This window comes from Gastrolobium bilobum, unplaced genomic scaffold (genome assembly GCF_033153095.1).
Source record: "Gastrolobium bilobum isolate Gb01-03AN ecotype WA unplaced genomic scaffold, APGP_CSIRO_Gbil_v1 utg909, whole genome shotgun sequence".
Classification (NCBI taxonomy): domain Eukaryota; kingdom Viridiplantae; phylum Streptophyta; class Magnoliopsida; order Fabales; family Fabaceae; genus Gastrolobium; species Gastrolobium bilobum.
Genome location: NW_026895707.1, coordinates 1,378,973 through 1,514,274, shown reverse-complemented (window position 1 = coordinate 1,514,274; position 135,302 = coordinate 1,378,973). Strand labels below are relative to the sequence as shown.

The 135,302-nt window shown below is 34.9% G+C and overlaps 4 protein-coding genes across 10 annotated transcripts; all 4 read left to right on the top strand.

Moving 5' to 3' along the window:
- The first annotated feature begins 15,136 nt into the window (after positions 1-15,136).
- On the top strand, positions 15,137-33,119 carry LOC133292568 (lysophospholipid acyltransferase LPEAT2). 2 transcript variants are annotated; one of them, XM_061490994.1, is made up of 14 exons: positions 15,148-15,706; positions 16,708-16,888; positions 17,002-17,061; positions 17,709-17,872; positions 17,967-18,030; positions 18,140-18,205; positions 19,282-19,377; positions 25,290-25,334; positions 26,131-26,201; positions 31,520-31,586; positions 31,957-32,007; positions 32,181-32,291; positions 32,382-32,429; positions 32,535-33,119. In XM_061490994.1, the coding sequence occupies exons 1-14, from the start codon at positions 15,306-15,308 to the stop codon at positions 32,700-32,702; spliced, it is 1,593 nt and encodes a 530-aa protein (XP_061346978.1). In that variant the 5' UTR covers positions 15,148-15,305; the 3' UTR covers positions 32,703-33,119. The 2 variants fall into 2 exon arrangements, 1 of the variants encoding a protein (XP_061346978.1); XR_009748940.1 differs by lacking the exons at positions 19,282-19,377; positions 25,290-25,334; positions 26,131-26,201; ... (3 more) ...; positions 32,382-32,429; positions 32,535-33,119 and having other exon boundaries at positions 15,137-15,706; positions 17,695-17,872.
- Positions 33,120-44,263: 11,144 nt separating this feature from the next.
- Positions 44,264-64,501, top strand: LOC133292418 (MADS-box protein SOC1-like). Of its 5 annotated transcripts, none has more exons than XM_061490836.1 (9): positions 44,264-44,491; positions 44,635-44,695; positions 44,803-44,994; positions 56,311-56,392; positions 63,241-63,302; positions 63,419-63,518; positions 63,606-63,647; positions 63,845-63,886; positions 64,092-64,501. In XM_061490836.1, the coding sequence occupies exons 3-9, from the start codon at positions 44,813-44,815 to the stop codon at positions 64,248-64,250; spliced, it is 669 nt and encodes a 222-aa protein (XP_061346820.1). In that variant the 5' UTR covers positions 44,264-44,491; positions 44,635-44,695; positions 44,803-44,812; the 3' UTR covers positions 64,251-64,501. The 5 variants fall into 5 exon arrangements, with proteins under 5 accessions (XP_061346820.1, XP_061346809.1, XP_061346815.1 ...); XM_061490825.1 differs by having other exon boundaries at positions 44,264-44,495; positions 44,669-44,695; XM_061490831.1 differs by having other exon boundaries at positions 44,264-44,495.
- A 6,527-nt stretch (positions 64,502-71,028) lies between these two features.
- On the top strand, positions 71,029-71,718 carry LOC133292861 (lysophospholipid acyltransferase LPEAT2-like). The gene is made up of 3 exons (XM_061491345.1): positions 71,029-71,163; positions 71,257-71,304; positions 71,370-71,718. The coding sequence occupies exons 1-3, from the start codon at positions 71,029-71,031 to the stop codon at positions 71,535-71,537; spliced, it is 351 nt and encodes a 116-aa protein (XP_061347329.1). The 3' UTR covers positions 71,538-71,718.
- A 13,913-nt stretch (positions 71,719-85,631) lies between these two features.
- LOC133292339 (MADS-box protein SOC1-like) lies at positions 85,632-115,870 on the top strand. Of its 2 annotated transcripts, XM_061490755.1 has the most exons (9): positions 85,632-85,885; positions 86,028-86,088; positions 86,196-86,387; positions 105,879-105,963; positions 114,613-114,674; positions 114,788-114,887; positions 114,974-115,015; positions 115,214-115,255; positions 115,461-115,870. In XM_061490755.1, exons 3-9 carry the CDS (start codon positions 86,206-86,208, stop codon positions 115,617-115,619), a joined length of 672 nt encoding a protein of 223 aa, XP_061346739.1. In that variant the 5' UTR covers positions 85,632-85,885; positions 86,028-86,088; positions 86,196-86,205; the 3' UTR covers positions 115,620-115,870. The 2 variants fall into 2 exon arrangements, with proteins under 2 accessions (XP_061346739.1, XP_061346733.1); XM_061490749.1 differs by lacking the exon at positions 86,028-86,088.
- Positions 115,871-135,302: the final 19,432 nt, after the last annotated feature.

Below are 135,302 nucleotides of genomic sequence, written 5' to 3'. Positions count from 1 at the left end.
ATCCACAATAATAAGAATTCAATATTTGAAATTATTGGGAGAGGCATTACTGCTATCGGCATCCGGAAAAGACATCCCAATTGTAATTTTCCACAATTCTGTAAGGATAGGGATCGAGAATTTAAAGCAACACAAGTTTCTTTTTAACATATTTATAAAGGCAGGAGAAAATAACATCTGCTAGCTAGAATGAACTAACAGAAAAAGAAAGAGAACATTGAAATTGGAATTGGAATTTTTCATTCATTATATACTTCTTGTTACAATCACTATTGCTATCTGTACAGGAAAAAGTAAATTCAATCTGGTTCTACTTCCTTGCATAATACCCTCGCATCATCTGGACATTTGGTGTAAAAAAGAGACCAGTTGATGGGGGGAAATGGACATTTCTCATGGCACCTTGGGCTCTTCCAACCATTTCCACACAGTTAGCAAACCAGTCTCATCTCCAGTGAAGAAAAGCCCAACCCCATCAGGACCTATCTGTAATGACCGAACATCTTTTTGCAAAAATAGCCTACCCCTTTCTGAAAATCTGAAAATGTAGACATGGTCAGGGGCTGCAACATTTGCCCAAAGCAGAAATATATAGAGTTTTACAGAAGAAAAAAGGATGCAAGTTCACTTACGATGGCAAATCATACATGCGAACTGAATTGTCTCTGCACGAGCAATACAGTATAGGCTTGGCTTCTGCATCAATCATCCAACAAAGTGCAAGAACACCCTATAACAAAAAAAAAAAAAAAAGATTGTGTGAGTCAACTAACTCGATAACCATTATAGAAAATATCAACTTGATTTCTCCAAATGAAATCACAACTAAAATATGCTTGATACAAAATAAAAAATTTACTTATGCAAACATCTGGTCACACAACTTACATTTTCTTCTCTGTGCACATATGTTACTTCCAAAGTTCCCTCCTTCGTGAAACCCCAGACCTTAATAGTGGTAACTTGACCTTAAGTAGTAAAAACTTTAGGTTTATGTAGTTTCTATTATTTATTTTTCTACCACCCCTTTCCGTTTCTACATAAAAACTCGATTTTGACAACATTGATTTAAGGGTGTGCATGACAACCTTCTCGGAATCAATTCTATTTTAATTTCTGCTCCCGGAAGCAGAAATGGATAGAAAACTCGTTTGATAAAATCGGTTTATTTTTTTTTGTTCCCGGGATGAACCGATTAATTTTTGTGCTAGGGAACAGAAAAACGAATCAAAAATCTCTGCATTTTTGTTCCCGGCACAAAATGAGAAATACTTATCTCTCTCAATTACCTCTCTATCGCTACAATCATCACCACCGCTGCCACCATCCCAACATGACCACCGCCACCATCGTCGTACCACCACCACTACTACCACCGTCATCACCACCACCACCACGCCACCACCATTACGGCCATCGTCGTCGCCGTTGCCGCCACCACCACTACACTTTCGCCGCCGCCGCCGCCGCCACCATGTCATCACCATCACCATTGTTGCAGCCACTACTGTCACCACAGCCGCCGCCACACCGCCGCCACCATCATGTCATTATCATCATCATCGTCGCATCCACTGTCGTCACCACCACCGCCACTATCGCTGCCGCCGCCGCAACTATGCCACCATTACCACAACTGTCGCTGTCACCACTACTATTATCATGCCATTGTCACCGCCACCGCCACCACCATGTCACCACCATCATCGCCACAATTATCACCACAATTGATGTGGCCACTGCGGTCACCACCACCACCTCTATGTCACCGCCACCATCACCATCATCACCACCACGACCACCATTATCATCACTGTCACCACCATTATCACTACCATTATCACTACCATCATCACCATCACCATCGCCGAAGCCACTATCGTCACCACCGCTGCGGCCATCACCACCACCACCACTATTGCCGCCATCGCCGCCACCACCATTACCACCATCATCGATGCAGCACCACCACCATCGCTGCACCACCACCACCATCATGCCATCACCATCACCACCGCCACCATGACGCCACTGCCACCACTATTAGACCACCATCATCGCCACCATTACCGTCGCTGCTGCCGCCACCACCACCATACCATATGAAATGGAAAGTGATGATCCAAAAAATTTTATGCTTAAGAGGAATATTTTTTTATTCTATTAGTTATTGTGTTATCAAACGCAATTCTCATTCTCAAAATAAAAATTAAACGTGTTATCAAACGCAATTCTCATTCTCAGAATAAAAATTAAACATGTTATCAAACACATTTTTTTTCTCAAAATTTATTCCGAGGCACAGAAATAGAAAAGAATTGTTTCTTTTCAGAAATAGTGACAGAGAACATAATGGTTGTCATACACACCCTAAGGGGATGAGCTTTGTGAGGAAGAAAATGAAAAGGGTCATGGAATAAGGGTGTGCATGACAACCTTTCTATTCCCTAGCACTATTTCTGAAAAAAAACAATTCTTTTCTATTTCTGGAACAGTTTCTGAGAAAGAAATATGTTTGATAACATGTTCTATTTTTATTCCGAGAATGAGAATTGTGTTTGATAACACAACAAATAATATAATAAAAAATAATTCCTATTAAATATAAAAAAAAATTGAATCATCATTTTTCTTTCCATATGGTGTGGTTGTGGTGGCGGCGGCAACAATACGGTAGTGGTGGTGGCAGTGACGTGGTGATGATAGTGGTGGTGGCTGTGACGGCAGTGACTGCGACGATGACGATGGTAATGGTGGCAGCGACGTAGTGGTGGGGATTGTGGTGTTGGAGGTGACGGCAGTGGCTGCGATAATGGTGGTGGGGATGGTGGTTGGTGGCGGCAACAATGATAGCAGTGGCATGGTGGTGGTGGTTGTGATGGCATCATGGTGGTGGTGGTGGCAGTGGCTACGACGGTGGTGGTAGGTGACAGTGGTGGTAGTGATGGCGTAGTGATGATAGTGGCGGGGGTGGTGTAATGGTGGCGATGGTGGTGGTGACGGAGTGGCTGTGACGATGGTTGTGGCGCCGGCGGTGACGGTGGTGGTTGCGATAATGGTAGTGGTGGTTGGTGACAGTGGTGGTGATGGTAGCGGTGGCCTTCAATGCACCAACACACTCATTTTTTCAAAAAATACGTGTCGGGCACCGACACGCTCCTACACGTTTCGACACGCGGTCAACATTTTAAGACACTCGGTCAACGCTTCGACACGTTCTGACACGTTTTTCCACACGCAGTCAACGTTTCGACACGCTCCGACACATTTTTTTTACAAATAAATTTTATTTTATTAACTAAACATTAAAAAATAATTTATAAATCAATTTTTCTCTGTTATGAAATTTGACATGAAAAATTAACAAGGTACGAAAAATTATTTTTGTTTATATTTATGTTATAAAACTTGAATATTTGATTGGTTATATGACTTATTATGAGTTGTTATATGTATTAAATATAAATTATATTATATATATTAAAAATATTATATAATATCAAAATGTGTCCCAAAGTGTCAGAATATGACATTTTTTAGAATTTACGTGTCGGCGTGTCGTGTCGTTTCCCGTGTCAGTGTCGGTGCATCCTAGGCGGTGGCATCGTGGTGGTGGTAGTAGTGAGGGCAGTGGCGTGGTGATGGCGGTGGCGGCGACGACAGTAGTTGCGATGATGGTGGTGGTGGTTGATGGTGATGGTGACGGTGACATGGTGGTGGTGATGGTGCGGGGTAGTGACGACGACACTAGTGATATGGCGGCAGCACCGACAATGGTGGCAGTGGTAGTGTCAGTTTGATTATCACCATTGTTGGAGAGGTTGAGTTAACCCCCACATTGGTGTATTCTGATTATTTTGTAACCATTATTTTCATAGTGGATTTTTGATCTGGACTAGGTCCCGTGGGTTTTTACTTCTTCATTGAAGAAGGTTTTCCCACGTTAAATCTGGTTATGTTCTTCTCTCTCTCTCTCTCTCTCTCTCTCCTGTTTTGTAATTTTTCGTTTTGATATTTCCGTTGCGCTACCCGACCTGGTGAAGTTCAGGCCGAGGTATTGCCGAAATCCGAGATTAGGATCTTGTTGATTGACTTCCGCACAAAGGCTGTTTAGCCGAGCTTGAGGGAACCGATTTTTCCCAACACTGGTATTAGAGCTGGATTGGGCTCGAGCTAGCCTAGTGATTGGCTAGGAGGCGGGTCGAGTACTTTACGCTTCGGGTACTCGGTTGAGGGGGAGCATACCAATGGTGGGTTTCACACTTGAGGGAGAGATTGTTGGAATATTCAAGTGTGATGAGTTCCACATTGGTTGGTAATGAGCTAAGTGAAGAGTATATAAGTGGAAGGGACCCATGAACCCATTGCCTTAAGTTTTTGGGTTGAGACATGGTGTCGAATCCACTTGCTACGGTGGGTGTAGCCTTAGCTCATCGGTGGTGGCCCCCGCCACGGGCTTCCTCTGGACCCGCTTGACATTGGAGTTTGAGGGAACGAATTTCCCAACAGTGGTATCAAAGCCCGAGTTCGACGGGTTCTGAGGGAGACGAGATGGAGACCAGTGGCATAACCAATGATGGAGACATGTTCAAGCTGACCGCAGACAATTTCACATATTGGAGACCAATGATGGAAGATCGTCTCTACTGCAAAGATTTGCATGAGCCCATTATGCTTGATGAGAGACCGGCAGGTAAAACTGATAAGGAGTGGGAGATCCTGAGTCGTAAGGCGGTAGCCACGATCAGGAAATATATTGATAAAAGCCTATTTGAGCACGTGTCCGAGTTCACGAACGCGTATGAGTTGTGGACGAAGCTGGAGTCCATGATTCAGAAGAAAACTCCCAGGAATAAAGTATACCTGGTTCGCCAACTTGTGAAGCTTGAATACAAGGACGACATGAGCATAATTGAACACCTCAACACCTACAAAGGTATTATGAATCAGCTGTCAAAAGCTGAGATGAAAATTGATGACGAGATGCAGGCTTTGCTGCTGTTGAGCTCGCTGCCAGAAAGCTGGGATACTCTGGTGGTGACTTTGAGTAATTCAGCTCCAGAAGGAAAGTTGAAGATGGATGTCGTGACAGACAGTCTCCTGAGCGAAGAAGTCAGGAGAAGAGAACGAGGTGTTTCGAGCACGTCTGAGGCCAACGCTGCTAAGAACAAAGGGAAATCCGACTCCCGGGGTATAAGCAAGAGCCAGAGTAGAGGTCGTGATAGACGAGAAAAGTCCAGAGGTCGGTCAAAGCCGAAATATGAGTTGAAGTGTTTCTACTGTGGAAAGACAGGTCATAAGAAGCCAGACTGCTGGACCCTGCAGAATATGAGAAGAACGACTCTATGAAGCCGGATCAGATTATTCCCAAGAAGAAGGAAGACAAGAGCACCACTGCGGTGGCTGCAAACTCGAATGCCGAGATATTCCTCATTGGTGAGGATAATTATTTGAATGTTGCATATGATGACTGCACCTGGATTTTTGACTCTGGTGCCTCCTTCCACGTTACTCCACACAAAGGTTTTTTCTCCTCTTACCGAGGTGGTGATTTTGGAGTCGTGAATATGGGAAATCAGGTGACCAGCAAGATTGTTGGTGTCGGCGATGTAACTCTGACCACAGATGTCGGATGCCGACTTGTGTTGAAGGATGTGAGGCATGTACCTGACATGCGTTTGAACCTAATCTCGGTAGGAAAACTTGACGATGCCGGGTTAGTGAACTACTTTGGTAGTGTTAGATGGAAGCTGGCCAAGGGAAACTTGGTCGTGGCCCGAGGTAAGAATGAAGGCTCCTTGTAGGTGATGCAAGGAAAGATCAATGGCGGAGAAGCCAATTCTGTCCGAGATGAACCTAGCTTGGAGCTATGGCACAAGCGCCTCGGCCACATGAGCGAGAAAGGGCTCCAAATCCTGCACAAGAAAGAATTACTGACTGGGTTGAAAGGCCAAACGTTGGAGAGTTGCACACATTGCCTAGCTGGAAAGCAGCACTGGGTTTCTTTTGTGAGACCGGATCAACCAAGAAGACGAAGGAATATTCTTGACCTCGTCCATACTGATGTTTGCTCCATGTCAGAGAAATCCCTTGGAGGAGCTCAGTACTTTGTTTCATTTATTGATGACCACTCCCGCAAAGTGTGGGTGTATTTGTTGAAGTCTAAAGACCAGGTACTCCAATCATTTAAAGAATTCCATGCGATGGTTGAAAGGGAGACTGGCAAGAAATTGAAAGTGGTCCGATCTGACAATGATGGTGAGTAAATCGGCCCATTTGATGCATACTGCAGAGCGGCCGGGATCCGACTTGAGAAGACGCCCCCTAAGACTCCACAGTTGAATGGACTTGCTGAGAGGATGAACAGAACTATTGAAGAGAAGATCCGAAGCATGTTATCCAATGTCGGATTGCCGAAATCATTCTGGGGAGAAGCCGTCAAAACTGTTGTTGATTTAATCAACCTCTCACTATCACGGCCACTTGAAGGAGAAATTCCGGAAGAAGTCTAGACAGGTCGAAAAGTGGCATATAATCAACTGAAAGTGTTTGGATGCCGAGCTTTCGTGCATATCCCTAAAGATGAAAGGGCCAAACTTGATGCAAAGACTAAAGAATGCATTTATCTTGGTTCGCCGAGATGTGAGTTCGAGTTTCGACTTTGGGATCCAATCAATAAGAAGATCGTGAGAAGTCGAGATGTGATCTGTAACGCCTGACAACTTGCAAGAATCAATGACTGTCCCCACACACTAACACGAGACTTTTCAGTGTGCTTTGTCCTCACTCGCACACTTCCCGGGAAAACTTCCCAGGAGGTCACCCATCCCAGAATTGCTCCAAGTCAAGCACGCTTAACTGTGGAGTTCTTCCGATCCGGGCTACCGAAAAGTAGATGCATCTTGTTAGTATAGGTAGTACCAATTAATTCTTATAAGTCATTCCCAACTGTACCGTCCCATACCAGCACAGTCTCTGGAATCCCTCTCTTTCGGGTGTTGATTCGATTCATTCATGTACCCCCGTCCCTAGAAGCCTGCCAGGAGCCGCTCCTTGTCCGTGCCCTTGCACACCGGCGATCACTCCCCGCCCTCGTCAGCGCCCGAGATGTTACATGCCCACCAGCTTCCGCCTGGTTCGTCCTCGAACCACACCGTACTGGATGAGAGGCCCTGCTCTGATACCACTTGTAACGCCTGACAACTTGCAAGAATCAATGACTGTCCCCACACACTAACACGAGACTTTTCAGTGTGCTTTGTCCTCACTCGCACACTTCCCGGGAAAACTTCCCAGGAGGTCACCCATCCCAGAATTGCTCCAAGTCAAGCACGCTTAACTGTGGAGTTCTTCCGATCCGGGCTACCGAAAAGTAGATGCATCTTGTTAGTATAGGTAGTACCAATTAATTCTTATAAGTCATTCCCAACTGTACCGTCCCATACCAGCACAGTCTCTGGAATCCCTCTCTTTCGGGTGTTGATTCGATTCATTCATGTACCCCCGTCCCTAGAAGCCTGCCAGGAGCCGCTCCTTGTCCGTGCCCTTGCGCACCGGCGATCACTCCCCGCCCTCGTCAGCGCCCAGGATGTTACATGATCTTTCATGAGCATGAGAACATTCATGACATCTCGAAGCCCAAAGTCCGGGTTACTGTCAGACGTGAAGAACCCGTTCCTCCTGTCCGAGCTGAAGCAGGGGGAGAAAATCAAGAAAATAATGATCAGCAACAAGCTGAAGATGACCAAGACATTAAGGTCCGAGTTGATGATGAGATCCGGGATGAGAATGATGAACCGGGTTCTCAAGCTGAAGAACAGCCGAGATATCCAACTCGAGAAAGAAGACCCTCTAAGAGATACCCATCTGATGAATACACCGTTGTTGCTGAAGACGGTGAGCCTCAGAGTTATGATGAGGCTGTGACGAGCTCAGAGAAAGAAGAATAGGAAAAGGCAATGCAAGACGAGATGAAGTCTCTGCACGAGAATTAGACTTATGAGCTGACTGAGTTGCCAAAAGGAAGACGAGCTTTGAAAAATAAATGGGTCTACAAGATTAAGAATGAAGAGAACGGGCAAAAGCCGGGATACAAAGCCCGGATTGTAGTGAAAGGCTGCAATCAGAAGAAAGGAGTAGATTTTGAGGAGATTTTTTCTCTTGTGGTGAAAATGACCTCGGTCCGAACTGTGTTAGCCATGGCAGCTTCAATGGACCTCGAGGTAGAACAAATGGACGTGAAGACGGAATTCCTTCACGGTGACTTAGAAGAAGAGATATATATGGAGCAACCTGAAGGATTCCAAGCTCCAGACCAAGAAGACTTGGTATGTCGGTTGAAGAATAGCCTCTATGGCTTGAAGCAAGCACCTCGGCAGTGGTACAAGAAATTTGAATCATTCATGACTGTTCACAAGTTTGAAAAGACAGAAGCCGACCACTGCGTATTTGTGAAGAGGTATAAGGCAAGAGATTTCCTGATTTTGTTGTTATATGTTGACGACATGCTTATTGTAGGGAAAGACAAATCGAGGATAGTCGCCCTGAAAAAAGCGTTGAGCTCATCCTTCGCAATGAAGGACCTCGGCCCTGTAAAGCAGATACTCGGAATCAAGATTATCCGAGATAGACAGAAGAAGCTACTGTGGCTAAGTCAAGAGAAATATATTGAGAAGATTCTGAAGAGATTCAGCATGGACAAAGCCAAAACAGTGAGCACCCCCTTAGCCGGACACATAAAGCTGAACCAGAAGCAATGTCCGAGATCTGATGAAGACAAAGATGAGATGATGAAGGTCCCTTACCAATCCACCGTCGAAAGCCTGATGTATGCAATGGTTTGCACTAGACCCGACTTGGCGTATGCTGTTGGAATGGTAAGCCGGTATTTGTCAAACCCCGGCAAAGAGCACTGGGAAGCAGTGACGTGGATCTTCAAGTACCTCCGAGGTACGACCGACTTATGTCTCCGATTTGGAGAAGGCAAAGCCGAGTTGCAAGGCTACTCGGACTCTGATTTAGGGGGAGACGCCGACTCGAGGAAGTCGACTACAGGATATTTGATGAGATTTGTCGGAGGAGCTGTCTCTTGGCAATCAAGACTTCAGAAATGTGTTGCACTATCGACAACTGAGGCTGAGTACATTGCCGCTACTGAGGCAAGGAAAGAGATGCTGTGGATGAAGAAGTTCCTCGTGGAACTCAGCCATGATCAAGACAAGTACGAGCTGGGTTACAATCAAAGCGCAATCCATCTTGCGAAGAATTCGACCTATCACTCCCGCACTAAGCATATTGACGTGAGGTATCATTGGATTCGGGATGTGGTGGAAGGTGGAGAGCTCGAAGTGCACACTGACCAAAATTGGTCCGACATGATGACAAAGCCGGTTCCAGCAAGAAAATTTGAAGACTGCTGTGAAGGAGCCGGGTTGATGCTGAAGCCGACGCATTGAAGTCGGAGGGGGAGATTTGTTGGGCTTCCTCCTTCAATGTTAAGCCCAAGCCCATTGAGGGGTTTCCTAAAAACCCTAACCCTAATTTCCACCTCCTCTATATATACTCATTAGTTGTGGGTGGAGGCTAGATATATGAGAGAATTTTATTTGACAGATATTTGAGAGAAAATTGTTTGAGCAAAGATTTATGCTTTGCATTTGAGAGATCTCTAGAGAGAGTTTGAATGAAACATCTCTAGGGTAGTTTGATTATCACCATTGTTGGAGAGGTTGAGTTAACCACCACATTGGTGTATTCTGATTATTTTGTAACCATTATTTTCATAGTTGATTTTTGATTTGGACTAGGTCCCGTGGGTTTTTACTTCTTCATTGGAGAAGGTTTTCCCACGTTAAATCTGGTTGTGTTCTTTTCTCTCTCTCTCTCTCCTGTTTTGTAATTTTTCGTTTTGATATTTCCGCTGCGCTACCCGACCTGGTGAAGTTCAGGCTGAGGTATTGCCGAGATCCGAGATCAGGATCTTGTTGATTGACTTCCGCACAAAGGGCTGCTTAGCCGAGCTTGAGGGAACCGATTTTTCCCAACACAAGCTTGGTGCATATGACCTATACGCTCCAGCTTGAGGGAGAGTGTTAAAAATATATCGTATAATTAGAATTTCCTTATTTCTTATGTAATTAGGGTTTCCTTATTTCTTTTGTATTAGGTTTGGGCTTAACCCATTAGAGTGTCTATATATTGTAAATGCTTCTTCATATCAATATACACAATATTATTTTCAATGTTTCTCTCTTCTCCGTCGTTATTCAAGAATAGTTATGTGAGCGTCAATAGTAAAGTAATATATCCAAGGCCCTTTAGGTTTGCTTAAGCATTTTAAGTTGGTTTGTAAGATCGGGATGAGCTTGACTAGTATCCTAAGATTTTGTAGTGTGCTATTTATTATTATATTGACTTAAAAGGAATGATGTGTAAAATTCTAAGAAAAAAAAGAGAGCTCTTTTGATTGAGAATTTTCAATAACGTCTATGATAGTGAGTGTCATTCGTTGTATTTAAACTGGATAAAAAAATTTATGATTAAGAATTGAATGAGTGCATGAAAGAAATAAAAGCTATTGTTGTTGATAAGAAGATGAAATTGTGGTGGAGATCGTAAGAATAAATCTTTGGTGCTACTGCTGTATCAAGATTTAGTGTATTTCATCTATGAAAGTATTACATATCAGACGAGAGAAAAAAATTGACAGAAAAAAAGAATTTTAACTGATATGTAATATTTTCATTGGTGGGATGCACTGAATCTTTAATACAACAGTAGTACCAAAGATTTATTCCTTCTGTACATCTGTAGTAGGTACATCTGCCATTCAGCAAGTGACACTTGGATAAAAAAAATATTTTTTTCTTTTTTTCATACAAGATGACAGTCATTCCTTATTTTTTATTGGATAGATGTACTGAGTGAATAGTATAGCAGTAGTACCATAAATATTTTCTAAAATATGGGAGAAAGAATTTTCAGGTAGGAAAATTCTTTTTTCTACTAGTGAAATATCAAGTTGTGTGCTATAATTTTATTTTGTTTTTTAATGGATGATGCAGGTGGAGCCTACCACAACTTGTATATAAAGTAGGAAAAATAATTTTTCTACGACATAAAAAAAAATTACCCTTAAAATATTGCTTGAACTGTGGGTCAAATTTTTTTTTTTGGTAATCACTGTGGGTCATATTTTAAATGTAAGTTTCTTGTCTCCTTTTGCTTTTTTTTAAACAAAAAGAAGATAAAAAAAAGTGAACATGTTGTGGTTTAATAAAATGTGAATTTTGTTCTTTAGTATTTGTTTCTATGGGTTTATTTCTTTTGCATCTTGCATTCTCTCTTTTTTTTAAGAAAAAAAAAGGTATTAAAGTTTTTATTTTTTAAAAAAAGGCATGCGTGCCTTTAGTGTTTAATTTTAATTTTTATTATTATTATTTTTGGTTTGTTTTATGTGTAAATTTAATTTTAATCTTTGGTTGTGGGCGAAAGTCTACTTATGGTTTTTTGAGGTGTACTTATGATTTATTGAGGTCTAAATTATTTGGTTTGAATACAATCATTGGTTGATTTTCTTAAAAAAATAAAAAATACTAAAAAAGTTATGTAATACAGTATTAGGATTAGGTAGAAGAATATAAAGAAATAAAATAAAGAGTTTTTGAATTAATTTTGGTTTGTTACTTGTTGTTTAGGAAACGCCATGTCGCATTTTTTCCCCTCGCCATGTCGCATTAATTTTAAAAGTATTATTCGCGTTTTTATTTTTAGGTGACTTTTTTCAAAAAATATATAGATTAAGAAAGAAGAAAAGCTAACAAGAAAAAGGATATGTTGAAGCGAAAATTTTCCAATCAAGTTAAAATTTAATTTTTGCAATTTATTTTTCTCTATAAATTTCACTTTTTTGTTTTCAGTTTTCTCGGTTTTCACTTTTATTTTATTTTAATAATAAAATAACTAATTTTAAAGTTTTTATTAATAATTCATACAATTTGAGTTGACCATTTTTAAATAGATATATCACAAGTGTTGTGAAATTAAATTCCCATTTTTTTCTTTATATAATATGAATTTTAAACCTTGGCCTCAAATTTTCAATACTAGTTTAACAAAATAGAAGAATTTTTAATTTTTTTTAATTTAAATAAAATTAGTAACAACTCTATTATTTTATTTATTTTTAAATAAATTTCTGGTTGTCGGCTTGTCGTATCCTGGTTGCACCCATCTAAGTCAATGTCGTTAAAGGATGAGATGTCATAGCCACTTTGTGGACGCAACAAATCCAAGTTTTGGACCAGCAATTGGTCATTACATTTCTCCAAAGTGTGATGATGTCTCAATAGGGTTTTTTCTATTGCCACTAGAATTATGACTTCACTCATGTCTTGAGTTTGAAGGGTATCCTGTTTGATCTTGGCAAATATTGATATAGAATCTGTATGCTTGCAAGTATATATGGAAAATATATTGTAAGGGTAATGGATTATTGTGGAAACAATATTGTGAGATCGTGAGATATGCGCACAGTGATCATTAAAGAGTATAATGAACATGAAAAATATGTATTTGATGGCTTTAACTTTTATTTATAATCTCTAGTTATAATGGGTTATTTTTTATTTTATTTTTGTAAATAATGGGTTATTTGGTTGTGACACGATCCTAGTTATTTGATGTTTTTTTAAATAAAAAAAATGCATGATCTGATCAATTTAATCAAATTCAACAAAGATATCAGTTTTTTTAAAAATTTAAATTGAGTGGATTTGAGTCACATCGACTCACGAACACACTCGATCTAAATATTTATTTGAATTAGTTACAGGCTAGAACATCGTTTCAATAACACTAATTGAAAATGTTCAATGTGGTAACGTGAACGGTTCCATACATGTTTTTCTGGGTCTTTTTCTATGGTGGCTGAAGATGGTGTTTCGTTGCATACTCTGTTGACAAAAGGGGAGGTGTGTGTTCGTGGTCTGGATTGGATCAGTTTTGGAAGCAAAAATCATCCGATCCAATTCCTTCGGATTGATCATATAATCATCCATTCGGTTTGGATTTTTTTTCAAATCCGATCCAATCTAATTTTTTTCGGTTTGGATTGGATCGGTTTTTGGTTTTTTGAAAATTCTAAAATTTGTTTCATGATTATGGTGCAAATAACATCTTTTGTGTATATTGACTTTGTAAAAAAAAAAAAATTTGAAATACAAAAGCATTAGTAAATGATAATATAGTTTTTTTTTTGGCAATAAGATATAAAGCTCTCTACAAGGATGAAATTTTGTTGATGAGATGTGACTAGGCTTTTTCTTGGGTTTAGTTGATAAGTTGATGGGTCTTGAGTTTAGAACTTTTTAGGTTATGATTGGGGAAAGATCCAAGTAAATAGAAGAGAATTAATATATTGAATCGGTTTGGATTGGATCGGTTTTCATCAACCAATCCGAAAACCAATCCAATCCAATTAAAATTTGCACTTTTTTTTCGATTTTCGGTTCAGTCACCGCGATTTGAATCGGTTTGTATAGGTTGATGAACACCTCTAGGTGTACTTATAAAGACACACACCTAAGTCAATAATAGATGGAATATCAAATTATGGTTATATGATAATATAATTATTGTTATATCACAAACATAATTTGTTGCTCATAAACGTAAAATCATAAGGATCTTATAAAAGATCCTAATAAACTTTGTCCAGTGAAAATTTTGGTATTGTGAGGTCATGAATATTAAATTAATTAATGGGCCCAATTTTGTTCATAACAGAAAATAGGATGCTATGGTTAATATCAGGAGAGTTAAAAATGCAAAAATGTTTCTTGTATTATAAACGAAGGGAAAAGTATTTATCATTTTAAATGACAGAAAGTTATGTCATTTTAAGAGAGATACAGATACAGAAAATTTGAATTTAAATTAAAAAAAACCATCCACTTTCTCTCTCTCATGACTGTTTTTCTGTGTCTATCTCTCTCCTAAAATGACGAAATAATATGTTGAGTTGGGCACTTCTAATCCTTTTGAAAATCAATTTAGAATCGGAGCCATTGGATTTTCAAGAAAAAATAACAAAGACATGTTTAACTTTAAAATCATAAAATATATTATACCGTTAGCATTTAAAAGTTATTCTACTAACATAATCAAATTAATTTAGAATTTGCACCCAAAAATTGTCCAGAATTTTACAATTAATCCTTTCAAGACAATTTTTATTAGAAAATAAATACATAATAATAAAGATTCCCACAAACCACACATGATAAACTAATGAGTCAGGGTTTGTTTAATTGTGTTATTTTTTTTTGTTCTTAGAACTGTTTTGTAAAATAATTAATGAAATAGATATTTTCTGTATTTTGAAAGTTAAAAGTCAAAACATAAATTAATTCTTTAAATTTGATTCTAAAAATTAAAAAATAATTATAATTTTTAATATTTTCACAAAACAGGTCTTATTAAATATATATTTTTTAAATCAAAAAATTATGTTTGAGAACAATTCAAAAAGGGCCTAATTTTTTGTTTTGTAAAAATCATTATCTAATTAATTTAATCCAAACACTCACTCAATAACATGTTTACCAACAAAAAAAGATGAAGGATGTGTTTACAAATTTTTTTTGATTTTTTTTACAAATTACACTATCTTCACCCGGGAAAACATAGCGTAACCAGTGTTCTCCCGAAGAAAGATAGTGTAGTTTGTAAAAGTTTGTAAATATAACCTATTCCACGACAAAAATATTCTAACATAATTTACTAATCCTAAGTCCTAACTAAATTGTAAACCACAAGCTACCCTTTCATGGGTTGCATCAACAAAATTCATATAAATATAAAACTCTTATTTATTTATTTATTTTGAGTTCAAATTCACAAACTACACTTTTTAACAATCTATAGAAAATGAGGTAAAGCAGTCCACATGCATTGTGCATTGTGCACAGTGCACGTGGCTACATGATGCTCCTCCATAGTCTCCTTAATTACAATAATACCAAATTCAGATACACACATGAAATTTGAAAAGGCACCACCACCCCACATAAACACACACACACTAGTTACACATCTTCTATAAAAACCCAAAAACCAACGACAATGAGTGAAAGATATATAAAAACTCACTCCACACATCACAACACAACACAACAGAATACACAACTCAAACACATATTGCAACTCCATCACTCACTTCTTCTCTTTCTTTTTTCTTCTTTCTTCATTCGTATTTTTATACGGTACTCTTATATACCGTATTCGTATACCTTATTCTTCCATCAATGGCGGACCATGACATAACCTCGCCGCTACTCTCCTCCGATCACTTAATCGTCACCGTCGAGGACTCTGCCTCCTCCGGCGGTGCCGGCGGGGGATGGAACCCTTTCCGACACCTCGGGTGCGATGAGGAGTTGACCGTGCCGGCGGCGATCACGGTGGACCCGTTCCGGAACGGGACGCCGGAGATGGAGGGGGTTTATGAGTGGGTGAAGACGGTGGTGTGTTTGCCGTTGGCGGTGGTGCGGTTGGTGCTGTTTGGGCTGTGTCTGGCGGTAGGTTACGTGGCAACGAAATTGGCGTTGCACGGGTGGAAGGACAAGGAGAACCCTATGCCACGGTGGAGATGCAGAATCATGTGGATCACTCGAATCTGCGCCAGATTCATTCTCTTCTCTTTTGGGTAACTTCTAGATTTCACATATACTTTACTCTTTCAACATGATAATTTCATTTTTATTTTTACTTATTATTTAACATCTTAGTCTTTTTTTTTTTTTTTTAAAAATTTGATTTAAGATCTTAGTTTAGTTTGTATTGTATCTGTGTTTTTTTTTTTTTTTGGGTAGTTGAGTGCATTCTTTGGGGTTTGGTTAGGTTAGACCGTTAGAGTAGTTAGTTTGAGTACTAAGGATCTTTACTAATTCACTTTTTTTTTCTTTTTTTTCTTTTTTTTTATTAATGATGAAGCTTGTTGAAGTGGGATTAGAGTAAATGCAATCATTGGTTTGACTTTAGTACTTTGTTATGTTGTGATGTGAATCGTACAATAAAAACTGGACGTCTTAAAGGTCAAAATTTTGGTGGTTGGGTGAGGAAAAAGACAAAGCATTGAGCTGAGGATTTTGGAAGTGACTTTTTTATTGCTAATGAAAATGAGGCGTGGATAACTACTTTACATACCAAGTTAATGAAGTTCTTGGTTTAGGAGGTGGGAGGTGGAAGGGAGATGAATGGGAAAAACAAAATGAAATGCATGCCATATAAATGCAGGATAGAATTGGCTTTTAATCAAATAATTATAGAATTTGTATATGCATCTCTGCTTGATTTATGATAATTCCTTTGTTTTAGGTGGAAAGAGGGACGGGTGAAATGAAATAAAGTGTTCTTTATATTTTTTATGAATTAAAATCTTTGTTGTGATGTTATGTTGAATGGAAGGGAACATATGGGTACTGACTCAGTACTACTGAGCCTTCCATGTATGATTTTGGGGGGATTTCTCAGCCAGTTTTATTAGAGAGAGAACATTGGAAACTAAAGGTGAAATAGGAAAATATTAAAAGAAACAAAAAAAGTTGTTGGTTAGGTTATTTTTACGTCTTTAATGTTGATTTCAGTTTCGTTTTATACATGAACCATGAATTTCTCTGTATTTTCGTTTCCTTCTTTCCATTGCAGCTATCAGTGGATAAAACGAAAGGGAAGACCTGCACCAAGGGAAATTGCTCCAATAATTGTATCTAATCATGTTTCTTATATTGAGCCTATCTTCTATTTCTATGAACTATTTCCCACCATTGTGGCATCTGAGTCACATGACTCCATACCTTTTGTTGGCACCATTATTAGAGCAATGCAGGTAATGTCATTTCTTGGTTAAATTTTATGTATGCTCAATTAAAAATATAAGACATGTCATTCATCCTTTTTCCATTCCCCCCCCCCCCCCCCCACCACTTTTTATGCTTTCAGGTCGTATATGTTAATAGGTTCGAACCATCATCAAGGAAGCAAGCTGTCAGGGAAATAAAGGTAAAACATTTCTATTAGTTTGCTTATTGTTATTTGCATCTTAAAATTATCTTTGTTCTTTGATTGTTGATATGGCTGTAATTGATGGTCAGTTACCTTTCTACTTTTAGCTATGTCACCACTGTCTCTGTTCAAGAGTTTCACAACATCATTTGTCCCCTCCGATGCCCCTATTTTTGAACCAAACCTCTGCAAAATTTCTTAAAATATATTTGGTTAAAATTTAGGAAGAGTATGAGTAGTGAGAGTAGCTATAAGACATACTAATAGAAGTTTTCTGTTCATGTACAGGAAAGTGATACTGCTTTTTTGTTTTTTTATTGGCCTCAAATAGGAGTTATACGAGCAATATGTTTTATGCTACAGTGTGCAACATAAATGCTTGAGATTGAAAATAAAGTTACGAAAAATCTAGTTGGCCATATAAACTGAAGAGAACCTCAGAGTTGAGTGAGAATTTAATATGTTGTAAAATTACATTAGCTTCAGATTTTGGAACTGAATAGCAAGATGCAAGAATTATTCGAACTAACAAGGCTGAGCAATAGATAATGTTGGGCATGAATTTACTTCATATAGTTTTTGTCATGTTATCAATTTATAAGCTATTTGATATAGAAATCTGCCTTCAAGGATCTCAATAACAGAGAAGGGCTTCTTGCGATAGATTTCCTCGAGTGCTATTATTTCCGGAGGGAACCACGACTAATGGAAGGAGCCTTATCTCCTTCCAACCTGGTGCATTTATCCCTGGGTACCCAATCCAGCCTGTAATTGTACGCTATCCTCATGTGCACTTTGATCAATCTTGGTAGGCTATTTGTTTATGAAGATCCTAGTATTTCATTATTATTGTTTGTAGGCATAATTTATCACTCTCGTTATTTTTCATGCAAATTTGTTAGGGGCAATGTTTCTTTGGGAAAGCTTATGTTCAGGATGTTCACTCAGTTCCACAACTACTTCGAGGTATACTCTCTTATGGATTGGGATTTTCTTTGCAGTGGTTAATCCACCACGTAGTGTGGAAACCTATTATTCTTGAAGTAGTTTAAAACTTTCATCATCAATTCAACAGGTAGAATATCTTCCTGTCATTTCACCCCTGGATGATAAAGAAACTGCTGTACATTTTCGTGAGAGGGTGAGTCTTCTAATTTTGTTCTATAGCTTCATGTATTGTCAGAGAATTTTTATATTTATCCTTCTTGTATATTTGAAGCTTTTAACTTTGGACTGCACAAGTTCATAACTTGCTATTTGCAGAACACAATTGTCAATAGTTTGATCCTTGAAACCTATATATGTATATACATTTTAACTTTGAATTGAGTTGAAGAAGATTCCTTTCTTGGGCATCTGAGGGTCAGTTTGGTAGGGCAAACTTGGTGCACAAAGCTCCCCAACTTGCGAGAGTAGGTGAGAGGGTCGATTGTACGCAGCTTTACCCTTGTATTTTTGCAAATAGATTGTTTCCCAAACTCGAACTCGTGACCTTATGGTTACAAAGAGCAACCTTACCTGCTGTTTCAAGGCTCGCACTCGTGTTCCCTTAAAAACGGGTGAAAAATTCAGGGACTTTATATGAAAAAATTTCCTTATTTTTTTTCACCCCAAATTTCAAGGAGGCACTAATCTGACTATAAACCTAATCTTTTGCATGTATGAAAATGAAATTTCAATAAGATGCTAGTTAGAAACATTTCCACAAGTTGCTCGGTCTAGGTGGATTGATGAGGATGTTACATAGGATTCAGGCTAGGTGGATGGAATGGATAAATGCTTTAGGTGTAACTTGTGATTGCAAGGTGCCTATCAAACTCAAAGGAAAATTCTACCGGACAACTATTACGACGAGCAATGCTCTATGTTAGTGAATGCTGGGTTAATGATATACCAACAAAAGATAAGACTGAGATAATCTGAGATGATAATGCTAAGGTGGATTAGTGGACATACAAGAAAAGAAATGATTAGGAACCAGTTTATTCAAGACAACGTTGGAGCGGCACCTAATGTAGGGAATTTGACCAAAACTTGCCTAAGACTAAACATTGCTTTTTTTTTTAACTTATTTTTTTCTATCTCTTTTATCAATTTGTTTTTTGCTACTAATAAATACACTGGATGCTTTGTTGAATTTTATCCCGCCATAATCCTTCCTTGAGTTGGTAGTTAGTAACTATTCAACAATTAATATGTGAATAACAATAAATGCAGACTTGCCGTGCTATTGCAACTGCAATGAATGTTGTACAGACTGGACATTCTTATGGAGACACAATGCTTCATTCGAAAGCACAAGAAGCAAAACAGGTGTGCAGTTTTTATAATTGGTTTCAATTATATCTTCATCCTAGTTCATTTGTATAAAATGGTCAACTTCAAACTTGCAAATCAAGTATCAGATTTGTATGCATTAATAGATTATCTTCACTCAGAATAACATTGTGATGTTGAATTCAGTACTGTGATGTTGAATCCACGGAGTTCTCATATTTAAACACTTTAATTTTGTATGCCATCTCTACAAAGTGAAAGCATGACACATAAGAAGTAATGCAAAAAACATGTGATAAATCACCGTCTTTGTGGGAATTTCTTGTAACTTAGTGTAATGGGCCTTAGCCCATGTAGCTTTTGTTGTTTCCTTTTTACCTTTTTGCCTTTGTTATATATTGTAAAGTCTCGTTCCATTTGAATATATGAATGAAAAATTCAGTTCTAACATGGTATCAAGAGCCCCCAGGTCCTAAGAAAGCCCAGCCACCATCAAAACAAAAAACCGGCGACACATCGCCGGAAAACTAAAAAACAGCATTGTCAAGGCTGTTTTTTCTTTTGTTCAACGGCAAAGTAAGGCTACCATTCACTATAGATGGCCAAAAAAGGTCAAATCCCAGCCTGTAAACATCATTTGTCGTCTCCGGAAAAATTTTCTTGCTACTTTTCCGGCCAAAACAAGTACCATTGCAATCAGAAAATGCCGATCTACAAGTTCCAAGAAGGCCCACTGGAATTTGGCTAGTCACGTGACCCCACGCGCCGGAGACAGCTCGGAGAGTGAGCCTCGAAGCCCTCTTTCGGTGTGACAGCTACGTGCCACCCTGCAGGGTCCTGTTTTGATCAGACCGGTCTCGTTCGGCTCGACTTCGTCTCTCCTATCTGTTTGAAGACTTGAATTGGTGAATGGAGACATTTTTTTATTTTCAGACTATGGCTACCCAAGTAAAAAAACAACTTAGAGAGGTCTGTTGTTGTTGTTGGGCTCAAATCAGTGCCTTTTTGCTGCTGTTTCTGTAACAGACTCCAAGTTTACTGCTTTGGATGACTCAGAGAGTATCACGTCCCATGCATCAACTTCTTCTGTGTTCGAATTGGATACCTCATCTTCAAATTTGACTCCAAGTTTGCTATGGAAATTCTAGGGTCAAAATAACGGATGGAAGTTTTTCCCAAATTGCAGGAATACAAAAATTTAAACTCTCCAAGAAGATTGTCTTAAATTATGTCCTACATGTCCCTAATTTAGCATGCAATCTCATTTTTGTTCGTAAGCTGACAATAGAGCTTAGTTGTGTTGCAAAATTTTCGGTGCATGGTTGTAAAGAACCAATTCAACCCAAAACCTTAAGGTATTGGGTGAGAGTCTTTTTAATGATTTATATTATATTTTTTAACACCCCCCCTCACGTAAGAGCCCTTTGGGCTTGAAGCGTGGATATGGCACAAGCCCAGTATTGGTCTGCCTTGTGTTGCACAAACCCATTTTTTTGGTCTGCCTTGTGCTTTTCTTAATTCCACCTGAAAGTGAGGGGCGGTGAGGATCGAACTCGTGACCTCATGGTCACTGAAGCTCTGATACTATGTAGAGAACCAATTCAACCTAAAAGCTTAAGCTATTGGGTGAGGCTATATTAATGGTTTTATATATCTCAACAAAAAGTGGGGGGCGGTGAAGATAATTGACAGTGCTAAAGAAGAAGGAAGACTCTACATTTTTTAGGGATCTGATTATATAGAGAATCAAGCTGCTTTTGCTGAAAATGATCCTTTCTTTGTTTCCAATTGTGGTGATGTTGTAATGTTGTGGCACCGTAAGTTTCTTTTCTTGTGTCATCAATCAGTTAGCAAAATACTCTCGCGTATCATATCCCATTAGGAAATATAAAGAATTCCCCCATTTACTCTTGTTCACAGTGATATATGGGGTCCATATTGTGTAAAGAATATTTCTGGCTTACAATGGTTTTTTACATTCATTGATGACCTTTCTCGAGTGTGTTAGGTCTATCTTCTCAAAGAAAAGTCTGATACTGTACAAGTTTTCAAAAAATTTCATGCCATGGTTCAGAACCAATTTGGCATCTCCATAAAAATTCTTCGGACAAACAATTGTAAAGAGTATTTTAATTTTATCCTTGGTGAATACCTGTCTCATCATGGCATCCTTCATCAGAGTTCATGTCCTGATACTCCTCAACAGAGTAGGGTAGCAGAGAGAAAGAATAGGCACCTTCTTGAAGTTGATTGTGCTCTTATGTTCGCGATGAATGTCCCTAAATATTTGTGGGTTGAAGCCGTTCTAAATGCCATCTACCTTAATGTCTGCTCGTGTCCTTCAGTTTCTTTCTCTGCTATCATGTCTTTTAAAGAACTATCCCTCTCTTAGGTCTATGTCTTCTCTTCCTCCAAAATTGTTCAGGTGTGTTGTGTTTGTCCATGGTCCATCACACCAACGATCCAAACTTGATCCTAAATCTCATAAGTGTGTCTTCATTGGATACTCTCCTTCTCAAAAGGGATATAAATGTTATTCCCCATCTCTTCGAAAGGTTTTTGTCTCCATGGATGTCACTTTCTTTGAGAGTCAATCTTTCTTTTCTCAGCCTTCTTTTCAAGGGGAGCTTCTAGATGAAGACTAGTCTTGGGAACCCTCAGTGTTACCTCTTCCCTTATCCATTCCTTCATCATAGAACTCACCACAATTGGAAACGGGGGAGATGAATAGTTGAAAAAAGATGGAGACAATAATCAGTGGAAACAATTGTTGGTTTATAGTCGGAAATAGCCTCGTCAAAATATAAATAATCTAGACTCTTTGCACTGCCAGGATTCCACTTCGGCTACTAGTTCCAACAATTCGGATCTAACCCAACATGCCTATGAGGATTTACATTTAAATTGCTCTCAGGAAAGGAACCAGATCTTGTACTTCACATCCCATCTCTCAATTTGTCTCCTATGACACATTATCTCCGGGTTTTCGTGCCTTCAACAGAGTCTTGGATAGTATGAAGATTTTCAAAAATATCCAAGAAGCCCTTCATGATCCAAATTGGAAGTTGGCTGTCATTGAAGAAATGGATGCTTTGGAAAGAAATAACACATGGGATATTGTGGAATTATCAAGAGGAAAGCAACCAACGAGTGTACACCATCAAATTCAATGCAAATGGCAGCATCAATAGATATAAGGCCAGACTAGTTGCAAAGGGGTACACTCGGACGTATGGGATAGATTATCAAGAAACATTACCAAATTCAACACTGTTAGAGTTCTTCTATCCTTGGCTGCTAATATTGATTGGCCTTTACAACAGTTGGATGTGAAGAATGTTTTTTTGAATGGTGACCTACACGAAGAAGTCTATATGGATCCTCCACCTAGTTTCGGAAAAGGAGCTGGCTTGGTTTGTAAGTTAAAGAAGTCTCTTGACTCAAACAGTCTCCTAGAGAATGATTTGATAAATTCACTCAAGCGGTCAAGAGGAAGGGTTTTTTTATCGGCCCAAACTGATCATACACTCTTCCACAAACACTTGAAGGATATGGTAAAGTTGCCATTCTTTTAGTCTGTGAATGACATAATTATTACTGGTGATGACCATGAGGAGTTAGATTCCTTATTAGCAGGTCATTTTGAACTGAAGGATCTTGGAGTCCTAAGGTATTTCCTTGGCATGGAAGTAGCCTGGAGCAGTACAGGGATCACAATCTCTCAAAAGAAGTACATCTTAAATTTGCTTCATAAGATAGGTATGCTAATATACAAGCCAGTTAAAACACGTATAGAACCCAACATTAAGTTGGGTATTGAAGATGGGAAAGAGGGGGACAAAGAGCAGTATCAAAGATTGGTTGGAAGATTGATCTACTTGTCCAATACTCGACTTGACATTGCTTTTACAGTAAGTATGGTTAGCCAATTTATGCATTCACCCAAAGATAAACATCTTGGTGCAATTTATAGAATCCTAAGGTATCTCAAGAGTACACCAGGAAGGGGATTGTTCTTCAAAAAGGGGTATAATAGGATGATTGAAGTCTACACTGATGCGGATTGGGCAGGTTCATCGGTAGACAGAAAGTCAACCTCAGGCTATTGCACCTATGTGTAGGGAAACTTAGTATCTTGGAGAAGCAATAAGCAAATAGTGGTTTCACGGAGTAGTGCTGAGGCAGAATTCCGAGCACTAGCTCATGGAGTTTGAGAGGGAGTCTGATTAAGAAGACTCCTAGGTGAACTGAAGATCTCTTATTCCTTACCATTAAGGTTGTATTGTGATAACAAGGCAGCAATCAGGATTGCTCAAAAATCTTGTTCATCATGACAGAACAAAGCATGTGGAGCATGTGGAGGTTGATCATCACTTCATCAAGGAGAAATTGGATGGTGGGAGTGTATGTCATATATCCCTACCAAAGAGCAAACTGCAGACATTCTTACTAAGAGTCTACGTAGATCAATTTTTGATAACTTAATAGACAAGTTGGGAATGATTAATATTTATCTCCCAACGTGAGGGGGAGTGTGGGTATTTCTTGTAACTTAGTGTAATGGGCCTTAGCCCATGTAGCTTTTGTTGTTTCCTTTTTTACCTTTTTGCCTTTGTTATATATTGTAAAATCTGATTCCATTTGAATATATGAATGAAACATTCAGTTCTAACAGTCTCGTAGGACACCAGCCATCATAATTCATAACAAAAATAACTTTTTATTCTTAGCTTTTTTTGCTTTTATCAATACAAAGAAGTAAGCTTCTAATCACGTATGTATATGTCTGCCACTCTGCCTATAATAAAAGCCAACAAAAATGGGAAAAAGGTCAAGAACTAAGCCAAAAGAGGTATATTGAACAACATATTAATCACAATATTAAATTGAAAACTTTAATAGAAGATACATGTATCAGAAAGACAGAGACAACCATGTAAACAAATTTACAGTTGAGTTTCTTTTACATACTGCTTTCTTCTACTTGGAGATTGATAATTTTGATCCGCTGTGATGTGTCATGCGTGGGAAGCACACTACTTTCCTGCCGTTGAAATGGCAATCTGGGTTAAGCTGAAGATCTCATATTACAGACCAAAAATATTTTTGTTTGAAAAAACTGAGAAAATCATGCATGACTATGGAGAAAATCACCATGGCTTTTGAATGCATCAATTTGAACTTATGCTACTGATTCCGGAGTCCATTATGATTTAAATTTCATAATTGACCCAGGAAAAAGTAAAAGCTTTTGCTTGGGGTTGGCTGATTATATTATTCGCTTCCAATCAGTTCTTATAGATTGTGATTGATTAAAAAGCTGAAAGAACAAGTATTAGTTTTCATAGCTCATATCCATACCATAGGCAAACACTGTTAAATTATGATCTGCTCCAACAATTCATATTCCTGTCAAATTCGTTGTTGCTACTCTATACTACTAATCAAGATGACACCTATCTTACCCACATTATTCAATCAAAATCCTTCTTTTTTCTCTTTTTTTGTTTTATCTAATTATTAAAGTGAGATATAAATAACATCCAAATTTTCATGGGTCAACTTCTCTTACTTCCAACTGCTCAGTCCCAAAACTACACTTTTACCGTTTCCACTCATCAAACCACTCGACACTCTTGCACTTGTTTAGGTGCTTGCTTTTAGTCTTGTTTGGATTAAATCAGTATATTGGTTGCTGTAGCAACCTTAAGGAATGAAGGTTGGAGTTGCCAACTATTAATGCAAAATATGACCTCATGTATTGCAGTTGTATTAAATATTTCCTCACATGTCATGATACTGAAAATTTCAACTCATCCTCAGGGTATTATAACCTATTTTTTCCAATAGATTTTGTGTTTGTTATGCTTCACCTGTTTCTACTGATTCTGAAAAAATAGCAATCCAGTTTTGTTGTCATTGACATTTCAACTTATTGACTTTTGCAGGAGAACCCCTCAAATTATATGGTTGAAATGGCCAAGGTGGAATCGGTGAGTCCTTAAATGAGCTTGAATTAATGTTGTAATTTTTTAAATGTACAATTAACTTTCTTTTTTTTATATATACTGCCTTTGTCAAGTCCCTGGTAAATAATTTTTTTCTTCAGCTTGTTTAAATAGGATTTTTAGGTTAAAAAATTCATTCTGTTTCTCCTCTAGTATATGCGAATGCCACTGTATCCCTTTGTTTATGCCAATGGATGCTAGAGATAAGTTGCCTCATAATGTCTGAGCCCACAAATTGAAGAGAGAACCTTCACCTTGATTGATTTATCAAACGAAGCCTTTGGGGTTGCTCAATGAATTTGCAAGTAGCATTACTTTACCTGATTTTTTTTATTTTATTTTATGATTTTGTTTCTGGTCTGTCTGATCATGTCTTCTATTGTTGCTTTTTAAAGTCATTTTATTGTAGAAGTAAAGGAAATTTCCAAGTATGCTTTCCTATTGTAACACATAGTCCTGAAATATTGCCAACTGTATTTGTGTTCATCAACTTTTTTGTCCAAGTAATATGTAGTGAAAGGGAGAAAATATTTTGTGCAATGTTATGTTTATGATAAGTTATAGTATGACCCATCCTGTCTATCTGACTGGTCTGCCTTTACGGTATTGCCAATTTAAATTTGAATATCCTTGCATGGGAATTGTTGGCCTTGTATTCATAGATTGCCAAACTGGATATTTTTCTTTTTTCAAGTTTGATCTAGTCTGTTTTCTTTTAATTAAATTATTCTTCTAGCAATGTTGGAAGGGAGGATATAAGAGATTTTGTGTTTCATTTCAGTTGTTTCATATCAGCAGCTTGGAAGCTGTTGACTTTCTGGATAAATTCTTGGCTATGAATCCTGATCCCAGGTACTATTATCACATTCTTGTAACTAATTAGGAAAACCTTAAAGGGGAAACAAAATTATAAGTTAATGAATATTTATTTTTGTTATGAATGATACACACTGTACCTAAATGACAATCAATGTTGACTTTCTGCTTCAGTTGACTGTCTTAGTCATAATGGAATCACCTTATGGGAAATGATTGTTGAAGTACTTCTGGTTGCTAACTTCCCATAATTCCGTGCCTCTTTGTTGAGCCATTTAAACAAGTATATGGAAAAAGAAAGAAGTTTGCAAAGGGGGATGGGCTAGTGAGTGGGCTGCCAAATGAATCAGTCCAGACAAGGGAAGGAGAGCTAGCTGGTAAACAAGACATGTGGCAAAAGATAAGTGGAGGAGAAGAAAAAATAGGACATAGGAGATAAGAGTAAAAGTGGGGAGTGTAGAGAGTAGGCTATTTTTTCTGATTTGGGGGCTACTAGAAGGAGTGAGACTTTGGAAGGCCCGGTCTCAGTGTCTCTGTATTGTGCCTTCCTTTTTTGTTGAGTTCTGCATTTGTGATGTATAGGCTTTCCAAGTCTGAGAGTCAGTGTTTGTTTGTTCATTTAGCTTGAATTTCCTTTCCTGTTGTGGAAGTCATTGTAAGGAGCTCCGTCTCCAAATTCTCTTAGGTTAATATAATGACTTTTGGTTTTGAGTTCCATCATTTTGGTATCAAAGCTTGAAATGTAGGAGGGGCCATTCTTCAACTCAAAGGGCATTACAATAAACTCGTAATGTTCCTCATGGGTACAGAATGCAGTCTTTTCGATGTCAGCTTCACACATCCTAATTTGATTGTATCCCGATTTGAGATCTAATTTAGAAAGATGACTAATCCTCCTATTTTATCTATCAATTCATCTATGACTGGATTAGGAAATTTATCTATGATTGTGACCTAATTTAATACCCTATAATTCACACAAAAAACGCCATCTCCCGTCTTTCTTCTTGATAAGAACGAGTGGATTGGAATAAAGGCTTGTACTTGGCAGAATTTTTCGATCTCTTCTTTTTTGTAGTAAGGGTATCTATACGGTCTAATATTAGGAATCAACGTCCCTTCCTTGAGAACTATCCTATGATCACATGATCTTGCAAGTGGGAGACTGTTGGGTGGTTTGAAAAGACCTTGAAATTGCTGGATGGATAGCCATGGAAATCCCGTGAGAAACTTCTAACTGTCCCTACTTCTTCACCTCAGAGAATCATAACCACTCATTTTTTCGAGGTTTTCCCTAATTTTTTATGGCATTCATTCCCCCTAAAGTAAACAAGAAAAAATCTTGTACGATCTTCAGCTTTGGTGATTCCAATACCATTCCACAACACATTCCCTGATTATTAACTCTATGCCCATCACCTACTTCCACCGAAAATACCTTTGTGTTATCGATGGGAAATCCTATTTTCTGTGCCACATGCTTTGCTAGGAAGTTGTGTAAAACACTCGAGTCAATCAACACCGGAACCTTAGTGCCCTTAATTTCTCCCCATACCTTCAGTGATCTTTTCGAAGTTAATCCAACAACACTGTGAACGCTCATCTGAGGGACTCCCCGTTTGTTTCTTCCCTCTGTAAAGCCTTTTCTCCTTCCTCTTTAATGACTTTTTCCCCTGTGCCCAAAATCATCATTGAGATTTTGGTTTCAGCATATGTGATCTGGGAGAAGGGAGCATCGTACCGACAACCCAAATTTCTCCGCCATTTAGTTAGCTATCAATCGTCGGAATCTGGTTGTCTGTTATTCTCCACCCATGGCGCCATTGCCTGTCGCTTGTGACGTCTCACCTTTCTCTTAGTTTCCATTCAGATTGTGAGTTGTTGACTGGATGGATCCTAGGGTTTGCCCTGGTCTATTTGATGCATTGGGCCCATTTCGTGGGCCACTCGCTCCAGTACTTGATCCTTGTAAACTAAAGGAGGCTCCCAAACCAGTTTGCACTTCTCTAGCGACCAAAGGGTTCTTAACTTTGGGCCCTGCTGGGTGAAGCTACTCTTAATATATTGACCTGATCCATTACCCACTCCCGCACTTGGCCCACAACCCCATCGTCCCATTCCTTTCCCTTCTCGTACCCACACTATCTCATGTTCCTCCATTTTCTATGCCAAAGCCATAATCCGCCCCAAGTCATTAATAGTGTGCAAACACACCTCAACCTTGATATCATCTATGAGCCCATTCAAGAATGTTGTTGTCACCACCTGATCATTGGCATGGCATAACAGTGTGGAAACATCTCAAAATTTTCCATATATTTTGCAATCGTGCCATTTTTTTTAGGCACACAAGTGCTTCACAGGGGTTTCTTGAAGAAGATGAATGAAATCGTTGGAGCAATGTTGCCTTGAACAATTCCCAATCCATAGTGGGATTCTTGGGTTTCCACCATTGGAACCACCTCAGAGCTCTACCTTCCAAACAAATCAAGGAGATCTCCACTTAATCCTCCACTGTAATTTTATAAACATGAAAGTATCGTTCAACCCTTTAAACCCATCCGTAGGGGTCTTCTCCAGTGAAGTAAGGAACTTCCAAACGTCTCAGCCACTCTACTTCTCTTTGGTGTCCACCATGACGTGAAGTCCTATCATCACTCTCTCCATCTCTGTTACCCTCTCATTTTTCCTGGTCCATGCGATTCAGATACTCCAACATAGTCGTTAGTAGTTGCCTCAATGTATGCTCTAACCCACCCATGCTGTATTCCATATTGGTCACACGTTCCTCCATCATCCACAATGTGTTGGTCATAACTCCAAGGGTTCAGAGCTTTGATACCAACAACAAAAACATAGCAGCTTGATTCCAACAAGCTTATTGCAACCCTTGAGCATACTTGAAGAAGTATGGGAGGACATTTCCAAGGATTTATAGGAGGTCTACCCAAATCCCAAGGTAGGGACACCATATTAGTCGTAGTAGATTTGTTAACTAAATATGCACACTTATTTTCTCTATCGTCCCTTGTATAGCTCAAGAAGTTGTTTCTTTCTTTGTGAGAGACATTGTATGGCTTCATGGTTTCCTTAGATCCATAGTGTTTCTTAGCAAATTTTGGGGAGAGTTGTTTAGATTGGCTGGCACCAAATTGAAGTTCAGCTCCACCTATCATCCACAAATGAATGGACAAACAAAGGTCGTCAACAGAACATTAGAGACTTATTTGAGATGTTTTGTGGGGGTCATCCTAAGAGTTGGCTGAAATATATTTTTGGTTTGGTTCCTCCTTCAATCAATCCATACAAATGTTTCCTTTTAAAGGGACCCACCTGCATTAATTCAGATAGAGAAAGGTTGTAGCCCTGTGGTAGCAGTAGAATGTTAGCTCTATCTTAGATGAGTTGAAACAAAAACTTGGGAAGGCACAAGAAAGAATGAAGTTCCAAGCGGACAAGAATAGACGAGAAGTTGATTTTGTGTAGGGGGATATGGTGTATATCAAAATAGAGCCGTATAATATAGGGTCATTAGCTAGACAAATCAATCAGAAGCTCAACCCCAGATTTTATAGTCCCTTTGAAATTATAAAGAAGGTTGGACCCGTAGCATATCAGCTATTGCTCCCTAATTATTCGAAGGTTCATCCCATTTTTCATGTTTCTCAAAAGAGCTGTTAATCCTGTCGTTCCAGTGTTAGAACTTCCAAGGTGTCTATCAGAGGAGTTGGAGCTGCAAGTTAAACTTGTTAAAGTTCTAAAATCCCATAAACTGTTGAATGGGAAGATAAAAGTATATATTATGGGAAGATCTCCCAGACTGTGAATGTTCTTGGGAAGACCTTTAGGAGATGCAGCAGCAGTCTCCGACCTTGCACCTTGAGGACAAGGTGGAACTTGAGGGGAGGAGGTGTTGTCGAGCCATTTAAACAAGTATATTGAAAAAGAAAGAAGAAGTTTGCAAAGGAGGATGGGCTAAGTGTGTGGGTTGCCAAATGAACAAGTCCAGACAAGGGACGGAGACCTAGCTTGCAAACAAGACAAGTGGCAAAAGAAGAGTTGAGGAGAAGAAAAAATAAAAGGACAAAGGGGATAAAAGGAAAAGAGGAGAGTGCTGAGAGTAGGCTGTTTGCTCTGATTTGGGGGCTACTAGAAGGAGTGAGGCTCTGGAGGTCTCAGTGTCACCGTATTGTGTCTTCTTTTTTTGTTGGGTTCTGCATTTGTGATGTACAGGCTTTCTAAGTCTGATAAGTGTTTGTCCTTTCTTTTAGCTTGAATTTCCTTTCCTGTTGTGGAAGTCATTGTAAGGAGCTATGTCTCCAAACTTGGGTTAATGTAACGACTTTTGGTTTTGAGTTCCATCACTCTATTAGAAGTAATAGTTCTTTGCAGGAAGTGAAATGTAGGGGTTAAATGAAAGTTCACCCAAATGGTTACCATTAAATTTTGCAGTTTCCCTAGTTCTTACATTTATTTATTTTCTATAGAAGATATTCTCTTGTCTCTTTGGGGCAAGGATACTCTGGGAAGTCAGCACACCTTATTATTTCATATTCAAGTGATACCATAAATGAGGACATCAGCTTTGAAATTTGAAACTACTGTGTATATGGCATGAAAATATTTCTCTGGTTGGGCATTTGAGAGGTGCTTGGCGCAGAGACATCTTCATTCCAATTGGAGGCCTGAACAAGATGTCCATGCGTGCTAAATGGGTATGAGATTGCCACTTACATCTCAAACTCCTCCTATTTACCTCAGATGCCTAATGTGTATGGGCATGTGATGCTCTTTCAGACATGAGGAAATCTTGGATTTTGTGCATGTAATATCCTGACTGTTAGATGTTTATAAAGTGTTGGTGCCTTTAGCGCGGAGACAAGGGACCATGGCACCTTTAGCGCCATGCTGGTGCTAGTGGTGCGGCTTGCTTTTCATTGCTTCCCATAACTCTTGAGCTCTCCAATCTTGATATTCTTCAATTAGAAAAATTCCTACAAAACACGAGAATTTATTGTGAGAATATTACTTAGGGTAAAATTACACTTTAATTACAATTCTCATATCTTTTAGTTATTTTTAGATAAGTTTCATGCTCATTTTGGCTCTTAATAGATAGCAAGTTGGAACCTCATCAACTAGCAACCATGGCCTCCCTGTATAGTATTTTCTTTTGATGTGTTTATTTATTTATGCTTTCATCAATGACCTATACATATTGATGGCATTTGGTGAACTTTACCACAAATGTTAAAGTTTGCTTGTTCTTACCACTGATGACTGCTACTATTTGTGGCAGTACTTAACTATTATTTATCTTGTGGAAATTGATAAAGTTCATATCCTGCTTGCAGTGGTCGAGTTCAGTATCATGACTTCTTGAGGGTATTAAGACTCAAAGCTTGCCCTTTATCTGAAAAGGTTAGTTACCAAATAGCACAAGATTTCTTTGATATTGTGGGATTTAAGTGCCTTGAGATTTGATGTTCTGACCCTTTTATTTTATGTCAAATTCACTAATGCCATGTGCCTGACACAGTTTACGATAATTTACTATCTGAATGTTGCAATATTATTTATAAGCTTGTAATTTTGAAATAAAGTTGTCTGTACTCAATTTGCTTCCGTTTTTTGCTCCTCCATTATTTTAGCTTGGCAAGATTCATTCCAACTTCTTTTTTCCCACATTTGTCTTCTCACTGTTGCCAAAGCTTTTGAACTCCCACATGACTTGAGTTCTTTTTACTGCCCTTTTTCCTTCGATTGTCACGTTGATTATATTTTATTACAGATATTTGCATTCATTGATGTGGAGAAGAGAGGGACAATTACATTCAGACAGGTGACTATTTTCAATAATCTACCAGTTTCTGTATAGAAGATTAGAAGTATCGTTTCTACATTTGACATCTGCACTTTTTGGGCAAAAAGATACTATCTGCAGCTTTAAGTTCAAAATGTTCTTGTTCTTTACAACACCTAACATCTCACGCACATGCTTGTATGTTGCTCCAGTTCTTGTTCGGGTCTGCACATGTCATGAAGCAGCCAGGGTTCCATCAAGCCTGTGAAGTAGCCTTTGCTGAGTGTGGTGGTGCAGTAAAGGCCTACATTGTTGAACAAGAAGTATTATGATCTTTCATTCCTCTATTGGCCTTAACTATATGTTTGATAAACACTAAATTTTTCTTTTTTTCCAATTCCCTTTAAAATCAGTTACGAGATTTCATCCAACCTGCTATTTCCAGCTGGGAGGAGGATGAGGTAACTCTTATTTAGTAAAATCCTTTCCTTCTCTCCTGTGTTTCTGTCACTAGCATCCTTTTAGCTCTTATTTCATTTTGACTGATGTTAACTTGTTACTTGTAGGTTCATGAGCTTTTTGTGCTATTTGATAACAATAATGATGGAAAAATTGACAAGGGTGACTTTCTTTCTTGCCTTAGAAGAAATCCTCTTCTCATAGCTTTACTTAAACCTCAACCGCAGTACAAGGAGTCTTTTGGTAATGGAGTGCTAGAGAGTGTGATGGGTTGATTTTACGTGGGATTATATACTCTGGCTTTGTAGGATGATGTTCTTTTAGGGAGTACAAAGAAAAGAAAGGGGTAGGAATTACATAAAGTATAGGATGCATAAGCCTCCTCTTCTTCTTAATTTTTTTTTTCCTATTTCTTTTTTACCTTGCCCTGATTAATTACTCATGCAGCGCAATTATTTGGTCAAGATCTGTGTTTTCCTGCCTTATTTTAAAGAGGTCAGTTTAACACAGCCAGATTTCAGTTAATCTGATGCAACACTAGTTTTGGTTCAGAAACCATATTGGCATTTAGGGTCAGTGTGGTTCATCTAAGGTTTGAACCAACTTGTGAATCTTTCGTTTGTAACAAACATAATGAGTGTATTTTCAAAGATGTGAACATGACTATAGTATTAATTGAATTTGGATTTTTGAGATGGAATCTCATGAAGGAATGATTTGCAGTTTTAGAAAGCATAATGATTTCATATATTAATTCTTTTTTTAGGAGTTCTTAGAATTGTCAGATTAAGAATTTATGGTAAAATGAAAAAATAGAAATTATTAATTGATGATAGTTATTTTGTGACAATGATTGACATTTTTCACATGAAAACAAGATATAAAATGATTCATTGCTCTTCCTGCACCCTTCAATTGTTATTTTATACTACTAACTTCATTGCTAAGGCATTTATTTGCTTAGTAAGATGGGTGACTAGGCATTGAGCCAAGTTGTAAAAACAAAACCTTCAGCTCAATAAAAACAAAAAAGTATTTTGTTTTCTCTAAATGCTGTTTTTTTAAAAAGATAAAAATAAAAATAGTAGAAAACAAAATTTGTTACACATTAGTATTTGGATGTCTGCCTTTCAAAACACAAAGTTAAAAATTTATTTTTTGTTTGAAGCTAAAATTTTTGGCTTCTAAAAAGAATTAAAAATAAAAGGCTAAAATATAGGTTAACTTTTGATCATGTTTCAAATTATCTCCTTGTACTTTTAATTATTTCAATTAACCCTCTGTACTTTATGATTGTTTCAAATTAACAATTCAGTTAAAAATTTTACAAACTCGGTTAAATCTCCTCACATGCCCTAAGCCCCAAATCTCAAAAAAAAAAATTATATCTTTTCTTTTACGTTCTCTCATCTCTTATTACAATAGTTTGGGATGATTTTGATTTGGATCGGAGAAGATTAATGTGTCTCTTTTCTTCTATGTTCTTTCAATGTCTCTATTAAAAAATATTAACATCTTCTACAAAGGAGAAACAATCATCGCTGGAAACTTTGTGAATAAATAATCAAGAGCTAAAGAAAAGAGAGAAGAAAAGATCATCCCAAATCGTAAAAGAAAAGATCATTGCTGAAAATTTTGTGAATAAATAATAACAAGATGATCATTTCCAAACTTTGTGAAGATTCTTCTATGTTATTTTTCTATGATCCAAATCGAAATCATCTCAAACTACTGATAAAAGATCCAAAGAAAATTATAATAAGAGATGGGAGAACGTAGAAGAAAAGAGAGAAGAAATTTTTGTGATTTGGGGCTTAGGGCATGTGAGGAGATTTAACAGAGTTTGTAAAATTTTTAACCGAAATTGTTGATTCGAAACAATTATAAAGTACGAGGTTAATTGAAACAATTAAAAGTACAAGGAGGTAATTTAAAACACGGTCAAAGTTCAAGAAAGTAACTTATATTTTAGCCAAAATAAAAATTTAAATATTACTATCACCATCATCATTGGTGCCACCATCACCTTTTCAATGTTATCACAATCATTTCAGCCAAAATAAAAATTTAAATATTACTATCACCATCATCACTGGCGGTGCTACCATCACCACCATCACATTTTCAATGTTATCAGAATCATTTCAATCTCAATCAATCCGTCTTTGTTACTGTCACCACTATTATCGTGAGCATTGCCACTACCACACCTTGCCACCACCTCCATCAGTGTTATTACTACCTTGCCACCATCCATACCACTATTATTATTGCCACCACTATCACAACATCTCCACCGCCCCATTGCCACCACCAATGCCTCCACCACCATCATATTTGCTCACATAATTTGTTTTCACATATCCTTCTTAGAAATTTCATACATAAAAAGTGTTTTTAATTTTAATACGCAAATAATACAAACTATATTTGGATATAGTTGAAGTTTCATCGAATTAATTTGACGGTTTAATCATAATTTAAGCTTATTCTTTGATTGATTCTTAAGTAGTATCTGCATATTTAGCACAAATTTCTGTCTGCCATCCAATAGTACCACCCAACTCTAGACCTTTCCACTGAGTGTGTGGATTTAAAAGAATAAAAAGTAAGTGACAAACATGCAATATGGGGCAACATTTTTTATTTGTGAAGACATGTCCCCGTATCTTTTAGGTATGGAAATGAATACTCACACACTAAGGTTTTGACCCCGAGATATTTTCACAAGTTTAAACTAATACACCATAAATAAAAGAATTTAGTGTGTCATTTTAAATGATATAAAGTTGTATCTTTTTATCAATTATAACTGTGTACTACGGGTTATACATAATTATTAATATTAAAGTTGTATTTTTTTCACTTTTCACGTCAACAGATAGCTTTTGAAGAGAGAGCAAAAATATAATTTTAATATTATAATTATATACTACCCATACATAATTATAATTGCTAAAATAACAAAACTTTTTCCCTAAATAAAGTTGCCCACATAAAACCCAATATAACTAAGCCATATCTCATGATTTTTATCATGAGTGTTCTTTTTTTTTTTAACAAATATAAACAATGATAGTTTATAAGCGGTGGAGGGGTGTAAATGGATCAGCCGGCCTAGCTGGGACCTGCGACTTAGTTTACATCAAGTCAGACTCGGCTTATTACATATAGTCAAATAGAACAGACTCAAACATTCAAAAAGCCTATTTAAAGCATGACATGGACTTTCTTTTATATATCAGGCCTATATCATATTATTTATTTTAAATAAAATAAATAAATTATTATTTTAATGATTGTGAGTAATAAAATAATATATTTTTATTTTTATTTATTGAATGCCTAATAGGCTTAAACAAGCTAATAAGTCTAGGCCAAAACTTTTATTTATTAAATATATATTAGATCAAACTTGTAATTTGAGCCTATACAGGCTAACAAACAAGGTCGGGCTTAAAGTATTTTAATAAGCATGGCTTATTTAAGACAAAATCTAGCCCGACATAGCCTATTTATATCCCTACTTTTGAAGAAAAGTATGTACTCTCCTGATTTAAATAAATAAATACGCAAGTGTCGTCAAATATGATCATGGGTGCCGGAGAATGGGGAGAGGATTGTGAGTGTAGATCGATCCACAACCTTAAGGTCTAGCCGGAGAGGTCTTGTCCTATCAAGAAGCCTGCCTCGAGCCTAAGCCCAATAACAAAATCTGGATCGGAATATAATCCAACTAAGTAAAGTTGGTTAATTATTACGTTTTATCTTTGTCCCTCGTTATGCATAAAGATATTTAAATTAGTGACAATATGTTAAAAATAATGGGAGTTCCATTTACAAATGAGAGCATTTAATCTCATGTTGTAGGAGATATTCCTCTCATGTTATAGACCTAACACATTGTGGGTCCCACCATATGTTAAAAATTAAATAAATAAAAAATACGTTTGTCGATGTATCTACAACATAAGATAACTCTCTCCTATTACATGAGAGAATAATTTTCCTTTACAAATATAATCTACCAGAATTAGCTTTGTTAATTATTAAGTTTTAGCTTTGGTACATTGGTATGCTACTCTCTGTCGTGCGCGCATAAAAAGAATAGAGAAAAAAAAATAGTATAAATATGATCTACTTTATTTTGTTAAAGATAAAAATATAAAAATAACAGCAAAATAGAAAGAAACAAATCTGAAAATAAAAATTAGCACGGAGATAAGGGACCACAGGTTTTGCGAAACTGAAGTCATCAGAGAAGAAAAAAAATAAAAAATAGTATAAATATGATCCACTTTATTTTGTTAAAGATAAAAATATTAAAAATAGAAAGAAACAAATCTGAAAAAAAAAATTAGCACGTAAACTGAAGTCATCAAAAAACCAAAAACCCATTAGTCAAACCTTTAAACAGAACGATATGTGCAAAACTTTAAAATTGTACATTGAGCACAAGCATCTTTCATATAAACTTAGTGAAATCATTTTTCCAAATTTTATAGTTTGTTACTAAAGTTTTGTACAAATTTTGTATACACCATCTTATTTATGTCTTCTGTAAAAAAAATAGAAAATTTATCTTCAAGAACTAAAATAATGTAAAAGTGACAATAAGAAATGTACTGTATAGACATAAAAATTTGAAAAATCAATATACTTAATATGAATAGTGATTAATTCCCTTAACTAATGAAGTCATTGAAGTATGAATATGTAAGCAACAAAGCCAATGTGAATATTTTTCTGATTTTGGCTTTCAATAATTTGGGTCACCCATCTGTCGAATTCTAAGGATATATCCTTTTGCTTTGTATGCTTATAGGCCAACCATAAGGTATTTGGACTTTTCTCTAATTTATTTATTTGGCCATATATATTTATTCAACGTACGTGTGGATCCATGCAAATGCTTTTACATTGCATTTTGTTGGTTCTGTTTATGGATGTTGGCAACCCTTGTTGGGTTCACCATTGAAAACTGAGAATTATTATTTTCATTTTTTCTTTCTTGTAATGATCCGTATTGTATTTTATTTATTGTCTTTTTTTCCCCCTGATTTCTTTCGATGAGAAAATTTTAACTTCCATATTTCGTAACAATATACGTGTAATCTGAAAAAACAAACTTTGCACTTTATAATAAAAGAAAAAATCATTTTTCATATAACAGGAGATAAAGTTATATTCAACAATCTCAAAAGGATGTTATTTTGGGATTTATGAAAAAATACAAGATATTTTGATAATTTTTTTGTATAATGTATTTTTATTATACCCTGTATTTTTTCCCTAAATTTCAAATAATTTCGATATCTCCTATAGTAAAAGAAACATTAATCCTTATAATTAAAGTTCGGAAAATACATTTATTTCTCTTGCAACATGTGAAGTGTTTTCTTCCCATCACTCCCTTCAATTTTCATGTCTGACCTTTTAGAAAGAAAAAAAGTGAGTGCCACCATTTTTTCTCTCTACAGGAATCTTTATATTTCTCTTATTAAATTAGAAATATAAAGCCTTAAAAGTTATCTATATTATCGATATATATTGGATAAAATTATTTTATAATAATATAAGTTAAACAAATAGATAATGATCAAGAATGAGTGTAATTTTGTAAGACTTTTCATTTTATATCAAAATTGGAACAATTAGTTTTATGTTCAATTTTAACCGTTGTTCCACTTGCATATAATTTTGATACATTAGTCACGTGAACGCTTATATACAAACAAGATCAATAATTAACAATATAACTTACTTATAAAATGATTATGTATTGCATTCTCATTTTTAAGGTTTTTTTTTTTCACTCAACTGTTTGTTAACACTGGGGAATTATTTTTATCAGAGAAATACAATTATTAGGAATATAATGAGAAAGTGAATTTGATAAAAAGTTTAAAAAATTATTTGGTAGGTCGAAATGTTATCGAAAAAATTAGGTTAAGTTTTTTGAGTTTATATTTGATTAAAGGTAAAATATTAATTGAAAAATGGAATGAAATTAACAAACTAACCCTTGACTAAATATTAATAGTTGTGTTCATTATTTTTTTTTTATACTTTTTGTTTGATAGGGTAACGAGAATATCACCCTATAGGTGATATTCCGAAATAACAATATTTTTTAATTTTACATACAAACTGATATTATTATGCAAATAGACAAACTTTTTAATCTCCTACCAAATATGATCAACTAAGAAACTCATCTCGCACCAAAAAAAAAAACTCTCTACCAAATACCTGTAACAATTTGGGCCCAATAAACAAGTGGTAATTGCAAGAGCTTATTTTTCTTTGATTAGACAATTAAATCATGTGAAGAGAGCAAAGTCGTTGTTGGTCCCCAATCTGTTATTAATATATATGGTTGAGAAAAATGTAAAAAAAAAAATTGAGAATATAATAAGGAAATTAAGGGTATATTTGTGTTATGGATTTTTTATTTTTAAAATTAGTTTATAGAATAGTTAGTGAAATATGTATTTTTTATATTTTTTATTTTGAAAATTAAAAATTAAAACACAAAAAAAAAACTCAAATATGTTCTCTAAATTTGATTTTAAAAACAAAAAATAGTTATAACTTTTAAATATTGTTTTATAAAATACACTTTGTCAAATAGTTTTTTTTTTTATAAAACTTAAAAAAATATTTTTCAAAATGGATTTCAAACATCCCCTAAATTAGCATGAAGCTTCTTCTCTGCAAACTGCAATTATTAAATATTATACGTAATAAATTATAATAAAATAAAGAATAAACAATATTCGGAAGCCTATTTATAGAAATGAAATAACAAAAAGTTTGAACGAAATTAAAAGAAAAGAATATAAGAAAAGGTGACGACAGCAAAGTATTGAAGTGAGTGACGTGCACATGGATGGGCGCAACAAATCTGATCTGATCTCACATTTTCAAAACGATGAGCTTTTGAGCGTTGGATATATCGAAGGAGCACAGCACGCTCGGTGGTCCCCCCCGCACCAACATTGCATTTCATTTTTGTTTTTAAAGGTGAGTAACAACTTTGAATAAATTAAAACTAAATTATAATTTAAGCTGTCAGATTTTTTTATTTTGAGTAAATTAAGAGTGTTCTTATTTTGTAGGATGAGACTAATTCTTTCATGACTTAGAGCAAAATGATTTTTATCATTAACTTCGGAGTGTTTTTGATAGAAATCGAACTCATGGCTTCATTAGTCACAAGATTCGATCTTTAAGCTACAATTCACTTACCAACAGAATTATATTTTGGGATTGTGTTGTTAGATTTTTTGGGTATGATATAAAAATAAATATTTATCTTTATTTTAATAGTTAATTTTTTTTAATTTATTGAATTATAATCATCAATTAATAATTAATCCGAAATAACTTATAATCTTAAGATACATGAAGGGTAATATTTTTTATTATTAGTTTTTCTTATTTGTTGTTTATTTTAAAGATAAAGAATAATGTAGCTTGGTTGCAAACTTGCAATGCTACAATGAGAATGGAACAAATTATTATTTTTTAAGCACATAGAACGGAACAATTTTGGTTTGGAAGAAACCTAAGTAGTTTGACGTAAATGGCATATCTGAATTTGGCAGTCTCTTTGATTGACATGTGACAACCACCGCACAAGTTGTTTATTTAAATATTAATCTTATAAACAATTTTCTTGTTAAATAAATATCTTTGACCCTGACCATTATTTTAAAAGTCGTTTGTATTGATTTTTGAATAAAGTCTTTTTTATCACTTCCTTATTTTAAAAGTACTTTATATAAAAGTTACAGCTATTTAGATTTTTAAAAAAAATATTTAACTTCTGACTTCTGCTTTTTGTAAAAGCTAAAAATTTTAACTTTCGAAAAAAGTAAGTTTTTGACTTTTGTTATGACTTATGCTTCTTATAAAAGTAGCCATCCAAACAGACTTTTTCAAAAAATAATTTTTTTTCTTAAAAAAAATAGCTTTTGAAGAAAAAAAATCCATCCAAACGAGCTCTATGTTTCTTCTCAACCAACAAAACGATGTTATATATATCCTGAAATTATTTTACACCCATGTCAATTTAAATTAGAATAATTAGATCAACAATTAAGATTAGGTGTAAAAATTGTTATTTTTATACTAATATAAATTGATTATTTTTCATATATATATATAGAGGTAGGATCCTTTGACACCGGTGTCAAATTTAAAGTTTGACACCTCATCTGAGAGCCGTTAGATCGAAAAAGATCAATGGTATCACATGCTTACAAATCAGAGTCATTGATCTTTTTCGATCTAACGGCTCTCAGATGAGGTGTCAAACTTTAAATTTGACACCGGTGTCAAAAGATCATACCTCATATATATATATATATATATATATATATATATATATATATATATCCTTAAAATATTTAATATAAGATATTAAATGTCTGTCAATTAATAAATTATTAATTTTCATTAACAAAATGTATATTTTATTATAATAAAAAAACTCATAATGTACAGTTGAGTGTTGAATGCGTCAGGTAGGAAAACAAACTTGGCAAGAATGAATCTCATGTACAGTAATAAATATTTGGAGTGTAGCAAAAATGATTTTAAGTTCAAGTGAAATATAAAACCTATTTTAAAATATGTTATCAAAAAAAAAAAAAAACCTATTTTAAAATTATAGAATTTGTGCATAATTAATTTAAATATTAATACTTAAGTCAACTATTAGAATCAACTAACGGTGAATTAGTTCTGAATTATTTAGAGATATTGATTTGAAGGATATTTTCCAACAGTTGATGCAAAACAAAATTCCAAGAACACATAATTGTTATTGGATGAAAATGAGCATTTTCAGATTTTTTATATATCTAATAATAACTTTTTTTTAATTAGACATTGTTTTTTTTGACGTGGAAACTTTATGTTATTTTAGAAGGATGTGAGAATACCAAATGATAGTAACTCAGTTGGTGATAGGGGTGCAAATGGACCCGGCCTACGTTGAGAAGCAGAGTTGGCTTAGGCTTATAAGAAAGTATTTTTAACAAGTAGGCCATACGCCAATTTTGTCAAGCCCGGCCTAAAGCCTTGTAGGCTAGCCTATTTAATTTTTAAAATAAAATATTTATTTTAGGGTATATGATATACATTATAGAGCTGTGATATTATGTTGATTCTTTTTTGTTTGTCATTTTTCATGAATTATGAGAAGTACTAGTGCATGCATGAATGAAACTTTGCTCAGTATATTTTTATAGTTATTTTTGTTGTTATTGTAAAATTTTTAACGCTCACTAGTGAAATTTATATCTTGTGTAAAAAAATGCAGCAATTTATGAACACGTTAATGACTTGTAATGTCAAGCGAATATTTTAAAAATTGTTAAAAATAATTTTAATTTTTTTTAAAATATTTCATTAGGGAGGCCTATAAGGCCTGTAGGTCATAGAAGGCTCTCTAATTTTTTAAAATAGGTTAGGCTTGGCCTATAAATAAAGCCTTTAGTAGATCAATAGGCTAGATAAGTTGAATATTTTTTTACGTAGACTTAGATCTGGAAGGCCAAAGCCTAGCCCAGCCTGACTCATTTACACCCCTAGTTGATGATGAATGCTGAGCAGGCGAGTTCGCGTACTATGAGATTCAACACTCAACTGTACATGTGTCATGTAGGAAAACACGGAACACTGACCAAAATGTCACTCTTTACCAACTTTTTTGCCTAAATGCCACGCGAACAATGTTATTTCTCAATCTGTCACGGGGGCAAGTTCGCTACCGGTGTAGCGAACTCGGTTTGCTGACGTGTCACATTTCTAGTGGATAATAAGTACCAAATTAAAAAAAAAGGTGTGAAGTTCGCTACCCCGTGTAGCGAACTTGGTGTCTACTAGAAATGTGACACGTCCAAACCGAGTTCGCTATATTGGGTAATGAATTTGTCCCCGTGATAGATTGAAAAATAACACTATTCACGTGACATTTAAGTAAAAAAGTTGATGAACAGTGACATTTTTGTTACTGCTCCGGAAAACACTCAACTGTACCTTGACTATAGTGGGCTCAGAGTGAGTTCGCGTACGATGTTGTACGGACGGAGATGACGTGTTTCTAACATTGTACATTTCCTCTTTTTTTAAGTAAGCTTCTGCGGCCCCACTGTTCCTGCACCAGTAACCCCATTATACTGACTACTTATTTTCTATGGTACCAAAACAAGATTAACATAATAATAATAATAATAACAAATACTTGTTTATTAACATTATTAATTGTTTTATAAATGGACAACTCGAAGGCTTATGATATAAAGATTATTTTTAGGATTCCATTTTTGTTATGTCGTAGGAAATAAAATTATTTTTTATATTTATATAAAAGTGTGTGAAATTCATATAAGGTCATGTGAAGAAAAAAAATATAAATTCCATATACTTTTTATGTATGTATAAAAAATAATTTTTTTTCTTATAATATAATAAATGTTAAACCTTCATTTTTATATCATATCTTTAGTAAAATGAAAATGACCAAACTTTTGGACTTGTGAGATGAGTATGTGGGAAATTTCTTTTTTTGGGCCAGTAGACTCTGGTTTTACCAAAACAAGCAAGAGAAGAGGTTATAATTTTTTTTTTTTTTTTTTGTTTCTTGATATGGTGGGGCTTGGGGAACAAGGAGGAATCAGGTGCATGAACAAGGAAAGGTGGGTATATGCTTATCTCTTAGTTAAAGATATATAAAATTCGGGAATTTATTATCTCTTATTTTAAAATTTTCAAGATCAGGGTTCTGCGTAAATTTTGTGCCTCTCACTTCATAAATATTCATAAATGTTGAGCGAACTCTACCTATATAATAGGTATAACAATGGAGAGATTAGATCTTTTAATATTGATGTCAAATTTGAAGTTTGACACCTCATCTTAGAGTCGTTAGATAAAAAAAAATCAATGGTATAACATGCTTACAAATCAGAGTCATTGATCTTTTTTGATCTAACGGCTCTCAGATGAGATGTCAAACTTCAAATTTGACACCGATATTAAAGATCCTACCTCAACAATAGAAATAGATACAAAATTTATTTAGCCTTTTTACAACTCTATCTTAAATTTACTTCGAGAATGATCTTTTTATATTAAAATTTTTCATCATTTGATCAAGTAAAATTTTCATGCCTATCTCTTTTTTTTTTTGGAGTTACCCAACCCTAATTACCTCTTTGAGGCGAGTTGGCTCCCTCCGGTATCCCCACGAGCTTCGACTCTTTGAGCCGACTATGAGACTAATCCGGAGTGCGGGGGAGCAGTGATGGTTAAAGGTTCAGCCCCCTCCCCAAGAATGCATTCAGCAGGAATCGAACACATGTCCAACCCCACTAACTCAGCGCCAAATTACCAACTGAGCTGCACCTATTAAGTCATGTCTATCTCTTTATTCGTTAATAATAATTAAATCTTATATATTTAATAGATGTCAAAAAAAGAAACAGGAGGGATATTCTTATTACCAAAAATTTTTACTACCAACTCACTACTTATCTAATCACCATTAGATCAACATTTTCTCTTTTTTCAAAAACTTTTTAACATTCTCTCTCTTTGATCCAATGGTGATTAAATAGGTAGTAAGTTAGTAATTAAAAATTTTAGTAGTAAAAATATTCCATCTCAAAAAGAAATACATACAAAATTTTCACGCCTATCAAGTCATGTGAAATTTTAAGAAGTATCCACTTTCCATTTCCTTTAGTTATGCACCATTCCATTTTTGTCCAGCGTTCTATTTATTGAGTGCTGACTTTTCTTTTTTCGTCTTTGAACTCTCATTTTCTTCCTTATTTAGTTATTTTCCTTTCCTTTTTTATGCAAAAACTCAGAGATTTTCTTAGATTTTTCCAATTTGGTGCATATCTACTTCCTCTAATGGGATATATCAATCAATTATAACTAAAAAAACCATCTCCGAGATATATCTTTCTGGGTGTTTAGTTCCTTTCTTGTGAAGGACCTTGGATTTACTGATACTTTGACAGCCTCTTTCTTTTCATCGAAATCTGTATGTAAGTGCTCTGGTTTTTTTTTTTTTTTCCTTCTGTTTTTTCATTAACTTCCCATTTCTTTGTAACCTTCATCCTTCATATATCACACCCGTAACTTTTTTATTTTTTGTTTGTATTTTTGGTTTCAATGGTTTCTTAGATAAGTTTATGTGTCTTCATTCTATCATAAGAAGGCTTAATTTTTGGGTTCATCCTATTTGGTGAGGACCCTTTTGACCATGTATTGAACTTTGCTTCAATTTTCTACCTAAGCATTTTTTCTAATTTCATACATTTTTTGTGGGGTATTGATGATGATTCACCACAGAGAATAAAAGATGGTGAGAGGAAAAACTCAAATGAAGCGTATAGAGAACGCCACAAGCCGGCAAGTGACCTTCTCAAAGAGGCGTAATGGGTTGCTGAAGAAGGCCTTTGAGCTATCAGTTCTGTGTGATGCTGAGATTGCTCTTATCGTCTTCTCTACAAGAGGGAAGCTTTATGAATTTGCAAGCTCCAGGTACTTATCCTGTACATCTCACCATTCTCAGATGTGTTCATATTTTCTTATTCACTAATTGTATGATTGCATCTACATCTCATAATCTTAGCTATAACCTCTACATTCAAGGATTCCTTTATTTTTTGAGATAGTAAATTTCAGGCACACTTAGATATATACATTTAGATACTTTTACATCCTATATGTATAGTCAAGAATTCAAGATTCTCATCATAAACACCAAAATACATTGATGGATAGGATCTAGTTTTATTTCTTCTTACTTATTATTATTATTATTATATGGAGGTTATACTTATTACTTATTTTTTCTTACCATCGCATATAATTATTTTTCTTATTGTTCGATCAAAATCAAATTAAACCCGATTAGCGAGTGTTGGTGGAGGTAATCTTTATACGCAATCTTACCCTTGCATGTTTCTTGGATTCGAATCCACGACCTTTCAGTCATGAAATAACAGCTTTACCACTGCTCCGATTCGTCCCCTTTATTTTAATTTTGATCTAACCAAAATAAAGTGATTGTATAGGAAACAATGTTGTGAGTATAACCTACCTCTTGTTATTATTGTTTATTTTTTCAAGACTTTTTAAAAAAAGTGAGGGTAAGCTGTGTAAAATCGACCCTTACCCTTACCCCTATTCTTGCCCGTTGGGGAGCTTTGTGCACTGGGTTTGCCCTTGGTGCACAATGAGCTAAGCAATTCAATACTCTAGGAAAAGGAAATAATGAATTTGTATCTTCTCTTTCAGTACAAGTGATTTAGGGAAGTATTTGTGGATATTTCATGACATTAAATGGCATAATTGATTGTAGTGTTTTTACCTAATCCTATCCTTGTTTAAAGCCTAACAAATTCTTACATTTTTGGGTAGGCCAAGAGCTTGTAACTTTTTCTGGCTTCTTCTATTAGGCTCGTATCAAAAATGAGTTTATCTTAGTTAGTAAATAGTTTTAACCTAATTAAGTGGTACCACACCTCCCAAACCAAACATTAAGAAAGGGTAAAATGATGTAAGGTAACTGGTTCCCTCAGTAATGAGCAAAGAAAGAACTATCACATGTAGGTTAGTGTTTCATCATATGTACCAAACACTGACATATATAAAAGGTTCATGAGATGGGGAAAGATCGAGAGAGAGACAAAGAGAGCAAGTGTGACCTGCACCACATAATGATGATTTGATTCCATCTATAATATTTTCTGATCAATGAATATTATATTTTGGTTTAAGAAGTTGTAGGTTCGGAATGTACTTCTTTTATCATCGAACAAAGTGAGTAAACTCTATTAGATAGGAGCTTGTGATGTTCCATGAAATAATGTGCAGTGTGATCACCACAGCTTTTAGTATAACAAGAGGTCACACACTAACCTCATTCCAAGACTAATAATTGTACTTTCATTTACATTATTATAATCGAAACTTCTACTTCGACATTACAGTCGAAATTACAAACTTTTCTTGTCAACTTGAGGTGAATAATATTTAGTAAATCAAGTTCTGGTCAATGGCAACTGAGAGTGATGTGGGAGAGTGTTGTTGCTGTACAACACTATATTATAAAAACTTTGAAAACCAAATTTATTATATAAGTAATTATATATAGATGCTTTTGTTGTCCATATTGTCTTTATTGTGGGAATAGATTACGATTAATTGAGTGTTATGAGCATATAATAACTTTTAAGTGATATAGGTTTTTTTGAAAAATAAAATTTAGCATAGATAGACGAAGCTAGATTTTCCAGCTGGAATAGTGAGTAGTGGGGATTCGAACTTTGATCCTTGGCTAGGGTTTGATTTGTTATATGCTAGAAAAAGATCTATGTAGTTCAACCGTCCTTAATCGGGCTAGCGTTTTCAAAAAGTTCAGTAACGTAGTAATGAAAATGCCAAAAGACACTCAACAAAGAATGCATATATATATATATATATATATATATATATATATATATATATATATATATTGCGACTCTCAGACTTATCCTTTCAAATGCTATTTGAAACTTGATTATAGTGATTTCATATATGCATTTCATGCTTGACTTTGTTCTATTTTATCTCTAAGGGGGCGTTTGGTTGAGGAGAAATATTATAAATGATAGGAAAATGTTATGTATAGGGAAATGGGTGGGAAGTGAGATTGGTAGGAAAATGTAAGAAAAAGTTGTTTGGTTGGAAAAAAATTTACAGGAAAAATCAAGTAACTTTTGTAAAGTTTATGTTTGGCTGTAAGTAACATATAGATGGGAAAATGCAGTGGGTATTACAAAATTAACCCTGACTGCATAAATTTTTCCATCGTATGCAACAAGACCAACCAGTTTCGCTATGCTTCTCGCGTTTTCTGCTCTCACCTTCTTCGCTATGGCAGACCCATCACGCTTTCACCACCATTCTCCCATCATCTTCACCTTTCATCCCAACCACTGCATCACCCTCACCTGGTTAAGTTTTCTTTTCTTTCATTATTATTTACCCCACAAAAAAAAATCATTTTTTTATTCGTTTTAGCTGCAATATGAATATAAAGTTCATTGCTTTAGCTGCTGTTGGTGTTAATCAAGAAAAACCAGCGTCAGATAACTCTGCAAAAGATGGTTCTGGTCAAGGAAAAGAGTCTGGAGGGGAAAATGATCAGAAAAGTGATGATGGGAAAACCTGTTCGTGGAGGGGTACGCTGGTCTTTTTTTTGGTACAGTCAGTGAGCAAATATGGAGCCACTCCACAATACCACCTTGCAAAAGGGTTTCTGTGGTCGGCAAAATCAGTACAAATAGATAGGGAAATAGGAATGCCTTGAATCAGAGTTAGCTAGCTAAGTGAGGAAATCCAACACACCAAACGCTGGTTTCTTCCTTTCCCATTTGTCATTTATCTATCATTCTGTTGAGAATCCTTCAACCAAACAGCCCCTAAGTGATTTGCACTATATACTGGCACAAACGGATATAGAAGGTACTTGGAAACACATAATCTATATATATATAGGGTAAGGATCATTTTACACCAGTGTAAGTTACACTCTCAATCTTGTCTGTTGATCTCATTTATATCTAAGGGCTCAAATTTTTTAGTAATGTGAGCCATTGGATATAAGTGGATCAATGGTCAAGATTGAGTGTAAGACTTCTAACTCTTACAGCGGTGTAAGAATATCCTGCTCCATATAGGGTAAGGATCATTTTACACCAGTGTAAGTTACACTCTCAATCTTGTCCGTTGATCGGGCCTATTAGGACCTATGAAGAACCGATTACGGCACGGCGTTTTCAATACGTTCCCAATACGTTCTTGAACGTTTTTGATACAGGAATTCAATACGTTTCCGATACACGTATCCGATACGTCGGAAAAATTTTTGAGTATCGGTACTTCATAAATTAGGACTACTAATATAGATTTTGGTATTTACCAAAAAAAAGTTTCAAGTTCGATGCAAGTGAGCTTTTATTGTGTGATCCTCCCAAGTTTGTTCAGTAAGTTGATTTAAGAGGTAACCTGCGTTCCAAATTGCAAGGTGCTTAGTCTTAAGCCCCACATCAGATTCCCTTCAATTTGATGTCTTATATTCTAGGGTGATATCTAGAGATGAGGTGTGATCCCTATTCTGGGGTACATTGTCCCTGATTCATTTGTCGAGAACTTGCTTAGAAGCGTCGAAATGGACAAGTTTGAGAGGCATAATGTCCTAGGACAATCTGGTTAGGGTCAAGGATGATTGTATCCAATGTGAGATTTGGCGACAAACGATCTTTATTGAGGAAATGACTGCTAAAATAACAGATCATTGAAGCAGTATGCAAGAGGCTTGAAATATCACTTATTGTAAAGAACCTTGGGATACACCACCCCAAAAGCTAGCTCAAGGGGTGGGAGTGCCCAAGGCCTTATAAAGGCCATATTAGTTGCTCATCCAATCAATGTGGGACTATATATCTCAACACGTCTTCTCACGCAAGAGCCCTTTAGGCTAGAAGCGTGGAATTGCACAGGCCCATTTTTGGTTTACCTTTTTGTGCTTTTTATTTTATTTTAATTCCACTTTTTAAAGCGGGGGACGGTGATGCTTTGATACCATGTAAAGAACCTTGGGATACACCACCCCAAAAGCTAGCTCAAGGGGTGGGAGTGCCCAAGGCCTGCCATATTAGTTACTCATCCAATCAATGTGGGACTAAATATCTCAACACTTATGAAATATGCAAAAGGCGGCTTGAAAGATCACTTATGAAGTTATGCAGTATGCAAGAGATTTGAAGCTAAGAGAGTCAGTGGCGGAGCCATATTGAAACAAGGCACTTGCTGGTTTTTAAAAATGGTTGGCTTCCTATTTACGTAACTATGAAAATAACAGCTTACTCCATGGCCCTCCATAGCTAGAGATAGCCTTGACACCGACTGATTTTTTTTAGGAATTAATTTATGACACGGCCTAAATTTTTTTTGTTTTTTTTTGCCTCCGCCACTAAAGGAAGTGGGTGTGCAACGAGAGGTTAGGGTTTTAGAAATGTATGCCTTTAGTGCCTAACCCTTTTCTAATGGAGTTTGGATAGCAACACAACTTTTCTAATGGACAAGGCCCATTATCTCATGATTCATATTTTGAATCCGAGCAATTTTGACCCTAATCTTTTAGGTGGTGTTTGGTTGGGAGTTTTTCAGCGGATAGTATGGCTTTTAGAAACACCATGTTTGTTTCAACGTTTTTCACCAAAAACCCATCTATCCAATTTGTCTGGATTTATGAGAAACATAGATATCTGCACTGTTTAGAAACCCAATTTGAAGGTGGGATTTTTCGGAAAACCAGTTATCTGGCTTTTAATGCACTGTTGATTTCATAAAGTTACCTAATTTTTCCAGTAAAGTTTTTCCCACCAAACAACTTTTTTTTTTTTTACATTTTTTTACCTATCTCACTTTATCTATCTATCTCATTTTCCTACTATTTCAAAAAAATTTCCTGAACCAAACGCCCCTTAGAGCTTGTGGAATCCGCAACAATATCAAGCTTTGGCTTGACTAATTTAAATAATAATTCTTTGTCTTAATTAGATGTGTCGAATATAACTCCTATTTTGCATTTAGTCAATCACTTATGTTGCTAACGCTGATAAAGCCAACATTTTAGTTGCTAAATCAGACAGTAATTGCAAACTCCATCATTCCATATTGGCCTGTACTGATTGCAACTGCGACATAATTGTGTTTGCAGTTGCAATTTAATCTTGAATGTATCTTTTAGTATGTTTGATATAAAGGACCACAATGAAACATCGATGATTAATATCAATCTATCAATATTGATAAGGATTAGAATAAAATTAGCAGGAATTTATAAAAAATATTACTAAAATTTGGTGTGACTAAAAAAAACAAAAACCCTATGAGGGATGACTGGATTGTGGAAACCAAGAATACATTGAATTGTGAAGTACTCTGGTAGTAAAAAAAGCTTAGCACTACAAAAAAAATAATTAAATATTGTAGAGTTTTTTAGCACAGGTAGGATGGACATGATGCATCATCCACTCTTAACTTAAGTCTAATGGGCTCTCATGTGAAGAATGTTTTACAAAAATATAAAACCATTAATATAGTGCCTGTTTGTTTTTGTTTTTTTAAGTTAAAAACTATTTATAAACAGAAGCTAGGCCAAACAGGTTTTGAGTAAAGCTCTTATGATGAAAAGTTTTTTTTTATAATGAAGAAAAAAGCTAAAAGCCAAAAGCTCATAGGAGGAGTTTTTTTTAAGTTCTTATCAACTTTTCTTGAATTGTGTTGTTAGAGAGATATAAAATAATTAATTTAGCCTTACCCAATACCTTAAGATTTTGGGTCGAAGTGACGCTTATCATGATATAAAAGTTTCAGTGACCACGAAGTCACGAGTTCGATCCTCACGGCCCCCACCTTTAGGTGGAATTAAGAAAAGCACAAGGCAGACCAAAAAAATGAGCTTGTGCCATATCCACGCTTCAAGCCCAAAGGGCTCTTACGCGAGGGTGTGTGTTAGAGAGATATAAAATAATTAATTTAGCCACACTCCCTTAAGGTTTTGGGGTGTGTTACACGAGGCTAAATTAATTATTTTAATTAAATCTTTCTAACACACCTCGTGTTCACTGAAGCTCTGATACCATGATAAGCGTCACTTCAACCCAAAACCTTAAGGCATTGGGTGAGGTTAAATTAATTATTTTATATCTCTCTAACATGAGGCTAAATTAATTATTTTAATTAAATCTTTCTAACATGTGTGTTTTTTATAAATGAAGATCTATAGAAATAGAGAGAGTTATATTGAAATATGTGTTTTTAAGCTAAATTTTTTATGTAATTACCAAATAACTTTTAGTTTTTTTTTAATTTTTTTTTTTTAGCTTTAGCTTATAAGTAGCTCTAGGGTGAAAAAGAGAGTATCCAGACATGCTAATAGTCTTACCCAACTACATAAGCTCTTGAGTTGAATTGATTCTTTATAATCTCATGACTTCATGATCAAAATTGGGAATATCCAAATCATTTAAAGGGGCACCAACAAATGAAAAAAAAATTAATACATGGCAAGTAATAGGCAATTTTAAAAATGAAATACAATTGATATTTTATATTTTTTGAAACTTATTCTTCTCAAAGATACTCTAATTATGCTCACACCTGAACGAATTGCTGGTACCCTTCAATCTGAACTAAATAATGTCTTGACACTAGCATATAGTTTGCGTGCTTAGTTTAGCCCAATTTGGTTCCTCCTAAACAAATCATATGACTGCTTCTCATTCGAATCCACCAAATAAAGCACTTTGGTTAAAAGATAAGTGCCTACCAAATAAATCACAATATTTTCCATAACACCCATTTCATAATTATTTTTTCAATAAACTTCCTATTCATTGTTCTTGCAAGCTGATTAGATTTCTATTCATTAGATATGAATATTCTTATCAATACTCCCTCAATTTTTGTGACACTTCACTTGACTTTCTTTATAAATAAAAAGAGTAGGTGGAGGAGGCAAAATTGCATCTCGGGTATGAGTATGTGACATGGTTTTATTTGTAGATCTTCTCCAAAATCAACATCAACAATACCTTTATCCCAAACTAATTGGGGATGAATTTTCTCTAAAATATTAAAAAAATAAAAATAAGAAAGTCTTTCTTCTTTTGCCTCCTGATTTTGAGTTGCTTGATTATCAAAGTCAAAATGTGGACTGACCTCACACTTTCTATTGCTTGGGTTTTACAACTAAGTCACCTTTGAATTTGAATCATAGCCAATCAAGACATGCTTGACAATTCTTGGACGAGATACTAATTAAATAACTGATTTAGCTAGAAAATTTTAAATTTAACTTCTAACGTATTTATGTATTCCATAAGGAAATAGATCCTCTCATGTTTTAATTAACATGACCATGTCATATTGGAGAATTATAACAATATAAAGAAGAATTAATGGTAATGATTTTGTAATTACCTATCACTATATTTTTTTCTCTCTTCTTTTATTATCATTAATCCACCTTTGTATGGTTATGATTCCCTAACATGACATTATTTGCTAATTAGTGTATTGTAGATAGTATCATTTATATGCTAATTATTCAATTAGTTTATAAGTTAATTAGGATGGTTTTTTCACCCTTTTGTCCCTTATTAATTAATTAATAACCATTTTGCCCCTGATTCGAAACTATTTATCAATCTGCCCCTCTTTAATCGACTACCTTGCATTTTTAATCGACTAAATGGCCAAAACAAGAAAAAATGGCTGTTGGGAGATTTAGTGGACTAAATCTCCCTATTTAGTCGACTAAATCTCCCAACAGACAACAAAGGAAAACAAGTCAGTATGATTTTTTAATCGATTAAGTAAGGAGATTTAGTCGATTAAATCTCCCAACAACCATTTAGTCGATTAAAAATGCAAGGTAGTCGATTAAAAATGGGCAGATTGGTAGATAGTTTCAAATCAGGGACAAAATGGTTATTAATTAATTAATGAGGGGTAAAATGGTTAAATAGCCTAATTAGGATTGCTTCTCATTTCATTTTGATGCGAAAAACCCATAGAAAAGTAGCTAACAAAAAGGAAATTTGATAAAAGAGAAACTCTTTGTTCTCAATTATAATTACTAAAATGAAATAATCAACTCCGACGATAAGGGTCTTAAGCACCAATTACAATCAATTCAAAATTCAAAATCCTAAAAATAAGGAAATAATATAAAAATAATTATAGCTAGTTATTAATCAATCCACATTAAAAACATAGCTGAATTAAGGAAATAATAAAAAACAAATAAAAATAAAAATATGCCTAAATTCCAAAATATAGTCACACACATGCACGATTCTAAGTCAATTCTATATGCATCATCCTCCCCCGATAGAAAAATATTCACCATTAAATTTGCTTCATCTTTGTTGATGGTAGCTGAAGGTGGACAGAATCCATGATGCAATATTTTCTTAAAGATATCTAATGCTTCTCCATTATAGAAATTATGCACAATAACAAATTTAACAAAAGTTCGTGATACCACATCAGGCTCAACACAATTACCTGCAATCCTCAACTTGAATATGTCAGAGACAACCAGAGCTGTTTGTTCATCGCTATATGAAAACCGATATATCAAAAGTGTTCCAAGTTACCACACTTGAATCCACATTAATGTTCTTAAAATTATGTTATACCTAACTAAATGAAGAATTTAATGCCTTGTTTTCAAGGCCATGTTGATTGTGCCCAAAAATAACATTATCTAGAGTTATCAAGTCTTTCACAGCTATCCCATTAAATACCATGCATGCATCCTCAATTTTAATACACTTGGAGATTCAATCACTAACATGGTCACAAGCTTTGAGAACATATGAAATCAAGAATATTTTGTTGGGCTTCAACCCTTCGATTATTTGCATCCTATAGAACACGACATGAGCGCATTCTCCATCCTTTAGCTTTCAATCAAAGTATCCTTTAGTTTTTCATCAAAGTCTTTGAAGACTTGATCACTGTCATAGTCTAGCTCTTCATCGGAATCATCAGTAATTGGATCGTTGTCACATCTTGTTGTTCATTGAAATTGTTGACGAACTCGGATAGTGTACCGGTCGTACAAGTAATAAAGTGATAAGAAAAGTTGTCGATCCCACGAGGACTGATGACCAAGCAATAATTTATCTATTCAACTAAAGTTGGATCGATCGTAAAAGGATTTTTTGAGATTATTGTAATTAAATTAAAAACAGAATTTGTAAACTTATTTTTAGTTTTTAATATTTTAGAAGATAAATTCAGAATTAATAAATCTAGAAATTGAGTTTAAGTTTTAATAAAAAGGCGTAGCTAGGATTTAACTTCCCCAATGGTTTCTTAATGAGTTTGCCTATACTTACGATTACATTCAAGATCAAATTATTATCAGCTCTTTCTATGATTGATTAAATCTCAATCCCTTGGTAATCTAATCCTTTATTCTAATCCAAGCCTAATCTCTTAGTACTTTTTCATAAAATAAGCATTAACACAAGAATCTACGGTTATAGAATTCATAAGTCTATCCCTAGATCATACAAATTCCAGCAATCAACCAATCGGAATCGATACACTAACATCCCTATTGTCATGCACGACTCTAATGTTCATTCAAGACTGACCAGATCGTAAATAAGACTAGGAATAAATTGCAAATTGATTGCATTACTTAAATCAAGAATATAAATCATAATCAAAGCAAACAGCATTCTAGAACCCATTGGTTCCATCTCGCCCTAACTACTAAAATAGAACTAGCCTAACATATTCAAGATTACTAAAGAAAGAGATGAACAAAACTAAAATTCATAAAACGAAATATAAAACCCGGTCTCCACGGTGAAGCTTTGACCGTTTCTCCGCTCCTCAGGTCCGGAACAGAGCTTTTCCCTTTCCTAAGCCGCGGCCATCATCAGGTCTGCTGTCCTCCGTCTTCTGAATCCAAGAATTTTTGGAATGAGCCCTAATGTGCATTTTTATAGAAATAAAAATGGGCTTTTTAATTTGGACTAGGCTCGCTGAGGATTAATTTTGATTAATTCTTTATTTTTCTTGATCCTTATCCTTTGTAACTGCATTTATCCTTATTGATTGCAATTTGTTATTTTAGACCTGAAACAAACTGAAAAGAGATTAGAATCTTATTAAGTTGTTGGTATTTTAATATCTTTAGATTTTATTAACTAACACTATATTTTTAATCATATTAATTATTATTTGAACTATATTTGATATTAAAAATATAGTGATTTAGACACTTATCAGAAATCATTATAGATTAGATAATCGCCCCAACTTCGTTCTCCATCGGAGTAAAAAAATATAGGATATTATCACAAAGTGAAGTATTGGGTCGTACTTCCCGATCCCGTTCCTGTTTTAGAATCTCCAGAGGATTGACGTCCCTTCTTCATTGTCAGATGAATCCTCTTATTTCATTCCTTCTTTGGATTGATTTATCAACTTTGTTTGCACAAGTCATTGCTCCAAAACTTAAATTTTCTTGCTCTGTACCTACACAAGTTGTCGCTTCAAATCTTGGATTCATCTTCTGAGCTCTTCATTTTCTATCTCTTGCGGGTCTATCTTAGGCGGTTGTCCATCTTCTTTAGGAATGAATTCACGTCCCCTACCATCACGTCTCTTCCATTCACGACCTCCATGATTATGTTCAGTCTTTGGTTGAAGACAATTTAATATTCTGATACCAAATGATGCCAAAAGCGTATAAAAAAGTGACTAAGCATAAAATTGGGATCTAATAAAAAAGAAACTCTGTTTTCAATTATAATTATCAATTGACAAAATATTCAACCTCTATAGTAAGTGTCTTAAGCACTCTTTTATAGACCAATTACAGATCAATTCAAAACTTAAAATTTTAAAAATAAGGAAAGAATATAAAAATAATTATAGCTTATTACATATCATTTAGCATTAAACATAGCTGAATTAAGGAAATAATAAAAATAAAATTACGTCGATATCCCAAAATAACGTACGCACACATGCATGATTCTAAGCAAATTCACATTTCTCTTCCTTTCTATTTTCTCCTATTTATATTACATTTGAACTAAAATAAAATTTAATTTTTCCCTTCCCATTTTCATTTTCTCAGTTTGTTGTCAAACATAAACATGGGATGACATTGATCATGTCATTGTCCATTTTCTCATTTTTTAAGCAAGTGCTTATTTACTTAATATTTTGACCATGGATCAGCTAACCAGACTTAAGTCATATATGCAGTATGCAGCAGACAATTGAACGATACCGCAGGACAAGGGATAATACTCCAACAGCGTTCAGATCAGATGAACAAAATATGCAGGTTATACCTCTTGTTTTTCTTCCATAATCAATAAGCATTCCTATTCATTATTGTTAGAAATCAAATTTAACTTTGTAACTTTCCACCGCTAGAAGACTGCACCATATGTGGCTGTCATTTGATAATATCAAGTTGATCTTTGCACCGCCAAAAACAGTGACCGAAGCTTTGAGCCAAACATGAAGTCGATGCTCATAATTGTAGCTGTAGTTTTAATATTAAAAAATTATGTTTTGTTGAAAGAGACAAAGTCGGCAATTGTAACTTAAGGCAAGGCGGCATTTAAATCGGTTAAGTAAGTATATATATGTATATACTTCAATCTAATCAACAATATGTATTAGAAAGAAAGAAAAGAGAAGGAAGATAGAAAGAGAGAAAGTGCTGAAGCACTAAGGAAAAGAAACAGAGTGACCGTGCGTGTGTTGTATTTTTCCTTTATCCAAAATTCAAATACAAAGAGATTTCTTCATCTATTATTCTTTTATTTTCTCTAAATTTCCAACAAGTGGTATCAGAGCATACCATTAAATTTCCAATAATTAGTATCTGAGGGAATTGAAATTTTCCCAACAATTGGTATCAGAGCCTCGTTCGATCAAAGAGGCGAATCAGAGCCCTAGATTTGGGAGCTGTGGTAAAAAGAAGTGCTGAAGCACCGTAAAAAAGAAGAGTTTCAAAGCCAGGTTCTGGAAGCCGTGATGGAGATTCCAAAATTTTATGGAAATGAAGATGAAGCTGCAAGATGGTTAATCTGTTTGAAAGAATATTTTCAGGCAGAGAATATCGATGAAGATGAAAAGGTGATGGAAGCTATAAAAAGGCTCAGAAGCAGCGCGTTTCGTTGGTATCAACAGTGGTATCTAAGATGGCTATGGTTCGGTTATGATGCAAGCTGGAAGGACTTTGAGAAAGCGTTCAAAGCAAAATATCTAGTTGAAGTTTATCTTATTGATGATGAGACAGAATCAAGCAATCCAGAATCAAAACTCGATATCCAGAATGAATTGGAGTCAGAAAAATCAGAGACTGAAGAAGAACAACAACAACAACATCAAGAAGAAGCTGAAGCTGAAGCTGATAATATTGATGATATGGAAGAAGATACAGAAGCTGATGAGTGGATGAATAAATCTGCTTTGAAGAAAGAAAATGAAGGAAAAAGAGGAAGAGCAGGCGGCAGCGAGCATAGTGGTGATCCTGACAACGTCAATGATGATGATGAGGAACGTGAGGAAGAAGAGGATATGAGAACAGAGTACTTTGTTTGTTATTTAGACACTGTTGAGGAAGAGAAAGCATCTAGTGATTTTGAAAATAAAGTGAAGCCAAGGAGCAGTAGCAACAAGTCAAGGGGAGTACCAACAAAGAAGACAAACAAAAGAGAAATAATTCTAGTAAAAGAAAAACAAACTCTCATGGATGTGCCAGAAAAGCAAAAGAAAGAAGATATTGTGGAGAATGAGCAAAGTGAAAAACCAAGGATTATTTGGTCAAATTTAGTAAAGATTATGCATGTATCGGAGACGTCACAAACACCAACAAAGATTGTTTATCTTCCACCATTCCTGAAGCCACCAGATAAATGTGTTACACAAAATATGATTGGCATGCAAAGTTAAATTTGAGGGGGAGTGTTAGAAATCAAATTTAACTTTGTAATTTTGTTCTACCGCCATACTAGAAGAATGAAGAACACTCACCACCAAATTAGAATCATGTGAAAGTCTCTATTGAGTTGTCAACCAAATGGATAAAGAATATAGAGTCGGCAATTGGAACTCAAGGCTAAGAAGAAAGGAGAAGATTGTAGAAACCAAAAGCTGCTGAGTTGGTTAAATAAAATAATGTATCATATGTTGGAATAAAGTGGTTAAACTTGCGGCTGTCAGAGGAAGACAAATTCAAGATGAATTGGATAGTTGGCCATTTGAATATTATATTATAGTTTTAGAGAAGACAAGTCGGTGCTCAAACTATATATATATGTGTGTAGAAAGGCAGCAACACTTAAAAAGAAAGAGTGAAGGAAAGAAAGTGCCGCAGCACTTGAGAAAAAAAATAGAAAGAGAGAGTTCTATTAGTGTGTGAGAAAATAGTATTGAAATACTGTTAGAGAGAAGAAGAGAGAGTTTGAGAAAGAGTTATGTTGAGAGAAAAATTAGTCACAGTGTTATTACACTTGTGTTTTGTATTGTGTTTTGTTTCTATATAAAAGTTTGATACTATTCTACTTGTTCTGTTTATTATTCCATCTCCAACAAGTGGTATCAGAATATACCATTAAATTTCCAATAATTAGTATCTGAGGGAATTGAAAAGTGGAAGAAAGCCATGAATGATGAAATTGCTGCAATCAAAAGAAATGACACGTGGGAGCTTACAACTACGCCTAAGAAACATAAGCCCATCGGAGTAAAGTGGGTGTACAAGACAAAGACTAATCAAGAGGGAAAAGTGGAGAAATACAAGGCAAGATTGGTAGCTAAAGGCTACAATCAGAAATATGGAATAGATTATGATGAGGTGTTTGCACCAGTTGCAAGGATTGATACCATCAGACTTCTTACAGCAGTTGCAGCACAAAAGCAATGGAAGATATACCAGATGGATGTGAAATCAGCCTTCCTCAATGGTTACCTAGAAGAAGAAGTCTATATCGAGCAACCACCAGGTTATGTTAAAAAAGGAGAAGAAGATAAAGTTTATCGGCTGAAAAAGGCGCTATATGGATTGAAGCAAGCTCCAAGAGCATGGAACACAAGGATAAATGAATACTTTCATAAGAATGGATTTGTGAAGAGTCTGTATGAACATGCTTTGTACACGAAGAAAAATGAAGATGGGGATATGATGATCGTGTGTCTTTATGTGGATGATATAATCTTCACAGGGAATAATCCAAGTATGTTTGTTGAATTTAAGAAAGCTATGACTAAAGAATTTGAAATGACAGATATTGGAGAAATGTCCTATTTTCTTGGAGTTGAAGTAAAACAAACAGAAAAGGGAATTTATATGCTACAAAAGAAGTATGCAGAAGAAATACTGAGTAGGTTCAGAATGAAAGATTGCAAGCCTATTTCAACACCAATAGAAACAGGAACAAAGTTGAAAGCTGACTCAGATAGAGAACCAGTAAACCCAACACTATTCAAAAGCCTGGTCGGAAGCTTGAGGTATTTGACTTTCACTCGACCAGATATCATGTTTGCAGTTGGTCTAATTAGCAGATATATGGAGAATCCAAAGCAGGATCATTTCAGTGCAACAAAGAGAATTTTAAGATATATCAAAGGAACCATCAGTCATGGATTATTCTATACACATTCCCAAGATTAAAGGTTAATTGGCTATGCAGATAGTGATTATAGTGGAGATGTAGATGATCGAAAAAGCACTTCAGGATATGCTTTTCATATTGGCTCAGCAATATTTTCATGGTCATCAAAGAAACAACAGACAGTTGCTCTATCATTATGCGAAGCTGAATACATAGCCGCATCAGCGTGCACGTGTCAAGCGATTTGGTTAGAGAATATTTTGAATGAATTTCATTATGAGCAAGAAGGTCCAATTACTATATACGTAGATAACAAGTCTGCTATATCACTTGCAAGAATCCAGTTTCCCACAGCCGAAGCAAGCATATTGACACGAAATATCATTTTATTCGGGAGCAAGTTAAAAACAAAGTTGTGGAATTAGTCTACTGCAGAACTGAAGAACAATTGGCAGATATTTTTACGAAGCCATTGAAAACCGATGTGTTCAACAAACTCAAACATATGATTGGTATGCAAAGTCAAATTTGAGGGGGAGTGTTAGAAATCAAATTTAACTTTGTAACTTTCCACCGCTAGAAGACTGCACCATATGTGTCTGTCCTTTGATAATATCAAGTTGATCTTTGCACCGCCAAAAACAGTGACCGAAGCTTTGAGCCAAACATGAAGTCGGTGCTTATAATTGTAGCTGTAGTTTTAATATTAAAAAATTATGTTTTTGTTGAAAAAGACAAAGTCGGCAATTGTAACTTAAGGCAAGGCGGCATTTAAATCGGTTAAGTAAGTATATATATATATATATATATATACTTCAATGTAATCAACAATATGTATTAGAAAGAAAGAAAAGAGAAGGAAGATAGAAAGAGAGAAAGTGCTGAAGCACTAAGGAAAAGAAACAGAGTGACCGTGCGTGTGTTGTATTTTTTCTTTATCCAAAATTCAAATACAAAGAGATTTCTTCATCTATTATTCTTTTATTTTCTCTAAATTTCCAACAATTATCTAGTATTTAGATATATTGTTATATGATTGTACTCATGCTGATGAAAAAACATATGCTTTTTATTTTTGCTCGTGTATATATATATATGGGGTTTTAGTTTGTCCTTTAACATGACCAGAAAAACTTTTCTACACACATTTTGTGGGGTCCACACTTTTTAAAGCAAAAAAAAAAATTATGACACGCAAAATGAATCTCTATAACATTACACAATCACTTTTCCTACAACATAACTCTTTTAAAATCCTATATATATATATATATATATATATATATATTTTCTGGTTGCTTGTTTTCATGTAAGACAAAAATGCATGAGCCTTTTTAGTGTTCCTTTCATGAACAAACTAAATACTTGTTCTTCTTTTCGTTAATTGATTTTTTTTACTAACTTTGGCATTGCTTTACAAATAATATTATTTAGCTTGCCAATTATTCAACAATGGGTAACTCAGTCTATACTATATAGCCCATTCCTCTTTATATATATATATATATATATATATATATATATATATATATATATATATATGGGTTCGCTTTTTTTACCGTCAATGTAGATAACTTATCTATAGTGAGCCCAAAATGACGTCATTTTGAGGCGGAAATCAAGGTATTTTTGTAATTATAATTATTTCAGGGTTATAATAGTCTTTTTCATTATAATTTTTCAACCCAAAACGACGTCGTTTTGGGAGCGAATGTAGATAACTTATCTACATTCACTTTAGAAATATTAAAGCCTATATATATATATACAAACTTTTTGTTCATAGACTCTATCAAAAATTTGTAAACGGATCCTTTATATATATATATATATATATATATATATATATATATATATATAGGAGTAGGATCCTTTGACACCGGTGTTAAATTTAAAGTTTGACACCTCATCTGAGAGCCGTTAGATCAAAAAAGATTAATGGTGGCACATGCTTACAAATCAGAGTCGTTGATCTTTTTTGATCTAACGGCTCTTAGATGAGGTGTCAAAGGATCCTATATTTTGTATATATATATATGAGATATGATCCTTTGACACTGGTGTCAAACTTTGAAATTTGACACCAAATCCTATTCGTTGATTTCCGACAATCAACGGTTATCTTTTATTGGGAATTAATATTTATTAATAAGTTTGATTCCCAATAAACGATAACCGTTGATTGACGAAAATCGACGGATAAGATTTGGTGTCAAATTTCAAAATTTGACACCGGTGTTAAAGGATCTTGTCCATATATATATATATATATCCTGGGGTGGGGTTGTTAGGCAGCTACGTGTTGATGACATAAGAAGGTAAAAAATAGGTGTTCCTTTTACCTAATTAAGTGCAATATTTAATGTTTTAGCAAAAATAAAGATGAAAAATCAACTATCATTGGTTCAAGTGACAATGATTTTGTTTTCCATACCCAATGATTTCGAATTCAAGCCCTCAGAATAGAGAAAACAATATTGGGAAAGTTGCTCCCTATTATAGAACTGATATTACTCAAACCGAATTAGTCGGGTAATTGAACTGGTGATATATCCAAAAATAAAGATGCAAAAGAATCATGGTAATTTGCTGATTTCTCAATTTTCCTTGTGTATGTAGTTGAAGCTTAGTGAGCTCATTTTAAGGGTGTTTCTTTCTCAATTGTGGTATTATTTGCATCATTTGATGGTTTTTTTTGCCAAACATGTTTACGAGGACTAAGTGCAAGATGTACAGGTGAAGAAGAACTATGTAGCATATGTCATGATAACCAATTAGCACATTAATTAGTTAAAAGGATTTGCAGAAATACTTATCTGTAGAAATCATAATACCTTAAATGCTCTCACTCTTGAAACAGTGCATTTTTGTAAGAATAGGCAGAGAATTTTTTTTTTTTTTGGGTGGTGGGGGGGGGAGGAGGAATTTACTTATATTACAATACACCTACCTTCATTTATAGAGGAATTGGATATCATAAGTTACAAAGTTAGAAGGTCACAATTCACACGACTTAGTTAATTTCATAAAGTCTATAACCTAAATTCATGCCTTGCATTTCTAGATTAATGTGTTTTTTTTTTTTTCAAAAGCGATTAATGTTTTTTTAGGTCAGTGCAAGTAGTAGCAGACTTTAACAATTCCATCTTCATTTATCCGTGTAAATATATACATATTGTTATTAGAAATATAAAACCATTAATATAACCCCATACAACAGTTTAAGCTTTTGATTTGAAAGAATTCTTTATATGGTATCAGAGTGAACATGACTAAGTAGTCATGAATTCGATTCTCACTGCTCCCATTCTATTAATAAAAATAATTGAATATTGTAGAGTTTTTTTTAGTACAGATAGGCTGAGCTTAATGCACCTTGAATCATTAATGTAATATCACCCAACAGCTTAAGCTTTTGGGTTGAAATGATTATTTGCCATTGATTTGAGTTGGAATTGGTTAATTGGAGTTCCGTTAAATTTCTACCTTTTTAAATTTGCTTATCATAGACACTTGTTCAAGTTAGAATTCTGAAGTTTGAGTGAAATTGCCTAATATATTACAGCATTTGAAGGAAGAAGCAGCAAGCATGATGAAGAACATTGACCTCCTTGAAGCTTCAAAACGGTTAAAGATCTTCTTGAATTTCTATTCATGTTGACAAATTCTTCACATTCATTATTTAACTTCACTCACGCATCACGGTGAAAGAATATGTTGCATTTGTAATTTCATTCCCCCAGGAAACTCATGGGAGAAGATTTGGGGTCTTGCTCCATTGAAGAACTGCAACAGATAGAACAACAGTTGGAGAGGAGTGTAAGCAATGTTCGAGCAAGAAAGGTTAGCGTGATCAACAAGCCTATAGAATTTTTACTTTTAAAATTTCAATGTCTATTGATATTTGAAACTCAACTTTCTATTCTCCAGACTCAGATTTTCATGGAACAAATTGAGCAACTAAAAGAAAGGGTAAGCTGTCTATATAATTGCATGAATGTGATATTGCGTTACTTACTTATATATCATTCTGAGTTCGTGATACGTGCCCAGGAAAAAAAAATGCATCAAAGTTCATTTCCTTCTTCATGAGTTCTGAACATTGAAAAAATTTCTAGCTAGCATAAAGTCAAAAAGATTCTGACTAATGTGTTTCTAATACAAATCAGGAAAATGCCCTAGTTGCTGAAAATTCCAGGCTTTCTGAGAAGGTGAAGTTACTGATTTCTTGAATTTATTTGTGCCTTATAGCTCATTTTATTTGCTACATATTTTAATCTTCCTAATGGAAATCTTGAACTTCAACTTTTGGTCTCAAACTTGGAGCTATCTCCCTTAGTTTGCAGATATTTGTTGGATACTTGTTTTTACAAATCGTTCGGTTAGAATGAAAAATTAAAACGAAATTCTCATCAGCATGGTAACTTTCCACAGCCAGAACCAAAGGATCAGAGAGAAAATCAACCTCAACCCTTTGCAGAAAGTAGTCCAAGTTCAGATGTGGAGACTGAATTGTTCATTGGACTTCCAGATACAAGAACAAGGTGTGGTGCATCTTTCCTCAGGTCTAGTTGAAGATTATTAAATCCCTCACTATGCAAAATAAAATAAGGGTAAGCCCAATTGTCTCATCAATGTATATCAGATATGTTTCCTGTTGCTCTCAGTCAGATAAATAATAATGGTGATTGTGAGAGTGATTTGTTAGTTATTATCATCAAATCCATGGTCTAAATGGCAAGTTGTATAGATATTCATATATCAGACTCAGAAGTCAACACTTTACTTCAGTTGTATGATTGATGCAATCGTTTTAGGGTTTTAAATGCATGACTTTCCAGACTCCTGAGCTTTCTTAGTTATGGTAGAAATTTTTGTAAGGTATGCGTAGTAAAATTATCAGCATAGATGTTACACCAGGAGAAAGAAATTTAATTTTAAGTTGATTATAGATTAATTAAGATTTTTTCCCCTTACCTTGGAATGAATTTGTATCTCACTCACTTTTTTCCCCCTCACATGAAATTTTCACATGCTGGAAAATCCAAAAAACTAGTTATTTCTAACACTCCTTAATTTTGAATTTCTTCTTGAGTGTCTTGAGTTCAAACTCAGAATTTGCTCATATTATTAGTCTTAAAATATGGAAAGTTTTGTGAAAATATGTCCAACAGCTTGATCTTCGAGTCTTCAAAATACTTCAACTAACTTCATTCTTGGCAAAGTCTTGCTTTGTATTTTCCACCTGTCCTTAAGCATTCTTCTTTGCTTTGAATATACATTTGACTCCAATACTTTCATGATGCTTATGAAGAAATTATAATTCGCAAGTGTTTATCTTGTCAATGGCTTTGTTCTCTCCTTCCATGGCTTGTCTTCATCTTGTCTTTCACAACTTCATCAATAATAAAAGATTCACTATTATTTATAGGCTTTGTTGTAAATAGTAGTGTAGAAGTCTCGGTCTCTTTTGTAATTTCTCTTCTTTCAGTTATATAATAGAATCTTCGTTGTATAGTTGAAACACATGGATTGCTCACAAATCTCTTGGATCCTGATATTCAACATGGTATCAGATCTTCGGCGTCACGAATTTGATCCTCACCGCCCCCTATTTAATTAATAATTAATTTAGTCTTGTGAAATTTCTTAGTACAGGTAGGTTAGGCCTGATGCATCAACCACTCTTCAAGCCCAATGGGCTCTCATATGAAGCAGAATGTAAGAGAAATTTAAAGTCACTAATGTAGCCTCACCCAACAGCTTAAGCTGTTGGGCTGAATTAGTTTTTTTACATGGTATATAGAGCCTAAGGAGAGAAATTCTAATCCGCGTCTTTCTGGTGGACCCATTGTTCCCCGAGTAAAATTCTTCCCTGGAAACTGTCACGGTCGTCAATTTCTGGCATTACTGTCATCGTCGTCCGTCACTGGAAAAAATTTCTCGCCAACTGTTTTAACCAAAAATTATGTCAACGGACTCAGAAGGAGCCGATCTACCCAACGCTGGAAGCCCCATCGTCATAGGAGGCTCCATGTGCTCTTACGCGCTACCTCTTTCTCTGCGCGTGGTTGCCACACGCCACCTTCCTTCGGCGCATGCGGCATTTTCCGGGGGCCGTTCGCTGTCGACCAAGGATGACAAGGTCGCCCAGCCGTCCTCTATCCAGTCTTACCTTCAGTTCGCTCAACCGACATCATTTGGATGGTGAGTGTGTGATCTCGCGCTCTTCGCGGTTTGCGTCCCTGGTCACGATTTGATTCACCACAAGTCTTGCCCCAGTAAGGGTTGTGATACGTCCCTGCTCTCGTTCCTGCTCAAGTCCTGTTCGTCGGTGCCACCGTCGCCTCTGTTCCAGCATCTGTTTTGTGGGTGCCACCATTATCGTCGTTTCACATTTGTGTTTGTGCCATCATCGTTACTGGTTCAATTCCGGTCGTTAGCCACTATCGTAGCATCAGCCCTTTGTTGCACATGCCACCACCATTGCCGGTCAGATCTGTACACGCTTAGCACCGCCAATTGATCTTGTTGCTTTGTGACACTGAGGTTCCTTGTTACTTTGGTTTTTTGCTTATTGTACTGGTGTTTTATTCTATTTTTGGAAACATGGATGATTCTAGCTCGTTTCCTCAATTTGTTTCTCGGCTTACTATCCCCGGTTCCACGGCTACTGTTGTGCATAAGGTTAATACCTTTGTTGTTTCACTCAAAATTGATTCTTTGGTCATTGGGTTCTTGATTCTGGTGCCTCTGATCATATTTAAGGTAATAAGTTTTTGTTTTCCTCTCTTTCTACCCCTGGTTATTTGCCTGTTGTTACTATGGCTAATGGTTCCCAAATTCAGTCTCGTGGGATTGGAACAGTATATCTTTTTCCCTCTCATACTATTGATGATATGCTTTATGTCCCTGGTTCACCCTTTAATCTCAGTTCTATTATTCATTTAATACATTCTCTTGATTGTCTCATCTCTTTTACCAAAAATTCTGTTGTTTTACAAGACCGGAGTTCAGGGAGGACAATTAGCGGCGGATTTGAGTCCAATGGCCTTTACATTTTCTCCAGCTCCTCTCATGCTCATTTTTTATTAGATTCTCCACTCACTGTTCACGCTCAGTTGGGTCATTCTAGTCTTACAAAGCTTCAAAAGATGGTGCCACATCTGTCCAAATTGACCACTTTGCAGTGTGAATCATGTCAATTCAGGAAACATACTTGCAGTTCTTTTCCTGATAAAGTCAGTCGTCGTGCCTCATCTCCTTTTAGTTTGGTTCACTCATATGTTCGGGGCCTAGTCGTACTCAGTCAACTTTGGGGTATAGATATTTTTTCACCTTTATTGATGATTATTCTATGAACACCTGGTTATTTTTACTGAAAATCCACTAGGAGTTATTTTTCGTATTTCAGCAGTTTTATCATGAAATTCTTACTCAATTTGGGGTTCCTATCCGCACTTTCCATTGAGATAATGCTCGTGAGTATCGATCTCAACCATTTAAATCATTTTTGGCCTCTCACGACATTCTTCACTAAACCTCATGTGCGCACCCCCCCCCCCCCCCACCAACAAAATAGGCATGTTGAAAGGAAAAATCGTCATCTTATTGAAATAGCTCAGACACTCTTAACTCATGGGAATGTACCTACCAATTTTCAGGTGATGTTGTCTTCATCACATGCTATCTCATTAATCGCATGCCCTCCTCTGTCCTTGATAACCATGTACCGTACTCTATCTTGTTTTCCCATCAACCTTTACTTTCCTTACCCCTTCGTATTTTTTGTTCTACTCTTTTTGTCCATGAACTCGGCCCCAATCGTGACAAGTTTTCTGCTAAGTCCCACAAATGTGTGTTCCTCGGTTACACTAGGACACAAAAAGGTTATCGGTGTTACTCTCCCAGTCTCTGTGGCTCTCGTCTCGGGGGATGTTACCTTCTTTGAGTCTGTGCCATTTTTTGGCTCCACCTCCATTCCTGGTGACTCTGTTGATACTCATTCATCTTTACCCTCTATTCCAATTCAATATGTCCCTACACCAGATCCCCCTCCACCATCGCCTACGATCACTTCGCCATATGTCTTAAAACTAGATTTCACTTTCCAGGTTTATCACCATCGGCGACGTCCACTCATGCCCCAAGACATTGGCTCTATTATTAATGAGGTTCTTGTGGACTCTGTTCTCCATCATCAACTCCCGCGGCTTCGGTCCCGCCCTCCGACATTATTCTACCCATTGCTCTCTGGAAAGGTACTTGTGAATCTCGTCCTCCACTCAGGTATTTGATAAATGAGTTATCATCGCCTTTCTCCAACACATTTTGCTTGTCTCTCTTCTTTGTCTTCGTGTCTATTCTTAAGACTATAGGTGAGGCGTCATCCCATTTTGGATGGCGACAGGCTATGATTGATGAGATGTGTGCACTCTACAGTAGCAGTACTTGGGATTTGGTTCATCTTCCTTTTGAAAAATCTGTTGTTGGATGCATATGGATATATACTATCAAGGTTGATCTTAATGGACAGGTGGATCATCTCAAAGCACGTCTGGTTGCCAAGGGATACACATAGGTGATTGGTGAGGATTATAGCAATACTTTTTCCCCTGTGACGAAAATGGCATTTGTTTGCCTCTTTCTTACTATAGCTATTATCTTTCACTGGCCCCTCCATTAATTGGATATCAAAAATACTTTCCTCCGTGGTGATCTCGTGGAAGAAATTTATATGAAGCAACCTTCTAGGTTTGTTGCTCAGGGAGTCCGATCTAGTTTGTCGACTCCGTAAATCTTTGAATGGTCTCAAGTAGTCTCCACGAGATTGGTTTGGGAGGTTTAGCACTATTGTTCAGTAGTTCAGTATGACTTGGAGTGAGGCTGATTGCTCAGTTTTTTAACGCCACTCAGACCCCAGATCCATTTATTTGGTGGTATATGTTGATGACATTGTCATTACAGGTAATGACCATCGAAGAATTACTCAGGTAAAATAACATCCTTGTCATCATTTTCGGATGAAGGATCTCAAAAGACTTAAATATTTCTTGGTAATTGAAGTGTCTCAATCCAAGGGTGGTATTGTGATATCGCAGAGGAAATATGCTTTGGATATTCTTGAGGAGACAACTCTATTAAATGCTAAGCTCGTCGATACTCCTATGGATCCAAAAGTCAAGCTTCTGCCAAATCAAGGGGAGCTATTTTTCAGATCCAAAAAGGTATAGAAGATTAGTTGGGAAGTTGCACTATCTCACAATTACTCAACCAGACATTTAGTTTGCAGTCAATGTAGTATGTCAATTCTTGAATTCTCCTTGTGGAGATCATTGGAATGCAGTGATTCATATTCTCAAGTACATCAAGACTGCTCCAGGTAAAGGTCTCCTTTATGAAAACAAAGGTCATACCAAAGTTGTGGGATACTCAGATGCTGATTGGGCAGGTCTCCCCATTGATAAAAGATCCACCTTTGGGTATTGTGTATTCATTGGGGGTAATTTGGTTTCCTGGAAAAGTAAGAAGCAGAGTGTAGTTTCCCGATCAAAAGTTAAAGCAAAATATTGCTCTATGGCCATAGCCACCTGTGAACTCATCTGATTAAAACAACTACTAAAGGAACTTAAGTTTGGAAACATTGACCCAGCATCTCTTATTTGCGATAACCAAGCTGCTTTGCGTATTGCCTCCAATCCAATGTTTCATAAAAGGATCAAGCACATTGAGATAAACTATCATTTTGTGAAGGAGAGAGTCCTCTCAGGAGATATATGTTGAAAATCGATAATTGTACAACACACAAATCGAAAACGAAAAGAGAAAGGGAGAGAGAAAATTGACATAGTAATTTTCCTTGTTCACCCAATGTAAGCTACGCCTAGCTTGTCTGTACTATATTCACCTCATTGTCACTCGTTATAAGTTGTCAAGCGGGTCTAGGGGAAGCCTGTGGCAGGGACCACCACTAATGAGCTAAGTGGATCAAAAACACCAAGTGGGTCCGACACCATATCTCAACCCAAAACCTTAAGGCATTGGGTTAATGGGTCCATCCACTTATATTCACTTCACTTAGCCCATTACCAACCAATGTGGAATTCTTCACACTTGAATATCATAACAATCTCCTCCTCAAATGTGAAACCCAACATTGGTATGCTCCCCCCTCAACTGAGTACCCCTAGGGCTCAAGTACTCAACCCGCCTCCTAGCCAATCACCTTGCTAGTTTGAGCCCAATCAGACTCTGATACCACTGTCAGGAGAGTCTATGAGAAGCCCGTGGCAGGGGACCACCACTAATGATCTAAGTGGATCAAATACACCAAATGGGTCCGATACCATATCTCAACCCAAAATCTTAAGGCATTGGGTTAATGGGTCCATCCACTTATATTCACTTCACTTAGCCCATTACCAACTAATGTGGGACTCATCACACTTGAATATCCTAACACAAGTAACTCGATTACAAGGGAATATAAATAGGATTTAGAAAACCTTGATAACATCTATTTATGGGCTTAAGCCCAAACTACTAAGTAAAAGAAAATTTCAATAAGTCAGAGGTCCACAACAGTACCAGGCCTATACGAAGTATGCGAAGTATGAGTCATACCCAGCAATATAGTCACTAATTTTGTTAATTCAAATGATCCATTAGTTGATGTATTCACTAAGTCTTTGAAATGACCTAGAATAGATTACATATGTAACAAGTTTAGTGCATATAATCTATATGCTCCAACTTGAGGGGGAGTATTGTAAATAGTAGTTTAGAAGTCCCACATTATGTAGGTCTCTTTGTAATTTCTCTTCTGTCAGTTATATAATAGAATATCTGTTGTGTAGTTGAAACGCACAATTACTTGTAAATCTCTCAGATCCTCATATTGAACAAGTTTCGTCTCATCATTTATGTATGCAAAACTCCAAAAATTGTTGGGTCATGACTATTGTCTGATAACATGTGGGGGAGTACCTATATGCAAATCCTATTATAGACAACTGAAATTGAAAATAACAATTCTGTTACCTTGTAGATATTATTGTGTGCAGACACTCATGATTCCACTCACAAAGGAATCATCTGCTCCAGTTGCTTCCCCCTAAAAACCTGAAACCCTCCCGTTAAATTCCTGTGAGACAAGGAGGACATCTAAGGGATTAACCATAACCAACCCATTTTGGATAAAGCAAAGAGAAGAGGGAAAAGAAAACAACCAGTTAACCCTCCATACTCCATAGTCCAATCTATGTATCAAAGACAGAATGTTTACACTACACTATTCATTTATTAAGACAAGATTGCGCTAGTAAGAGAGAAATAGTACTGTGGGATTTTGTTCATGGATGAAATCTTAGAGTCATATTTACAACCCTCTGCTGCACATGTCATGAAGCAGCCAGGGTTCCATCAAGCCTGTGAAGTAGCCTTTGCTGAGTGTGGTGGTGCAGTAAAGGCCTACATTGTTGAACAAGAAGTATTATGATCTTTCATACCTCTGCTTGCCTTAACTATATGTTTGGTAAACCTTAACTTTTTCTTTTTCTTTTCCAATTCCCTTTAAAATCAGTTACGAGATTTCATCCAACCTGCTATTTCCAGCTGGGAGGAGGATGAGGTAACTCTCCTTTTCTTCTCTCGTGTGTTTCTGTCACTAGACTGATGTTAACTTGTTACTTGTAGGTTCATGAGCTTTTTGTTCTATTTGATAACAATAATGATGGAAAAATTGACAAGGGTGACTTTCTTTCTTGCCTTAGAAGAAATCCTCTTCTCATAGCTTTATTTAAACCTCAACCGCAATACAAGGAGTCTGTTGGTAATGGAGTGCTAGAGAGTGTGATGGGTTGATTTTACAAAGCCATATTTCAGTTAATCTGATCCAACGCTAGTTTTGGTTCAGAGACCATATTGGCATTTAGGGTCAGTGGGGTTCATGTAAGGTTTGAACCAACTTGTGAATCTTTCGTTAGTAACAAACATCATGAGTGTGTTTTCAAAGATGGGGGAACATGACTAAAGTAATTAATTGAATTTGGATTTTTGAGAAGATGGAATCTCATGAAGGAATGATTTGCAGTTTTAGAAAGCATAATGTTTTCATATATTAATTCTTTTGTTCGAGTTCTTAGAATTGTCAGATTAAGAATTTATGGTAAATGCGATTGTATGCTACTAAACTAACGGAATGTTCAGATTATGCTTTCAACAGTTGAACAGTTTGATTCTCTCATGTCTTGTTTGACTGTCATAGTTTCTTTTCATAGTTTTAATGAATAAGTTTTGTAAAATGAAAAAATAGAAATTATTATCTTAATTGATGATTGTTATTTTGTGACAATGATTGAGATTTTTCACATGAAAGCAAGATATAAAATGATTCATTGCTCTTCCTACACCCTTCAATTGTTATTTTATACTACTAACTTAATTACTAAGGCATTTATTTGCTTAGTAAGATGGGTGACTGGAGGCATTGGGCCAAGATGTAAAACCAAAGCCTTCAGCTCAATAAAAACAAAAAAGCGTTTTTTTTTCTCTTTCTATATGTTGTTTTTAAAAAAATAAAATAAAACAAAACAAAATTTGTTACACATTAGTATTTGGATGTCTACCTTTTAAAACACAAAAAAATAAGTTAAAATTTTGCTTTTTCTTTGAAGCTAATTTTTTTTTCTTTTAAAAAGTATTAAAAAATTCAAATATTTTTTTAAAATGTAAATTTATTTTAATCCCAACCAATCTTATCCTCTCATTGTCATCATTATCATCACGGCAATGTTGCCATAATTGCTACAAGAAAATATTTAGTGATCCAGGCATATGTGTGCCGGAAAGAAAAAAGAGGAAGTGTGTATTTATTGAGCATTGTCATCTTTATTACTGTGTGTGGCACATTGTCATCTTTATTATTGTCACTACCACCATCACGGGCATTGCCACTACCACATCGCTGCCACCTCCATCAGTGTTATTACTACCTTGTCACCACCCATATCACCGCTATTATTGCCACCACTATCACCATATCTCCACCACCTAATTTGCCACAACTAATGGCTCCACCACCATCAAATTTGCTCATATAATTTGTTTTCACATGTCCTTTTTAGTAATTCTTATGTAAAAAGTGTTTTTAATTTTAACATCAAAATAATATAAGAGAAAAGTGTGTATCATTTTAAAATATGTAAAGTTTGTCATTTTAAGTGAGAGAAAGAGATAGATAAAGAGTGAGAGAGAGTGGGAAAAAAATAAAGGTATAGATCTCACCTCTTTGTGAAAGTGAAATGACACAAGTTATGTCATTTAAAATGACAAATACTTTCCCATGATATAGACTATATTTGGATATAGTTGAAGTTTCATCGAATTACTTTGACAATTTAATCATATATAGTTTTCGAGCCCATTCTTTGATTGATGCTTAAGTAGTATATGCATATTTAGCACAAATTTCTGCTTGTGAACCAATAGTACGATTGTTACGATTTCGGCAAGTGCACCGGTCGTACAAGTAATAAAGTGATAAGAAAAGTTGTCGATCTCACGAGGACTGATGACCAAGCAATAATTTATCTATTTAACTAAAGTCGGATCGATCGTGAAAGGAGTTTCTTGAGAATATTGTAATTAAATCAAAAACAAAATTTTGAAACTTATTTTTAATTTTCAATATTATAGAAAATAAATTCATAATTAATTAAAGCTAGATATTGGGTTTACGTTTTTAATAAAAAAGACGTAGCTAGGATTTAACTTCCCCAATGGTTTCTTAACGAGTCTGTCTATTCTTACGATTACATTCAAGATCAAATTATTAACAGTTCTTTCTATGATTGATTAAATCTCAATCTCTTGGTAATCTAATATTTACTCTAATCAAAAGTCTAATCCCTTAATATTTTTTCATAAAATAAGCATTAATACAAGAACTTACGGTTATAGAATTCACAAGTTTATCCATAGAACAAATAAATTCTAGCAATCAACCAATCGGAATTGATACACCAACATACCTATTGTCATGCAAAACTTTTATGTTTATCTACGAGTGATCAGTTCATAAATAAAGCTAATCATAAATAATAGATTGATTGCATAATTTAAAAGCAAGAATGTAATTCATAAGAAAGGCATCCATCAATTAAGAACTTATATTCTGTCTCATCCTAACTACTAAAAAAAATTTAGCTGTGCATAATTATAAAAACAAAATTAAAAGATACTGGAAAGTAAATAAAGTTCATGATGAAACTTGGTTAATGAAAATGATCAATGATGCAGATTGCTTTCTTCCTTCCCCTCTGCCAGTGTTCCTCTTTCGCCACGACTTTCATTTCGTCTTTGAGTTCCTTCTTTCTTCGCGTTTCTGAATACCCAAAGCCTTCGTCGCGTTTGTATTTAAATAATTAAAATGGGCTTTAATTTCTGGGTCGGCTCGTTGAGAGCTCAGCGAACAATTTTTTTCCTCCTCGCTCACTTGCTCGCTAAAGCAAGCAGTGGAGCGAGCTTGACCGAATATTTTAATTTATTTAATTTCGTATTTTTCTTGTTATTCAACTCACCCTGTATGTAGCTGAGGTTATGGTAGAAGGCCCTCAGCATAACCTCTGAATACAGATATAGCATCTCAGCCAACACCCTCATATGTGCTGCCTCCAACACCGCCATAATCTGAAATCCCTCTGTCATAAAAAATGTCGTATCCAATTATTTTGGTGCACATAAGGGTCTGTTCACGTGGTCACGTAGAAATGCAGCGTGCACCGACTGGTCATCCTCAAATAGGTACCCAAATGGGAGTTCGACGGGCTCAGGCTCAGCTGTCTAGTGGCCTTGAAGAAGAAGGTCGGTCTTGTCGTTGCTTGATCTTCTGTGGCTCGCCATTGCAACAGAAACCCTACAATAACAAAATAATGTACCAATAACCAATAAAACAAAATAATAATAATAAAAAAAATCAAAAACATGCATAATTCGTCCAAAAATAATAAAAATTAAAAAATCATGAAAAAATCCTAAATCCATCAAAACACATAACTACACAACCATGAAAACATAAAATGGCATTATATATCCTGCCAAACGAACAAACCCCCTACCCAATCAGTCCACACTTCTTAAATCCGAAAAATAACAAACAAAATGTTGCAAAACGAAGCAAATTTATCGTGGAGGATGAAGAAACTAGTAGGAGACCTTGTCTTCTCAATCCACACGCTTGGACGAAGATTTGCAGAGCTGGATTCGAAATTGGGGTTTTTATCTCCTCTCAAATCGATTAGGGTTTGAAAATAACCCCCTTTGCCGCGTTTTAATTGATTAACTAAATGAGTTAATCGATTAATATCCCGAGTTTTAATCGATTAAACCTTGAGTCAACTTTTTTTGCGTATTTTGATCATTTAACCGATTAAATATTTAAGTTAATCGATTAAAGAGGAACATGTTGGTTGATAGTTTTGGGGTAAGGAACAAAATATTTATTAATTAATTAATAAAGAGCAAAATAATCAAAAAACAAAATCATTTATATATGCACATGTGGCAGAAACTATTTTTCTGCCACATATACAAAACAATAGTGGATTTTAGATAATTTTTTGTAATATGAATAGTGATATATAGTTAAATTCCCTCAACTTTGAAGTCCTTGAAGTATGAATATGTAACCATCAGAGCCAATCAGGATAAACTTTCGATTATGTCCTCCCATTAATTTGGGTCACCCATCGGTCCCACTTAGCAAGGATATCTATATATATATATATATATATATATATATATATATATATATATATATATATATAAAAGATCTTTTAAGATTAGTGTCAAATTTAAAGTTTGACACCTCATCTGAGAGTCGTTAAATCAAAAAAGATTAACGATGTTACATGCTTACAAATCAGAGTTGTTGATTTTTTTTTTATCTAAAAGCTCTCATATAAGGTGTCAAATTTTAAATTTGACACCAATCTTAAAGAATCCTATCCCAATATATATATATATATATATATATATATATATATCTCTTAACGTTGGATTTTTCTCTAATTTATTTATGGAAAAAGTGTTTGTCCACAGAACTTATATCATTTCACTCTCACAAAAATGTAGATTCTATATCTTTTTTTTTGTCCACTCTCTCTATTTTTTTTGTATCTTTTTCAAAGTGTTTGTCCACAGAACTTATATCATTTCACTCTCACAAAAATGTAGATTCTATATCTTTTTTTTTGTCCACTCTCTCTATTTTTTTTTTGTATCTTTTTCTCTTAGTTAAAATGACACAATTTTTCCTTTATTTATTCGGCCATATATATTTATTCCAACGTACGTGTAGACCCATGCAAATGCTCTTACATAGCATTTCATTGGTTCTATTTATGGATGTTGGCAACCGTTGTTGGGTTCACCATTCGGAAATGAGAATAATTATTTTCATTTTTTCTTTCTTGTAATGATCCGTATTTTATTTATTGTCTTGTTTTCCCCTGATTTCTTTCGATGAGAAAATTTTAACTTCTAGATTTCGTAACAATATACGTATAATCTGAAAAAGAAACCTTTAAACTTTTTAATAAAAGAAAGAATTATTTCTCGTGTAATTAAAGTTAAAGTTATCTCTTGTTCAATCGGAGGAGTGGTGCGCACTGGAGAGAGTTAAAGTTATCTCTAATAATCCCGGACATCATTTTGAAATTTATGAAAAGATATACAGAATATTTTAATAATTTTATTTTTCTTTTGTATAATATTTTTTAAAATATCCTATATTTTTTTTCTAAATCCCAAAATAACTTATTTTGAGGTTGTTATCTCCTATTGCGTAAGAAACGTTAATCCCAATAATAAAAGTTATCTATATTATCGATTTCCATTGGTATCCTTTATATATATATATATATATATATGGAAAAATATTTCTCCGGCAACTTGAGATAAGTTTATCTCTAGCCATCTCAAAACTACGTCGTTTTGTTTATTTATTTCCTTATATTAATTGATTCACCTTTGAATAGTTATAATTTCATTTTTCTCTCTCTTCCTTTATCACCATTGATCCATCTTTGTACGGTTATAATTTAGTAGTCGGAGATAAAATTATCTCAAACAACTTGAGAAACGATAAGCCCATATATATATATATAATATAGGAGAGAGATCTTTTGACTCCAGAGTAAGACTTACAAGTCTTACTCCCCATCTCAACCATTAATTTCTGTCCATCTGACGGTTATTATTTATTTGAAATAAATAAATAATTAATTGGTATAGATAACCGTTAGATGGACGAAAATCAACGGTTGATATGGAGAATAAGAGTTGTGAGTCTTACTCTAGAGTCAAAAGATCTCTCCCATATATATATATATATATATATATATATATATATATATATATATATATATATATATATATATATATATATATAATCATTTCTGCAGCCGCTTTACGTACAACAACAACAGATGTATGGTTATAATTTTCCATATTTAATGCTTTCATCATTTGTATGGTTATGATTCCCCGCATTTAATGCTTTCAAATATATATATGGCAAATATTTGATTGTTGCACGTACAACAGCTGCAGAAATGTAAACCTCATATATATATATATATATATGGGTAAACATTTATACAGCCACTTTATATAAGGCTATCAACAGCTATCCTTTATAACTATGTACTCCCGGAAGTACATATTTATTACATTAAAGTTGCTTTTTTTTTATCTCTCCTCAGTCACTATTCAGAACCTGTCTGCTAACATAAGAGAGAAAAAAAGTAACTTTAATGTTATAACTATGTACTCCTGAGAATACATAATTATAAAAAAGTAGCTGTAGATAACATTATTTAAAGTAGTTGTAGAAATATTTTTTCCATATATATATATATATATATATATATATATATATATATATATATATATATATATATATTGGATAAAATTATTTTACAATAATATAAGACTTTTCATTTTATATCAACATTGGAATATTAGTTTTATGTCCAATTTTGACCCTTCCTCTACTTGCATGTAATAATTTTGATACATTAGTCACGTGAACGCTTATATACAAATAAGATCAATAATTAAGAATATAACTTACTTATTAAATGATGATCACTCTCATATTGCAATCTCATTTTTAAGGAGGGTTTTTTATTTTATTTTCACTTGACTATTTGTTTTTTTTTGTTTTTTTTTTCTATTGTTTTTGAAAATAAAAAAGTTTAAGTGGAATTAAATACCGATATCTCAATAAGATCAGAGTAGACCTCCAACTACATCATTCACAAATAAAATTCTCATATCAGCCAACTGGATTTAAAACCATGCCATTACGAGATATGAATCAAAATCTTAGGCAAGTGTACTCCACTTTCACTTAAGTGTTTGTTAACACAGAATGTGACAATGTGGGCCCCAAGCCCCCAATAAAAAGTGGTGATTGCAAGAGCTTATTTTTCTTTGATTAAACAAATAAATCATGTGATGAAAGCAAAGTCGTTGTCGGTCCCCAATCTATAACTAATATATATGGTTGGGAAAAATAAAAAATAAAAAAATTGAGAATATGATAAGGAAATTATTTGCTTAAGCGTCTATTTAATTGTGTTTTGATTTTTTTATATTTAAAATTATTTTATAGAATAGTTAATAAAATAAGTGTTTTCTATATTTTTGTTTTGAAAGTTAAAATTCAAAACACAAAACAAAAAAAACTTATATGTATTCTCTAAATTTGATTATTAAAAAAAAAATTATAATTTTAAATTGTTTTAAAAAAAAAAAACAGATTTTATCAGATAAGCTTTTTTAAAATTAAAAAATTAGTTTTCAAAATAGATTTCAAACATCCCCTAAATTAGCACGAACTACGAAGCTTCTTCTCTGCAAACTGCAATTATTAAATGTTATACATAATGAATTATAATAAAATAAAAAATGAACAATATTCGGAAAATGAAATAACAAAAAGTTTGCACGAAATTAAAAGAAAAGAATATGAGAAAAGGTGACGACAGCAAAGCATCGAAGTGAATGACGTGCACATGGATGGGCGCAACAAATCTGATCTGATCTCACACTTTCAAACGATGAGCTTTTGAGCGTTGGATATATCGAAGGACCACAGCACGCTCAGTGGTCCCCCCCATTTCATTTTAGTTTTAAAGGTGAGTAACAACTTTTAATAAATTAAAACTAAATTATAATTTAGGCTGTCAGATTTATTTATTTTTTAGTAAATTCAGAGTATTCTCGCCTTGTAGGATAACATTAATTTTTCTGTGGCTTGACCGAAACGGTTTTTATTATTAGCCTTATAGTGCTTTGCGTAGGAATTGAACTCACGAATTCATGAGCATCCGATCTTCGAGTTGCATTTTGCTCACCACCGGAGCTATACTTTGGGGTTATGCTGTCAGATTTTTTTGACTCTGATATAAAAATAAGATTTTTTTATTTATTTTAAGAGATAGGATATTCTTACTATCAATTTTTCTACTACCACTTTAATCACCATGAATTAGAAAAAAATTGAATTTAGTAGTGATTAAAATGGTAGTAGAAAAAATTAGTAGTAAAAGTATCTTATCTCTTATTTTAATAGTTAATTTCCACGAATTATTAATAATTTATTTAATTATATTCATCAATTAATAATTAATCCGAAATAACTTATAAAGATACATGAAGGGTAATATTTTTTATTATTAGTTTTTCTTATTTGTTTATTTTAAAGATAAATAATAATGTAGCTTGGTTGCAATGCTACAATGAGAATGGAACAAATTATTATTTTTTAAGCACGTAGAAGGGATTTGTATTTATCATTATATATGACAGAAAGAAGTTTCCTACACAAACAATATTTTATGGGACTCACATTTTTTGAAGAAAAAAAAATTACAACATGCAAAACAAATCTCTATAATATTACACAATTACTTTTCCTACAACATAATTCTTATAAAACCGTACATATAATATAATGGAACAATTTTGGTTTGGAAGAAACCTAAATAGTTTGACATAAATGGCATATCTGAATTTGCCAGTCTTTATGATTGACATGTGACAACCACCGCACAAGTTGTTTATTTAAATATTAATCTTATAAATAAATATCTTTGACCCCTATCTATTGCGTTTCTTCTCAACCAACAAAACAATGTTATATGTATCCTGAAATTATGTTACACCCATGTCAATTTAGATTAGAATAATGAGATCAACAATTAAGATTAGCTGTAAAAATTATTACTTTTATACTAATTTTTATTTTCCATATATATATATATATTTATTAATTTTCAATAACTAAATATATTAATAAAAGATAAAAATATTTAATATAAGATATTAAATGTCTGTCAATTAATAAATTATTAATTTTCATTAACAAAATGTATATTTTATTATAATAAAAAAAGGGTTTGGCGTTTGTCACTTTAAATGACATAAGTTATGTTATTTTAGGAGAGAGATAGACAAAAAAAATAATAATAGAAATCATGGGAGAGAGAATGTGGGTGATTTTTTTTAATTTAAAATTCAAATTTTCTGTGTCTGTGTCTCTCTTAAAATGACATAACTTCTGTCATTTAAAATGACAAATACTTTTCCCATAAAAAAACTCATAATGTACAGTTGAGTGTTGAATGTGTCTCGTGCAAATTTGTTGAATTGCAATATGCATCGTATATCGTTTAGTTAATTTTTTTGTATCGAGAATGATATCGAATTAATAAGATACAGAAATATAATAAAAATAATTTAAAAATAAATAACATAATTAATATCATATAAATTCAAATTTCAAAAAGGATCTAATAAGTAAAATACATAAGTAATTAAAGCGTAAACCAGTTATTCTCATACTCATCAATCGTTAATATTAATATTATCATTACTATCACTATCGGCATCTATTAGTGACATAACTAATCTATCATCCTCTTCCAAAAATGATCCTTCTAGTTTTTTTTTTAATTTAACTTGCATATCAAATATTTATTTATTTTTTTATATTAAAAATTATTTTTGATTTAACTTTTTGTGTCATATGATACACATATCGTATTGTATCGTATCCTTTGATACAAATTCCTTTCTGATACACCCTACGATAAGTATTGTCGAGCTTGTGAATTGTATTGTATCGTATGAATCGTATCGTGTATCGTAAGATACTGATAACTATGGTCTCATGCAATGTTATAAAAATCGGACCGACCCGGCCGGGTCGACTCGGAAACCAGTGAACCGGTCATGTAACCGGTCTGATTTTCATATTGGACCGGCCACGTTACAGAACCGGTGTGACCCGGTCGATTTTTGTAAAAACCGGTGACCCGGTCGGTTCAACAGGTGACCCGGCCCGGTCTATAAAAAAAAAACTAATTCATTTTCATAAATTAATGTCTTTTTTTTTTTACTCTCAAACACAAATGATTTATTTTCTTCTGAAATATTTGAGTGATTTGTAACTTATTAACTTACATAGATTATGTATCTACAACATTATATTATCTTGATTATGCAATATGCAGGGAATTTTGATTTGATTTATAGTTAGAAATGTCGTTTACTGAACCTGAAACACTAGTATCACAAATATTATATGTTTGATTGATCTTTTGTTGGACAATGATGTGTAATTTATTATTTTCATTTTAAAATATTTGAAATTGATATTTTTTTACAAGTATTTAAGTATATTATAGTTTTTTTAATATAAATTGTAGATTTACATATACTTATCGGGTCATGCGGTTGATCAGTAACTCAATGGTTGAACCAGTGACCCAGTATCTCGACTGGGTCAATAACCGAGCCGGATTTAATAGCATTGGTCTCATGTATAAGGTAGGAAAAAAAACTTGGCAAGAATGAATCTCACGTATTATTATTATTATTTTTATGTATTATTTACTAATGAATATTTGGTGTGTTGCAAAGATGTTTTTAAGTTCAAGTGAAATATAAAACCTATTTTAAAATTGGGAAAAATATTTGTCCTTTTAAATGATGACCATTTTAATTAAAACTAGTATTTTCTTATTTAAATTTAAAATTAAAATATCCATTTTCTTCCCCCATGATTTCCTTCGTGCATATATTTCTCTAACTTAAAATGACATAATTCTATATCATTTAAAAAGACAAATATCAAATCCTTTAAAATTATAGAATTTGTGCATAATTAATTTTAAAAAGAAAGTTAAAAATATAGATTAAAAAGGTAAAAAATTCTGTTATATAAATTTAAAAGAAACAAATTAATAATGAAAATGATATTTTTTAAAAGTGGTACATTAATGAGATTTAATTTAATTGTGATATATTAGAAAAGAGTAATCAGGAAAAAAAACTCTATTATATGAGGTAGATACAATTTATGCATTTTTTTATTATTTATAATAAAATTTTGAAATGCTTTTTTTTTTTTGATAACAATTTTTGAAATGCTTTACAAACAATGGGATTCTTCATCCTCAATAATAAAATTTAATTTTTCTAATATCATAATCATCTTTTATAAGTACAAAATAAAAGGATTTAAGTGCATCTAATTATAAATCATAGTAATATTTTTTAAATAAAACTGTGGCATAATGTATTAAAGTTGGAAATTTCACTCTCTTTTAGTTTTTTTCATAGAAAGAAACTGTGTCATATTTAGTTGGCATATGAATTAGTGATCCATAATAAATTATAGTCATCTCATATTCTCATATGTATGAAAATCAATGTCTAAAATTAGAAGAAAGATTTCATATTCTCCTCGTCTGACGGGAAAAGATTTTTTGACTTCAGTTTAACAATAAATTTTTTTACTTCTCATCTTAACCTTTGATCTCCATGCATCTGATGATTGTAATTTGTTAAATTATACCAATAATTAATTACTAATCTATAATAAATTATAATCATTAAATTACTAATAATTAATAATTCATTGAATGAGCAATTTTTTCTTTATCTAATTATATTTTTATAAAGGGAGTACTTCTTATTTTTATTCAATGGTATTTATTTATCAATTTTAAAGTGAATATGAACAAGTTTGTAGCTTTTTTTTATTTATTTCATGACCCTAATTATTTTTTTAGGGCAAGTCAAATTCTTCAGATATCCCACAATCTAAATTGGAAAAAGGATTTCTAGGTATACAGGATTAATCCCAAATAAAGCGGGGTAATAATTATCTAGTTCTGACTACAAAAGTCATATCTAGCGACTTATATTAGTACTTTTTTTTAATACACACTTATAGTAGTACTTAAGTCAACTATTAGAATCAACTTAAGGTGAATTAGTTCTGAATTATTTGGTAGAGATATTGATTTGAATAAAATTAACGATATTTTCCAATAGTTGATGCAAAACAAAATTCTCCGAACACACAATTGTTATTGGATGAAAATGAAAATGAGCATTTTCATATTTTTTTAAATTTTTAAAAATAACTATTTTTTTTTAATTAAACTCTATTTTTTTGACGTGGAACTTTATGTTATTTTAGAAGGATGGGAAAGTCGTACCCTTTTTTCTTTAAACAAAGTCGTTCCCTTAAATAAGTCAAATTATTATTATTTTTTTAAAAAATCTGATTTTCTGTCGCATGTTTTTTTCCGTTGAAAATATCTTTATTCAAAGTAACTTTTTTAAAGTATTTTTTACAACAAAAAAATATTATTATATATTATTTTCTAATTTATACTCGTTTATGTTTTGATTTTTATAATTTTGTCACACACAAAAACAAAGTTAATATTATGTCATCAGTATAATTCAAATAAAAAAAGTATAAAAATCATAAAATGTAGGGTCCAAAATAAATCTGCAAAAATTATATAATTTATAATTTTAATAAATTTCTAAAATTAAATGAAACTAAATGTTAGGCATAATTCTGTATAATTTATTAGTTATGAAGTAAAATAGAAAGAGAATTAATATAAAAGATCTTATTAAATATTTTGTTAAGTTCAGTCCTTAAATAAAAACATTTTTGTCAGTATATATATATATATATATATATATATATATATATATAAATTTTCAAATTACATTTTTCTTTGTTTTCTAAAGTTTACTAAAATTATATGTTTATAGAAAGATTTACGTATATTATAAACACAATTGTGACAATTAATTTAAGATTTTTAACTTAAATTTATTGAATAACATCGTAATGAATATTTTGGTGCCTTTTTTTTTTACTGAAATAACTGTTTTAACTTTAATTATCATTAACTTAAATTTTTTACAATTCTCAAAATAATATTTTTTAACTTTTTTTTTCGGATTAGAGTGACATTGGAAAAATTGGTTTTTTTAAAAGGTTATCTTTGTAATTTGATTTATATTTTATATACGATAAAAAGTCATTTCTCAAACTGACTTTTCAACGTATATTTTTCAATTTATCTAAAAATAATTACTTAAAAAATAAAACATTAAAGAATTGATTCTTTTATCAACTTTTTAATGCTAAAAAAAAGGTATCTTGGGAATTATAATAAAAATTAAATGTTATCTGTACTTATTGGGTCAAGTTGTAAATAACTTATTTTTTTAATTAAAAATCTTGATTTAGGGTTTTGCAAAGAACAAAAATTTGTCATAATTGCTCTCATGTGAATCCTCCGAATTTCCAATGGAATTAGTTGAATATTTTTATTTTTATTTTTGAATTGGTGAAAAAAAAAACATTTTAATAAAAGGCCCAATGGATTAATCCAATGGGACATAGCTTTATGAATGATGATGACATTTCATGACAAGTTGTTTAGTTTTCGACTTCTCATTGGCGAGTTCGCGTACGATGTTGTACGGACGAAGTTGACGTGTTTCTAACATTGTACATTTCCTCTTTTTTTTTTTTTTTTAAAGTAAGCTTCTGTGGCCCCACTGTTCCTGCACCAGTAACCCCACTACACTGACTACTTAGTGCCAAAACAAGATTAACAATAATAATAACTGTTTATTTTCGTTATTAATTTTTTTTATAAAAGAACAACTCGAAGGCATGATCTGAAGATTATTTTTAGAATTTGATATTTCTCCTGTCTCTTATTTAACATAAAAGTACGTGGAGTCATATGAATTATGTAAAGAAAAAAAGAGAAAAGAAATAAATATAAATCTTACATATTTTTTTATGTGTATAGAAAATAATTTTTATTTTTTATAATATGAGAGAACGTAAAATTCTTATTTTTATATCATATCTCTAATAAAATGAAAATGACCAAACTTTTGGACTTGTGAGATGAGTACGTGGGAAATTTCTTTTTTGGGGCCAGTAGACTCTGGTTTTACCAAAACAAGCAAGAGAAGAGGTTGTAATTTTGTTGTTGTTTCTTGATATGGTGGGGCTTGGGGAACAAGGAGGGATCAGGTGCATGAACAAGGAAAGGTGGGTATATGCTTATCTCTTAGTTAAAGATATATAAAATTCGGGAATTTATTATCTCTTATTTTAAAATTTTCATGATCAGGGTTCTGTGTCTCTCACTTCATAAATATGCATAAATGTTGAACGAATTCCACCTATGTAATAGGTATAAAAAGAAAAATAGATACAAAATTTATTTGGAAAGATTATTCTTACTATTATTTTAAATTTATTATTCTTATTATTTGATTCGTTATTGTTGAATTAATTTGAAATAAATGACAGTTAATTTTTTCTATTTTTAAACTATTAATTTCAAATTAATCTATTAATAATTAATTAAGTAATAAGAGTAATAAATTTAAAATGATAGTAAGTATAATTGACAAAATTTATTTATTTTTTACGTCTGTATCTTAAATTTACTTTAGTCATTGAGTGCTGACTAAAATTTAAACCATTTTTGTCCAGCGTTCTATTTATTGAGTGCTGACTTTTCTTTTTTCGTCTTTGAACTCTCATTTTCTTCCTTATTTAGTTATTTTCCTTTCCTCTTTTATGCAAAATCTCAGAGATTTTCTTAGATTTTTCCCATTTGGTGCAAATCTACTTCCCCTGACCTCATTCTTCCCTGGGATATATCAATCAATTGTAAATAAATAAAAACCCATCTCTGAGATATATATATCTTTCTGGGTGTTTAGTTCCTTTCTTGTTAAGGACCTTGAATTTACTGATACTTTGACAGCCTCTTTCTTTTCATTGAAATCTGTATGTAAGTGATCTGGTTTTTTTTTTTTTCCTTATGCTTTTTCATTAACTTCCCATTTCTTTGTAACCTTCATCCTTCATACTAATTTCACACCCTTAACTTTTTTATTTTTTGTTTTGTATTTTGGGTTTCAATGGTTCCTTAGATAAGTTTCTGTGTATTCATTCTATCATAAAAAGGCTTAATTTTTGGATTAATCCTATTTGGTGAGGACCCTTTTGACCATGTATTGAACTTTGCTTCATTTTTCTATATAAGCATTTATTCTAATTTCATACATTTTTTGTGGGGTATTGATGATGATTCACCACAGAGAATAAAAGATGGTGAGAGGAAAAACTCAAATGAAGCGTATAGAGAACGCCACAAGCCGGCAAGTGACCTTCTCAAAGAGGCGTAATGGGTTGCTGAAGAAGGCCTTTGAGCTATCAGTTCTGTGTGATGCTGAGATTGCTCTTATCGTCTTCTCTACAAGAGGGAAGCTTTATGAATTTGCAAGCTCCAGGTACTTATCCTGTACATCTCACCATTCTCAGATGTGTTCATATTTTCTTATTCACTAATTGTATGATTGCATCTACATCTCATAATCTTAGCTATATCCTCTACATTCAAGGATTCCTTTATATTTTGAGATAGTAAATTTCAGGCACGCTTAGATATATACATGTAGCTACTTTTACATCATATATGTATAGTCAAGAATTCAAGATTCTCATCATAAACACCAAAATACATTGATGGATAGGATCTAGTTTTATTTCTTTTTACTTATCCTATACATCTCACCATTCTCAGATGTGTTCATATTTTATTATTCACTAATTGTATGATTGCACCTACATCTGATAATCTTAGCAATCCTTTACATTCAAGGGTTCCTCTATTTTTTAGTAAATTTCATGCTGACTTAGATATAAGCATGTAGGTACTTTTACATCATATGTATAGTCAAGTAAACAAGATTCTCATCATAAACACCAAAGTGAATTGATGGATAGGATCTAGTTTTATTTGTTGTTACTTATTTAATTATTATTATTAGAGGGATTCCAATCTTTAGTAATGATTTTCCTTATCATTTGATCAAAATCAAATTAACGGTTGCAAAATGACATTAAATAAGAGCTGTTAATTTGATTTTGATCTAACCGAAATAAAGTGATTGTATAGGAAAAAATGTTGCAAGTATAACCTACCTCTTATTATTATTATTTATTTTTTTCAAGACTTTTTTAAAATTGCGAGAGTAAGCTGTGTAAAATCGACCCTTATCCCTATTCTTGCAAGTTGGGAAGCTTTGTGCACTGGGTTTGCCCTTAGTGCACTAGGAGCTAAGCAATTCAGTACTCTAGGGAAAGGAAATGATGAATTTTGTATCTTCTCTTTCAGTACAAGTGATTTAGGGAAGTATTTGTGGATATTTCATGACATTAAATAGCATAATTGATTGTAGTGGTTTTACCTAATCCTATCCTTGTTTAAAGCCTAACAAATTCTTACATTCATGGGTAAGCCAAGAGCTTGTAATTTTTCTGGCTTCTTCTATTAAGCTAGTATCAAAGATGAGATTATGCTAGTAAATAGTTTTAACCTGATTAAATGGTACCACACCTCCCAAACCAAACATTAAGAAAGGGTAAAATGATGCAAGGTACCTGGTTCCCTCAGCGCAATGAGCAAAGAAAGAACTATCACATGTAGGTTACACCATATGTACCAAACACTGACATATATACAATGTTCATGAGATGGGGAAAGATCGAGAGAGAGACAAAGAGAGCAAGTGTGCAAGTGTGACCTGCACCACATAAAGATGATTTGATTCCATCTATAATATTTTCTGATCAATGAATATTATATTTTGGTATAAGAAGTTGTAGGGTCAGAATGTACTTCTTTTATCATCGAACAAAGTGAGTAAACTCTATTAGATAGGAGCTTGTGATGTTCCATGAAATAAAGTGCAGTGTGATCAACACAGCTTAATTTTAGTATAACAAGAGGCCACACACTAACCTCATTCCAAGACTAATAATTGTACTTTCATTTACATTATTATAATCAGAACTTCTACTTCAACACTACAGTCGAAACTACAAAATTTTCTTGTCACCTTGAGGTCTATAATATTTAGTAAATCAAGTTCTGGTCAATGGTAATTGAGAGTGATGTGTGAGCGTGTTGTTGCGGTACAACACTATATGTAAAAACTTTGAAAACCATATTTATTATATAAGTAATTATATATGGATGCTTTTGTTGTCCATATTCTCTTTATTGTTGGAATAGATTACGATTAAATGAGTCTTATGAGCATATAATAACTTTTAAGTGATATAGGTTTTTTTGAAAAATAAAATTTAGCATAGATAGACCAAGCTAGATTTTCCAGCTTGTATAGTGAGAAGTGGGGATTCGAACTTTCAGCCTTGGCTAGGGTTTGATTTGTGATATGCTAGAAATCCTTAATCGGGCTAGGGTTTTCAAAAAGTACATTCTATGTCCTTTTTTAAAATTTGTGCCAGTATACAGTGCAAGTAACTTACGGCGCGTTTGATAAAAGAGAATTTATTTATTTATTCGGGAATCACGATTTTCAAGAATATGGTGAGAAAGAGAATTTCCCTGAAATGTTACCAAAAATCTATTTGGTCGGGAATGTTGGATTAATTTTCCTGATGTTATGTTTGGTTGATAATAAAATATTGTTGGGAATATGAAGAGATTTTACAAAATTACTCTTTATAATTCTCACCCACTCTCACTTCCTCTTCCTTCTCACTCCACTGCACCTCTCTTTCACTCTCTTTTTTCTCCGGTCATGGGTAAATAATCACCACTATTTCATGTTTTCCTTTCTTCTTTTGATTCATTACTCTACTCAACCTCACCCAATTTGGTTTTTTTTTCTTGTTTTGTTTTTTGTTTTGGTTAATGAGGCAAGGTCAAGAGCGAAATTAACAGTAACTCTTCTCCTTCGTTCAACAGCAGCGACAACCTTGACAACCTCTGCGTCCCCTCCAAGTTGTTGAAAAGTCATTGCTAGGTCGAAGCTCCATTAATGCATGGAAAAAACGGGGGGGAGGGGGGGGGGTAATTTTGTCAAACGAAGTTTGAGAAATTTTTCCAACCCATGGGAATTGAAGAATACCACCTTCTGGGTGATATTTCTCGTTGGTATTTGGTTGATCTTTTACACACAAAATGGAATCCCGGGAAAATAACTTTCCCGGGAAAATTTTCTTAAATGTGCTACTAAACATGGTCTTCTTGGAAACCCACTCTCACTTTTCTGGGTATCTCAAAATAATCTCCCTACCAAACACCCCCTTAGGGATAAAATAGAGCAAAGTCAAGGATGACATGCTTATATGAATTCATTATAATCAAGTTTCAAATTGCACTAGAAAGGAGAGTGAGTTCGAAGTGTGAGAGTCACAATTTCTAAGAATAATGGAGAGACACAAATCCAAAATAGAATTAGTCGGGCCCTTAGGACTGCTGATACAGATTTTGGTATTTACTAAAAAAAGTTTTCTAGTTCAAGGCAAGTGAGCTTTTATTGTGTGACCCAAGTTTGTTCAGTAATTTGTTTTAAGAGGCAACCCTCGCTCCAAATTGCAAGGTGCTTAGTGATGCTGAAAATGTATAAAAAAGATGGCTAAACCGAAAGTTTAGATTTCATAAAAGAGTAATCCTTTAGTTCTCAATTTCTATTAACAAAATTCAACTCCTTCAATAAGGGTCATCAACACCCTTTTATAGACTAATTACAAATTAATTCAAAATTCAAAATCTAAAATCTCAAAAATATAAGGAAAATTCCTAAATTAAATATAACGGTAATTAACTTCTAAAAGTTAAATAAATAATTACAATTAAATCATTCAAAACACGTCCCAAATATTAGATCTCAAATCGTGCCAAATGTGTTGTTTTCCTTTTTTTGGTTTCCTAAGGTATCCTTCAGCCGACAGCCGAAGACTAATCCTTTCGAGGCAGAAGATCACATTAAGTGGGTAAACCTCTCCCAACAAAGATTTTTCCATACGCACGGCCAGGGATCGAACCCCTGTCAGCATGCTTAAGGAACCCAGCTATCTACCAACTGTGCTGGGCTTTGTTGGTTGTGTTGTTTTCCTTTTCTTGCCAAACAAATTACAATCATATTTACTGCTTCATTTGGATTTAGATTTGATTGTAATTTGTTATATTTTAAATTACTGTTTCTTTCAACAATTGGGCCATACTTATTGGGCTATAATTCTGGTTGACTCCTGGCTTCTTGAATCAATGGTTGGGCCATGTGCAATGGGCTAACTGTGAGTGCGTCATTCTCCTCTGCTAAGAAAAGATTCGTCATCGAATCGTCTTCATTTTCACTGATATCAATCTCTTTAGGTCAAAACTCGATAATTCTTTCTCTATTAGATCTTCATCTTTAGATTCTCCATCAGATTTAACATAGACTGGATTATCATCATAAACTGAATTTTCATTTTAAGATGGATAATCATCGTAAATGAGATAGTCATCGTAATATTGATATTTGCATCTCGATATCTTTAAAAGTGGACTGATTTCCAGGTCGAACTTCCCAATTCTGTCTCTGGTTTAGAATTTCCAAGGGATTGACGTCCTCCTCTTCATCATCAGATGTGTCCTTTAGTTCTATCGGATTAAATGCCCAGCTTTGTCCACGTAAGTTGTCGCTCCAAATCTTGGATTTTCATGCTCTGCCCCTCCACAAGTTGTTGCTCCAAAACTTGAATTTTCTTGTCCAACGCCAACTCAAGTTGTCGCTTCAAATCCTGGATTCGCCTTCTGAGCTCTTCATTTTCTATCACGCGAGTCTATTTGACGCGGTTGTCTGTCTTCTTTAGTAACGAATCCATGTCCCTTGTCTTCACGACTATGCCATTGACGATTGACGATTCTGTTCAGCCATTGGTTGAAGGCAACGTAGTGCTCTAATACCAAATGATGCCAAAAGCGCATAGAAATAGTGGCTAAACAGAAAGTTGAGATTTCATAAAAGAGTAACCATTTTTTCTCAATTTCTATTACCAAAATAACAAAATTCAACTCTTACAATAAGGGTCATCAACACTCTTTTATAGACTAATTACAAATTGATCCAAAAACCAAAATTTAAAATTCAAAATCTAAAATCCTAAAAATATAAGGAAAATTCCTAAAATAAATATAACGGTGATTAACGTTTAAAAAATAAATAAATAATTACAATTAAATCATTCAAAACACGTCCCAAATCTTAGATCCTTAATCGTGCCAAATGTGTTGTTTTTCTTTTCTTGCCAAACAAATCACAATCATATATGCTGCTTCATTTGGACTAGGAGTAGATCGTAATTTGTTATATTCCAAATTATTGCTTGTTTTGACAATTGGGCCATACTTATTGAGTCACAATTCTGGTTGACTCCGGGCTTTTTGAATAAATGGATGAGCCATGTGCAATGGGCCAACTGTAAGTGTATCACTTAGTCTTAAGCCCCACAACAGATTCCCTTCCATTTGATGTCTCGTATTCTAGGGCGATATTGAGAGATGAGGTGTGATCCTTACTCTGGTGTACATTGTCCCTGATTCACTTGTAGAGACTTGCTTAGAAGCATCAAGATGGACAATTCTGAGAGGCGGAATGTCCTAGGACAATCTTGATAGGATCCAAGATGATTGTATTCAATGTGAGATTTGGTGACAAATGATCTTTTTGGAGGTGATGACTGCAAAAATGACATATCACTTATGGATTAGGCAAGAGGCTTGAAAGATCACTTATGGAGTATGTGAAAGGCTGCTTGAAAGATCACTTGTGAAGTTATGTAGTACGCAAGAGATTTAAAGCCAAGGGAGTCAGGTGTGTGTGCAGTGAGAGTTTAGGGTTTTAGAAGTGTGTGCCTTTGATGCCTAACCCTCTATATATAGATAGGTTTTACCTTAGGGGGCGTTTGGTAGAGGAGAAATATTTTTTTACCAGAGAAATACAATTACTCGGGAAATGGTGGGAAAATGAATTTGGTAGGAAAGTGAAAAAAAAGCTGTTTGGTAGGCCGAAAATTTATCGGAAAAATTGGTTTAAATTTTCTAAATCTATGTTTGGTTGAAAGCAAAATATTGATGGGAAAATAGAGTTAAATTACTACAACAACCCTTGAGTAAATAATTTGTGGTAAGGTGAATAGAAGTCATTGCCCATCTTCTAACATTAAATTTCTGTTTTCATATCTCTCTCTTTCTCTTTGTCTCTCCGTTCAAAAACATCCCTCCGGCACGGTTTTTAGCTTGTCTATATGTATATTGGCTCCGTTTCAGCCTAACTATTCAAAATTTACTCACATCTTACTCTAGTGGTTTCTATACCTTTTGATTAACTACTTGGGAATATTCTTATGCTAATGGATGCTGTATTTTGTCAAAGGCTTTTGCCTGTTGAAATAAATCCGCTATTCCAAATCATCACTGCATTTTCCTGTTGTATGGTTAGAAATAACGAATAAGATGTCTGATGTTTGGAGGAAAAGTATGATTGTGCCTATCTACAAAAACAAGGGAGATATACAGAATTGTTCAAACTATAGAGGCATTAAGCTAATGAGCCATACTATGAAGTTGTGGGAGAGGGTTATTGAACATCGATTGAGGAGAGATACCAAGGTTTCTATAAATCAATTTGGATTTATGCCAGGAAGATGTACCATGGAAGCAATTTTCTTGATGCGACAACTAATGGAAAGATACCGAGAAAAGAAAAAGGACTTGCATATGGTGTTCATAGACCTTGAGAAAGCATACGATAGGGTTCCAAGGAAAGTTTTATGGTGGGTCCTGGAGAAGAAAAAGGTTCCATTAAAGTATGTAAAGGCAATCAAGGATATGTATGATGAGGCTACTACATGTGTAAAAGCTTGTAACGGATCATCAAGTTATTTTCCTATCACGGTAGGTGTACACCAAGGGTCGGCTCTAAGTCCTTACCTCTTTGCCTTAGTTATGGATGAACTAACAAAATATATTCAAGAGGAAGTGCCATGGTGTATGCTTTTTGCAGACGATATTGTGCTTATTGATGAGAGCAAGGAGGGTGTTAATAGAAAACTTGAATTGTGGAGAAGCACATTGGAATCCAGAGGATTCACATTAAGTCGAAGCAAGACTGAGTATCTGAAGTGTGAGTTTTCTCTGGTACGAGATGAGGACCAAGAACCTGTGCATCTAAATGGTCAAGAGGTACCCAAAAAAGATGCTTTTAAATACTTGGGCTCCATTTTACAAAACGGTGGAGAGATTGATGAGGATGTAAATCACAGAATCAGAGCAGGGTGGATGAAATGGCGCAGTGCATCTGCTTTTTTGTGTGACCGCAAAATCCCCCTGAAGTTAAAAGAAAAATTCTATAAAACGGCAGTAAGACCGGCAATGCTATATGGAGCAGAATGCTGGCCAGCACATAGGCAACATGAGCATAAGATGGGAGTAGCAGAGATGAGGATGTTAAGGTGGATGTGTGGTTACACAAGGATGGATAAGATAAGAAATGAAGATATTCGACGAAAGGTCGGAGTAGTACCGGTAGCCGAGAAGATGAGAGAACATAGATTGAGGTGGTTTGGGCACGTGATGAGAAGACCCATGGATGCTTCTGTAAGAACAGAAGTTTGTTACCAAGAGCTCAACACAAAAAGAGGCAGAGGTAGATCGAAGCTTACTTGGGGGAAAGTAGTAAAACAAGATTTAATGGAGTGGGATATAGATTGGCGGACAGTATGTCTTAGAACGGAATGGAGAAAAGCTATAAGTATGGTGGAGGGTTAGACCCGCTGTTATTCCTATGTTCCAGATGGTCCCTTTTTAGTCTTTTTCCCCTTCATTTCCCCACTTCTTCTTGTCCCTTTCTTTTTTACTTTTATTTATTTATATATACATATATTGTTATTTTATTTTATCTTATTTTATATTTTTATTTTATTGGTTTATTTTTATTTTTATTTTTATTTTTATTTCTTAATAGTTCCAAGGCTAGATGGAGCGGTCCGCGAGAGGTTTTGCTAGATGGAGTGGTCCCTTTTCGATTTCCCCACTAATCGGCAAATACCACCTTCTTCTAGGTGATATTATTCAACAATGTTTTTTACACACAAAAAGCAAATGCTGGGCAAATAATTTTTCTACCTAAATTTTTGAAAACTTGGTACCAAACATAGACATATAAAAATATCACATCTATTTGCCTAAGTATCTTCAATAAAAACTCTTACCAAACACACCCTTAATGTCGTGGAGTTTGGATAGCAAACAACTTTTCTAATGGATAAGGCCCGTTATGTCATTATTCATATTTTGAATCAGGGAAGTTTTGGCCCTAATCTTTTAGAGCTTGTGGAATCCGCAACAATATAAAACTCTGGATTGACTAATTTAAATAATAATTCTTTGTCTTAATTAGATGTGTCGAATATAACTCCAATTGTGCATTTAGTTTGTTGAGATATATAGTCCCACATTGATTGTATATGCAACTAATGTGGAGTTTATAAGGTCTTGGACACTCCCACCCTTTGAGCTAGTTTTTGGCGTGGTGTATCTCAAGGTTCTTTACATGGTATCAAAGTCTCGTGTCGTGTCTCGGGTTCAAACCCCAAAAGCTAGCTCAAAGGGTGGGAGTACCCAAGACCTTATAAACTCCACATTAGTTGCTCATTCAACTAATGTGGGACTATATATCTCAACATAGTCTATAACTTATGTCGGTAACGCAGATAAAGCCAACATCTTAGTTACTAAATCATACAGTAATTGCAGACTCCATCATTCCATATTGGCCTGTACTGATTGCAACTGCGACATGGCTAGCTGTGTTTGTAGCTGCAATTTAATCTTGAAGGTATCTTTTAGTATGTTTGATGCAAAGGACCACAACGAAACATTGATGATTAATATCAATCCATCAATATTGATAAGGATTAGAATAAAATTAGCAGGAATTTATCAAAAATATTACTAAAAATTGGTGTGACTAAAACAAAAACAAAAAACCCAATGAGGAACACACATTTTTGCATCACGATGACTGGCTTGTGGAAACCAAGAATACATTGAATTGCGAAGTACTGCGGTAGTAAAAAAAGCTTAGCACTACAAAAGGGTTATGAAATAGGAACGTCCAATATATTAAGTTTTGATGCAAAGAAATTTGGTTTACAAACATGGACAAAATAGCAACGAAAAACTGAACTTGTAATCGATAGTTAAATATTTCAGGGTGCAATTAGTTATTTATTTTTCATTTTACTTTTATTTACTATTATTATTATAATTACATCTTTTAAATTTTTTCTTCTTTTTCCTCCTTCTTTTATTATTATTTTTATTTGGGTTTATTGATAACCAATTTTGACTAATTTGACAAAAAGGTGTTATTGGTGATGAACCTTTTATAATCATTTTATTATCGATAGATAAAAATTAAATCAATAACTTTAACTTAAATGTCAAAATACATAAAGTGACACATAACTCTTAAGTCATAAGTTCAGTTTCTTGACAACATATTAAACTAAAACACTAAAAAAAATACAGCCAAACTACTAGTGTCTATTGCAAATCATTCAAGCTATAATCATGATTGTCATCTTCCATATCAACTTCATCTCTATTGTTATTCTTTCCATTTTTTTCTCCATCTCTGTAAAACAATTAATGTAGCCTCACCTAATAGCTTAAGTTTTAGAGTTGAATTAATTCTTTACATAGTATCAGATGATGACCTGACCAAGTGGTCATGAGTTTGATCATCATTGCCCCTATCCTATTAATAAAAAAATAATTAAATATTGTAGAGTTTCTTATTAAATTTTGTAGAGTTTCTTAGCACAGGTAGGCAAGCCTGATTCATCATCTGCTCTTTAAGTCTAACGGGCTCTCGTGTGAGGGGGTGTGTTAGAGAAATATAAAACCATTAATGTAGTCTTACTCAACAGCTTAAGCTATTGAATTGAATTGGTTCTTTATAATCTCCGTAACTTCATAATCAAAATTAGGAATATCCAAATCATTTAACGGGGCACCAACAAATGAAAAAACAATGAATACATGGCAACTAATATGCAATTTTAAAAATGAAATACAATTGATATTTTATATTTTTTTGAAACTTATTCATCTCAAAGATACTCTAGTTATGCTCACACCTAAATGAATTGCAGGTACCCTTTCAATTTGAACTAAATAATAACTTGACATTAGCATACATTTTGTGTGCTTTTGTTTAGCTCAATTTGTTTCCTCCTAACAAATCCTACGACTGCTTCTCATCCGAATCCACCAAACGAAGAACTTTGGTTAAAAGAGAAGTGCCCCCAAATAAATCACAATATTTTCCAAAACACCCATTTAATAATCATTTTTTCAATAAACTTCCCATTCATTGTTCTTGCAAGCCGATTAGATTTCTTTTTTTTTTTTTTATTCATTAGATATGAATATTCTTATCAATACTCCCTTAATTTTTGTGACACTTCACTTGACTTTCTTTATAAATAGAAGGAGTAGGTGGAGGAGGCGAAATTGCATCTCTTGTATACGTGACATGACTTTTATTTATAGATCTTCTTCAAAATTAACATCAATATTGTTGGGAAATTCGTTCCCTCAAACTCCAATGTCAAGCGGGTCCAGGGGAAGCCCGTGGCGGGGAACCACCACCAATGAGCTAAGGCTACACCAACCGTAGCAAGTGGATCCGACACCATATCTCAACCCAAAACCTTAAGGCATTGGGTTCATGGGTCCTTTCACTTATATACTCTTCACTTAGCTCATTACCAACCAATGTGAGACTCATCACACTTGAATATCTCAACAATCTCCCCCTCAAGTGTGAAACCCACCATTGATATGCTCCCCCTCAACCGAATACCCGAAGCGCAAAGTACTCGACCCGCCTCCTAGCCAATCACTAGGCTAGCTCGAGCCCAATCCGGCTCTGATACCACTGTTGGGAAATTCGTTCCCTCAAACTCCAATGTCAAGCGGGTCCAGGGGAAGCCCGTGGCGGGGAACCACCACCAATGAGCTAAGGCTACACCAACCGTAGCAAGTGGATCCGACACCATGTCTCAACCCAAAACCTTAAGGCATTGGGTTCATGGGTCCTTTCACTTATATACTCTTCACTTAGCTCATTACCAACCAATGTGAGACTCATCACACTTGAATATCTCAACAATCTCCCCCTCAAGTGTGAAACCCACCATTGATATGCTCCCCCTCAACCGAATACCCGAAGCGCAAAGTACTCGACCCGCCTCCTAGCTAATCACTAGGCTAGCTCGAGCCCAATCCGGCTCTGATACCACTGTTAGGAAATTCGTTCCCTCAAACTCCAATGTCAAGCGGGTCCAGGGGAAGCCCGTGGCGGGGAACCACCACCAATGAGCTAAGGCTACACCAACCGCAGCCAAGGAAGCACCGACACTTGTAAAAACAGGAAGAGTCGGGTCCGACACGCTCCGACACGGCGACACGCTCCGACACGCGGTTGACTTTTTCTGACACGTTGACCATTCCGACACGCGAATTTGACCGTGTCCGACACGGTCAAATGGCATTTTCGTAATTTTTTATTTTTTTTTTAATTTTTTTTAAAAAAAAATTATTTTTTTAAAAAGTTAAAATATATTAATAAAGCTTCCACCTGATCATATCAATTTTATCTTTTTGTCTTTTTTCCCCTTAAGTAGATAAGAGATCATCTCAGCATCATTGTTGTCAATTCCTATCACGCTCTTGTTGTATCTTCTTCTCTCTGATCTCTCTCTAATATGATTTGATCTCTCTATCTGATATTATATCTCTCTCATCCCAGTTCTTATTTTTTTTATTAAAGCTTTCATCTTTATAACGTGTTTATGGGTATTATTAATTTAGTTTCATTTTTTTGTTATATTATTAAATATTAAATGAAAAATACACTATATAAATTAAAAATATTATTTAATATTAAAACGTGTCCCAACGTGTCGAAATCCATAATTTTTTAGGATTGACGTGTCGGAGTGTCGTGTCGTGTCGTGTCACGTGTCGTATCGGTGCTACATAGACCGTAGCAAGTGGATCCGACACCATGTCTCAACCCAAAACCTTAAGGCATTGGGTTCATGGGTCCTTTCACTTATATACTCTTCACTTAGCTCATTACCAACCAATGTGAGACTCATCACACTTGAATATCTCAACAAATATCAACAACACCTTTATCCCAAATTAATTAGGGATAGATCTTCTCCAAAATATTAAAAAAAAATAAAAAGGAAAAAATGTTTGTCATTTTAAATGATATAAAGTTAGGTCATTTTAAGAGAGAGATAGATACAAAATAAATTTTTTTATTAAAAAATTAAATTAAAAAAAAGTTATCCACTTTCTCCCCGTAATTTTCATTTCTTGTGTCTATCTCTCTCCTAAAATGACATAACTTATATCATTTAAAATGACAAACATCAAACCCAAAAAAAAAAAATCAGAAACTCTTTCTTCTTGTGCCTCCTAATTTAGAGATGCTTGATTATCAAAGTCAAAATTTGGACTCACCTCACACTTTCCATTGCTTGGGTTTTACAACTAGGTCACCTCTGAATTCGAATCATAGACAATCAAGACATGCTTGACAATTCTTGGATGAGTTACTAATTAAATAACATAACTGATTTAGCTAGAAAATTTTAATTAACTACTAACGTGTTTATGTATTCCATGCGGAAATAGATCCTTTCATGTTTTAATTAACATGATCATGTCATGTGGAAGAATTCTAACCATACAAAGAAGAATCAACAGTGATGATTTTGTAACTACCTATCCCCATATTTTTTTCTTTCTCTTCCTTTATCAACATTATTTCACCTTTGTATAATTATGATTTCCTAACATAACATTGTCATCTTAATTAACACATGAGAGGATCCACTCTCATTCCATGCAGAGCTACACAACAAATTAGTGGTTGTATTGTAAATAGTATCATTTATATTCTAAATATTCAATTAGTTTACAAGTTAATTGAGATTTCTTCCTCATTTCATTTTGATGCGGAAAACGCATAGAAAAGTAGCTAACAAAAAGTTGAAATTTGATAAAAGAGAACTCTTTGTTCTCAATTATAATTACTAAAATAAAATATTCAACTCCGACGATAAGGGTCTTAAGCACCAATTACAATCAATTCAAAATTTAAAATCCTAAAAATAAGGAAATAATATAAAAATAATTACAGCTAGTTATTAATCAATCGACATTAAAAACGTAGCTGATTTAAGGAAATAACAAAAAATAAATAAAAATAAAAATATGTCTAAATTCCAAAATAATGTCACACACATGCACAATTCTACGTCAATTTTATGTGCATCATCCTCCTCCGATAGGAAAATATTCTCCCTTAAATTAACTTCGTTTTCATTGACGGTAGCTGAAGGTGGGCAGAATCCATGATGCAACATTTTCTTAAACATATCTAATGCTTCTCCATTATAAATTTTTTGCACAATAACAAATGTAACAAGTTCACGATGTAAGTTATGTCATCAATAATTCATGATTCATGTTCAACAATGCCTATTCAAGAACATGATACAAGATCTTTAGAGATCATGATTTTCTTATAAGAGCGTACATTTCTCCATTAGTGCGGAAGAACTTTGATGATGGAAGATTGTTTCTCAGAGTCTTTACCCTCTGCTTTCCTTGTATCGTCTATAACAGGATCTGATACAACTTTTATGGGCAGACCATGAAGGAGAGAATTTTGAGAGATAATCAAAATCAGATACTCACCATTTTTCTCTTTATATAACTGAACCATGTCACCAGTTACAGAGTTTCAAATAACTCCCTGTAACTTCTCATTAATGCGAAACGTCAAAACGTCAATTACCATCAATGCAAAACGTTACCATAATGCAAAACGTCAAAACGTCAATTACCATTAATGCGAAACGTCAATTACCATAAAGCCTCTTTTATTATTAATTAAACCAATTGACACACATTACACATGAGACACAAATAGTTTTACATTCTCCCACTTGGCTCATGTCATAAGGTGTCCCTTCATGATTTAATTAACATTCACTATAATGCGCATTTACTAGGCTAAAGGTTCCATATATTGACGTTATCATAATTCATTATTAGAAATAAAATCAACATGAGTCATGACAGTTGTATGCTATCAAGTCGACATAGTCCCTTCCATGTACTACTATATTGACTTTTCTTCCTAGCATGATACTTTAATAGGAAGTGTACATTTATGTCCAACAATAATGTCTTCATAACGGACCATAAATATTTTCAATATCATCACATATACGTGCATGCATACATAAATTGAAAATAAGACAATAACAAAAACATATATTCATCAATGAACTCAGAGTGTCAACACTTAATGCATAATTATAATTTTCATCATTCACTAGCTAACATAATGCCCATTTTACATACATGACCAGTAAATGTCTTGGGCGATAGTCCCTTCGTCAAGGGATCATCTAACATAAGATCAGTGCTAATATGCTCTATAGACACTCTATGTTTCTGAACCTCTTCTTTAACGGCAAAGTACTTTAATTCCATATGTTTAGCACCTTTGAAATACTTGTCGTTTTTAGAAAAGGAGACTGCTGGGGAATTATTACAATAAATTTTCAGCGACTTTTCAATATTGTCGACCAATCCAAGCCCTGAAATAAAATTCCGTAGCCATTTAGCCTGAATCGTGGCTTCAAAGCATGCCACAAATTCAGCTTCCATAGTGGATGCAGCTATTACAGTCTGCTTTGCACTTTTCCATGATATAGCTCCTTCAGCTAAAAGATACAGGTAACCACATGTAGACTTTCTTGTGTCTACGCATCCTGCAAAATCCGAATCTGTGTATCCAATCACTTCAAGGTTGTTAGACCTTCTATAAGTAAGCTTGTGACCTTTAGTTCCTTGCAAATATCTCAGAACTTTCTTTGCAGCTTTCCAATGATCCATACCGGGATTACTTTGGTATCTACCCAACATCCCAACTGCAAAGCTAATATCTGGTCTCGTACAAGTCTGAGCATACATTAAACTCCCAACTAATGATGCATACAGAATTGCTTCCATTTCTTTTCGTTCCAATTCACTTTTAGGACATTGCATGAGACTAAACTTATCTCCTTTCTGAATTGGAACTGAAGATGATGAGCAGTTTTCCATTCTGAATCTCTCTAGAACTTTATTAATATATGCTTTCTGAGACAAACCTAACAGTCCTTGTGATCGATCACTGAATATTTCTATTCCTATCACATAAGCTGCCTCACCCATATCTTTCATTTCAAAATTACTAGAGAGAAACTTCTTAGTCTCATTTAAAAGACCAAGATCGTTAGTTGCAAGCAAAATATCATCAACATACAGAATCAATAAGATAAACTTGCTCCCACTGATCTTCAGATATATACATCGATCAATGATGTTTTCTTTAAATCCAAAAGAGACAACAGTATCTTAAACTTAAGATACCATTGTTGTGAAGCTTGTTTAAGTCCGTATATTGACTTCTTAAGTTTGCACACCATGTGCTCTTTACCCTTTTCAATGAACCCCATTGGTTAGTCCATGTACACATCTTCATCTAAATTTCCATTTAGAAAGGCAGTTTTCACATTCATCTGGTGTAACTCTAGATCATAATGAGCCACCAATGCCATAATGATTCTTAAAGAATCCTTCTTTGAAACTGGTGAAAAAGTTTCTTTATAGTCAATGCCATCTTTCTGAGTGAATCCTTTTGCGACTAGTCTGGCCTTGTGACGTTCCAAGTTACTATAAGAGTCACGTTTGGTCATAAAGACCCATTTACAACCAACTCTCTTGCACCCTTCTGGTAACTTAACAAGATCCCAGACCTTATTCTGTTCCATAGATTTCAACTCATCTTTCATAGCGTCTAACCATTTATCACCATTTTCTCCATTCATGGCTTGTGAAAACGTTACTGGATCATCCTGAACACCCATGTCAAATTCAGACTCTTGTAGATATACCACATAATCATTAGAAATAGCAGGTCTCCTTTCTCTTTGAGATCTTCTTAATGCTATTTGTTGTGGTTCTTCTACTATGGGTTCATTCGGTTCATCAACAATGATTTCTTCATGAGTAGTGGGATCATTAACTCGTCCTTCATTATTATTGATTGGTTTAATAGCATGAGGAACAATAACTTTACTAGAGCTACAAGGTAATGGAACTTGTACTCTCACTTCATGAATATCCACTTTACGTGGTGTTTAACTCCCACTAACTTCACCATTCTCAATGAACCTTGCATTTTCAGATTCAATAATCCTTGTAGTATGATAAGGACAGTAAAATCTATACCCTTTCGATTTTTCTGGATAACCAATGAAATAACCACTGATTGTCCTTGCATCCAGTTTCTTATTGTAGTATCTAATCTCTGCCTGACAACCCCAAACATGCAGGTGTCTTATACTAGGTTTCCTTCCAGTCCAATATTCAAAAGGAGTCTTTGGAACAGACTTACTAGGAACCCTATTCAATACATACATGGCAGTTTTTAGAGCATAAGTCCACAATGAAAAAGGTAAAGAAGAATTACTTAACATACTCCTAATCATATCCAGTAAGGTTCTATTACGCCTTTCTGATACACCATTCTGTTGCGGTGTACCGGGCATTGTGTATTGAGCACAAATACCACGCTTTTCCAGAAATTTAGCAAATGGGCCCGGATGTTGTCCACTTTCATCATACCTTCTATAATATTCACCACCCCTATCAGACCTGACAATCTTCACCTTTCTGTCTAATTGCCTTTCAACTTCATTAATATAAATCTCCAAAGCATTTGCAGCTTGAGACTTATCATGCAGCAAATAGACATAACCATAACGTAAATAATCATCAATGAAAGTGATAAAATATTTTTCTTTATTGAAGGCATTAACATCAAACGGACCACATACATCAGTGTGCATAATTTCAAGAAGCTGAGTGCTTCTTGTGGCTTTACATAATTGACAGAATGAGCTCCCTGATTTTTAATTCTGGTTTCTTCCTGAACTAACATACTGTGCAATTCATGCACATTCCATTTGTCTTTCATGGTATTATAGTTCATTTGGAAAGGACCATACTCAAACAGTAATGAGTTCAATACGAACTGCACCAGGAAGTTCTCATCCACAGCTATTTCCAATGATTTTAATTTTGCCGCGACGCTTGTCATTTCATTAACATGCTCATGCATAGTACGCGAACCATCAAACTTCATGGTGGTCAGTGTACTGATAAGTGTCCCAGCAAGAGACTTATCAGCGGTTTGGGAGTGCTCTTCCACAAGTTTCATCATTTCGATGGCATTTTCAGTTTGTGGAAGAGCTGACTCAATGTTGCTTGCTATGCTCAATTTCATGTACATCAAACTTAATCTGTTGGATCTTTACCAGTTCTTAAAATGGTTCCTTTCATCCTCAGTGCTTTCAGGAGTAATAGCACTAGGTTCCTCTTCTCTTAGAGCCAAATTCATATCCATTACCCCAAGGTAAAAATTGATTTGCTCTTTCCATTCAGAGAAGTTCAGCCCATTAAAAACTGCAACAATTAAGAACATGGAATGTGTGGCAACAGGTACTACAAGGAATAATATTTAAACATTAATGCTTTGAGTCATACATGTCACATACTGACATACTTCACAGATTCAACTATACTAACTTCAATGCATATCAATGTTCGCCTTTGGGGATCCATTAACATACAACATTAACTATAATGATGCTATATAAATTTCACATAATTTGGCAATGATGCATACCCCTATCATAATTATTTGTCATCTTTGGATGTCCAAATGTGAGGAAATATGCCAACATTACCAACATCCATGTTCATTTTATAAAACAAATAATCAACCTTTGGGTTGATCCCCAACTGTTTTATAATAATGAACCTCAATATACCACAACCAGAAAATTATATCATACTATTCATAGCATCACAGTCATGGTAATTGAAATAGAATTCGTAATGTTTGAAATTAAAACAACTCTTCAAGATTTGGCCACTTTGGTGACTAACAAATCTTTATCATAATTAATTTCAAAACTTTGTCCAACTTTCATAAGTATTAATGTCCTTTCATGTTTTCCCAATAATTCATAAAATGGAATAAACATATGGCAATGACACACTTTCCCAGTACAAAGACCAGAGAAATGGCGCGGGTTAGCGCGGTTCTGCGCGGTGGTCCAATTTCACAACCCGCAAAGTGGCACGGGTCTGCGCCAGTGTTTCCATACGTTTTCCAGTGAGTTGGCGCGGGTTTGCGCCACATTCCAGAAAATGAAATTGTACAGAAACCGTAAAATTTGCAGAAATCGTAAAGGATGAACACCATTATCAGGAAAAGCAACACAGTAATCTATCATCATGTTTTCATAAGGTGTAGTATTTGATCGTTATTTAACAACACAACATGGATTTTGTTCCCATTTCTTTCCATAAGAATTTTCAATAATGAGATTCAGAGGAATCAACAATCATGGTGATCAAAATTTTCAGAAAAACCCCATCTTTTCATGAATTAAGAGATCATACATAATTGTTTATGGAAAATCACAAACACTTAAAACACATGCTCTGATACCACATGTAAGTTATGTCATGAATAATTCATGATTCATGTTCAACAATGCCTATTCAAGAACATGATACAGGATCTTTAGAGATCATGATTTTCACATAAGAGCGTACCTTTCTCCATTAGTGCGGAAGAACTTTGATGATGGAAGATTGTTTCTCAGAGTCTTTACCCTCTGCTTTCCTTGTATCGTCTATGATATGGATCTGATACAACTTTTATGGGCAGAAATGAAGGAGAGAATTCTGAGAGATAATCATAATCAGAGACTCACCATTTTTCTCTTTATATAACTGAACCATGTCACCAGTTACGGAGTTTCAAATAACTCCCTGTAACTTCTCATTAATGCGAAACGTCAAAACGTCAATTACCATTAATGCGAAACGTCAATTACCATAAAGCCTCTTTTATTATTAATTAAACCAATTGACACACATTACACATGGGACACAAATAGTTTTACACACAGCCGTCATCACCTGCAATCCTTAACTTGAATATATTAGAGACTACCAGAGGTGTTTGTTCTTCACCATAAGAAAATCAATATATAAAAAGTGTTCCAAATTACCACACTTAATTATGTTACCCCAAACTAAATGAAGAATTTAATGCCTTATTTTCAAGGCCATGTTGAGCGTGCTCAAAAATAACATTATCTAGAGTTATCAAGTCTTTCACAACCATCCCATTAAGCACCTTGCATGCATCCTATAAGAAAAGAATATAAAATTAGGAGCGGTTATATTTACTATCATTTTAATTTTACCATTCTTACTACTTATTTGGTTACTGTTGGATTAACTTGAAATCAATGATTGAAAAAGAAGAAAAATTAACTTCTGTTGATTTCAAGTTGATCCAACGATAACCAAACAGATAGTAAGACTAGTAAGATTAAAATAATAGTAAGTATAATTATAACTGATTACAAATCAATTAGCATTAAACATAGCTAAATTAAGGAAATAAAAATAAAAATTATGTCTAAATCCCAAAATAACTTTCGCACATATGCACGATACTAAGCCAATTCACATTTCTCTTAATGTCTAGTTTCTCTTTTTTATATTACATTTGAACTAAAATAAAATTTAAGTTTTCCCTTCCCATTTTCATTTTCTCAGTTTGTTGTCAAACAAGACATTGATCATGCCATTGTCTATTTTCTCATTTTTTAAGCAAGTGCTTATTTACTTAATATTTTGACCATGGATCAGCTAACCAGACTTAAGTAATATATTGGCTTTAATTATGCAGCATGCAACATACAATTGAACGATACCGCAGGCATACAAGGGATAATACTCCAACAACATTCAAATCAGATGAACAAAATATGCAGGTTATACCTCTTCTTATCTTTCTTCCATATTCAATAAGCATTCCTATTCATTATCTAGTATTTAGATATATTGTTATATGATTGTACTCATGCTGATGAAAAAACATATGCTTTTTATTTTTGCTCGTGTATATATATATATATATTGTCTGAAAAGGGTAATCAGAAATATATTATTAATTTGTATGTATAATCTGTACAGAGAGGTATCTATTTATAAAGAATAAAAGACCTAATCCTTGACCTAATGGGCTTGGCCTAATACAACAAATAATAATAATAATCAGCTAAATCACTAATATTTACAACACTCTCCCTCAAGCTGAGGAATAGATATTTATCATTCCTAGCTTGCTAGTAAGTTCTTGAAATCTGTCTGAAGGAAGTCCCTTTGTCAATAGATTAGCTAATTGACGCCCAGTGGGAATGTATGGAGTGGTAATCAACCCGCTATCAAGTTTCTCTTTGATGAAATGGCGGTCGACCTCAATATGTTTCCGATCATGTTGAACTGGATTATGAGCTATACAAATAGCGGACTTATTATCACATAGCAGCTTCATAGGTCCCTCACATTTTATTTTGAGATCGTCAAGTACAATTTTCAGCCACAGTAACTCACAAATGCCTTGAGCCATAGCTCGAAATTCAGCTTCTGCACTTGATCTGGCAACCACTTCTTGTTTCTTACTTCTCCATGTCACCAAGTTACCGCAAAGAAACATGCAATAACCAGTGGTAGAACGACGGTCAGTCACGGATCCAACATAATCAGCATTCGTGTAGACTTTTAAAGAAAGATTGCCATCACGTCGGAATAACAATCCTTTACCAGGAGTAGCTTTAAGATACTGAAGAAATCTCTCTTCTGCCTGCATGTGTTTCTCTTTTGGATCGTGCATAAACTGACTGACAACACTAACATCATAAGCTAGGTCTGGTCTAGTATGAGCCAGATATATCAATTTTCCAACTAGCCGTTGATATTGTCCTTTATCAAATGGAGGACTCTCCTCTTCAAAGCCTATCTTGTGATTCTGCTCAATAGAAGTATTAGAGGGTTTACACCCGAGCTTCCCTGCTTCTTTGAGAAGATCCAAAACATATTTCCTCTGACTGGTAAAAATTTCTTTGCTTGAATGAGCTACTTCTATCCCTAGGAAATATCTCAGTTTCTCAAGGTCTTTGACTTCGAATTCAGAGGCAAGTCGTGTCTGCAGAATCTGCCTCTCCACAAAATCATCACCTGTGATAATAATATCATCAACATATGCAAGGAGCACAGTAAGCTTCCCATTTTGGGAGTGCTTGAAGAAAAGAGTGTGATCTCCTTGACTCTGTCTATATCCTAAGGTCATCATAACCTTAGTAAACCTTCCAAACCAAGCACGAGGTAACTGCTTCAATCCATACAGGGCCTTTTTTAATCGACAAACTTTATTTTCCCCCTTCACAGAATCAAAACCAGACGGGATTTCCATGTAGACTTCTTCTTCTAACTCACCATTGAGGAAAGCATTTTTCATATCAAATTGATTTATATCCCAATTGTAATGGGCAGCAAGGGACAACAAGATTCTCACTGTATTCATCTTTGCAACTGGAGCAAAGGTTTCTTCATAATCAATGTCATAGGTTTGAGTGTAACCTTTGGCGAGTAATCGAGCCTTGTATCTCTCAAGAGTGCTATCAGAATTATATTTCAGGGCATAAACCCATCTGCACCCTACTGCTTTCTTTCCATTGGGTCTATCAATAACCTCCCATGTTTTATTTTTCTCCAACGCATTCATCTCCTCTTGCATGGCTTGAGTCCAATTCCCATCTCTCAAAGCTTCATGTACTGATTTTGGGATTGAAGTAGAATCTAGTGCTGAAACAAAGCTTTTGTGCTGCACAGAAAGATTAGCAGAGGAAACAAAATGGGAGATAGGGTATTGAGTACAAGAGGGACAGGAAGAACAAGATTTCTTGAAACAAGATCATTTTCCTTTTCTTAAAGCAATGGGTAAATCATCAGAAGTAGCAGTAATGGGTAAGTCATCAGAAGTATTAACATCATGATCAGAAATATCAGATTCAGGACTTACCAGTGGTTCAGACGATTGAGGTTGCTGTTGAGGCAATGTGGATTGTTTCCTTCTTTTATATACTAATTCAGGTGTCACAATTTTCCGTATCTCTGGTGTACTTGATGTATCAGTCATAGGAGGATCAGTCACAGGAGGATCAGACATAGAAACATTAGGAACAGGAACAAGAGGAAGAGACACTGACACAGGTGAAGGAGTAGACACTGAAGATTCCAATTCAAAGAAGGAAGGTGATGAGTCTTCTGGTGAATTATTCTCCCCCTGAAGACGAGGACCTTGGAAAAAAGACTCAGATTCCTGAAATGTAACATCCATAGAAACAAAAATTTTCTGACTTCCAGGGTGATAGCACTTGTAGCCCTTCTTATCAGGAGCATATCCAAGGAAGACACATTTAAGAGCCCTAGGATCCAACTTACTACGATGCTGTTTATGAATATGAACAAAGACATCACACCCAAACACTCGAGGAGGAAGACTTTGCAAAGTTGGAACAGAAGGAAAAAAAGAAGTCATGGAGAGAATAGGACTTACATGATCGAGAACCCGAGTGGGTAGACGATTGATCAAGAACGCTGCAGTAAGAATGGCATCTCCCCAATAGCATTTGGGTACATGTGTTTGAAACAGTAAGGCACGAGCAACTTCAAGAAGGTGACGATTTTTCCTTTCAGCAACCCCATTTTGTTGAGGGGTGTCTACACAATTAAGTTCATGAATCATACCTTGATTTTGTATAAATTGGGAAAAAGAGTGATTGACATATTCAGTACCATTATCTGTCCTTAGTCTTTTGATTTTTTTTACAAAATTGAGTCTCAATCATTTTATAAAATTGAAAGAACAGTTGTGGTACCTCAGACTTTTCACGCATTAAGTAAACCCAAGTTACACGAGTGCAATCATCAATAAAAGAAACAAACCATTTATTTCCAGAAGAATGAGGGACCTTAGAAGGACCCCAAACATCAAAATGAATAAGATCAAAAGGTTCAACACTTTTAGTACTACTAGAAGGGAAAGACACACGATGATGCTTAGAAAACTCACAAACATCACAATGAAAAGACTCAACAGACTTAGACAAAAACAAAGACGAAAATAAAGACTTGAGTAAACTAAACGGAGGATGTCCCAAGCGCTTATGATGAAGCCAAATCAGAGAATCAGCAGTTGACTGGCCATGTGATAGCAAGATGTGATCCTTAACATGAGTTGCAGGAGATTGTGACACCAGATAGTACAGCCCACCTTGCTCTTTAGCACCCCTAATCGTCTTCCCCGTGGCGAGATCCTGAAAACACAGTGAGTAAGAAAGAAGGTTACAGTGCAATTTAAATCTTTTGTGATTTTATGAATAGAAAGAAGATTAGTAGAAAGTTTAGGGACATGAAGAGCATCTTTGAGATGTAAGGAAGATTGTAATTTTATGTTACCAGAACCCGCAACTGATGTATGTGAGCCATCAGCTACGGCTATCGTATGAGTGCCAATGGTAGGGTTATAAGAAACAAATGGGTCAGCACAACAAGCCATATGATCAGTAGCACCAGAATCAACGACCCAAGAATGTTTAAAATCAATACATGAAGTAAGAAAAGAAGAAATTTTGGAGCTTATACCAGTCATAGCCAAATCACTAGTACCAGATGGCTTACTCAGAGAATCAAGTATGGTCCGAAGTCGTTCCAACTCATCTGGACGAAATGCAGGTTGGATCTCATTAGGTGCAGGAGCTATATCAGAAGAAGTAAAATGCGCTTGACCACCGCATCCTTGCCATCTTTTCTAAGACAGTTTGTTTTCCATGGAGGCGATATCATAGATCCTTGATATGACCTGTTCTTTTACAATAAGAACACCAGCGATCATCTTTCTTAGGTCTAGAAGATGCTCCTTCAGAATATTTTGGAAAGGAACTCCTGTAAGTAGAACCATCCTTTTTTGTTGAAATCATAGCAGACCCATCAGTGGGTTTAGAAGCAGCACCATCATTTGATGATAACATGGCAGATTTATCAGGGTTCTTCATAACACCCCGACGATTCTCCTCTCCCCGAACAGTATTGAAAACATCAGAAAGGGATGGAAAAGTTTCTTTGCCAAGTACTTGAACCCGAATAGGATCATACTTGGAATTCAAACCAGCAAGAAAATCAAAAATACGCTCATTTTCCACCTCCTTGGCTAAAGCAGTAGCATCTGCAGTACATTTCATCTTCAAACTCTGAAATTGATCAAGTTCAGTCCATAACTCCTTCAAGGTGCCAAAGTACTCAGTCACGGATAAAGAATCTTGTTTTGTAGTGAATATTTTACTGCGCAATTCATAGCGCGCAACCATATCCTGTTTCAAGGAATAAGTGGAGCGGACAGTTTCCCAAATCTCCATAGCAGAAGACAGGAACATACAGTGACGACCCACTTTAGGAGTCATCGAATTCCACAACCAAGTCATGATAAGAGAATCCTCATTATCCCAGACAGCAAAACATAGGATCTGTGGCAGCAGGAGCAGGGCCATCAAGATGAGCAATCTTATTGCGACTCTTGATGGTAGTACGAATGAGCTGAGACCAAGACAAATAATTTGATCCGTCAAATCGATAACTCTGATGTAGACTTGGAAGATCATTGTGACCAAGAGGGGTCACCACAGATGGGGTAGAATTTTTTTCAGATGTGTTTAGAGTTGACTCAATGTCGGAAGCGGCCATACTGCAAAAAAAATACTCAAAGAATAGTACCAAGAAGCCAAAAATCACGAAAAATTACTGTTAAATCTCATAGATACAAGAGGAAATGATAGTAATCCTTGTTGTATTAAACTACACAACATTGGTGCTATTATATAGCAAACCAATTGAAGAATACAAAGAGACACACTCAATGTGGGACTTCTACACTATTAACATTAACACTCTTAACACTCCCCCTCAAGCTGTAGCATATAGATCATATGCTACAAGCTTGATACATAAATAATACTCCCATTAGGAACCAAAAACAACAATGCTACATCAACGAAATGAAATGACTAAGTACAACAAATCAACTGGAATGACCATCAGTCTGAAGAGCTGATAAAGAGACAGTGCTGGAATGGACATCAGAGCATGGATGGTGCCAGAATTATCATCGGCAAAGACAATTGAGCTGACCAGGACATCAGCATCAAGATCCCTCTCAGACATTTCATTTAACAGTTGGTGAGCAGCCGTGGTTTCCCCTTGACTATGCTACAAGCTTATTACAAGAAAGACCAAGTAACATAACATCAAAATAAATCTCCTAAATGAGAAACCAAAAATCAACAATGTGCTAAAAATGGCGTCGAAATGAACATCAACATGGAAGATGCCAGAATGATCATCGGCAAAGACAATTGTGCTGGAATGACCATCAGCAACACGGACAGTGCTCCCCCCTTAAGAGGAACTTCTAAACAGTGCCGGAATTATCATCGGCAAAGACAATTGTGCTGGAATGACCATCAGCAACACGGACAGTGCTCCCCCCTTAAGAGGAACTTCTAAACAGTGCCAGAATTATCATCGGCAAAGACAATTGTGCTGGAATGACCATCAGCAACATGGACAGTGCTCCCCTTAAGAGAAACTTCTAAACAGTGCCAGAATTATCATCGGCAAAGACAATTGTGCTGGAATGACCATCAGCAACATGGACAGTGCTCCCCCTTAAGCGGAACTTCTAAACAGTGCCGAAATTATCATCGGCAAAGACAATTGTGCTGGAATGACCTTCAGCAACATGGACAGTGCTCCCCCTCAAGAGGAACTTCGGTGTCAGAATTAACATCAGCGGAGACAACATCAGCAACTTGGACAGTGCTCCCCCTAAAGATGGATGATGAATAGTATAAATACTCCATCTTGGAAAGAAAGAAGATTAAAGAAAAACAAAGCTTCGCAGAATCGAAAAAGTCGACGAAGACGGCGGTGGGTCGTCGGAAAAGTCGTCGGAGACGGTGGTGGATCGCCGAAAAAGTCGCCGGAAAGTCATCGAAAAAGTCGCCGGAGACGGCTGTCAACGGTGGACGACGCGGTCAACGGTGGTCGGTCAACGACAACGGTGGTCAACCCAACAACTTCCCAAGAATCATTCTTTTCTGATGTGACAGATCAGTCTAGGCTGCAGTCACAGAGCATACTAAGAAAAACCCGAAAAAGAAATAGCAACGGGAATCCCTTAAGGAGGGTGATATCTCTATAACCATATTGAAATTATGGAAAATAGAACTAAGTTAAACGGATTTAGATTCCTCTTGTTAGGCTCTAGATACCATGTTAAATCTCATAGATACAAGAGGAAATGATAGTAATCCTTGTTGTATTAAACTACACAACATTGGTGCTATTATATAGCAAACCAATTGAAGAATACAAAGAGACACACTCAATGTGGGACTTCTACACTATTAACATTAACACTCTTAACAATTACCAAACGACGACCGATCAAAGAGGTAAGCACAGATCCAGAACCGCCTTGGAGAGACGATCAAGACTGCAGTGGTCCGACCACCAGAACCTCCTCCACGCGCCGGAGAAGCTGGCGGCGCGTGGGTTTCACGCGCAGGGAGAAGGGAGGCGCGTCTGACGTCCGGTGACCTTGGGCTTTTCAGGGTGGCGTCGTCCGGCAGGTGCAGCTGGGTCTGTGGCTGGTCGGAGAAAAAAATCGACCGGAAAAATGTCCAAATCGTGAGAAACACGTTCTGAGTTTGACGTGAAACGTGAAATAGGTTGGAACGTGATGCGTGAAACAGGTTCTGAGTTGGAACAGTGATCTTCTGTTGTGTAAAGAAGAAAAATAAAAAGAAACAGAGATGTTCTCGGTCCAAGAGGTCCCCGAAAATTTTTTCCGGTGGCGGCTGATGGCAGCGAGAGACGAACAAGGTTTCGTAGGCGCGGAAGCAAAGCCCTCAAGATTGAGAGCTCTGATACCAACTTGAAAAGGGTAATCAGAAATATATTATTAATTTGTGTGTATAATCTGTACAGAGAGGTCTCTATTTATAAAGAATAAAAGACCTAATCCTTGACCTAATGGGCTTGGCCCAATACAACAAATAATAATAATAATAATAATCAGCTAAATCACTAATATTTACAACAATATATATATATATATATATATATATATATATATATATTTCTTCTGGTTGCTTGTTTTCAATGTAAGACAAAAATGCATGAGCCTTTTTAGTGTTCCTTTCATGACCAAACTAAATAATTGTTCTTCTTTTCGTTGATTGATTTTTTTTACTAACTTTGGCATTGCCATACAAATAGTATTATTTAGCTTGCCAATTATTCAAAAATGGGTAACTCAGTCTATCCTATGTAGCCCTTTCACCCCCTTTATATAATATGTAATATATTCAAAAAAGGAGTTAGTGTTACAGTTTTTTTTTTTTTTTTCGGGGGAGGGGGGGAAGGACAGTACGTGTTGATGACATAAGTTGCTGCGGTTAAAAGGTAAAAAATAGGTGTTCCTTTTTACCTAATTAAGTGCAATATTTAATGTTATAACAAAAATAAAGATGAAAAACCAACTATCATTGGTTTAAGTGGCAAGGATTTTGTTTTGCTTAACCAGTGGTCTCGAATCCGAGTCCTGAAAATAGAGAAAATGGTATTGGGAGAGCCTCCCCTATTATGGATCCGACATTACTTGTACCGGATTAGTCGGGTAAGCGAATTGGTGATATATCCAAAAATAAAGATGCAAAAGAATCATGGTAATTTGCTGATTTCTCAATTTTTCTTGTGTATGTAGTTGAAGTTTAGTGAGCTCATTTTAAGGGTGTTTCTTTCTCAATTGTGGTATTGTTTGCATCCATTTGATGGATTTCTTTTTGCCAAACATCTTTTGGAGGACTAAGTGCAAGATGTACAGGTGAAGAAGAACTATGTAGCATATGTCATGATAACCAATTAGCACATTAGTTAGTAAAACTGATTTTGCAGAAATACTTATCCGTAGAAATCATAATACCTTAAAAAGGATTTGCCAAACTCCATGCTCTCACTCTTGAAACATTTCCAGTGCATTTTTGTTAGAATACGGTAGGCGGAGAATTTTGGGGGGAAAATTGACCTAATTATATTCAAGTCTTAGTATATGAAGATCAATACACCTACCTCCATTTATAGAGGAATTGGATATCGTAAGTTACAAAGTTAGAAGGTCACAATTCACACGACTTAGTTTAATTACAGAGTATATTACCTAAATTCATGCCTTGCATTTCTAGGTTAATGCAAGTAGTAGCAGACTTTAACAATTTCATCTTCATTTATCCCTGTGAATAGATACATTTTAAATGTTGTTATTAGAAATATAAAACCATTAATGGAACCTTCACCCAACAACTTAAACTTTTGGGTTAAAATGATTCTTTACTATTGGTATGAGTTGGAATTGGTTAATTGGCTTCCGTTAAATTTCTATTACCTTTTTATATTTGCTTATCGTAGACACTTGTTCAAGTTAGAATTCTGAAGTTTGAGTGAAATTGCGTAATTTATTACAGCATTTGAAGGAAGAAGCAGCAAGCATGATGAAGAACATTGACCTCCTTGAAGCTTCAAAACGGTTAAAGATCTTCTTGAATTTCTATTCATGTTGACAGATTCTTCACATTTATTATTTAACTTCGCTCACTCACAGTGAAAGAATATGTTGCATTTGTAATTTCATTCCCTCAGGAAACTCATGGGAGAAGATTTGGGGTCTTGCTCCATTGAAGAACTGCAACAGATAGAACAGCAGTTGGAGAGGAGTGTAAGCAATGTTCGAGCAAGAAAGGTTAGCTTAATCAACAAGCCTATAAAATTTTACTTTTAAAATTTCAATGTCTATTGATATTTGAAACTCAAATTTCTATTCTCCAGACTCAGATTTTCATGGAACAAATTAAGCAACTAAAAGAAAGGGTAAGCTGTCTATATAATTGAATGAATGTGATATTGCTTTAGTTACTTCTATATCATTCTGAGTTCATGATACGTGCCAAGAAAAAAAAAATGCATCTAAAGTTCATTTCCTTCTTCATGAGTTCTGGACATTGAAAAAGTTTCTAGCTAGCATAAAGTCAAAAAGATTCTGATTAATGTGTTTCTAATACAAATCAGGAAAATGTCCTAGTTGCTGAAAATTCCAGGCTTTCTAAGAAGGTAAAGTTACTGATTTCTTGAATTTATTTGTGTCTTATAGCTCATTTTATTTGCAACATTTTTTAGTCTTCCTAATGGAAATCTTGAACTTCAGCTTTTGGTCTCAAACTTAAAACTGTTTCCCTTAGTTTGCAGATATTTGTTGGATACTTGTTTTAAAAATCATTCAGTTAGAATGAAAACTTAAAACCAAAATTCTCTGCAGCATGGTAACTTTCCACAGCCAGCACCAAAGGATCAGAGAGAACATCAACCTCAACCCTATGCAGAAAGTAGTCCAAGTTCAGATGTGGAGACTGAATTGTTCATTGGACTTCCAGATCCAAGAACAAGGTGTGGTGCATCTTTCCTCAGGTCTACTTGAAGATTATTTAATCGCTCACTATGCAAAATAAAATAAGGGTAAGCCCAATTGTCTCATCAATGTATATCAGATATGTTTCCTGATGCTCTCAGACAGATAAATAATAATGGTGATTGTGAGAGTCATTTGTTAGTTATTATCATCAAATCCATGGTCTAAATGGCAAGTTGTATAGATATTCACATATCAAACTCAGAAGTCAACACTTTACTTCAGTTGTATGATTGATGCCTTCCTTTTAGGGTTTTAAATGCATGACTTTCCTGACTCCTGAGCTTTCTTAGCTATGGTAGAAATTTTTGTATAATATGCCTAGTAAAATTATCAGCATGAAAGAAAATTTAATTTAAGTTGATTATAGATTAATTAAGATTTTTTCCCCTTACCTTGGAATGAATTTGTATCTCACTCACTTTTTGCCCCTCACATTAAATTTTCACATACTGGAAAATCCAAAAAACTATTTATTTCTATTGTAAATATTATTATTATTTATTTGTTATTTGTTGTATTGGGCTTAGCCCATTAGGTCAAGTATTCTAGGTCTAGTATTCTCTATAAATAGAGAATCCTTTTGCACATGTGATTTACAATTCTATAATATATTAGAATACCCTTTTTCAAGTTGGTATCAGAGCTCTCGATCTGAGGGTTCTGCTTCCGCGCCTATTTGCGTTTAGAGTAAAAAAACCCTGATCCCTTTGCCTCTTGCTGCCAACAGTCGCCACCGGAAAAAAAATTTCGGGGACCTTTTGGACCAAGAGGACTACTGTTCACTGTTATTTTTCTTCGATTACACCCTCCAACACCGATTACATAGCCCAAACACATCCAAACAGCCGCGAACACCGATTACACAACCCAAACACCTCTAAACAGATCTGTCATCGCGTCTGGACCACCTTCCGGTGATTTTTCAACCGCGACCACCCACAGACAGGTGCGCGCTTGCCGGACGACCGCCGTGCAAAAATTTCAGCCGGAGAGGACATCCCACGCGCTCTTACGCGCCGCCCAAGCTCCAGCGCGTGAAGCCCACGCGCAGCCACCTCCACCGGCGCGTGGAGGCGCGTGACACCTTATTTTGGCCTCGGACCACCGCCATTCTTCTCGTCTCCTTGTTCTCTGTCTGGATCTGTGATTGTTTCACTGATCGGACTTCATTTGATAATCTGTTTGGTTGATTTTATCGCTGGTTGTTAACTTTTTATTGAAAAATGGCCGAGAATGACGGTTCTTTGATCTTATCTGGTAAGAGCACACGTTCTATATCTCTTCTTGCTTCTTGCACTGATTTTAAAACCTTATGGATTTTGGATTCTGGTGCAACTGATCATATGGCTTGTCGTACTGAGTTGTTTTGTTCTTATCATCCTACTGTTGGTAGTCATACTATATCCGTAGCTGATGGATCCCATAAATCAGTTATTGGTTCTGGTAACATTCAAATTCAACCTTCCTTATTTCTTAAAAATGTTCTTTATGTTCCTAAGCTTTCTACTAATCTTATCACCACTCAAAAACTTACAACTGACTTGAATTGTTCTATCACATTTTTTCCTTCTCATTGTGTTATTCAGGATCTTACCACAAAGAAGACAATTGGAGTTGCTAATGAACAAGATGGGTTGTATCATCTCCTTCCAGACCATGCTAGCAAAAATCAGTTATTAATGACACGTCATCCTTCTACTGCAGAGTCTATGATTTGGCTCCATCACAAGCGTCTGGGGCATCCACCATTTAGTCTTTTGAAGTCTATGTTCCTTTCTCTGTTTCTCAATAAGTCGGTTGAAACCTTTCATTGTGATGTTTGTGAATTTGCAAAACACCATCGAGTGCCATTTCCTTCTAGCACTATTAAAAGCAGGGAACCTTTTTCTCTTATCCATTCTGATGTTTGGGGCCCTTCTAAAGTGCACAGTGTTTCAGGTGCAAGGTGGTTTGTTTCTTTTATTGACGATTGTACTCGGGTAACATGGATATACTTGATGAAAGACAAGTCTGAAGTACCAGAGATATTTATTCGGTTTCATCACATGGTTGAGACTCAGTTTGGTAAGGGTATTAAAAGACTAAGATCTGATAATGGTACTGAGTACGTCAACCAACGCCTGTCACAATTCATTTCAGACAGAGGTATGATTCATGAGCTCACATGTGTTGATACCCCTCGACAAAACGGGGTTGTTGAAAGAAAAAATCGTCACCTCCTTGAAGTTGCTAGAGCACTACTTTTCCAGACATCTGTTCCTAGTTCTTATTGGGGAGAAGCAGTGTTAGCTGCAACTTTTTTGATCAACCGTTTACCTTCACGGGTCCTTAAGAATATCAGTCCTATTCATTCCATGACTTCCTTCTTTCCTTCTGTTTCCATATTGCAGAGCCTTCCACCAAGAGTGTTTGGATGTGTTGCATTTGTCTATGTTCATAAACAACATCGGAGTAAGTTAGATCCTAGGGCTCTTAAGTGTGTCTTCTTTGGTTATACCCTTTATAAAAAAGGGTACAAGTGTTATCATCCACCAAGTCGGAAATTTTTTGTTTCTATGGATGTCACCTTTCAAGAATCTGAATCTTATTTCCTGGGTCTTCATCGTCAGGGGGAGAACAGTTCTTCAGAAGACTCGTCCCCTTCCTTCTTTGAGTATGGATCAGTCTTCTCTCTTCCTAGTGTGTCTGCTCCTGGTGTGTCAGAACCTTCAAATACACCTGAGATAGGGAAAATTTTGACACCTGAATTGGTATATCAGAGGAGGAAACAACCCACACTGTCTCACCAGCAACCTCAATCGTCTGAACCACTAGTAAGTCCTGAATCTCCTGTTTCTTCTGAGTCTCCTGTTTCTTCTGAATCTCCTGTTTCTGATTCTAATATTATTGCCTCTCATGATTTGTCTATTTCTTCTGATATCTCTAATGACTTACCCATTGCTTCTGCTTCTGATGACTTACCTATTGCCCTAAGAAAAGGAAAATGAACTTGTTCCAAGAAATCTTGTTCCTCTTGTCCCTCTTGTACTCAATACCCTATCTCCCATTTTATTTCCTCTACTAATCTTTCTGTGCAGCACAAAAGCTTTGTTTCAGCACTAGATTCTACTTCTATCCTAAAATCAGTACATCAAGCTTTGAAAGATGGGAATTGGGCTCAAGCCATGCAAGAGGAGATGAATGCGTTGGAGAAAAATAAAACATGGGAGGTTATTGATAGACCCAACGGAAAGAAAACAGTAGGATGCATATGGGTTTATGCCCTGAAATATAATTCTAATGGCACTCTTGAGAGATACAAGGCTCGATTAGTCGCCAAAGGTTACACTCAAACCTATGGCATTGATTATGAAGAAACCTTTGCTCCAGTTGCAAAGATGAATACGGTGAGAATCTTGTTATCCCTTGCTGCCTATTACAATTGGGATATAAATCAATTTGATGTGAAAAATGCTTTCCTCAATGGTGAGTTAGAAGAAGAAGTCTACATGGTAATCCCGCCTGGTTTTGATTCTGTAAAGGGGGAAAATAAAGTTTGTAGATTAAAAAATGCCTTGTATGGATTGAAGCAGTCACCTCGTGCTTGGTTTGGAAGGTTTACTAAGGTTATGATAACCTTAGGATACAGACAGAGTCAAGGAGATCACACTCTTTTCTTCAAGCACTCCCAAAATGGGAAGCTTACTCTGCTCCTTGTATATGTTGATGATATTATTATCACAGGTGATGATTTTGTGGAGAGACAGATCCTGCAAACACGGCTTGCCTCTGAGTTTGAAGTCAAAGACCTTGGGAAACTGAGATATTTCCTAGGAATAGAAGTAGCTCATTCAAGCAAAGGAATTTTTATCATCCAGAGGAAATATGTTCTTGATCTTCTCAAAGAAGCAGGAAAGCTCGGGTGTAAACCCTCTAATACTCCTATTGAGCAGAATCACAAGATGGGCTATGCAGAAGAGAGTCCTCCAGTTGATAAAGGACAATATCAACGGCTAGTTGGGAAATTGATATATCTTGCCCATACTAGACCAGACCTAGCTTATGTTGTTAGTGTTGTCAGTCAGTTTATGCACGATCCAAAGGAAAAACACATGCAGGCAGTAGAGAGAATTCTTCAGTATCTTAAAGGTATTCCTGGTAAAGGATTGTTATTCCGACGTGATGGCAATCTATCTTTAGAAGTCTACACAGATACTGATTATGCTGGATCCGTGACTGACCGTCGTTCTACCACTGGTTATTGCATGTTTCTTTGCGGTAACTTGGTGACATGGAGAAGTAAGAAACAAGATGTGGTTGCCAGATCAAGTGCAGAAGCTGAATTTCGAGCTATGGCTCAAGGCATTTGTGAGTTACTGTGGCTGAAAATTGTACTTGATGATCTCAAAATAAAATGTGAGGGACCTATGAAGCTGCTATGTGATAATAAGTCCGCTATTTGTATAGCTCATAATCCAGTTCAACATGATCGGACTAAACATATTGAGGTCGACCGCCATTTCATCAAAGAGAAACTTGATAGCGGGTTGATTACCACTCTATACATTCCCACTGGGCGTCAATTAGCTGATCTATTGACAAAAGGGCTTCCTCCAGACAAATTTCAAGAACTTACTAGCAAGCTGGGAATGATAAATATCTATTCCTCAGCTTGAAGGGGAGTGTTGTAAATATTATTATTATTTATTTATTTGTTATTTGTTGTATTGGGCTTAGCCCATTAGGTCAAGTATTCTAGGTCTTGTATTCTCTATAAATAGATAACCATTTTGTACATATGATTTACAATTCTATAATATATTAGAATACCCTTTTTCAAGTATTTCTAACACTCCTTAATTTTGAATTTCTTCTTGAGTGTCGAGTTCAAACTCAGAATTTGCTCATATTATTAGTTTTAAAATATGGAAAGTTTTGTGAAAATATGTCCAACAACATGATCTTCGAGTCTTCAAAATACTTCGACTAACTTCATTCTTGGCAAGAAGTCTTGCTTTGTATTTTCCACCTGTCCTTTAGCATTCTTCTTTGCTTTGAATATCCATTTGACTCCAATAGTTTCAAGATGATTATGAAGAAATTATAATTCGCAAGTGTTTTTCTTGTCAATGGCTTTGTTATCTCCTTCCATGGCTTGTCTTCATCTTGTCTTTCACAACTCTATCAATAATAAAGGATTCGCTATTATTTATAGGTTTTGTTGTAAATAGTAGTTTAGAAGTCCCAAATCATGTTGGTCTCTTTGTAATTTCTTTTCTTTCAGTTATATAATAGAATCATCGTTGTGTAGTTGAAACACACGAATTACTCACAAATCTCTCAGATCCTGATATTCAACATGGTATCAGAGCATCGGTGTCATGAGTTCGATTCTCATCACGCCCCATTTAATTAATAATTGATTAAGTCTTGTGGAGTTTCTTAGGACGGGTAGGCTTGGCCTGATGCATCATCCACCCTTCAAGCCCAACGGACTCTCATGTGAGAGGGTATGTAAGAGAAATATAAAGCCAATAATGTAGCCTGCCTCACCCAACAACTTAAGCTGTTGAGGTGAATTGGTTTTTTATATGGTATCTAGAGCCTAACGAAAGGAACTCTAATCCGCGTCTTTCCGGTAGACCCATTGTTCGTAGTGTAAAATTCTTCCCCAGAAATTGTCACGTGCGTTAGTTTTTGGCATTACTGTCATCATCGTCCGTCACTGGAAAAATTTCACGGTGACCATTTTGACCAGAAAGTACGTCAACGGACTCAGAAGGAGCTGATCTAGCCAACCCCGAAAGACCTATCATCATAGGAGGTTCCACGTGCTCTCGCGTGCCACCTTCCTCCGGCGCATGCGGCATTTTCCGGCGGCCGTTCGCTATTGATCAAGGACAGACAAGGTCACCCAGTCGTCCTCTATCCAGTCCTACCTTCAGTTCGTTCAACTGACATAATTTGGGTGGCGAGTGTGTGATCTCGCGCTCTTCACGGTTTGGGTCCTTGTTCTCGTCCCAGTTCACGATTTGATCCACCATTAGTCTCGCCGCTGCAAGGGTTGTGATACGTCCCTGCTCTCGTTCCTGCATAAGTCCCGGTTGTTGGTGGCACGATCGCCGCTGTTTCGGCATCTGTTTTGTGGGTGCCACCATCATCGTCGTTCCAGATTTGTGTTCATGCCATCACAACCGCTGGTTCTCTTTCGGTTGTCAGCCACCGTCGCAGCATCAGCCCTTTGTTGCACCTGTCACCACCTTCGACGATCAGATCTGTTAACGCTTACCGCCTCCGGTCGATCTTGTTGTTGTGTGACGCTGAGGTTCCTTGTTACTTTGGTTTTTTATTTATTTTACTTGTGTTTTTTCTACTTTTGGAACCATGGATGAATTTAGCTCGTTTTCTCAATATGTTTCTCAGCCCACTATCCTTGGTTCCACGACTATTGTTGTGCATAAGGTTAATACCTTTGCTGTTTCACTCAAAATTCATCCTTTAGTCATTGGGTTCTTGATTCCGGTGCCCCTGATCATATTTCTGGTAATAAGTCTTTGTTCTCCTTTCTTTCTATGCCTGGTTATTTTCCTGCGGTTACTATTGCTAATGGTTCCCAAATTCGATCTCGTGGGATTGGAATAGTACATCTATTTCCCTCTCATATTATTGATAATATGCTTTATGCCCCTGGTTCACCCTTTAATCTTATTTCCATTAGCCATGTAATACACTATATTGATTGTCTTATCTCTTTTACCAAAAATTTTGTTGTTTTACAAGATCGGCGTTCGCAGAAGACAATTGGCAGCGGATTTGAGTCCAATGGCCTTTACATGCTCTCCATCTCCTTCCATGCTCATTTTGTATTAGATTATCCACTCACTGTTCATGGTCAGTTGGGTCATCCTAGTCTTACAAAGCTCCAGAAGACGGTGCCACATCTGTCCAAACTGACCACTTTGTAGTGTGAATCATGTCAATTCGCGAAACATACTCACTGTTCTTTTCCTGATAAAGTCAGTTGCCGTGCCTCATCTTCTTTTAGTTTGGTTCACTTAGATGTTTGGGGACCCATTCGTATTGAGTCAATTCGGGGGTTTAGATATTTTGTCATCTTTATTGACGATTATTCTTGGAACACCTGATTATTTTTACTGAAAAATCATTCTGAGTCGTTTTCCGTATTTCAGCAGTTTTATCATGAAATTCTTACTCAATTTGGTGTTCCTATCCGCACTTTCCGTAGTGATAATGCTCGTGAGTATCTGTCTCAACTATTTCAATCATTTTATGGCCTCTTGTGGTATTCTTCTCCGCACGTCATATGCACACACACCCCCAACAAAATGGGATTGTTGAAAGGAAAAATCGTCATCTTATTGAAACAGCTCAGACACTCTTAACTCATGGGAATGTTCCTACCAGATTTTGGGTGATGCTGTCTTCACCGCATGCTATCTCATTAATCGCATGTCTTCCTCGGTCCTTGATAACCTGGTACTGTACTCTATCTTGTTTTCCCATTAGCCTTTACATTCCTTACTCTTCGTATTTTTTGTTCTACTTGTTACGTCCATGAACTCGACCCTAATCATGACAAGTTGTCTGCTAAGTCCCACAAATGTGTGTTCCTCGGTTATACTTGGACACAAAAAGGTTATCGGTGTTACTCTCCCAGACTCGGTCGCTTTTTTGTCCTTTCGGATGTTACTTTCTTTGAGTCTGTGCCACTTTTTGGCTCCACCTTTGTTCCTGGTGACTCTGTTGATACTCATTTACCTTTACCTTTTGTTCCAGTTCAATATGTCCTAGCGCTAGATCCCCCACCACCATCGCCTAAGGTCACTTCTCCATATGTCTTAGCACCAGATCCCCCTTTCCAGGTTTATCACCATCGGCCAAGTTCACCTATGCCCCAAGACACTGACTCTATTGTTAATGAGGTTCCTGTGGACTCAGTTCTTCCGTCATCAACTCTTGCGGCTTCGGTCCTGCCCTCTGACATTGACCTACCCATTGCTCTCTAGAAAGGTACTCGTGAATCTCGTCCTCCACCCAGGTATTTGATAAATGAGTTATCATTGCCTTTCTCCATCACATTTTGCTCGCCTCTCTTCTTTGTCTTTCGTGTCTATTCCTATAAGACTACAAGTGAGGCGTTATCCTATTCCGGATGGCTATGGATATCCCAGAAGAAATGTGCTATTGTGAATTGAAGTGTCCCAATCTAAGGGTGCTATTGTGATATCCCAGAAGAAATGTGCTATGGATATTCTTGAGGAGACATCTATATTAAATGCTAAGCTCGTTGATACCTCTATGGATCCAAAAGTCAAGCTTTTGTTAAATCAGGGGAGCTATTTTAAGATCCAGAAAGGTATAGAAGATTAGTTGGGAAGCTGAACTATCTCACAGTTACTCAACCATACATCTCGTTTGCAGTCAGTGTAGTAAGTCAGTTCTTGAATTCTCCTTGTGAAGATCACTGGAATTAAGGGTGTTAACGGGCCGAGCCGAGCCGCGCTTCGATCTTAACGGGCCAAGCCTGTATTTAAACGTGTCCGACTGGCCTTGGCCTGTTACCTATTACGAATATAATATTGGCCTGTGGCCTGGTTTATTTACAAAAAATAAAAACCTGTGTGAAGCCTGTCTTAGCCTGTTAGCATGTTAAAGAATAAAAATAAGAGAACAGAATTCCACAAAAAATCAATTTCCAGATAGAAACCTTAGCTTCCAATTTGCAGCAATAATTTACAATGTCTACAATAAATAAAAAAAATTAAAGTGAGAGAAGGTAGATAACATGTTATATTATCTTAACCCATTATAAAAAAAGTGCCAACAAAAATAAAAAATAAAAAAATAAAATAAAAAATAAATTGACACAAACGAGCAGTGCACAATGGAACGAATGAGTTTTTGTGGGTTTGTTTGTGTGAAGGAGGATGAAGGATAATATAGAACAGCACTAGTAATTCTATAAATATACATAAATTCAATATATATCCAAATAACATAATATAGAACAAAATCATTCAAAAAGTCTGTTAAACCAATAAAATGGGGTGAAATAAATTGATGAGAGAGATTTATTACAAGTAGTATAAAAAGTATAAATAAATATTTATATACTAGGCTAGCCTGGGAGGCTCTAAGGCCGAGCTTCTGAATTAGAGTCTGAGGCCTTTTTATTAAACGAGCTTTTATACAAGTCCAAGCCTGGTTCCAACACGAGCTTTTATTAAACGAGCTCATGCCTTTACGAGCCGAGCCAAAGGCCCCTGAAAGGCCCCTGGCTCGTTTACCACCCCTAACTGGAATGCAGTGATTCGTATTCTCAAGTACATTAAGACTGCTCCAGGTAAAGGTCTCCTCTATGAAAACAAAGGTCATACCAAAGTTGTGGGATACTCAGATACTGATTGGGCAGGTTCTCCCATTGATAAAAGATCCATCTCTGGGTATTGTGTATTCGTTGGAGGTAATTTGGTTTCCTGGAAAAGCAAGAAACAAAGTGTAGTTGCCAGATCAAGTGCTGAGGCAGAATATTACTCTATGGCCAGAGCCATCTATGAACTCATCTGGTTAAAACAATCACTGAAGGAACTCAAGTTTGGAGACATTGGCCCAGCATCTCTCATTTGCTATAATCAAGCTGCTTTGCATATTGCTTCCAATCCAATGTTTCATAAAAGGATCAAGCACATTGAGATAGACTGTTATTTTGTGAGGGAGAAAGTCCTTTTAGGAGATATATGTTAGAAATCGACAATTGCACAACACACTAATCGAAAACGAAAAGAGAACGGGAGAGAAAAAATTGACATGGTGATTTTCCCTGATTCACCCATTGTAGGCTACGTCGAGCTTATCTATGCTATATTCACCTCACCGTCATAAGTTACAAGTAACTCGATTTACAAGGGGATATAAATAGGATTTAGAAAACCTTAACAACAATTATTCATGGGCCCAAGCCCAAACTACTAAGTAAAAGAAAATTACAATTAGTCAGAGACCCACAACAATACTAGGCCTCTATGAAGGATGCGAACCCAACAATAAAGTCACTAATTTTGTTAATTCAAATGATTAATTAGTTGATGTATTTACTAAGTCTTTGAGTAGACCTAGGATAGATTACATATGTAACAAGCTTGGTGCATATGATCTATCTGCTCCAACTTGAGGGGGAATGTTGTAAATAGTAGTTTAGAAGTTCCACATCATGTAGGTCTCTTTGCAATTTCTCTTCATTCAGTTATATAATAAAATCTCCGTTGTGTAGTTGAAACGCACGGATTACTCATTAATCTCTCGGATCCTTGTATTCAACATGTTTCTTCTCGTCATTTATCTATGCAAAACTCCAAAAATTGTTGGGTCATGACTAATGTCTGATCACATGTGGGGGAGTACCTATATGCAAATCCTATTAGACAACTGAAATTGAAAATAACAATTCTGTTACCTTACAGATATTATTGTGTGCAGCCACTCATGATTCCGCTCACAAAGGAATCATCTGCTCCAGTTGCTTCCCCCTAAAAACCTGAAACCCTACCGTTAAATTCCTGCGAGACAATTAGGACATTTAAGGGATTAACCATAACCAACCCATTTTGGATAAAGCAAAGAGAAGAGGGAAAAGAAAACAACCAGTTAACCCTCCATACTCCATAGTCCAATCTATGTATCAAAGACAGAATGTTTACACTACACTATTCATTTAGCACCAGCAATATTTATTTATTAAGACAAGATTGCGCTAGTAGAGAGAAATAGTACTGTGGGATTTTGTTCATGGATGAAATCTTACAGTCATATTTACAACCCTCTTCTGCACATGTCATGAAGCAGCCAGGGTTCCATCAAGCCTGTGAAGTAGCCTTTGCTGAGTGTGGTGGTGCAGTAAAGGCCTACATTGTTAACCAAGAAGTATTATGATCTTTCATACCTCTATTTGGCTTAACTGTATGTTTGGTAAACACTAAATTTTTCTTCTTCTTTTTTTCCAATTCCCTTTAAAATCAGTTACAAGATTTCATCCAACCTGCTATTTCCAGCTGGGAGGAGGATGAGGTAACTCTTATTCTTCTCTCCTGTGTTTCTGTCACTAGACTGATGTTAACATGCTATTTGTAGGTTCATGAGCTTTTTGTTCTATTACCAAGGAGTTTGTTGGTAATGGAGTGCTAGAGAGTGTGATGGGTTGATTTTACATGGGATTATATACCTTGGCTTTGTAGGATGTTGTTCTTTTAGGGAGTACAAAGAAGAGAATGGGGTGGGGATTGCATGAAGTATAGAATGCATAAGCCTCCTCTTCTTAATTTATTTTTTTTCCTATTTCTTTTTTACCTTGCCCTGATTAATTACTCATGCAGCGCAATTATTTGGTCAAGATCTGTGTTTTCCTGCCTTATTTTAAAGAGGTCAGTTTAACACAGCCAGATTTCAGTTAATCTGATCCCACACTAGTTTTGGTTCAGAAACCATATTGGCATTTAGGGTCAGTGTGGTTCATCCAAGGTTTGAACCAACTTGTGAATCTTTCGTTAGTAACAAACATCATGAGTGTGTTTTCAAAGATGGGAACATGACTAAAGTAATTAATTGAATTTGGATTTTTGAGAAGATGGAATCTCATGAAGGAATGATTTGCAGTTTTAGAAAGCATAATGTTTTCATATATTAATTCTTTTGTTAAGAGTTCTTAGAATTGTCAGATTAAGAATTTATGGTAAATGCGATTGTATGCTACTAAACTAACGGAATGTTCAGATTATGCTTTCAACAGTTGAACAGTTTGATTCTCTCATGTCTTGTTTGACTGTCATAGTTTCTTTTCATAGTTTTAATGAAGTTTTGTAAAATGAAAAAATAGAAATTATTATTTTAATTGATGATTTTTATTTTGTGACAATGATTAAGATTTTTCACATGAAAGCAAGATATAAAATGATTCATTGCTCTTCCTACACCCTTCAATTGTTATTTTATACTACTAACTTAATTACTAAGGCATTTATTTGCTTAGTAAGATGGGTGACTAGAGGCTTTGGGCCAAGATGTAAAACCAAAGCCTTCAGCTCAATAAAAACAAAAAAGCGTTTTTTTTTCTCTATATGTTCTTTTTTTTAAAAAATAAAATAAAAGAAAACAAATTTGTTAGACATTAGTATTTGGATGTCTGCCTTTTAAAAAATCAAAAAAAGTTCAAAATTTACTTTTTCTTTGAAGCTAAAATTTTTTACTTTTAAAAAGAATTAAAAATAAAAATTCAATTATTTTTAAAATTTAGATTTGTTTTAACCTCAACCAATCTTATCCTCTCACCGTCACATCACTGTCATCATTGGTTGTCATTACCACCACCATCTTATCAATATTGTCATAATCATTTCAATCCCAATCAATCTCGCATTTGTTATCGTCGCCACCACCATCACAAACATTGTTGCTATCACACCTTGCCATGACCTCCATCAATGTTATTACTACTTTGCCACCGCCCATACCACCATCATTATTGTTACCACTATCACCACATCTCCACTGCCTCCATTGTCACTACCAATGCCTCCACCTCTATCAATTTTGCTCACATAATTTATTTTCACTTGTCCTTCTTAGTAATTTCGTATATAAAAAATATTCTTTAGTTTTAACATCCAAATAATATAAGCTTTATTTGAATATAGTTGAAGTTTCATCGAATTAATTTGACAGTTTAATCATATATAGTTTTCAAGCCCACTCCTTCATTGATTATTAAGTAGTATCTGCATATTTAGCACAAACTTCTGCCTGTGAACCAATATTACCACCTAACTCCAGACCTATCCACTGAGTGAGTGCATTTAAAAGAATAAAAAGTAAGTGATAAACATGCAATATGGGGCAACATTTATTTATTTATTTATTTAAAACGTGTCCCCTATCTTTTAGGCATGGAAATGAATTCTCACACATTGTGGTTTTGACCACCAGATATTTTCACAAGTTTTAAACTTATACACCATAAATAAAATTGCCCACATAAAACCCAGTATAACTAAGCCATAGCTCATGATTTTTATCATGAGTGTTTTTTTTTTTTTTAACAATTGTAAACAATGATAGTTATAACTTATAAGCGGTGGAGTCACATACTCTTGAGGAAAAGTAAGTACTCCCCTGATTTAAATAAATAAATGCGATCAAGTGTCGTCAAATTTGATTATTCTATTTTCCAATAAAATCAAAAAGAAAGTTAAAATTAACACCTGATAAATTTAAAATGCTTTAAATTAAATAGTTATCGTGTGGGAGTATATTAGAAATATTAACATGAAATCATTAATATTGTCATGAAATTCATCACTTAACTTAAATAATTGGGTCAAATTGGTTGCATCACTAAAGCATCAGTCCTGTTACAAAATTATTTAAATTAGTCGCAAGTTGTCGTAAAAACAAGAAGTGTTTCCATTTATAAATTAATATAATATGTTTGGAGCCGAACACCAATATTTAGCAGGGGTGCTAGTAATTATATTTATGTAGCAAGTGGAAGAGATGACTAATAATGGTAGGTCTAGTACCTCTAGCAAAAATCCGATGGTTAACAACAAAGGGGTGTGTGTGAATTATGTGAATAATGAAAGCTTTTAGGGCTTGAATGTATTGTAGAATGCGATGGGTAATTGGGTATGAAGTGTCTTCCGAGGGATATGTATTTATACATGCCCATGAAGGAATAAATTTTTGGTGATATTGTTGCATCAAAGATTCAGTACATTTCACTAATAGAAATATTTCATGACAGTTAAAGTTTTTTTTCTCTGTCAAATTTTTTCTCTCTTCTATAATGTGTAATGCTCTCATTGGTGGGATGCACTGAATCTTGATGCAACAGTAACACCAAAAATTTATTCCTTCTCCATATAGAAAATCTGCCTCCGGCCTAAACCCAATAACGGAAAGATATTTAAATTAGTCACAAGTAGTTAAAAACTGTGAAACAGTGACACGCTAGTTTAGGGAAAAAATGCGTGGCAGACACGTATCCGACACGGACACGTTCGGATATGCGTATGACACACAGTAAACTTTTTAGGATACGTTGACGAGTGGGACACGCGAATTTGACCGAATCGGACACGCGGTCAACATATGTAGACACGTTTTGGGACATGTTTTGACATTTTTTTTTGTAAAAAAAATTAAATTACAATTAAAAAAAATACAAAATATTTAATAAAATTTTAAAAGTCTAGAACTGGAAATCTGGAACCCTATCCTTTATTCCTTTCTCGTTCGTTGACGGCTTGACGCTGGAGGCTGCTGCTGGTCGAGCGGTGCTTGCCGGATATGGCTGGTCCGAAGGGATAGGGAAGAATGCCAAGGAGGATGTGAAGGTGGTGCAATACGACAGGAGGGAAGGTTTGGGTTTTGTTGGTGATGATCGGGCTTTGATTCGAAGAAAGAACAAGAAGAAAGATGAGGCGAAAGGGGAAGTAGAGAGGAGCTTGAAGAAATTGAAGATACAACGCGATCATCATTAGAGTTGATACCCATGAGCTGCTCAATGTGAAACTTCAACAAATTGCAGAGAATATAGGGGACCCAAGCTTTTTGGGAATTTGATTCTGTTGTATACATTGCAATGTAGGACTTCCATATGTTTTTTGGTCATAGGGAGGAGCGTTTCGCCCATGTGAGTTCCAGAGTTTTTTAAGAATCTATTTACTTGTATATTGTGTGAATTTATGTTTAATATTCTAAATTTTGGGATTTACTGAACAAAGAAGTATGCTCATTGAAGTCGGTAATGAAAATTTTGGACTCTATTAAATATAAATTATATTATAATATTAAAAAATTTATTTAATATCAAAACGTGTCCTAACATGTCCAAATATAATATTTTTCATAATTAACATGTCGGCTTGTCGTGTCCGTGTTCATGCATCATAGGTTAAAAATAACACGGGTTTCTATTTACAAATATATTCCACCTGAATTAGTTTTGTTAATTATTAAGTTTTAGCTTTGGTACATTGGTATGCTACTCTCAGTCGTGCGCACATAAAAAGAGTTGAGAAAAAAAATAAAAAATAGTATAAATATGATCTACTTTATTTTGTTAAAGATAAAAAAATATAAAAATAAGAGCAAATACAAAGAAACAGATCTGAAAAAATAAAAAAAAAATTAGCACGTAGATAAGGGACCACAGGTTTTGCGAAACTGAAGTCATCAAAAGACCAAAAACCCATTAGACAAGCATCTTATAATGTAAAAGTTGTACATTGAGCACAAGCACCTTTCGTATAAACTTAGTGAAATTATTTTTCCAAATTTTATAGTTTTGTTATTAAAGTTTTGTATAAAATTTGTATACATCATCTTATTTATGTCCTCTGTTAAAAAAAATAGAAAAATTATCTTCAAGAACTAAAATAATGTAAAAGTTGTTGTGAAAAGAGTGATGAATAAATGGAATCAACTCAAGAAAAAAATTACAAGACAGAGTGTAAGGGAGAAGGAGTCATAAATTGTATTATTTAGTGTACCCGATACAAGCCATATCACCTCAATAAATTGTATTATTGAGGTGGAGTCATAAATTGTATTATTCAGTGTACTCGAATACAAACCATACCACCTCAATATATATAGACGAAGGTGGGGGGGAGAGTACAAATTGTCTTCTCATCTTCTAGTCTATTAATAGTCTGTTGTTACAATACTTAATCTCTCACAAAGTGTGATAAAGCTGAGTAATGGACATTTGTAATATTCTCATGTAGTAATGTCCATTTTATAACACCCCCCCTTTGACATTATTGTGCTAAGTTCATGCCTCATTAAAACTTTGCAAGAAAAACTCAATAGGAAAAAACCAGCGAAGGAAAAAGAGTACATAGTACGCTGTCAAGCTTTGTACAATCTGCCTTGTTAAAAACCTTTCAAAGAAAAACCTAGCGGGGATAAAAACTTGGTAAAAAAAGAAAAGAATGCAATGCATATAACTCCCCCTAAATTGATTCATACAGCTATTGCTGGAGCTAAGGAAGTAGAGCATCAATTACAATCTTCCATAATGGCTATCTCGTAATTTTCACCCGAAATAAATTGTATTATTGTCCATTCAATTGGATCATAATGTCCATTTATAACACTTCTCATTGGACGTCATTGCACTAAGTTCATGCCTCCTTAAAACTTTGATAGAAAATCCAATGTGAAAAAAATAGCAAAGGGAAAAAGAGTACATGACATGTGTTACCAAACCTTTCATAAAATGTCTCATTAAAAACCTTTGGCCAAGAAAAATCCTTTGGAAAAAAAAATTTGACAAAGGAAAAAAGAGTACAGTAATAAATCTTCAGGGTTCCATCCTTTAGGGATAATTATAATTAATCCACTCCCCTTGATGAAAGTAATCTATAAAGGAAGCAACAACTTATAAAAGTAATCTATAAAGGAAGTAGCTACTAGGCTAGCTTTTAAGTCTTACATGACATTGCAGTGCTACCACAAAGAGATACATATCTAATCTATGATTATTAGACATATAGTCAGCATCAAAATATTCCACCAATGTAAAATCTCCATTTCATGGGTAGATACTTGAGGATAACCAAAATATAATTAACGTCATTCCAATATCTTAAGAGGCAACACTATATCTAGTTATAGGTTTTATTGCAAATGCAATATCAGGCCTGTTGCAATTTGCAAAATATAAAAATGTTCCTCTAACGCTTAAGATTAAGAGCTTCAGGTCCTAATTCTTTCTCGTTAATTTCTATTGGTCTAAATAGATCTGTATTCACTTATAGTGAATGGACCATCATTGGGACACCTATATAGTAACATTGGTGAAATAACCATTTTTGGAATATGCTTCATCTGCAGACTGAGACAATAATATATTTTAGACCACCATAAAATGATCTTTGCAGCTTGATGCTAAACATGCTGCGAATTTTATTCTTTCCATGTAGGGTATGGAGAATCCTTCGGGGATTTTTATATAAATATCATCGTCAAGTGACCCTGCAGTCATGACGTCCATTAAATGCATTTCAAGATGCATCCCAGTTGTCATACTTATCAAGCAATGAAACGTAATAAAAATTCATTACATGAGAATAAACATCATAATTAATGTAGGGTCTCTGCGAAAACCCTTGTTCTTTCTTAATTGCCTTCAATCATTCATTCTCATCTGAATGCTTCTGGCATTCTTATATTTTTGGGGTTCTGGATCCAGATTATCTTTTGAGATAGCAAGAGCTACTAAGAAGGCAATGGTTCGGCGATTGCATATAATATTACCATATTTTTCTCCCTTATCACTATAGTGTGTTGTAACTTGTATGTCAATATCAACCAAATCTCCATTGTTTCCCATGACAAATAGATTTGGCGTTCTGTATTCGCAAGATTGTTGCAATTAGCAGCTGCATTTATGTCACCAAGTTCTCTTTCTTCAAGATTAACCTCTACAAGAGGCACGATAAGTGACTTATTTTCATTTTTCGCGGATATATGTCTTTAATCCTTGGATCCCTACAGGTCTTTTCATGCTTTTGGCGTTGACTAGACTAAAACATATTTCATTAAATTTTCCACTACAAAGTGGCTTATTCTTTTAGTCACCCATTTGTGATCAATAAATATATATGCATTTGTCTTGCTAAAGTTTGCAAGTTAATGATATTTTTGAACTTCAAGTCCAGTTATACTTGTACGTGGACCATACATAATGGATTTGGTTTTTTCATTCAAAATAATTTCCCGAAATTCATCAAGCTTCTGGCTTTCTGCCCCTAATGTCGGGAAATGTCTTTCATTAAATATTTAATCGGTGAATCATGTATTAAATAAGTCGCCCATCAGGGACTCCAAGTACTTGTTTCTGTATTGAGTTTCAAAAACTCATGTAAATGGCAAACTTTCATATGACATAAGGACATATATAATGCAATAAAGAATGCACAGATAGGAAACATCAAATTTACATCCATGTACAAGCTTAAGAGAGGAGTATGCTCAAAAACATATGAGCTAGTGAACTTCAGGTTCATGGTCAATTTGAACTTCAGGTCCATGGTCAATGAGATATACACAAACATTACTTCATATTTTTCCCTCATATTTCTAGAATTTAATTAGATAATTTTCCTATATCGGGTCCACTTCTGGGGCCACTTTTCTAGAAATATGAATTCACTAGTTAATTATTAACCTCTTCAGGAGTGTCACTTTGAAGTTTTATTTCCTTTCCTCAAAAGCAAAATTGTTTGTGTACCTTATATTTATTAATCATGATGTACTTCAGGGGAAATCAATCACATAATAATACTTGTAACTGTTTGCAATATTCTACAAATTAATTATTATTGGAACTTCAAGTTCACAATCATTTGGGCAAATAAATAAATAATCAGCTCTTCTAGAGCCATTGCAAATATTTTTGCAGACATGCCCACGACCACATCCATGATTATGTAATTGTATTGCATTCACTTCAAGGAATGACACAGAAATTGGTCAAAATTCTGCAGAGTCTAATGAACCTTTTGCCAGATTTGGTTTTGAGATCATCATAGAAATGATGAAGAAATATTATTTCACTGTCATGCTCCTGCTGGGAGATCTTATCTCCTTCCTTGATTGCTTCTCAAGGTAACATAATACAAGCTCATCTGGAGCCTCCAATCAAGTTAATAGATCTAATCATGATCATATCTATGGCCATTTGTTAGATCGGTTAAATCAGTTAGATCATTTTTTTATCATGGTCTGGAGTTATAGTTCTTCAGAAACTATACCGTGTTTATTCATAAAAATGATGACCAAGAATAATGATTCATTTTGTGCAATCCTTCCCGAATGTATATAATGTAGGCATATTTTCAATGACGAGAGATTCACCATTCTTGCCTTTATTTAATTAGGCATATTTATTTCATTAGCCACTTTCGTTTGGCTTCTTTCCTTTTTATGATTTTATCCAAATTTGGATTTTCTATATCTCTTCGGGGGTTATGTCATTACTTGTGCTCATAGCCCTCAAAATAGCTATTCTTTCATAGATTTGACATTTACTTCGAGCAATGCTTTTAAACCAACGGGTCTAAAGTTATAATTTTTTCCACTACTGATGTGAAATTTTGGTTTTTCAATTGTGCCACAACATAATAAAAATCCTTAAATTAATAATAAAGATTGTTGTAAAACATTCACTGCTACTTTAGGGATAAGATGATATATGTTATCAAATATCCAAAAAGAAATTTAAACACTCATTGCTACTTCAAGAGCATGAGACACTCACTACCTATATAGCTCCAATACCGACACGTGACACGTGACACGACACTCCGATACGTTAATTCTAAAAAAATGTTAGATTTCAACACATTAGGACACGTTTTGATATTAAATAATATTTTTAATTTATGTAGTGTATATTATATTTAATATTCAATAATTTAACAAAAAAATGAATTTAAACTTATAATATTCATAATTTTTGCAAAAAAATATAAGATATCCCAAATATTTATATTAGACTCAATAAAATAGTAATCGTAATCTAACAAATCTAATAGTTGGAACTAAAAACTCAACGCAACATAACCTTTGAACCTTTTTTTAAATTTCTATAACGCGTGTTGGAGTGTTGGGGAGTGTCGAAGTGTCCGA

What these genes read in the sequence shown, in the direction of transcription:
- LOC133292568 (XM_061490994.1), top strand. Translation starts at nt 15,306, where the DNA reads ATGGCGGACCATGACATAACCTCGCCGCTACTCTCCTCCGATCACTTA. An exon ending in AGTTCCACAACTACTTCGAG is followed by an intron (nt 18,031 to 18,139) that starts GTATACTCTCTT and finishes TCAATTCAACAG; the next exon opens with GTAGAATATCTTCCTGTCAT. An exon ending in CCTACATTGTTGAACAAGAA is followed by an intron (nt 32,292 to 32,381) that starts GTATTATGATCT and finishes CTTTAAAATCAG; the next exon opens with TTACGAGATTTCATCCAACC.
- LOC133292418 (XM_061490836.1), top strand. Translation starts at nt 44,813, where the DNA reads ATGGTGAGAGGAAAAACTCAAATGAAGCGTATAGAGAACGCCACAAGC. An exon ending in CAGATGAACAAAATATGCAG is followed by an intron (nt 56,393 to 63,240) that starts GTTATACCTCTT and finishes AATATATTACAG; the next exon opens with CATTTGAAGGAAGAAGCAGC. An exon ending in TTGAGCAACTAAAAGAAAGG is followed by an intron (nt 63,648 to 63,844) that starts GTAAGCTGTCTA and finishes AATACAAATCAG; the next exon opens with GAAAATGCCCTAGTTGCTGA.
- LOC133292861 (XM_061491345.1), top strand. Translation starts at nt 71,029, where the DNA reads ATGGATGAAATCTTAGAGTCATATTTACAACCCTCTGCTGCACATGTC. An exon ending in CCTACATTGTTGAACAAGAA is followed by an intron (nt 71,164 to 71,256) that starts GTATTATGATCT and finishes CTTTAAAATCAG; the next exon opens with TTACGAGATTTCATCCAACC. An exon ending in CCAGCTGGGAGGAGGATGAG is followed by an intron (nt 71,305 to 71,369) that starts GTAACTCTCCTT and finishes TGTTACTTGTAG; the next exon opens with GTTCATGAGCTTTTTGTTCT.
- LOC133292339 (XM_061490749.1), top strand. Translation starts at nt 86,206, where the DNA reads ATGGTGAGAGGAAAAACTCAAATGAAGCGTATAGAGAACGCCACAAGC. An exon ending in TATGAATTTGCAAGCTCCAG is followed by an intron (nt 86,388 to 105,878) that starts GTACTTATCCTG and finishes TTAATTATGCAG; the next exon opens with CATGCAACATACAATTGAAC. An exon ending in TTAAGCAACTAAAAGAAAGG is followed by an intron (nt 115,016 to 115,213) that starts GTAAGCTGTCTA and finishes AATACAAATCAG; the next exon opens with GAAAATGTCCTAGTTGCTGA.